Genomic DNA, 144,179 nt, shown 5'->3' with positions numbered 1-144,179 from the left:
TGTCAAATGATGTGAAATTCGGCATTTTCGCCCCAGGGATGAAGGGGGCAGTAAATGCTGTGCTAATGGTCTCAGCTGGGTTCTGCAAGAGCGCAATTCACAGCCACTTACCCAATTTCATCTAAGTTCCATTCAGCAATCAGCCTTCAATCCTTGACTCCAGCTCCATCTGGCTCTTAAAGGTGGGGTCATTTGAACATGCTGCTGCTCATTTTCAGCATAACTGAACTTCAGTCACTCATCTGTGGAGCTGAGGAAGCCTGTGAAATGGCTGCTGGTAATCCCTCTACAAGGGAGAGGACTACAAGATTCAATTATGTGTCTTTGAAGGCATTGGTGGGGACACTCGAGACCAGGAGGGAATCCCTGTTCCCTGCATCGGGAAGGAGGTCATCACCTCAGGTTTTCCAGGCCATGTGGCAAGAGGTAGCCGGGGAGGTGTCGGCCAGCACTGTGGTGCAGAGAAGCCTCACCCAGTGCCGCAAGAAACTTACCGACCTATGTCGGATGGTGAAGCGGAGAGCAAGCTTCCATACCTCTTCCATACCAGCCTCTCACCCGCTGTCTGCGCACATTGTGCAAACCACCACTTCCACACCACTCAACCACCATACATCTAGATACTCACACTCACATCCTCATCTTATGCTTTACCTACATTCACAGCTATTCAGCCACAGCAGGCATATCTTCCACATACATAGCAGGACTCTTACTCACACAAGTTCCTTTCTTTTGCAGGCAAAGATGGCACATAACAGATGGGAGCAGCAGGGGATTGGAGGAGGGGAAGCTGAACCGCGACCCCTCTCTGACCTTGAGAAGCGAGTGCTGCAGCTCATTGGCCCGCAAGTGATGGGTGCCATGGCCGGTAGAGACGTCGACCCCACTGGGGGCAATAACGGTATCTTTATCCTCTCTCCTTTTCTCATACCACTTCCCCCCCCAAACCAGAAGGCTTGATCACTTTCCAGCTCTTGATACTGTCTGCATTCCTTGCACCATTTCTGCCCCACAGCCTTCACCTTAATGCAAGCCTTGTGCTATTTATGCTTTCAGATAAACAGGTAGAAGCTGAACATCCTGCACCTGAGCCCCGCTAAGACATTCTGGAGGGAGAGGAAGTGGATGAAGAGCGGGAGGAGGAGGAGGAGCTGAGCACTGCATCATTGCTTCTCTCACCCGTAGGCACCAGCTCAGATGCTGGCACTATGCATTCCTTAGAGGTTAGGCTAGTAGAGTGATCTGCACTGGGTGATGCACCAGGGCCTAGCAGGCTGCAGCAAGGCCAAGGGGAAAGGGAACCTCGAGTGTCATTTCCCCGGAGGGCGAGTTCGCGCGCGAGTTCTGTTCCATAGGACTCAGATGAGGACCTCGATGGGGAGGCATTCACACAAAGGGTAATGGCCTTGCACTCTGTCATCATAGGTGCAATGGCAAGGGTGCCCGAGAGCCTCTCGGCAGTGGTACAGAGCGTGGAGGAGTCCACCTCCGGCATTGCACAGAGCTCTGTGCACACCATGGAGCCCACCATTGCCAGTCTGAAGACAATGGTGGACTCCCAGAGAGATTATGCGGATCCAAACCTCAACGCCTGTCATGGATGAAGTGGCAGCTTCCATTGCAGCACAGGCAGAAACAACTCAACGTCTTAGTGCTGTAATGCAGACAATGATTGGTGGCATGGAAGCTCAGACTGCTCTCATGTCTTTGTATTACCATAGGAAATAGACAGATTTTTGAACGATAAGGGAGTCAAGGTTTATGGGGAATGGGCAAGGAAGTCGAGTTGAGGCCAAGATCAGATCAGCCATGATCTTATTGAATGGCGGAGCAGGCTCGAGGGGCCAAATGGTCTACTCCTGCTCCTATTTCTTATGTTCTTATATCATGCAGTCAGTGAGTGCTGGCATTGAGTCTCAGACTGCTGTCACACAGTCTCAGCTGAATGCCACGCGTGCTCTGACTGTTGCTATTGCCGCTGGGCCCACCACAGTCCAACGGGGATCTCATGGTGTCGCAGCAGGCCACCAAACTGTTCTCCAGCAGATTGGTGGGGATGCTGAGGTGCTGCCCCGGCGAGTGGCACTGGATCAGTGGAGCAGGAACCCGCTGTCCTCTCTCAGGATGACAGTATTGCTGAGCACACTATAGCCACTCTGCTGACCGCTGGCCATCACCCAGTCAGCCAAGACTGCCACCGCCCAGCCTGAGGTGGTGCAGCCTACAGCCGGCCCTTCCAGGCCTAGAGCTGGTTGAGGGCATCCTGCAAGGCCATCTGTAGCCTCTGGCCCTGACACACAGCAGCCTTCCACCAGCCATGCTACAGCCAAAGGGGACACACTGTGGAGGAGCACTAGATTAGTTGAAGCAAAGAGGGGATATAAGAAAATGCACAAGGGTGATTAGTAAATACATTATGTAAGCGTTTGTTGGTGTGATAAAATTTGGATTGGAATGTTTATTCTTTGCTGTTGTCTCTCATTTCGGTTTTGGGCATTGGAATGGAAGGGGACATAGATATGGTCATGGGGACATCTAGAGGAACCAGGAAGTGGGATGCAATTCACTGGAACCGAACTCTGATGAGTCGGCCGCGCACCTCCCTTGCAGAATCAAGATGGACTCGCTACCTCCTCCATTACTGTTTTTGCTGCTCCTGCTCCTGCTCCTCCTGCTGTTCCTTCTCCTCCTCCTCTTGCTCCTCCTCCTCCTCCTCTTTTTCCTCAGGTGGTGCGGATATGCCTGGTGACAATGGCTGTGCCCTCATGATGGCCAGGTTGTGCAGCATGCAACAGACGACGACGAATCGGGGGACACACTCAGGCGAGTACTGGAGGTCTCCTCCCGAGTGGTCAAAGCAGCAGAACCGTTGCTTCAGTACTCCGATGGTCTGCTCACTGATTTTCCTGATGGCAGCATGGCTCTCATTGTATGAGTGCTGGGCAAGAGTATTGGTGTTGTGGAGAGGAGTCATGAGCCTCCTGGTGGCGCTAACAGCAGGTGCTCAAGAGTCCAATTTCGGCCCCTGTGCTTTTTGAAAAATTTGGCTCCTACATTACAATAGTGACTATACTTCAAAAGTACTTGATTGGCTGTAAAGTGCTTGGGGATGGCCTGAGGTCATGAAATGGGCTATATAAAGGCAGGTCTTTATTTTATTTTAATTGATTCATACTACCAAAGTTGATATTCAAAATGCTATTAGCCACGCATGATTACAATTAACGTTTCAGATCAATAACCTTTCTTCAGAACTCACTAAATTCTGACGAGAGTATCCGCAGTACTTTGCTTTTGTATGATTACATTTAAGTCTTCCATTCAAAGCAGGCATTCGAATTTGGGACTTAAAAGAATGTCTTATCATCAGATGTTTTAGGATCTGTCAAAATAATCTTTTTCTGAATTGAGCACAGGAATGCTTGCATTCTTTGTTATTTTTCTGCTGCATGCATTGCAAGACAATAATAAATTTACCAAGGTCATGAATATGTGCTCGAGCTTAGAAATCACCTCCAAAATGACAGGCACCACTTAATTACATTAGAACTAAGAGCCAAATATTGAAAGTACGTGACACATTTATCAACATCATTATTTCAGGTCTTTCGGATGAGATGTTAAACCGATGTCCCATCTGCTCTCTCAAGTGGACGTAAAAGATCCCATGGCACTATTTCGAAGAGCAGGGGAGTTATCCCTGGCGTCCTGGCCAATATTTATCCCTCCATCAACACAACAAAAACAGATTATTTGGTCATTATCACATTGCTGTTTGTGGGAGCTTACTTGTGAGCAAATTGGCTGCCTCGTTTCCTACATTGCAACAATGACTACACTCCAAAAATACTTCGTTGACTGTAAAACACTTTGAGACGTCCGGCGTCGTGAAAAGCGCTATATAAATCCAAGTTCTTTCTTAAGTTCTTTCTAAGACTCTTCATCAGAATCAACAAAAGGATTTCTTCTCAATACATGAAATATATTGAGGATAAAATCGGTCTTGGCCTGAAGTGTAAAATGGGCTCATAGGGAATCGGCAGCCCAGTCTACACCTCGTTTGATTTGTTATTCCATTATAAGAATATCATGCATGAGTAAAATAGTCCGACAATTTGCTATGAGCCCCATTTTGTGCTACTAGCGAAGACCAATTTCACCTCTAGTGCCCCTTTTCAGATGTCAATCGACCTGCTGTCTATTTCCATTGTTTGCTGCTTCCATTTCAGATTGATAGGCCTTTCCTTTCAAACATTTCACTGCATTTCCTGTGGGTGAGCGGGCAACATTTTATACTCATAACACATATTGGCAGTTGAAGCACTTTATATTATTTCATCCTCAGAGTTTTGAGTTTTACTGACCTGTCCCAGGAGTCAATGCATATATGTTTATTTTTGCTGATAACAAGTCTTATGAAAAGATCATCAAAGAGGCTGCCTGCACATAATTATTTCAACACAGACTTCGAGTTGTTTTTTTTTAAGTATAAAGCAGAATATAGGCATAAGCTTGTGCACAGCCTTCTGGGTATATTGATTTTCCTATCCCTTTTACCTGAGCCAATCAGAACTAGGAGCACTGCACAGGAGAAATTGCAACTCTTTGTGGGTTTGAACTCACTAGGGGAATGGTTAGGAGCTCAGCAGATGCATGAGCAGCTTTATTACAGGTGTGCTTTGATTGCCTCCTCAGCTCTGTGTTAGTAATACATCCAAATTCATCTAAAGCACATTGAGTAAATTGTACAAATCTGCCGGTGTGTTGAAAAAGAGACTAAAATCTAACTCTCATTTAATACATTCTCAGTGTACTTAGAGCAAATGAACCCATATGCTAGGTAAACCCTACAGCACCTACTTTATATACAGAGAAGAGTTAAATATGCCAGCTATCTAATTGATGAAGTATCGCCATAAAACATGAGCGAGGTTATAATCTTCTTCTGGGCCCCAGATTAAAATGCTACCGTGAAATCACTCGAGGGTATCCATTACCTTATCTAAAATCTATAGGGGCCAATTTGCCTTTGATTTTCACCTTGGGAGTGCTCATTTCCTGAGCACGAAACAGAGAAAAAAAAGAGTGGAGATTCATTATGCATTGCCATCACACTCCTGGGATTTCCTCAGGGGACAAACCAACAGTTTACACCTCCAATAGTTGCAAACATTCAAAGACCATGAAAATGAGGTGTTAGTGATGTCACCATATTTCCTGCCTTATTTTCCTGTGTGCCCATTTGGCAGCGCCCCAAGGAACAGTGCCTTCAATTAATGGGGCTCAGTACTTATGCCATGTTTCAGAATCTTTTAACTGTTTTCCACAGAAAAGGTTTGAACATAAGAATATAGAAATAGCAAGAATAGGCCATACGGCCCCTCGAGCCTGCTCCACCATTCAATAAGGTCATGGTTGAACTTCTGTATAAACTCCACTTTCCCGCCTGTAATGTAATTGCTTCATGGTTCTTTGCTTAAGAATTCATAGCAAACATATTGCTATTAAGAACTAATACAAAAGCAAAATATTGCGGATGCTGGAATCTGAAATAAAAACAGAAAATGCTGGCAATCTCAACGGGTCAGGCAGCATCTGTGGAGAGAAACAGAGTTAACGTTTCAGGTTGATAACCCTTCGTCTTTTGCCAGTTCTGACGAAGGGTCATCGACCTGAAAAGTTAACTCTGTTTCTTTCCACAGGTGCTGCCTGACCCGCTGAGATTTCCAGCATTTTCTGCTATTAAGAACTAGTTGGCTTGTTAACAAAGGTTTAACAATCACACTACACATTACCAGTTCATCTACTAGGCTCACAACTGCATAACTCATCGTGGATGACCTAGACCCAACTGACTGGATTTTTATTGAGTCTTGTGAATATCATCTGACTGGCTCAGCCATTCTAAGCAACGGCTCTACAACTATTTTAAACTAAACTTTAAATCAAGTGCCCCCTTTTGGCAAAGGCACTAGAATCCATAAATTTAGAAATTAACTGGGAACTTAGCCAGTCAAATACAAAATTCTGTTCCCGGGGGTGATGATGCACTCCAGTCCCCCCGGTGCCCGCCTCTCATGGAAGGCTAAGAGGTGGAAGACCGGTAGACAACGCATGCTCCATCTCCATCACCAGGGACACCCTGCCGCAAATGTAACCGCTGAAGAGAGGCAGGCAGTCAGGCTGAACGACCCCCCACCCAACCGCTCACTGCCTGGACCAGTTAATGACCACCTTGGCCATGCCCAGGAGCAGTCCTCTGAGGAGGCCCTCCATCCTGTCCGCTCCCCTCCGCACTGGTGCCCAAAGATCAGGAGCGTGGGACTGAAGTGCAGCCCAAAATTGAGGAGCAGCCCCTTTAAATAATGGTAGAGGGGCTGCAATCTCACATACTGCAACAGCTCAACAACTCTTTTTGGGGACAAAAAGTAAACATTAATTCAAGTGCCCCCCGATCTGGGGGACACCCCAAACATTTCCCAAGGCCCTTTTTTGTTTTTTTGGGGGTTTTTTTTGTATTTTCTGTAGGTTTTTTTTGTGGGGTTTTTTGGGCTCTGAAACCATAATTTGCAAGTGCCCCCTATAAAAGGGGAGGGGGACACTAAAAACCCGGCAATTAAAACAAATGAAACTTTAAAACATATAAAATCAAATTAAAATTTGGTTGCCGGGGGTGATAATGCACACCAGTCCCTCCGGCGCCCACCTCTCGCGGAAGGCCGCGAGCGTACCGGTGGACACCGCGTGCTCCATCTCCAGGGACACCCTGGCCCGGATGCAAGCACGGAAGAGAGGCAGGCAGTCAGGCTGAACGACCCCCCCCCCCCACCGACCGCCCACTGCCTGGACCAGTTAATGGCCGCCTTGGCCAGGCCCAGGAGCAGTCCTATGAGGAGGCTCTCTGACTTGCCCGCTCCCCTCCACACCGGTGCCCAAAGATCAGGAGCGTGGGACTGAAGTGCAGCCCAAAATTGAGGAGCAGCCCCTTTAAATAATGGTCGAGGGGCTGCAACCTCACATACTGCAACAGCTCAACAAACCTGTGAGCATCTTCACAGGTGCATACATTACACCGGCCCTATCCCTTGATCCCCTTTGTGCCCAAAAATCTATCTATCTCAGTCTTGAATATACTCAACGACAGCCCTCTGGGGTAGAGAATTCCAAAGTTTCACAACCCTCTGAGCAAAGAAATGTCTCCTCATCTTGAAAAAGAGTTACTTTAAATGCTCTGTTTTAAAACATAGTGCATTCATGCAAGTTAGAAAAAAAGATTTGAACCAGTAGGTAATGAAGCTGCTAATGAGCTAGCCTTAATGTTGTTTCCTCATAAACTGTAAATAATAAGCAAGTTGTTAGCTTTTAGGCAATTAGTCGTCTTGGTAATTGCTAAACACCTTATAGTTTAGAATCCCTTTCTGTGGTTATGAACAACAAAAAATATAAAACAGAGAAAGTGACACAGGCATGCAGTGATGTTTTTTGAAACAGGATCACTGTGAAGGCTCATTAAAGAGAAAGCTGAGAGTGTTTCTATTGATCTGAAGAGGTTAGTAATGCTGGAGGATAGTTAGAAGCCATCTTGTTACATAATGTGGGGTAGTGTGTTCTTTAGTCAGCATTATTATGCAAAAATAAGTTGTACACGTTGAATAAGGTGAGTCTAGTCTTAGCAGATGTTCTGTATTTTTGCCTTTCCATGAAATAATTGCAGTTTAAGATTTGTTTCTGGCCTTGTCTCACCAAGTGTTTGCTCAAACTGCCTTTGGAAAGAGTGAAGAAGTGTATGTGCGAAAGTTATGAATACCTGAGCAGGCCACGGAAGGGAACTGTTGTTACCCCTCCATGTTACACTATTGTAAAGTTGATGTAGGCAGCGTGAATCAACTCCCATATAAGTAAGGTGCTCAGACTGCTTACACGAGTAACTGATGCTACTGAACCCGAGAAGATATTTACAGCAGACCTGAATTCATAACAGATTGCACTCAAGTCCCATCAGAATAGATGATCTCCGAAGATCAAAAGGGCCAGAAAGACAGGCATCGGAGGTAGAAGCCTTTTGATTGTTGCTTTCAGTGGCATTTACCACTGTTGAGGGTCTCTCAGACATAAGATTCTGACAAGAGGCACAGTGGCTGCCGTTACTTTGCTATCAACTTATGCAACTCATATACCTGAGGTCTGATGATGTTAGCACAAACAGATTCATAATTGTGACATTTTCTTAACGGGTTAATTCAGTGAATAGTTGAGTTCTATAAAGCAGGAAGGTCCCATGTTCAAACCTGAGTAGGTGCTGAGTTAGCTGATCTTGGCCGGTGTTACAGTACGGACGCTGTTACAGTACGGACGCTGCTATCACTATCAGCATCCTGGTATAGGGAGGTGAAAATCATTACGCTTCCACTCCCAATCATTCCTAATCACTATCCAAGAACCCTTGCAAGAAATGGATGTTGGGTGAGGACTGTACCAGCCTTGGCCAGATGACTCCTTTATTTGAATATCTGCTCACATTCATTATCATGAATAATGACCATTTAGGGAAAGAGGAGGACTGATGCCCATGGAACCATGTTCCTGCAAGGAGTCAATATCTCCAGGAGAACAAGGAGGGAAAAATTGGCAAGGAAAAAAAGGCTATTCAAGAATAATTTGCAGTTGACTCCTGGGACATTAGATGGTTTTAGTTATGTAAAAATAACAAGCTCGATTTCTCACTGTATATCCCCAGATCATAAAATATCTCATTCTGTATTGCACAGCATTACAAGCTGCAGATATTAAACATTTAAGAATTCAACGAACGCTAGTGGTATAATGAACACATTAACTGTGCCTATAAGTAACAATGGGAAAGGCAAGCACAGGGGCTTGGTACAGCACACAGGCTAACAATGTAACAAGTATTAGCACAAAAGCCTCCGATTCCAGAGTGCGATTCAGCGCCCAATCTGAGGTAACGTAGTGAAATAAATTACTAATCCACAGTTCGCAGTTTAATAATGCAGGGGCAGAAGATAGGCATTTCCCAGCCTGCTCTATTGTAGAGTTAATTTTTTGCTGAAGTATTTTATAGTTAAGGGTTACAGAGTTTTACTGTCAGTCCCTTCCTGAATTAGTATTTTCAAGTGATGGGCTCGGCACTTCACTAAATCCCACAGAGATTCTTGTTACGTGTAGCTGTAGAAATACAATACAGCATCAAGTACTGCTGGAACCAGGCTGGAGCTGTTTGACCTGAGGTGCCTCCATTGACATAAAGAAGTACAGATCACTATAAACAAGCTCTGTTATCCTCAGAGGAATTTAAGAGACTGAAATAATCGATTTAAGTACTGGAAAATGTTTTCCAGTATACGTTAAAAAGGAAATTGCTAAATAAAGATTTTCTTTATTTTTTTTCTATGATTGTCTTCATTTTTTGTGTTTTTTTTTGAAAGAAGGATTTTTTTTGCTGCAAAGGTCGATTGAATTAACTATTTCTACCAATTTACTTTTTTGGGTTGTCTGTGATGGCAAGGGCACTATTAGAGATAATTACTATTAGAGATAATTTTGTAAGAAAAAGAAGACTTGAATTTTTATAAACCGCCTTTCACGACCACCGGACATCTCAAAACACTTTACAGCCAATGATGTACATTTGGGGGTTGAAATTGGTGGACAGCCCAATTCTCGGCGGTCTCGCGGTGGTCGGTCAATCTTCACCGCCCGGTACCGCTGAGGCGGAGTGCTGGCAACATTGGTCCGGGCGATCCTGAGCAGTGCGTCAGCAGAGTGCGATGGACGGTCTGCTCCGGTGGGGGCAGGGTAAGTTGTCTGGGACTCGGGACTCTTTGGGTCCCGAGTTCTGCGCACACACTCTCTTCCATCAATCTCCAACACCCCCTACCCCACAGCCCCCGAGAAGAGCAGTCCGGGGGCCAGAAACTGCTGACGTCGGATCGCAGGTAAGTGTCTCGAGGTAAGTTTAGATTTTTAATTGTTTTGAGCTGTGTTTTTGATTTATTTATAATACTTATTTATTTATTTATTTATTTTCTCATTTTTCGGGGGGGGGGGGGTGTCGAGCAGAATAAATCTCTGGGGCGGGGGGGGGGAATTAGATCTCTGGGGAGGAGGAGACTTGATCTCTGGGGGTGGGATTAGATCTCTGGGGAGAATAGATCTCTGGGGGAATAGATCTCTGGGGGGATTAGATCTCGGGGGGAGGACTAGATCTCTGGCGGTGGGATTAGATCTCTGGGGGGACTAGATCACTGAGGGGATTAGTTCTCTCTGGGGGGGGGAGGACTGTATCTTTGGGGGGGAGAGAAATAGATCACTGGGGGGGAGGAATATTGTCGTTTACATAATGCCAACATACCATCGGCATAAAACCACCTTGCTTCAGACGGTGTGCAGCTCCCGTGGTATGTCGGCGGTATGTTGCCAATGTTGGACTTTTGGTCGGTCTGTAGGGTGCTCCGTGTGGGTGGACAGTATGCATACCGCCCAGCGAAATTTTGCTGATGATACCGCTGGGTGGTATGTGGGCGGTATGCAGGTATTTTTTTGATCAATTTCGCAATTGTCGCGCTATGCGGGCGGTCCGCAGGCGGTATACGGCAGTATGTCCGCCAGTTTCGGCCCCTTGGAGTGTAGTCACTGTTGTAATGTAGTGTAAACAAAGTACCTTTTCAGTCCTCAGAGGTGCTGGACTCCCCTTTAAGTGGGATTTCCTAGTGCTGTTGGAGGCAAATATAAAGAGTGGCATTTTTGACATTCATGCATGGCACTCGTTTGTGTGCAGCTAACCACCATGCTGAATCTGCCCTGCAATCTAAATGGAGCAAATCTGGCAACAAGGTTCGATCACAAAATCATTTTACACAGAAGCCTATTCTACAAATATAATGTGAGTATAAAAAGTCCCAATTTTCAACTGAAAAGATTAATTTCAAGTTCTGTGGTGACACAGCAGGCGTACACATTGCTTGGTGTTTTACTGAGTCACCCAGACCAGGAAGCTGTTAAGGTCAATTGTTGGATTGGGCCGATTTCAGCTGGGTTGTACGTAAAGTGTTACAATCAGCCTCAGTGACCCTGGGCTAGTAAGAGGAAAAAGCAGACAGACTTCCTGTTCCTGATTTCAGCCCCTGTGCCTTGATGGAAAATATTGTGTTCCCAACACAGATGAGACAACACACAGTGAGGTTAAAGTAACAGTGACCTCAGTCTTTATTAAGACACTCCAGAGTGAGGAACAGGCCTTAGGGGCCGGCTTATATACAGTGCTCCCAAGGGATGCTGGGATCCCTTGGGACTTCAGGGGATGCGCTCCCTGGTGGCGGAACATGGGAGTGCATGCTTTACAGATACACAACATCACTCCCCTACAAAGTCAAAGTGAAAACTATTTACAAGGTGAGGCGGCCGGGAGCCTTTCTTTCCATGGTGGACTGCCTCGGTACAAATGTCTGTTCTGGTGTGTTGGCTGTGCCCTCGCTGAGCTGGCGTGTTGTTGGCCCTGCAGGGCTGCTGGGTGAGCCTGGCCTTGCTGGGCTGTTGGGTATGATGGGTTCGATTTCCTGGTCCGGTGTGGTGTCATTGATCCTTTGGGTGTGTGCTGCGGGCTTGAAAAAGGTGGTGTCTGCTCTGGGTTGTTCACGGCAGTCTGTGAACCGCAGCCTCGTTTGGTCCAGGTGCTTTCTGAAAATTTGTCCATTGTCTAGTTTGACTACAAACACCCTACTCCCTTCTTTAGCTATCACTGTGCCCGCGATCCACTTGGCACCATGTCCATAGTCTAGCACATACACAGGGTCATTCAGGTCAATTTCCCGTGACACAGTGGCGCGACCATCGTTTACATTTTGTTACTGCCGCCTGCTCTCTACCTGATCACGCAGGTTGGGGTGAACCAGCGAGAGTCTGCTTTTAAGTGTCTTTTTCCTGAGTAACTCAGCCGGAGGCACCCCTGTGAGCGAGTGCAGTCACATGCGGTAGCTGAGCAGTACTTGGGACAGATGGGTTTGGAGTGAGCCTTCTGTGACTTGTTTAAGGCTCTGTTTGATGGTTTGTACTGCCCGCTCTGCCTGCCCATTGGAGGCTGGTTTAAACAGGGCCGAGGTGACATGTTTGATCCCATTGCGGGTCATGAATTCTTTAAATTCGACACTGGTGAAACATGGCCCGTTGTCACTGACCAGTATGTCAGACAGGCCGTGGGTGGCAAACATGGCCCTCAGGCTTTCAACGGTGGCGGTGGCGGTGCTTCTCGACATTATTTCACATTCAATCCATTTTGAAAAAGCATCCACCACCACCAGGAACATTTGACCGAAAAACGGGCTCGCATAGTCAACATGGATCCTCGACCATGGTCTGGAGGGCCAGGACCACAAACTTAGTCGTGCCTCTCTGGGCGCGTTGCTCAACTGAGCACACACGCTGCATTGCCGTACACAGGACTCAAAGTCAGAGTTGATACCAGGCCACCACATGTGGGGTCTGGTTATCGCTTTCATTATTACTATACCCGGGTGTGTGCTGTGCAGATCCGAGATGAACGTCTCCCTGCCCTTTTTGGGTAGCACTACGCGGTTACCCCACAACAGGAAGTCTGCCTGAATGGACAGCTCATCCTTTCGCTGCTGGAACAGCTTGATTAGCTCTTGCATTTCAACTGGTTTGCTGGCTCAGCTCCCATGCAGTACACAGTTTTTTACTCGGGACAGCAGAGGATCTTGGCTGGTCCAAGTCCTAATCTGACGGGCCGTGACAGGTGATTTATCATTTTCAAACACTTCCATGACCATCAACAGGTCTGCGGGCTGCGCCATTTCCACCCCCGTGGTGGGCAATGATAGCCGAGTGAGAGCATCCGCACAGTTCTCGGTGCCTGGCCTGTGGCAGATGGTATACTTATACGCTGACAGTGCAAGTGCCCACCTTTGTATGCGGGCTGAGGCATTTGTATTTATCCCCTTGTTTTCAGTGAACAGGGATATGAGGGGCTTGTGATCGGTTTCCAGATCAAATTTGAGGCCAAACATTTTCTTTACCCTGAACACACACGCAATTGCCTCTTTCTCAATCATGCTGTAGGTCCTCTCGGCCTTAGACAAGCTCCTGGAGGCATAGGCGACAGGTTGCAACTTCCCCGCAATGTTAGCTTGTTGTAATACACACCCGACTCCATACGACGACATATCACATGCTGGCACAAGTCTTTTACATGGTTTATACAATACAAGCAGCTTGTTGGAGCATAAAATGTTTCTGGCTTTCTCAAAAGCAATTACTTGTTTTTTTTCCCCATACCCAGTTCTCACCTTTACACAATAACACATGTAGGGGCTCTAAGAAGGTGCTTAACCCCGGTAGGAAGTTACCAAAATAGTTGCGGAGACCCAGGAACGACCGCAGCTCCGTGACGTTCTGTGGCCTGGGCGCGTTCCTGATAGCCTCTGTCTTGGCGTCTGTGGGATGAATGCCATCCGCTGCGATCTTTCGCACCAAAAACTCCACTTCTGTTGCCATGAAGATGCATTTCGACCTCTTCAGCCGCAGTCCTATGCAATCCAGTCGCTGGAGGACCTCCTTCAGGTTTTGTAGGTGCTCGACGGTGTCCCGACCCATGACCAATATGTCTTCCTGAAAAACCACCGTGTGTGGTACCGACTTGAGTAGGCTCTCCATGTTTCTCCGGAAGATCGCTGCAGCCGACCGACTTTCAAACGGGCATCTGTTGTAGATGAACAGTCCCTTGTGCGTGTTGATGCAGGTGAGGCCCTTCGAAGACTCCTCCAGCTCCTGCGTCATATCGAGCTTGGTGAACGTCTTGCCTCCTGCCAGCGTTGCAAATAGGTCATCTGCCTTAGGTAGCGGGTATTAGTCCTGTAGCGAGAAACAATTAATAGTTACTTTATAATCGCTGCAAATCCTGACCGTGCCATCACTTTTGAGTACTGGAACAATCGGGCTGGCCCACTCGCTGAATTCCACTGGGGAGATGATGCCCTCGCGTTGCAGCCTGTCCAACTCGATTTCCACTCTCTCCCTCATCATGTGAGGTACCGCTCGCGCCTTGTGGTGAATGGGTCATGCCTCTGGGACCAAGTGGATCTGCACCTTCACCCCGGAAAAGTTTCCAATGCCTGGCTCAAAAAGGGAAGGACATTTGTGAAGAACCTGGGTACATGAGGTCTCATCGACATGTGATAGCACTCGGATGTCATCCCAGTTCCAGCGGATTTTGCTCAGCCAGCTCTTTCCAAGCAGTGTGGGGCCAGCGCCCGGGACAATCCAGTGTTGCAGTTCGTGCACCATGCCCTCGTAGGTGGCTTTGACCATGGCGCTGCCCAGGACATGTGATAAGCTCTTTGGTGTGCATTCTCAGTTTCGTGTGGATGGTACTCAGGGCTGGTCTGAGTGCCTTGTTACACCACAGTCTCTCAAACTTCTTTTTACTCATGATGGATTGCCTAGCGCCAGTGTCCAGTTCCATGGCTACGGGTAAGGCATTCAATTTTATATTTAGCATTATAGGTGGACATTTCGTCGAAAATGTGTGCACCCCGTGTACTTCAGCATCTGCCTCCTCTCTCTGAGGCACGAAATTGCTTTGATCGACCATGGGCCGATCTTCCTTTGCCACATGGTGGTTAGCAGGTTTTGCAGAGCTTGCAGCTCATCTGCAAGCTCGTTGGAGGTGCCCTATTGTTCCACAGCTCTTGCTAACATGCCCTTTGAAGTGGCATGAGTAGGCTGAATGGAAGCCTCCACAATGCCAACAAGTTGTGAATTGTCTTGCATTTATCCTTTGTTGCGGACTCTGAGTCATCTGGGTCACCTGAGGCCTGCTGGCAGTTGCAGACTCATGGTTTCTGCCCTATACATTTCTGCTCACAAACACAGTTCCAGTTAATTTATGAACATTGCTAGCACTTGTGTGCTGAGGAATTTATTTTGTGTTATCACTGGTGGACATAAACGTCTATGCTATCGCAATGGCCTTACTGAGGGTCGGTGTCTCTACATTGAAAGTTTTCGTCGGATGGTCTCGTGGCCAATGCCCAGTACAAAAAAGTCTCTGAGCATTTGCTCCAGGTAGCCATCAAACTCACATTGTCCTGCAAGTCGCTTTAGTTCGGCGACGTAGCTCGCAACTTCCTGACCTTCAGATCGCTGGCACGTGTCGAACCGATACCTCACCATCAGCACGCTCTTCCTCGGGTTAAGATACTCCCGAATCAGTGTACGCAGCTCCTCATATGACTTATCTGTGGGTTTCACTGGAACCAGAAGATCTTTCATGAGGCTGTTGGTCGGTGCCCCGCAGACCGTGAGGAGGACCGCTCTCCTTTTTGCAGGGCTTCCTTCTCCGTCCAGCTCGTTGGCTACAAAGTACTGGTCTAGTCGTTCGACATAGGCTTCCCAGTCCTCATCCTCCGAGAACTTCTCCAAGATGCCCATAGTTTGCTGCATCTTTACGTTGGATTTGTATACTTGTCGGCAGTTATTGTGTTCCTAACACAGATGAGACTGCACACAGGAAGGTTAAAGTAACAGTGACCTCAGTCTTTATTAAGACACTCCAGAGTGAGGAACAGGCATTAGGCCTTAGGGGCCGGTTTATATAGAGTGCTCCCAAGGGATGCTGGGATCCCTTGGGACTTCAGGGGATGCGCTTCCTGGTGGCGGAACATGGGAGTGCATGATTTACAGACACACAACAGGAAATGCATATATATGGACATCAGGCGAGGACAGAAGTGGCCACAAACGTAATGCCAGCAAGCTTGAATAGCCTGACAACATACTTGTAATGTATGCACCGGTGAGTATGCTCACAGATTTTAAGAGCTGTTGCATTGTGTGTGGCTTAGCCAGTTACATGACGTTCACAAGACTCTAGATTGGGCTGGCTTTTGGGCTTTTTGGATCTCAGGGCGTTAATCTTGGCAGGGCGTTAAAGTTAGCGCCTGAAAATAGTTTTTGCCTTCGACTGCAGGTTTTGGTGAAAATGTAAGTTGGAGGAGCGATGGCATTAAGTCAGGCATCGCACAACAAACTTTGTGCGCCCGAGCCGAAGTTTCATTGTTGTTTCGTGCCCTGCAACATAGCATTGTTTATTGTATGGTTTTAGTTTGGTGGGGGTGTTTTTGTGACTTTGTTGCAGTAAAATTTACAACTCATCATTTGCCATTGGTGTCTTGTGCATCATTCCAACGTTCACCGGAGATGTACCTTTATGGGGGCATAAAGCGTGTCCAGTATTAGCTCCATCCTTCAGTTTCCTCCATTTAGGAGAGCCGGTCCATTACGAGTTGGCAACAGGCGAGTGTTGGTCTGGCTACATCTCCATGCTGCCTCCCCTGTGGATAGTGTGGTTATCCAATGGGGGCCTTGCCAGGCTCCTCTTCGTCTTCCTCCTCCTCCTGAGATGGGCATGTAATCACCCCTCATGATCGTCAAGCTGTGCAACATGCAGCACACCACACTGATTTCGGAAACCTGTTGAAGAGACTATTGAAGGCTGCCTCCAGAGTGGTGCAGGCATGGGTCTGCCTGTAGGAGATGGTATATCTTTGTCAGCACTTCCTTTCGGAAGTGCAGCCTTCTCGTATACTTCTCCTCAGAGAGCTGGAGGTCTGAGCGTTGGTGCCTGTAAAACCGTGGGAGGTTAGCCCTCCTCCTCAGATGTCTTTGGTCTCTCATCATCCGTGGCCAACATGGCCAAGAGTCCTTCCTCTCGCTTGACACCGCCTGGCAATAGCATGGAGCATGATATGCTGACAAACTAGTAATGCACCCATTAAATTCTCTCACTAATGTTATAAGGGCACTGTAATGGCAGATAAATGTTTTGCAAAAAGTTGGAGCTTCACACAGCATTATGTGTGCAACCATTGTAGTCGTACCTGGAGCACTGCATACTGTTTTGGTCTCCTTATTTAAGGAGGGATATACTTGCATTGGAGGCAGTTCAGTGAAGGATCACTAGGTTGATTCCTGAGGTGAAGGGGTTGACTTATGAGGAAAGGTTCAGCAGGTTGGGCCTATGCTCATTGGAGTTTAGAAGAATGAGAGGTGATCTTATTGAAACGTATAACATTCTGAGAGGGTTCGACAAGGTGGATGCAGAGAGGATGTTTCCGCTCTTGGGGAAATCTAAAACTAGGGGGCATAGTTTCAGAGTAAGGGAGCGCCCATTTAGAATTGAGATGAGGAGGAATTTCCTCTCTCAGAGGGTTGTAAATCTGTAGAATTCCCTGTCCCAGAGAGCTATGGAGGCTGGGTCATTGAATGTATTTGTGGAGATAGATTTTTGAGCGATAAGGGAGTGTAGGGTTATGGGGAGCGGGCAGGGAAGTGGAGCTGAGCCCATGATCAGATCAGCCATGATCTTTTTAAATGGTGGAGCAGACTCGAGGGGCCAAAAGGCTTACTTCTGCTCCTATTTCTTATGTTCTTATGTTCACTATGATCTGCAATGTAGGATCCTCATCCCTCCATTTAAAAATGCTGCCAATACCGCCTGCCGCACCCTGGGACCGCTTGGTTTTTTCAGGTGTTTTCTGGGGCGGGTGTTAAATGAGGCGCTAAGTCCAAATGTTCCATCCGGGGCACTAATGCAGCATTGCAATCTGATTGGCGTCTTCATCGCGCTAAAAACAGAAGGCAGGGCGGCGCAAACGACTAGCCGAATCTTCCACCCGAGTGTTAAATCCTGGACGTCCGGTATAACTTCCAAAAACAGCATTTACTGTCACACTGAGGTGCTAACCGAAGCACAAATAAGCCAAAAATCCAGCCCAATAAAACCCCAGTTAGTTGGGTCTAAGTCATCCATGATGATGTATGCAATTGTGAGCCTAGTGGATGAACTGGTAATGTGTGGAATGATTGTTAAACCTTTGCTAATAAACCAACTAGTTCTTAATAGCAACGTGTTGCTATGAATTCTTAAGTAAGAACCCATAAAGCAAATACATCACAATACTCTTCAACCATTGGCTTTTCCGCATTTGTGGCTGATCCTAATGGCTACTCGGGTGAGGCATTAAAGGACGATTGACACCCTTGGAGCCTTACCCCAACAAGGAGTCGTGGGGCCAACTGTTGTCTCATTACTCCGATAGCAGGATGATTTACAGCTGGCGGACTGTCAGTTCCGATGTGCGGGCAGACCTGGATTTAGGAAGAGAGCGGTTCCACTGGAAACAGGCAGGGGCCTCATTAAAATATGTAAATGCCATCAACTGATGTTGTCAGTACCCCGAGTGTAATTTTGGTGTCAATCAGTGCTTACACCACAGCTTCCTCATCCCACTCATAAACCATGGGCAGGCCAAGGCAGGAGATGGCCATTTGCAGCTCCATTTAAAGGGATTCTTTGCTGCAGTCAGAAAAAGCTGACTCTTGATTTTTTGGGAGAAATTTTGAACCTTAAAACATAATTAATTCATCCTATTGCTGCTGTCTGTGTAGTGTACAGAAATTCCCTGCTGCTTTAATCTAATGTTGCATTGACCCCTGCACTCACCCCCCTCCCCACAACGTAGATATATAGAGCCCTCCCCTTTAAGGTGCTGCTGCTGGCCCATCATCAGCATCAGCTTCATGGGATTTCTGGCCCTCTCAAAGAACAAACTGCCTATAAGCAATGCGAATGTCTCTAACAGCTCGCCTTTTCCATTAAATAAAGTTGGCCACAAAAATCAGTTGCATACGTATGGACATCAGGCGAGGTCAGAAGTGGCCACAAACGTGATGCCAACAAGCTGGAATAGCCTGACAACATACTTGTAATGTATGCACCGGTGAGTATGCTCACAGGTTTGTAGAGCTGTTGCATTGTGTGTGGCTTAGCCAGTCACGTGATGTTCACAAGACTCAATAAAATCCTAGTCAGTTTGGTCCAGGTCATCAGATGAAATTCCTCTTTAAAAGAAAAATGGAAAAAAGAGCTTGTTTTTCTGTGTTGATGCAATTGCATTCCCAGATATAGCATATTTTGAAGGTGCACTCTCTCAAGATTAAGAATAGTATGCAGGTACAGCAAGTGATCATGAAGGCCAATGGTATCTTGGCCTTTATTGCAAAGGGGATGGTGTATAAAAGCAGGGAAGTCTTGCTACAGCTATATAAGGTATTGGTGAGGCCTCACCTGGAATACTACGTGCAGTTTTGGTTTTCATATTTACGAAAGGATATACTTGCTTTGGAGGCAGTTCAGAGAAGGTTCACTAGGTTGATTCCAGGTATGAGCGGGTTGACTTATGAGGAAAGGTTGAGTAGGTTGGGCCTCAACTCATTGGAATTCAGAAGAATGAGAGGTGATCTTATCAAAACGTTTAAAATTATGAGGGGGCTTGACAAGGTGGATGCAGAGAGGATGTTTCCACTGATGGGGGAGACTGGAACTAGAGGGCATGATCTTAGAATAAGGGGCCGCCCATTTAAAACAGAGATGAAGAGAAATTTCTTCTCTCAGTGGATTGTAAATCTGTGGAATTCGCTGCCTCAGAGAGCTGTGGAAGCTGGGACATTGAATAAATTTAAGACAGAAATAGACAGTTTCTTAAACGATAAGGAAATAAGGGATTATGGGGAGCGGGTGGGGAAGTGGAGCTGAGTCCATGATCAGATCAGCCATGATCTTATTGAATGGCGGAGCAGGCTCGAGGAGTCATATGGCCTACTCCTGTTCCTATTTCTTATGTTCTTATATTCTTATTAGTTATGGAGAAAACAAGCGTTCACCCATTAAAAGAGGAATTTTGCCTCTTATAGAGTCTAATGTTTAGCAGCAGGCATATTCAGTAGCAGGATAATCTGGCTGAGTCGCCATTGGCCTGTCTCTAGCAATTTCTGTGCATAAACATGGTGCACTGTCTTGCAAGTGGCATTACCATAGCGACACCCATTAAACAAATCGATGTCTTCTGCTTAGTTATCTCTTTAATTATTCATCCCCTTCAAAAGTCAGATTTTTTCAAAAAGTAGCAGGCGTTCAATATAAATTATACAGTGTAATAATAAATGACATCGCAGAGACAAGTTAGTCATGACACTGATAACCGGTACTGCAAATGAGAAGTGCCCTTTTGTATGATGTTTCATGTTAAGATTGCTCGAAGTATTACTACCAAATAAGTCCCTTTGTGGCCTGTGTGGCAATGCCTTTTCATTTTAATATTTGTGACCAAAGTCTTTATTAAATCCAAAAATATGCACTAAAATGAACAGAAAGAAAGACCAAAATACTGCAAAAGTTCCAATAGGGGCTTATAAAGTTTGCTCAACAATAGGCCCCTATTATAAAAAATAATGTCCCTTTTTTTGTTTTCCAGAAGTCAACTGATTTAAAAAAAAATGTTTCCTGCCCTTTCATTTCATAACTCCTTACCGAGAGATGCATTTTCATCAACTGGAGAGATGGGTCACAGTGCTGCTGAATCCTCCACTCAGGCTGTACTGCTGGGAATTGCAATGAAGGACACATTGTTTGTTTTCTTTCCTCTGAAGGTCATTCACCTTAAGGAACAATGGGGGAGAAATTCCCCAGTGGCCCGATTTGGGACAGTAACTGACTCGGGGCAGGACTTCCTCTGCCCCAGCCGCAAAATTGTGGTTACTGCCCCTCAGAGGAAGTCGAACGTAATCTCACGGGCTCCACTTCCTCTTGGAGCGTGTTCTGGGGCAGTACTGGGGTGCGACCGGCAGCGCTGCGCAGATGTTCCGCATAAAGCTGACATGTTTCCACACCCCTCCCCTTTGGTTAAAGGGGAGTGCCGCTGCGCACTCTGCCGGGACTCTGGTGGCCTCCACTAGGCCACCCGGGTGGTGTGGTACCGAGGCCGCAGCCCGGCACCCAAAACCGAGTTTTGGGTTGCACGATGGCGGCCCGGACCGCACAACAGAAGAATTCGTCGGCCAACCAGTGAGTCGGCCGAACCGTCAAGGTGGCAGTGTGGGACGCTCCCCACCTCCTCTATAACTTCTGGCCCGCGAGCTGATGTCGATCCGGTTCGTGACCTGTGAGGCTGGTGTTGGCACTGCTCACAGCAGTCTAGCGGGGTGCAGGGCAATATCTGCTGCGAGTTGGAAATGGGTCGGGCCACGGCACTAAGCGGACACCGCGCTGGCTCTTCTAGGTTGTAGAAGGTGCAGGTTTGGAAGGTGCTGATGAAGAAGCCTTGATGAGTTGCTGCAATGCATCTTGCAGATATACACTGTAGCCACAGTGCACCGGTGGTGAAGGGAGTGAATGTATAAGGTGGTGGATGGGTTGCCAATCAAGCAGGCGGCTTTGTCCTGGATGGTGTTGAGCTTGTTGAGTGTTGTTGGAACAGCACACATACAGGCAAGTGGAGAGTATTCCATCACACTCTTGACTTGTGACCTGTAGATGGTGGGAAGGCTTTGGGGAGTCAGGAGTTGAGACACTCGCCGCAGAATACCCAGCCTCTGACTGGCTCTTGTAGCCACAGTATTTATGTGGCTGGTCCAGTTAAGTTTCTGGTCCATGGTGATCCCCAGGATGTTGATGATTGGGGATCCAGTGATGCTAATGCTATTGAATGTCAAGGGGTGGTGGTTAGATTCTCGCTTGTTGGAGATAGTCTTTGCCTGGCATTTGTATGGCGCGAATGTTACTCGCCACTTATCAGCCCAAGTTTGAATGTCATCCAGGTCTTGCTGCATGTGGGCATGGATGGCTTTGTTATCTGAAGAGTTGTGAATGGCACTGAACATGGTGCATTACCACTACTGCAAAAGTCTAAGCTTTCAGGGAAACTGAATAACCGACTGGTCCCTGGGCACTTCTGAGAGGGAGGGGGGCTATTGCAGATTCCAATTAAGCTGCCAAATGCCACATTGATTCCTGCAATGAAGAAACTTTTTCTCTCATGTTACCGCCAATGAGGGTTGTAAACTCCATATTCACAGCTGTCAATTGCCGCACATCCTCAGAGATTGGTCTTGGTGTTTGCACATTGGTGCAATGTTGCTGAAACATCCTTTGTTTCAGGCAAGTACCCGTGAGTTCTCGGTCCCATGAATCCAAAGCCATGGGCAGCCTATTCCTCTATTTCCACTGGGCAAGTGGCAAGTGGCACCTCTTCACCCACTCCCAACTCGTCCGGTTCCCTTGTACTCTGTGAATCACTCTGGAGTCTCCTCTGTGGCCTTGTCCTCAAGATCCTCTACCTCCTCATCATCTTAGCCTGCCAGAAATAATTTTCTTCACTCCTGTTCATCATCTTCCTTTTCTTCATTATCCTTTGATGCCATTAATGTAATGGATTTTCAGAAAAGGAGGGCATATGCTAAGAATGGATGAGCATAACACATTTGGTATTAAGGAACCCGAGGATGTGGAAACTTCTGGCTGCCATTGAGATTGTTCATGGTGAGTCGGCGAGAGGCTCGGGAGGTGCATGGAGAGGCTGATAAAAAGGCCCAGCGTCCGTGAGTCGTCGGGAGTTCGTGGTAAGTCGGCGAGAGGCTCGGGAGGTGCATGGAGAGGCCGATAAAAAGGCCCAGCGTCCGTGAGTCAGCGGGAGTTCGTGGTGAGTCGATGAGAGGCTCGGGAGAAGCGTGGAGAGGCCCAGTTGGTGCAGCTACAGGAAGAAGGCAAAAAAGAAGTAGAAAGAAATCGAAAGGTGACATCACAGCCAAGGGGGTACGTGATTGGCTGGTGATTGGTAAGTAGTTTTTCTTTTTCTTTCTTTCAGTAAGTAACCTTTTAACATTGTTGTTGCCCAATTAAGTTAATCCAAGGATTAAGTCATGGCAGGACAGCTCGGATACGTGTTATGCTCCTCATGTGCTATGTGGGAACTCTGGGACGCTTCTGGTGTCCCTGGTGACGAAGTGTGCAGGAAGTGCATCCACCTGCAGATCCTGACAGACCGCATTGCAGCACTGGAGCTGCGGGTGGATGAACTCTGGAGCATCCACGGTGCTGAGAATGACGTGAATAGCACGTTTAGCGAGTTGGTCACACCGCAGGTAAAGGGTACACAGCCAGATAGGGAATGGGTGTGCAAGGAAGGTAGTGCAGGGGTCCCCTGTGTCATCCCCCTGAAAAACAGATACACCACTTTGGGTACTGTTGAGGGGGATGACTCATCAGGGGAAGGCAGCAGCAGCCAAGTTCATGGCACCGTAGGTGGCTCTGCTGCACAGGAGGGCAGGAAAAAGAATGGGAGAGCGAGAGTGATAGGGGATTCAATTGTAAGGGGAATAGATAGGCGTTTCTGCAGCCGCAACCGAGACTCCAGGATGGTATGTTGCCTCCTGGTGCAAGGGTCAAGGATGTCTCGGAGTAGGTGCAGGACATTCTGAAAAGGGAGGGTGAACAGCCAGCTGTCGTGGTGCATATAGGTACCAACAATATAGGTAATAAACAGGATGAGGTCCTACAAGATGAATTTAGGGAGCGAGGAGCTAAATTAAAAAGTAGGACCTCAAAAGTAGTAATCTCAGGACTGCTACCAGTGCATTGCTAGTCAGAGTAGGAATTGCAGGATAGCTCAGATGAATACGTGGCTTCAGGAGTGGTGCAGAAGGGAGGGATTCAAATTCCTGGGGCATTGGAACCGGTTCAGGGGGAGATGGGACCAGTACAAACAGGACGGTCTGCACCTGGGCAGGACCGGAACCAATGTCCTCGGGGGAGTGTTTTCTAGTGCTATTGGGGAGGAGTTAAACTAATATGGCAGGGGGATGGGAACCTATACAGGGAGGCAGAGGGAAGTAAAAGGGAGACAGAGACAAAAGATAGAAAGGAGAATAGTAAAAGTGGAGGGCAGAGAAACCCAAGGCAAAAAACAAAAAGGGCCACATTACAGCAAAATTCTAAAGGGGCAAAGTTTGTTAAAAAGACAAGCCTGAAGGCTTTGTGCCTCAATGCGAAGAGTATTCGGAATAAGGTGGACGAATTAACTGCGCAGATAGCAGTTAACGGATATGATGTAATTGGTATCACGGAGACATGGCTCCAGGGTGACCAAGGCTAGGAACTCAACATCCAGGGGTATTGAACATTTAGGAAGGATAGACAGAAAGGAAAAGGAGGCGGGGTGGCGTTGCTGGTTAAAGAGGAAATTAATGCAATAGTAAGGAAGGACATTGGCTTGGATGATGTGGAATCGGTATGGGTGGGGCTATGGAATACCAAAGGGCAGAAGACGCTGGTGGGAGTTGCGTACAGACCACCAAACACTAGTAGTGAAGTTGGGGATAGCATCAAACAAGAAATAAGGGATGTGTGCAATAAAGGTACAGCAGTTATCATGGGTGACTTTAATTTACATAAAGATTGGGCAAACCAAACTGGTAGCAATGCGGTGGAGGAGGATTTCCTGGAGTGTATTAGGGATGGTTTTCTTGACCAATATGTCAAGGAACCAACTAGAGAGCTGGCCATCCTAGACTGGGTGATGTGTAATGAGAAGGGACTAATTAGCAATTTTGTTCTCCGAGGCCCCTTGGGGAAGAGTGACCATAATATGGTAGAATTCTTTATTAAGATGGAGAGTGACACAATTAATTCAGAAACTAGGGTCCTGAACTTAAGGAAAGCTAACTTCGACAGCATGAGGCGTGAATTGGCTAGAATAGACTGGCAAATGATACTTAAAGGGTTGACGGTGGATAGGCAATGGAAAACATTTATAGATGACATGGATGAACTTCAACAATTGTACATCCCTGTCTGGAGTAAAAATAAAACAGGGAAAGCAGCTCAACTGTGGCTAACAAGGGAAATTAAGGATAGTGTTAGATCCAAGGAAGAGGCATATAAATTAGCCAGAAAAAGCAGCAAACCTGAGGACGTGGAGAAATTTAGAATTCAGCAGAGGAGGACGAAGGGTTTAATTAGGAGTGGGAAAATAGAGTACGAGAGGAAGTTTGCCGGGAACATAAAAACTGACTGCAAAAGCTTCTATAGATATGTGAAGAGAAAAAGATTAGTGGACATACGTAGGTCCCTTGCAGTCGGACTCAGGTGAATTTATAATGGGGAACAAAGAAATGGCAGACCAATTGAACAAATACTTTGGTTCTGTCTTCACAAAGGAAGACACAAATAACCTTCCAAATGTACTAGGGGACCGAGGGTCTAGTGAGAAGGAGGAACTGAGGGATATCCTTATTAGGTGGGAAATTGTGTTGGGGAAATTGATGGGATTGAAGGCTGACAAATCCCTGGGGCCTGATTGTCTGCATCCCAGTGTACTTAAGGAAGTGGCCCTAGAAATAGTGGATGCATTGGTGATCATTTTCCAACAGTCTATCGACTCTGGATCAGTTCCTATGGACTGGAGGGTAGTTCATGTAACACCACTTTTTAAAAATGGAGGGAGAGAGAAAACGGGTAATTATACACCGGCTTGCCTGACATCAGTAGTGGGGAAAATGTTGGAATCAATTATTAACGATGAAATAGCAGCACATTTGGAAAGCAGTGACAGGATCAGTCCAAGTCAGCATGGATTTATGAAAGGGAAATCATGCTTGACAAATGTTCTGGAATTTTTTTGAGGATGTAACTAGTAGAGTGGACAAGGGAGAACCAGTGGATGTGGTGTATTTGGACTTTCAAAAAGCCTTTGACAAGGTCCCACACAAGAGATTGGTGTGCAAAATTAAAGCACATGGTATTGGGGGTAATGTACTGGCGTGGATAGAGAATTGGTTGGCAGACAGGAAGCAGAGAGTCGGAATAAATGGGTCCTTTTCGGAATGGGAGGCAGTGACTAGTGGAGTGCCACAGGGCTCAGTGCTGGGACCCCAGCTCTTTACAATATATATTAATGATTTGGATGAAGGAATTGGGTGTAATTTCTCCAAGTTTGCAGATGGCACTAAACTGGGTGGCGGTGTGAGCTGTGAGGAGGATGCTAAGAGGCTGCAGGGTGATTTGGACAGGTTCGGTGAATGGGCAAATGCATGGCAGATGCAGTATAATGTGGATAAAGGTGAGGTTATCCACTTTGGTGGCAAAAACACGAAGGCAGAATATTATCTGAATGGCGGCAGATTAGGAAAAGGGGAGGTGCAACGAGACCTGGGTGCCATGGTTCATCAGTCATTGAAAGTTGACATGCAGGTACAGCAGTTGGTGAAGAAGGCAAATGGCATGTTGGCCTTCATAGCTAGGGGATTTGAGTATAGGAGCAGGGAGGTCTTACTGCAATTGTACAGGGCCTTGGTGAGGCCTCACCTGGAATATTGTGTTCAGTTTTGGTCTCCTAATCTGAGGAAGTACGTTTTTGCTATTGAGGGAGTGCAGCGAAGTTCACCAGACTGATTCCAGGAATGGCTGGACAGACATATGAGGAGAGACTGGATCAACTGGGCCTTTATACACTGGAGCTTAGAGGATGAGAGGGAATCTCATAGAAACGTATAAGATTCTAAGGGGACGGGACAGTTTAAATGAAGGAAGAATGTTCCCGATGTTGGGGAAGTCCAGAACCAGGGGACACAGTCTTAGGCTAAGGGGTAGGCCATTTAGGACTGAGATGAGGAGAAACTTCTTCACTCAGAGAGTTGTTAACCTGTGGAATTCCCTGCCGCAGAGAGTTGTTGATGCCAGTTCATTGGATATATTCAAGAGGGAGTTAGATATGGCCCTTACGGCTAAAGGGATCAAGAGGTATGGAGAGAAAGCAGGAAAGGGATACTGAGGTGAATGATCAGCCATGATCTTATTGAATGGTGGTGCAGGCTCGAAGGGCCGAATGGCCTACTCCTGCACCTATTTTCTATGTTTCTCTGTTTCTATGTTTAGGTGTACACCCACTAACATGCCACCTGCACTGTTCCTCTGATCTTGCTATGAGCCACAACTAGAGCTGACTGTCTTCCCAGCAGCCTATTCTTCATAAGGGGTAACTCTAATATCCAGACAGTCCCTTGCAGTTCCCTGCTTTTCATGGGCATTTTATGCAAGTTTATTAATTTCAGAGTGTGAATGGTATGTTGGTGCCCACGGTGCCCAAGGAAGAAAAGGGACATTGGCATGCGTGTTACCTTGCCTGAAATTGTCAGGTCATTGGACTTTTGCTGGCGCTGATCTGTAATTTACAGGTTTGAAGGCAATGGTCACCTTCCTCCACACGGCACTGAGTCACTTTTTTGTGGCTTCCTCGCATGGACACTCAGCACTCTCTATCTATCTTCTTTGCAGCATTTCATCTAAGAGTGTCTGTGGGTCAGTGTCCTTAAATGTTTGTTCTCTTCTTCTACCGCCTCCTTCCATTGTCCTTATCCCTTCTCTGGTTGTCTCTGCCAGGTGCTCTACTTGAAGACAATGCTTTAAAATTGCCACAAATCTCACATAAGCCATCATTTGTATACAAACTGTTGCTGCAATCTTCAGCCATTCCAGGTTATTTAAAGGCCCTTGCCTGCAACTTCCATTCCCTCCAGCTCAGTGTTCCAATGTTTCATACAGTCAACATGAGTAGGGATGCAAATGAGCTGATCCTGCAATTTACAGTGGGCTCGGAGCTGGAAAATATCATAAGGCAGAACTGCAGCCTCCAGGGTGCAACACTGCCCAAAATGGTCCAGAGGATTTCAGGACCTTTATTTTTTTTTAAATAATCTACCATGGGTAAATACCTTGCAGATCATGCTATCTGTTTCAATTTGATTTCAAAGAAATGACTAAAAATATTTATACTAGTGCTTACTTTGGATGAAGGGTCCCACCTGAAACAATCAGCCTCCATCCTCCTCTTTCACAATCTGTCTGGTCTACTTTGCATTTCTAACATTTACAGTTTCCATTTCGATTTTCCAGAATTTTTTTAAATTCATTTGCCAAACGATAGAGAGGACACTTTGTGGTGAGGTAAAGATTCCAGGGGGAATCTGCGCGAGTTCTTTATCGTTGATGATGGGAATGAGATTAATCTGTTTGAGGACTCAATGTGTTCTATTTTTTGGCAGATCCTGCAGAATATTTTCTAAAAACAGTTATGGGCAGTTGTGTACCAAAGAGCTCTTCGTGGTTTAATTCAGCCCAGAGATTCTGCTCGTCTCATTCCACGTTGTTTAGCTACAAGCAGGGTTAATCTTAGCCACTGCACTAATGGCTTCCAAAGAGAATTTCAGTTCGGCCTAGTATTGCTTATTAAATCTTCACTCCTTTTTGATGTAAAAACGTGTTTCAAAGGAAGTACTTGTAACCATTTCTACCCAAATAGATTTCTAAGATCAAGCAAACCTTGATGCAAACTATTCTGAAAATACAATAGGGTATAATTTCCTCTGGCAGTATGCTAGTTCATGTGTTCATGTAACATTTCATAAAGTGCTAAATTAATGCTGGTGTTAATTTAATTTTTTTCTAAATGTATGAACAATTGCATTTAAATAACACCAAAAGAAACGTCATGCTCATGAATTCACAGTGCCCTACTGCTAATAAAAGTAAAATAGCAATGTAAAAAAAAACTTGCTGACTGCACGGCACATTTCAAATACATTCTCGGCCCTTTCTCTCATGTTTCAAAGACGTCAAATTGGAGTTTGAGTAACACAGAACATAAAACTGCCCCCTCACATAGTTTGAAATTGTACAGATGAAAATATTCTCTTGAGACTGGATGTAAGGCCCCTACAGAACCTTTGTTGAACTGTTTCTATCCAGTTTCTAAGACATAAAACTACCCACAGTTCTGCAACAAATTGGCAGTAAGTTGCCAACCGCACTCACAGGAACAATAAAGATAGCTGGTGAGGAGAATGGAAACAATCAGATTGATGCATGTAACACCCCTATTTAAAAAAGGAGGCAGACAAAAAACAGGAAACTATAGACCAGTTGACCTAACATCTGTGGTCGGGAAAATGTTGGAGTTCATTATTCAAGAAGCAGTAGCAGGACATTTGGAAAAGCAAAATTTGGTCAGGCAGAGTCAGCATGGATTTATGAAGGGGAATCATGTTTGACAAATTTGCTGGAGTTCTTTGAGGATGTAACAAACAGGGTGGATTAAGGGGAACCAGTGGATGTGGTGTATTTGGACTTCCAGAAGGCATTTGACAAGGTGCCACATAAAAGGTTACTGCACAAGATAAAAGTTCACGGGGTTGGGGGTAATATATTAGCATGGATTGAGGATTGGCTAACTAACAGAGAACAGAGAGTCGGGATAAATGGTTCATTCTCTGGTTGGCAACCAGTAACTAGTGAGATTGCGCAGGGATCAGTGCTGGGACCCCAACTATTTACAATCTATATATTAACGACTTGGAAGAAGGGACTGAGTGTAACAGCCAAGTTTACTGATGATACAAAGATGGGAGGAAAAGCAATGTGTGAGGAGGACACAAAAAATCTGCAAAAGGACATAGACAGGCTAAGTGAGTGGGCAAAATTTTGGCAGATGGAGTATAATGTTGGAAAGTGTGAGGTCATGCACTTTGGCAGAAAAAAATCAAAGAGCAAGTTATTGTTTAAATGGAGAAAGATTGCAAAGTGCCGCAGTACAGCGGGACCTGGGGGTACTTGTGCATGAAACACAAAAGGATAGTATGCAGGTACAGCAAGTAATCAAGAAGGACAATGGTATGTTGGCCTTTATTGCAAAGGGGATGGAGTATAAGAGCAGGGAAGTCTTACTACAGCTATATAAGGTATTGGTGAGGCCACACCTGGAATACTGCATGCAGTTTTGGTTTCCATACTTACGAAAGGATATACTTGCTTTGGAGGCAGTTCAGAGAAGGTTCACTAGGTTGATTCCAGGGATGAGGGGGTTGACTTATGAGGAAAGGTTCAGTAGGTTGGGCCTTACTCATTAGAATTCAGAAGAATGAGAGGTAATCTTATCGAAACGTATAAGCTTATGAGGGGGCTGGACAAGCTGGATGCAGAGAGGATGTTTCCACTGATGGGGGAGACTAGAACTAGAGGGCATGATCTTAGAATAAGGGGCCGCCCATTTAAAACTGAGATGAGGAGAAATTTCTTCTCTCAGAGGGTTGTAAACCTGTGGAATTCGCTGCTTCAGAGAGTTGTGGAAGCTGGGACATTGAATAAATTTAAGACAGAAATCGACAGTTTCTGAAACAATAAGGGAATAAGGGGTTATGGGGAGTGGGCGAGAAAGTGGAACTGAGTCCATGATCAGATCAGCCATGATCTTATTGAATGACAGAGCAGGCACGAGGGGTCGTATGGCCGACTCCTGTTCCTATTTCTTATGTTCTTATGTAAGGAAGAATCATCTGAGGCTTCTGTTCAGATTGTCTCTTAGGACAGAGAAGGAAGAGATTTCTACTGCAGGTTGTCATGATCTGGGAGTATCTGATGAAGATATTGGATGCTCAGATTGCATTTCGCCAAGATAAGCATCAAAAACAGTCATAATCATTGGCCAGTGAAGAATAAACATTTAACATGTTGATGGCAATTTATTTTATGGAAGGAGTGGTTTGCCATGTTGTATAAGCAACTTGTGTTCCAACTTCAAAGCCCAAATGATTCATGACACTCCTGAATACAGAATATAAAGAATAAGTTGAACAGAAAATGCTGGAAATACTCAGCAGGTCAAGCAGCATCTGTGGAGAAAGAAATAGAGTTAAGGTTTCAGTTCGTCATCATATTTTGCTTTTATGAAAATGATTTGAAGTTTCCCTATCTCCAACTTTGTATATTACATAGTGCTCACTGTGTAATTTGTTGAATTGAACCAGGTGGATTATAATATAGTAATGACAGAATGCATTTATCACAATTACTGGGGACAATAGCAGCACTTCACCTCACACATCAACTTTAATTTGACATATTTTCATGGCATATTTGTGAGTCTAAAATTCAATTTGGTCATCTCATATTTACTCAAAAGAGGCAAATTTAAACTCAATTCAGAACAATTTGTATTTGGAGCTTTCGATATATTTAAGAAGCCACTGACGTGCAGGTCGCATGCGTGATACAGTTTGTCATATCCCATCAGCACTGTGGCTACATGTTGGTGTGAAAGATACTTTAACGTCTAACGTGTTTGAGACAAAGTTAATTCTACTTAAGTACTTGCCTCTTAGTAGTTTAATGTGGTGCATATAGAAAGTGTCCTTGACAAACTTGTGCTGAGTTTCTGGGGGATTAGTGGTACATAAGGCCCAGTCCTCTAATATTGTTGGCGTTATAGTATATTCACCATGACTTTAGAGGGGTAACTAGGGGTCATCTTTCGAAGCAAGACAACTGGCAATTTTATCACGTAAAAACAAAGCCCTTTTTCCTGCAAATAAAGAATCCATTTTTATAAAGACATTTATGAAAGTTGTTTGAAGTTGTTGATACAGTATACCTTTGTGAGGTTACCTGGAATCGCCCCGTGCTTTCTTGTGATCCAGCAAAGCTTCAATGGGAAACTGATCCACGTTGAACAGCACCAATTCAAAGTTACTGCATCTTCAAGGTAATAAAGCATTCACGTAGAGATCATGGATAAATATTGAACCTGTGTCAGTGAGATGCAACATAAACTGAAACAAAGAAGCTGCTATTTGGAAAATCTAACCGCGGTGGCCTGTAAATATGCCCATAAAACGACAAAATTGCACTTCAATATTATTTTACCTAACGCAGAAAAAATTAAGCTTTCTGCAAAAGTGAATGTTGATGCTGATAGCCTAATAATGCTTCTTGGTTTACATCTGCGGGGTAAAGTTTCAGCCTGAGTTGCTCCTGTTTTTTTGGAGCAACTGGTTTAGAATGGAGTATCTTAGAAATTTGAATTCTCGGCATTTAGTTTGCTCCAGTTCTAGTCAGTTAGAACAGTTTCACTTTGGAACAGAATTTTTTTTCAAAAGGGGGCGTGTCCGGCCACTTACGCCTGTTTTCAAAGTTTAGGCAGTGAAAACTTACTCCAAACTAACTTAGAATGGAGTAAGTGAAGATTTTTGTTCGTTCAAAAAAACCTTGTCTACACTTTAGAAAATCAGGCGTAGGTTACAAATTAGGCGTAGGGAATGGGGGGGGCGGGGGGGTTTAAAGGGAGGTTTACAAACATTAAACACTTCAGTTTTACAAATAAAGAGCCATCATCAATAATAAAGGATAAATACATCAATAAATCAACCAATAAATCAATTTAAAAAAATTAATAAAAAATAAAAATGTAAAAAATCAATAAATAAAACATTTTCTACTTACCGACTGCAGCACCGGGAGTCCTCCAACAGCGTGCTGGGACGGCCCCCCCAGTGTGTCTCTGTCAGTGTCTCTATCACTCTGTCTGTCTGTGTGTGTGTCTCTCACTCTCTGTCTGTCAGTGTCTGTGTTTCTGACAGCGAGGGGAGGGGGAGAAGGGGGGTGGGAGGAGGAGGGGGAGAAGGGGGGTGGGAGGAGGAGGGGGAGAAGGGGGGTGGGGGGGAGAAGGGAGATGGGAGGGGGAGAAGGGGAGGGGGAGAAGGGGGGAGGGGGAGGAGGAGGGGAGGAAGGGGGGTTGGGGGTGGGAGGAGGAGAGGAGGGGCGAGGAGAAGGGGGGAGGAGAAGGGGGGAGAGGAGAAGGGGGAGAAGGGAGGCTAGAGGGAGAGAAGGGGGGGAGAGGGGGAGAAGGGGGGAGAGGGGGATAAGGGGGGAGGGGGAGAGGGGGATAAGGGGAGAGGGGGCGAAGGGGGGGAGAGAGGGAGAGAGGATGGAGGGAAGGAGAGAGGAGGGAGGGAGAGAAGGAGAGCGGAGGGAGGGAGGGAGGGAAGGAGAAGGGAGGGAGGGAAGGGGGGGAAGGGGATGGAAGGGAGGGAGGGTGGGGAGGGAGAGAAGGAGGCTGAACGGCCGGGCCCAAGACTTCGGGCTGGATTTACAGGTAGGTGGCGTCGGGTCTCGGAGGGGGTCGCGGAGGTCCGGGGGTGGGAGAGTTGCGGAGGTGCGGGGGGGGGGGAGTCGCAGAGGTCGGGGGGGTGGGAGAGTCGCGTAGATCGAGGGGGGTGAGAGAGTCGCGGAGGTCCGGGAGGGGGGGGGGCGCGGAGGTTGGGTCGGGTCGGAGGGGGGGGAGCGGAGGTCGAGTCGCCAGGGGGGTGGGAAGAGAGCGGGGGTCAGGTCGGGTCCGGTCGGGTGGGAGGAGCCTTATCCATGCAGCCCCAGTGAAAGGGCTAAGGGCTGCGTGCTTCCGGACCCTCCCACAGTTTTGGGCGCCTGGAGCTACTGCACATGCGCGCCCACTGTAGCGCGCATGTGCAGAGGTTATGGCACTGTTTTCAGCGCAGGGACCTGGCTCCACCCTCCACAGCTTGTGCTGCGCCGCGCCCTGCTCCAGAGGGCCTGCAGGGAGCCGGAGAATAGGTACGTTTTTTTTAGGCGCACTTTGTGGCGTGAAAAACGGGCGTCCAGGTCCGGCGCGGCCCGAAACTGGGGCCCGCAGACTCAACACTAAAATTGCTTTCACAAACTAATTTTACAGTATGTGGTCAGAACTATAAGTGTATCATCGGAAAAAAGATACTTGACAAATTTTGGAATTCAACAATGTCATTCCTCTAATAGATGTTAAGCAGATTTTTTAGATAAATACTGAGTGGGTGGGGGTTGATTCTAACCAGTACTCCATTGCCTTTAGTTTGTGGCCCACAGATACTAAATGAGAGAGATCAACTTAAGGTAGCTGAGCACTTATTGGAATTAAGGCCCAGAATGGATTATGTGAATTAACTGGAAGCATCTAGAGACAGGTTTGCCTAGACATCACAATGCTGCACTTGAAAAACAATGATCCAGGATTGCATAGGAATGTATCAACAGCACGAAATGTGTACTGTGCCTCAATTTAACGATTCCACAGTGCTGTGGGAAATGCAGTGATTACCAAATAAGTACAGATCAGGAAGGCCATTTAGCTCATTGTAGCTCATCCATCTGCTAAAAAGTAGTTTCTCCATCATAGCAACTAAATCTCTCTCAAATTATTCCAGGGTTTTTACTTCCACTCCCCTACCCAGAGGTCCATTCAAAGCGTTGCTCTTTATTTGTGTGAAGAAATCATTTATATCAGTCACCTTTCACTACTTTGAATCTATGCTGCCTTGTCCTGCGATGTAATGTTTTGGATTTGTCTTTTTCATAATATTTACAATCTTGCAGACCTCAATCAGACAGTCTCGCAGTTAACTTATTTTAAGGTTGAATAGCCCACAATTCTCAAGTCGTTCCTCAAAACTCAATCTTCTGACACTAGGGATCGGACTGTGGATTGGATTTTTGGGTTCTCTGCAATCCGTTTTCCATCCCGGAGCGGCGGCAATGGCAGCGATGGGGTGTTCCGGCCGGGCAGTCAGCCTCCAGCACTCCGCAGCGATCCTCGGGTCCGGTTTTGCGGCAGCACTGCACGGATGAGTTGCGCCCGTTGTGCAACGCCCCTGATTGCAACACCCGCGTGAGTTTGAACTTCAGCCCAACCCGTATGTCGCAAAGTGCGCCTCGCATTGACCGCCTGGGAAATCAGGCGGTCCAACAATTCCGACAGTGAAGAGTAAGTAATGGAATCCTAATTGTTGTTTCTTTTAATTTTTTTGCGATTTGTGTTGTGGTGGTGTGGGCAATGTTTTGGGAATGTTTTTGTGGTATTTTTAGTTTTATTTTCCCCCAGGCGTCTCTCGGAGCGCTCCCGGCCCGGCTCTTTAGCTCGGGAGTTTCCCATCCTAACGCCCCAAGAGAGGTGTACAATGCCTGCCTTAGCACCGCGCCCCTTGACTCAGGGCCCAGCTGCACAATGTTACTTACTGAGGCGCAAACTGTTCCCGGGCGCTAACTTTACCGCCGCCGTTATCGCCCCAAAAACATCAAAGCCGAAAATCCAGCCTATGGGCTTTTCTCTGCACAGTCTCCAGGACTTGAATGTTGCCCTTATATCTCAGTAATCAAAATCAGGATACAGTACTCAATGCGTGGTCTGACCAGATAACAACGCTGAAAGACTGCAATGGTGAACAATGGTAACACAGGATCAGAGGGTATAACTATGAAGCAATTACTTCTCCATGTAAGGTGGGAAAGCTATATTTAACATAAAGAAAAGCAAAGACAAGAACAAGACGTTCAGTTCATCAAGCACATCCCTCTAGTATTAGAACTCATCCAGCACAGCATCTAATTGGATTTTGAACTCCCCTAATAGTAGGTTATTCCAAACATTATTTTCGAAGATTGATTTTAAACTTACTTTCATTTATATAAATGTACTGTACGTCCTCTCACACTGATATACTTTAAAGCAATTTTCTGGGTTCACATTTTGCGTGCTATTGAATAATTTGTACACTTCCTTGGAGTCCTCCCCCGCTACATTCTGCCCTCTGGATTATAAAGTTAAGGTTCTATAATCTTTTTTTGCTCGATCCCCTTTATATCATGTTGCTATAAAGAGGATGTAAAACCAAACTAAAGGTACTATAATTCTAGGTATGAAAACAATGATATCAAGAAACACATGGAGGTGAAATTCAACCTATGCAGGGGCACAAAAGGGCGGTAACAGACCAACCACTCATTATACACCCCAGCCGGTTTTCCTTCTATTGACTTCAAATGGAAAGAAAAATCGAGTGGGGTGTATAAGAAAATAAGAATTAGGAGCAGGAATAGGCCATACGGTAGCTTGAGCATGTTCCACCATTCAATAAGATCATGACAAATCTTCGACCTCAGCTCCACTTTCCCACCCAATCCGCATATCCCTTGATTCCCCTAGAATCCAAAAATATGTCTATCTCAGCCTTGAATATATTCAATGACTCAGCATCTAAAATCCTTTGGGGTAGAGAATTCCTAAGACTCACAACCCTCTGAGTGAAGAAATTCCTCCTCATCTCAGTCCTAAATGGCCGACCACTTATCCTGAGACTATGTCCCCTCGTTCTAGATTCTCTAGCTAGGGGAAACAATCTCTCAGCATCTATCTTGTCAATCCCTCTCAGAATGTTACATGTTTCAAATAGATCACCTCTCATTCTTCTTAACTCCAGAGAGTACAGGCCCAAACTACTCAATCGCTCCTCATAGGACTACTCTCTCATCTCAGGGATCAATTTAGTGAACCATTGTTGCACTGCCTCCAAGGCAAATATCTATGTTCTTCCTCAGATAAGAAGACCAAAACTGTGCACAGTACTCCAGGTGTGGTCTCACCAAAGCCCTGTACAATTGTAGTCAGACTTTCTTACTCTTCTATTCCAACCCCTTTGCAATAAAGGCCAACATACCATTTGCCTTTATAATTGTATGCTGTACCTGCATTCTAACTATTTGTGTTTCCTGTACGAGGACACTTAAATCTCTCTGAACACCAACACCAATAATTTCCCACCAATTAAAAAATATTCTGTTTTTCTATTTTGCCTATCAAAGTGAATAACCTCACATTTCTCCACATTATACTTGATCTGCCACCTTATTGCCCATTTGCTTTGCCTGTCTATATCCCTTTTCAGGCTCTTTGCCCTTGAAATTGACCTCCTTAGTGCCTTCTGTTATTGCGTCTGGGAATGATAATGGAGCACTAAGCACTTACTGACCGGGCATGGGGAGAAGATTGACCTCCGCTATGTTCGGCAGGAGATTTGCGGTGGCAGTACAGCTTTGCGCCCCAATCTCTTCGCCCAGAGATCATGACATCATCGCCATGCACATCAACCCGTACCTGAACTTCAGTTCCACCCCCTGCAGCATCGTTAGGCAAAAACACCGGCAGCTGCAGGAGCCGTTCATTGGGAGGCCAGGCGCTTCGCGAGTCATGCTTAAAGGTGAGGTGGCCAAGGGAAGTTAAAAAAAATCTCAATTTCTTTCTTTGAATTTTTTCGGGGCTTTCCCCCTACAATCGATCAGCCCGGCATTTTGCTGCAGTGCTTCGGGCCGATCGGGCCGGATTGTGGCTGCTGTCAGGGAGCAAGTAAGTTCTTCTTTTGCAGAGCCTGCAGCGATGGCCCTTCCCTTTAAGGGTGGGAAGGAGCCTTTCAATGCAGCTGCGCTGCATGGCCCATTGTACAGTGCTGCACATCTACTGCCCCTTTACTCCAGGAAAGAAGAGGCGCTCCACTTCGTTCCTGGAGTGCAAACGCCAAATTTTTTAAATGTTAAAAAACATTAGCGCCTGCCGCTAATTTTTTTAACTTTTAAAAGTTAGCACTCCAAATGGGGTGCTCCCAAATTTCTTCCCTTTTTCTCCTCCTCGCAGCTTACTTTCCTTACCTTTGCATCATCAGCCAATGTGGATGCATTGCACTCGGTCCCATCATTCTGCAAATAGCTAAGGCCTAAGCACTGAACCTTGTGGCACCCCACTAGTTACAGCCTGCAAACTGGAAAATGATCCGTTTATCCCTACTCTCAGTTTTCTGTCCATTAACCAATCCCTTATCCATGCTAATACATTACCCCAAACCTCATGAGTGCTTATTTTGCATAGCAACCTTTTATGTGGCACCTTATCGAATGTGTTTTGGAAATCCAAATACTGTATATACTCGCGTATCCTGCGATCTCGCGTATCATGCGACCCCTAAATTTTCGTCCCCAAAACATGATTTTACCATATATCTCATGTATCATGCGAGTCACTTTTTTGAGATCGAATACAGACCTTAACATGAAACATCGAGTGGATTCTGCTGTGAAAGCTGTTCGCGAATCGAACACCGATACAGCAATCGTTCCAGCTGGCTTGACTAGCGTCGTTCAGCCACAGCCTCTACTGTGTTTGCGGGTAAAAGAAGCATGGGCTGAGATAGATGGAGCCTCTAATAATGCAGCAAACTTCAGAGGGAGTTGTGGGTGGCAGAGGTCGGGTCGCCGGGGGGTGGGGGGGGGGTGAAGAGGAGGTCGGGTTGGGTCACCGGGGGGAAGCGGAGGTCGGGTTGCCGAGTGGGGGGTAGTTGGGGGAGCGGAGGTCGGGTCGCCGGGGTAGGGAGAGCGGGGGTCAGGTCGGATCCGGTCCGGTCTCTTTCCTCTCCGACCTCCGCGACTCTCTCTCCCCCCACCCCGACTCTCTCTCATCCCCCCTGATACAGTACAAGCGACAATAGAGGCTGCAATCCAGCCCAGGAGATACCTGCCGAGATTCAGCGTGGATACGGTCTGCTTAACAGCCTAACAGCCTAATCTTGGCCAGCACTTCACACCCGCAAATTTTGTATCTCACGTATCATGCGACCCCCCAAATTTAGGTTACAATTTAGGTCTTCAAAAGTCGCATGATACGCGAGTATATACGGTATACTACATCCACAGGTTCTCCTTTATTTACGCTGCTCAAAAATATCCTCAAAAAACTCTTAATAAATTTGTTAAACATTATTTCCCTTTCATAAAACCATGTTGACTCTGCCTAATCATATTATGATTTTCTAAGTGCCTTGTTACCATTTTTTAATAATGGATTCCAGCATTTTCCCAACCACTGGTGTCAGGCTAAAGGCCTGTAGTTCCTTGTTTCCTCCCTCCCTCCTTTCTTGAATAGCAGGGTTACATTAGCTACCTTCCAATCTCCTGGAACTGTTCTAGAATCTAGGAAAATTTGGAAGATTACAACCAATACATCCACTATCTCTGCAGCCACCTCTTTTGGAATCCTTGGCAGCTGAGTCACTACCTCCCATTTTTTACCGCTGCGGAAGTTGAATTTCACCAATATGGTTGTAAAAAAAAAAAGGAATGATCCCATAATATCACAATAAAGCAATGATGCCATCGTGCAAACTTACCACGGCAAAGCAATGATTTGCAGAACTATAGATAAAAAAAACAGAATGGAATAATGCAGTATGAAAACAGACTGCTACCATAATTCCTTAGAGGAAGCAATCCTTAAACGACATTTCTGTACAGGAAATAATGGAGGCAGAAATGCTCTTCAGGGAAAGTAGGATGTCACAATACTGTAGTGGAGTGGGAGCAGGAGGATATTTAGAACTATAGCGGAGCAGTAGGAGGAGGTTGGTGTCATAATGGTGGGGTGGGGGGGGGGGAGAGGGGAAGGATGTCACAGTGCAGAGGATGAGATTGCCTGGTTCTATGGTGAAGATGAAGGAGGATGTCACAGTATGTAGGAGAAGATGGATGTTGCCATGCTGTGGAGAAGGATAAGGAAGAGGATAATGCCACATTACTGTGGATGATGAGGAGGAGGAGGCTGGCATATGTCTAAGGAAGACGATAAGGAAGAGGATAATGGCACATTGCTGTGGATGAGAAACATGCCACATGGGCTATGGAGGAGGAGCCTACAATGCTTTGATAGAAAACTGGAAATAAGCATTGTATTAATTTTTGGTAACAGGCCTAAAACATTTACAAATAACCAGCAAAATCAATGGCAAGTTATAGACAGAAGGTGTTCCCTATGAATTTTAACTAATGTTGGAGATGATCAGGTTTTACTTTAATCTCATAACTTTCATTAAAAGTAATCAAAATAATGTCTTCGGGGCTTTTGAAAATACAGGGTAAACAAAAACAAATTAAGGTAGGTTGAACATAGGAATCATTTTAAATCATGCTAAATTTCAGATTTGGACTTGGCTATGGGGTGATGGTCCAAAATAGTGTTCTTGTGTAAGCTTGCTTCCCGTTTAATTGGTCAGCACAGGTATGAAGTGGGCAGTCAGTACTTACGCCTTTCATGTCAGATTGTAACCAAATCACAGTACAGATATGAACTGAAACACTAGCCCTAAGCAGCAACCTCAGTGATTTAAACCGACACCTGCCAGTCTGCGAGTGTTAACCCTCTAAAGTTAAACGTTCAAAAAGAAAAGTTTGGACAAGAATAAGAGCCTTTCACTGACACATGTTGTGAATTCACCTTCTCTGAGGTTACATATTTAATGTCAATCATGACAAACACATCCAATGGAATCACATCATTTATTTTGCAAAACATATTGAACAGGAGAATGGAAAATGACATTAAAAAGCCATGACTGTTTTTTTAACAATCTTTAAATGACAGTCCACACGTAATTAATGTGTCTGCAACCCCTACTCTTTTTTTTAAAAGGTGTATAAAATAAAAGAGTATTAACCCTTAAAGGACTGAAATAGCACTACTTGCTGTACCTCATTTAAGGCATACAAGGCATCTACTGTGGATTCCGAGAACTGTTGTCTTTATCTTCAGGTTGCTGCTAATGCCCGTACTTTCTCCCATGTTACCTGATAGTGTCGCTATTCTTTGTCAATTTTTGATCATTTAGCTTTCATCTTTTGCATATCTTGCTGCATTAAGTATATATTTGGTCATGCCAGTCCGACAATTGCTGTCCCCTCAATGTAGCATAATGCTCCCCAGAAACAGCAATTGCTTCTTCCTTTTGGACAGGTACAAAAAATAATTTAAAAGGCTAATGGTGAGTTGGCCTTTATCTCAAGGGGGCTGGAATACAAAGAGGTGGAAGTCATGTTACAATTATGTAAAGCTCTAGTTAGACCCCATTTAGAGCATTGCATTCAGTTTTGGGTACCACACCTCAAGAAAGATATACTGGCCTTGGAGGGGCACTGTGCAGATTCACCAGAATGATACTGGGTCTAAAAGGGTTAAATTATGAGGACAGGTTGCATAGACTAGGCTTGTATTCCCTTGAGTATGGAAGAATAAGGGGTGATCTAATTAAAGTGTTGAAGATGATTAAAGAAGTTGATAGGGTAGATAGAGAGAAACTATTTGCTCTGAGGAGGAGTCCAGAACAAAGGGACATGACCTTAACATTAGAGCTAGACCATTCAGGGGTGATATCAGGAAGCACTTCTTTACACAAAGTGAAAATCTGGAACTCTCTCCCCAAATAGCTGTTGAGGCTCAGCCAATTGAAAATTTCAAAACTGTGATTGATAGATTTTTGTTAAGCAAGTGTATTAAGGGTTACAAAAACAAGGCAGGTAAATGGAGTTAAGATACAGATCAGCCATGAATGGCGGCACAGGCTTGAGGGCTGAATGGCCTCCTCCTGTTCCTATGTTCCTTCCATGCACTGTAATCAAAATCTCCCTGAAGCTGCACTAACAATTATTATGCACAGTGTCATTATGCATTGTGTAGTAGCTGTTTTTTTCAGTCCGTCTGGAGTGGGTTGGTCTCTGAAAAAGCTCCATTGTCTGGGAGAGAAACCTCCCCGGCAGATAGAAAAGTGACAGGACTGACAGGACTGACAGGAATGCAGCAGATCAGCAGAAAGCAACAATGGTTTAGGTACACGGCTTTAGTCAGTATGAAGGTGTACCCTTTACCCATTTTTCTCCCTGCAGAGAGGTCCGTGTGCAATCTCGCTTAATCTTGTTGTTGCCAAAGGGAGAGAAGGAATTTTAAAAAGATAGCAAGAGAAAAATAAGGGGACTATTCAAACAGTAACAATTGCTGCAAGCCAACGCATTCTCTCTTGTCGTTCAGGTCATCAATCTAACCTGGTGCTATATTTTACAACATTTTCCAAGCCAGATGTGGGATTCTGTAATATATCCGCAGATCAACACAAAGCACAGTGAATAACATCGATGCCCATCCCCCCCACCCCCCACTCCCCCTCACTAAGTTAATTCTTCAAGCAAGTCATCAACCTACAGGTAATTCATCGGCAAAGTCAGTTCTGGAAGGGTTAACATTGTTCATTGTTAACATGCAATTTCAACTGCAATGCTTTGCACAAATAATAACAAATATTCCCATATCCTAAAACTACCAGCACTACCAAGAAATACTTAAAATTATTAGACAAGACCGATTTTTTAAATGCTTTTCCATCATTCAGTGATTAAAGTAACTGTTTAATTAGGTGGCGCTCCTTTGCACACTGTAACTGCCTGTGATTTGAACAGATTACCGTGAGACAACATTTGACAAATTACAATGCTACTTATACCTGCTGGGCACATAAACAGCACAATAAGCTTTCCCCATAATCCCCATTTTATGGTGCAAAACCCCCCACATCTAATATACATAGCAACTTTCATTGTTTTACAAGCAGTCATCATACAGCAGATTTAATGCAGTTTTTACAGCTTTGAGTGACTAGTTAGATAAATTCTACATACAGTAATCCCAAACAAAACTTCACAAAGTTTTTATTTTCTTCCCCTTTCTAAATGCTTACTTCGATTGTCATGTATCCAGAGAGTCTGGAAATTGTGCATGTTACCTGATTTAACATAATAACAAACAAGCGGCTCGCTCCTCCCTTTACGTCACGACATAATAGCAAGCCATTTGGTATTAAATCTGAATTTCTGGGTGGAGACAGTAGTGTTTCAATTCTTCAGTATAATCTGCAGGTACAACTTGAGGGTCAGTGTCAAACATTGCCTACCTCTGTCATCAGTTACGTGTTGCAGCATAGCTGAAACTGCCCCAGAAAATTCAATTGTAAGACACAGTAATGCTCTATAGAATTGAACAATTTATCTTGTAGGAGCTGATAAGATTTGGACTCCTATAGGATTTTAAGCAGAATGTCCGATAAGATATTTTAATAAGAGCAATCTGTACTCCAATCTAATTCAGAAATCAAACATACAATATAGAAATAGTATATCAGATCACTTCTAATTACCTATAAGTATATAAGCTTTAAGTATAAAATGTATTTTACATTTTCAATACATTGACCTCAAACTACTCTACATATGTAGTACATGAGCTGCACACATAACGGCGTTCAATCCTTTGCAAGTTAAAAACAAGACCTACTTTGTAAAGAATAAATACAGTTTTAGGTGACTTGGTAGCACAGAGGTAGAACACCAGGTGCTGTGGCTATAAAGACCAGGGCTGTTTGTTTCTCAAATCTGCTTGCCACACTTACTAAGACGGGTTCCTGGATGGAGTGCCTCTTTGATACAAGGTTATGCGTCTGTTTCAGGCAGGCACATCATCGGGAGGGCTGGAAATACTTGACAATGTCAGCTCTCCCGCTGCAAGTGAGTCTTCTCTTCCCTGATCAGAGTGGCACTTACACAACATATAGATGAGGTCCACAGCGCAGACCATGTGTGTTCCGCTGTGTTTTTTAAAAATTGTTTCACACGAATCATCACTCCACCATGAAGTAGGCTCCTCGTACTGCAAAGTACCAAGGAACTCCAGTGTACTGATTTTGGCACTGATCAAGTGCAACGTGGGTAAAACTGGTTTAAAAAAGATCAGTGAAAGTAAAACTGATAGTATTCATACAGTCTGTTTTCTTGCTGCCATTTTCAGATTGTGTCGGACATCATTAGCTCCAAAAAGAAAAAGGTGATTCTGCCTGCCACCGAACTTTGGTGTAATATAACTGCCCACGGAAATTCACTCCTGAAAATACACCCTCTTTGTCTTTCTGCATCACAAACATTTCCTTCAAGTGTTTGTAAGTAACGGCGCAGAGAAGCTGCTGATACACAGCTTCATACACTACATGTTTGGAAGGCCTGCCTTACTGAAGGTATACAGGTGTTTGCGAATGTTTAGCACTGAAAAGCAGGCAGGTATATTTTGGCATGTGGGCTGAACATGAACTGAAAGCAGCGACTATATACATCCTGGCTTCAAAGCTCCCCAAAAGTTGCTGGCGGTGTTTTCTAAAGCTGGTGCTCGTGGACGTAAGGGGAGCTGCCACCAGACACTGACCCCGGCTGGGTTGGCGTAAAGTTAGCCAGGGGAATGACCTTCACAGGGTCCTCGGTGCTGCAGTGTCTCTCCGAGCTGCTGTACAACTGCTGTCTGCCACCGCCTTGGCTTTTGTCAATGTCGTCCTTGTTGCTGGCTCTCCCCAGGGTGTGCCTCCCCTCTGACCTGCCGCTTCTCCCCCAGCTCTGCTGAAATCCAATGGACGTCAGGGGAGGGTTAGGCTGCTGGTACTGGGTCAACGATGGGGGCATCCAGCAGTTGTCAGAGTGACCGAGGACGAGGCACTCCTGCGTGCAAGTCTCCGAGGCTTCAGCCAGCACTTTCTGCAGAGACACCTCGACACCTGCAACACAAGCACAGATACATAATGAATCGGCTCAGAAGATCCATGGGGAATAAAATGCATTTTACTAATTTGTACAGTAAAAGCGTCAGTAAAATCATTTGTTCAGAAAGAGAACAGGAGAGGCCTTGTTGTGACGGTTGAACATTGTGCAAAGACGCGACAAGACAATTTAATAGTGCTTTGTGCCATGAAGAACCTTCTGTCATGTCAAGGTGGGATTAGGATGCACTACATCGCTGAGTATTTATATTTACAGATTTCCAGTAACACCAAGCGTCTGCTCACATCATTTGCATTTGTCGTGGCTCGGTGTCAAGTTTAATCAATCTTGCATTTGTTATTTACATATCTACATGTCACGGTGCCTGACAGTTTCTGGGATCGAGGTCATTCAAGTTAGCAAGCCCAGCCCATCCACTCTAATTAGCAGAATTACAATTACATGAATTAAATACAAGTCAGACTGGAAACTATACAATGTTAAGTGTAGTCCTTAAAAAATGAACAAATTCAGACATGTGATAATAGTAACATAATATATTAGATAGAATTACATAGAATTTACAGCACAGAAACAGGCCATTTGGCCCAACGGGTCTATGCTGGTGTTTATGCTCCATACCAGCCTCCTCCCAATCTACTTCCTCTAACTCTATCAGCATAACCTTCTATTCCATCCTCCCTCATGTGTGTATCTAGCATCCCCTTAAATGCATCTATACTATTTGTTTCAACTACTCCATGTAGTAGCGAGTTCCACATTCTAACCACCCTCTGAGTAAGGACATTTTTCCTGATTTCCTTATTGGATTTATTCACAGCTAACTTAGGCTTATAACCCCTATATAAAATGTGCATTGAGCTTATTAACAATATTTCAGCACCCACTTTTTTTTTCCTTCCCTCATCTCTTGAAGGCCGGACTTGTGCTGGAGTGATGATCCAGGTTGCAGATGGCCATCCTGTACCACACCCAACAAGCCGTTCCTCCACCGCGAGGCTGGATAGTGAGCATAAGCAGGCTATTTGACCACCCTGGACATAACAAGCAAATCTGATTATGTCCTTGCCCAAGGTCAATACACGGACTATCCACCACTCATCTGACTTTTTTCATCATCAAGGTTTTCAACGCAGCAACATGATCTTTGTAATCATGACAGATTAAACCTTCCAACGAAACTGCAATAGACATTTGCCCCAAACCATCTCACAAATGATAAGATTTAAGAAATCAGAACTCTCAATAACTGCTCAATGTTGACGAATAAGTCTGGATCTAAGAAAGCGGAGCAACAGGTGTTTCTAAATTTCAAAAGAACTATTTTATAGCTGCTATTGAAATGATGTTGCTTTATCTCACGCTACATTTATGTTTGTACCCAGAATGATTCAGCTATGCATCACTCTGTCATAAGTATCCACCCTAGTGATATTTATACTATTGACGACCACAGATGTTTGAATCCAGGTGCAGGGGGCAAACAGCAGCATATTGCCTTTAGGTTACCATGCTGACATCACCTGTGGAGACAACTGCTGTTTACACTATGCCAATGCCAGCATTAGTCCAATGTGAAAGCTGCTCTTAGAGAGGGTGAGTTATTGGACTACCACTGCCCAGTTTTTAATGCTTTCTCCAATATTTTCTGACCTTCAGTGCAACCTGCAAGTTGTCATAATGTGCAAAATGCTTGGTTCCTCAGGCCTGTGTGACATGAGCAGAGCTGGGTTATGAAAAGTCATACATAGCTAGTTGACCTCCTGTGGCATTACTCAAGGTCAAAAGTAAATGATGTTTTTGATCGTTTCTCATTCTGTAATTGCCTTTCTGTAATTGCCTCCTATTTTTACATTTTTTGATTCCAGTTTTTCTATTTGACTTCCACGCCTTCTGTCTTCCTCTTTTCTACCTCTATGTTTTTCCAGAAAATGCTGAGACACTAAAAATAGAAAATATGAATACTCTGGGAAGCCTTGTGGTGAACTGACTTAAAACACAGAATCGATCAGAATCAAACACGACCTAAGTTAAGAGTAAAATCAAAGTAATGATAAAATTGCACGCCCTAGTCATTGTATAATAAGCCCCAGTATACACAAATATGTGTGTGTGTGTGTGTGCGGGGGGGGGGGGGGGGGGGGGGGGGGGAAGCAATTTGAGCAACTGACTCCGTTTTTGAAGTGTTCATAAAAGACTCAAAAATGGCTTTTGACCTCCCGTCAAGACTGGTGTCAGTAAAAAGAAAATGGAGAAAACAGGAAACAAATAACAAAATAACAGGTTTGCAAGGGCATACAACAGATACACGTTGTTTTGAAGGGAATTCCTATTGAGTATATATTCAAGGATGTGGAATTTGCCAGGAATTGATTTGTTTTTTGTGAAAGGGAGATTAATAACAATTTATACCTATCTGCCAGTCCCAAAGTTATGTGCATCACAGGTATGTAAACAAAATATCATTCTTTCCTAAAAATACATTTTCTGAAAGAATATTGTGAATTATAAACTTACAAACAAGAAACCTTTGAAAGCCACTATCCACTGCCACAGAGTGGATGCCCAGTGGATAATGAAAATTGGTGGATAATTGACAGTCTCTGACTTTTCCTCTTTCCTTATATGGCACAGCAAGGCATGAGAAAGAAAACTAGCCTAATGCATATGACGTAGGAAACATTATGTGGTTTTATTCATCAAGGAAAGGGATGAAGCACGAATGACAAAAGTGTCTGTGCAAGCAGACGTCATCTCATAGGAAGCTGTGTCCTCCAAAAATTCTACAGAATAATCAGAGAGATGCATAATTGGAATGTGAATAATAATCAGGGCTCCAGTGTAAATAGAAACAGTACCTCAGGGTGTTGACAGTTAGGAGGTAAATATCATAATGCTAATATTGTAATACTATTAAAAAAATCCTGAGAACTGTAGTAAGAGACTATGGGGCCAAAATTGCCCCTTTGCACAGTGCCAGTTAGTGCCGCTGGCCGTTGCTAATCGTGCTCTAATGAGTTAGCACGCGGGTGCGGCGGTCACATCAACCCGAGCGGATTTTCCCCCGTGATTCCGCTGGTGAAATATGGTTTGCACCACACCCTGCGATTAGCGCTTCGCCGCAGTGCACGCACGCCGATGATGTAATCACTGAGTGCGCCGACCCCTTATCGACCAGCATCAACCCCTTTGCGCTCTTCGGGTTAAATTGCCCCACGGAAAGCGAGGTCCACGAGGGGCGATACCACCGATAGTTTCTCGGTGCGAGAAGCTGTGGTGGTTGTGGCACCCCGCCCGCTCTTAAAGCCACGTCACCACCTTTTTTCTGTTAGACGACTTTTCAATTGGCCCGACAATGGCAGCCGCTGGTGTGGTTGGGCCGCCAACATGCAGCCCGCCACCCCCAATTGGGTTGCCCAGTGGGTACCACTAAAGAGGCTGCAGAGTTCGCAGCGGACCTCCCCTTTTAAAGAAGTGAAGGGACTTTGTGAGGTGTCAGCGTGATGCGGCACGTCATCATCGCCGCGCTGATGTGTGGAGTGCCGCGTGAGCACCTGGTTAGTGCAAGTACCATTTTTCTTTTCCAAGAGCCCAAATCCAAGCCAGTGCCTGCGCTTCCGCGCCAGCAATGAAAAAAATTATTCAAATTATGCGCTGCAAATCTAGTGCGGGGCAATTTCGGCCCCTATAGTTGAAAAGCTTTACATAGCTATTAACTACAGAACGATTTGAATAATATTTACAACTAAAAAGGAAGTTGCGCTATTTAATAGTTGGTGTATGTACCAGCTCTTATGTATTGGTGTGTGTAATCAGAGTTGTTTTATGATGCTTTTCATTTGTACATGTGAAGAAAATTTGAAAAGAAATCAATGTGAATGCGTGCACTGAAGAGTTATGATCAGTAAGAATTCCAGAAAGCCCATGCAATATACATAACCATTACAACAGAGATCTCTCTCAAAACAACAGCTCCATTGCCCTCAACATATATTGCACTGGCTTCATTCTCGAATAAAAATGTAACGCTACATTAAAACTTTGTTTTGAAATGACTATCATTGGGCAATTTGAATTGATAAAACAAACATTTCTGCCAACAAAGCAGATTAGAGAAGTGCAAGGTGGAAATAAAATCAATGAATTTGCATCATACATAGGTAGCAGCAGGGAAGTGAGCCTTCCCTGGTAGTTCAAACAGCTATTTTCTCCTTGGAAATTAAATGAGCGAGTTTGTTCCTGTCCTTTTTCCTGGCCTCTGTCAAGTTTCTGTATATAATATTGATGCTGATAGCCTTCCCCGGAGAATAACATCTCATTCATCTACTTCAAAGGCAATATTAAACAATTCAAAAGGTTTTTATTCAGGCTTAACGTAGATGTGCCCTCATGAGTTAAACCTCACCTGGTGCAGCGCTAGGGTTGGGCACCCTTATGAGATTAGAAATGAAGTGAAAGACAAAATTAAATCTAGATGTCAAAAAGAATATATTGTTCATGGCTTAAGGCAGTCTAAGTTCAGCGTAAAAATGAAAGAACCCTGCAAAGCGCCACAAAAAATGCTGATCTAAAACATGTGGCCTTTGGTAATTGTTATGAAGGTTTTTGATACTGGGAAAAATTGAGAATGAAATGTATGGTGACCTGCTGCATTACATTGAAGCTACACAAACATCAGAAGTAGGCCTGCTCCACATCACACATTAAGTCACTCGAACTGTTAGTCAAGATGACTGTGTAATGGCCACTTTTGCTGGTGAAAGCAATTTGCCAGCTGTGTACTGCAATAGTTTTCCCATGTCACTGTCTCTATAATAAATTAGAATTTAGATTGCAAAAATGTTTTCCTTTCTAAACTCAATGTTATTTAGATTTCTTAGAAAATATAAAATCTTCAAGTTTCCTTATTATCCCCAATAAACAATGGACCAAAAGGCTAATTTAACAATGAAATAAAAACAAATGCACTCAGATTTCTCACTAGACGCCTTGATGACTCGCCAAGCTTATTCCATCAGCAGCTAAATCATACAGACCAGAAATGCTCCAGGTCGATTACTGGCTTATGCTGAGGTAGTTGATCTTGGCCAAAAGAACATGAATGGCACAGATATTGGTCTCAGGCTTAAGGACAGAAAATGACCTCTCGCCACATGCACAGATGTCAGAGGAGGCCAGGATTGGGTTCAGGTGTGATGCTCCCCATGACCAGTTAGCCTGCTGACAATCACTGTCAAGCCTTACACATAGACGAGTTACACGAGGGACTAGAAGGCAATCAATGCCGATGGAAAAGCAAAAGTCACGGCGTCAATAGCCAAAAATTTCATCGAAGCTGCCTGTGTAACTTCACTGCAGTGCATGGAAATCTAGTTTTTGTGTGTAAATAGGGTTTTCGCCACACTTCCGACAAGTAGCGAAGCGGGAGCAGCTCCAAGGAAGTTCTTGGCCAATGTTCTCAAGAGAACAGCGGAGGGATTTTTCTTTTAAATTAGTTTTATGACCCGGTTAACTGCAAATTGGCAACAGTTTTGTTTCATGCTGTGCACATCATTCAGTTCCTTCCCAAAGGTTTGTGGGAAGGTTTCAATTATTTTCCTGAGTTAAAACATGTCCCATGTTGAGATTAAAGCTGATGCTACAGATGTCCCTTTTCTTGCATTTTGAGCTGATCTTAACAAATGCTCATTTAGTCACTCCTTGAATTTCAGTATTCTGTGACACTCTATGTACCCTGATTCTGCATAAAACTTGCAAAACACAATTAAAAAAAGCCAACAATGGCATGCTACAACAACTCCAACATCTACTTTCCATCAGGTTATTTATAAAAGACACCAATATTTATGCTGTTAAAGTATAGACCAGAGTTTCAGTGATGTACGCACAAAAAAGCATTAATATATAGTTTGATATATAGTTGGATAAAGTACTGTGCACAGTTTTGGGCCCCTCACATGATGCATGATATAATGGCCTTGGAAAAGATTCAGAAGAGAGCTACAAGAATGATTCCTAGCTTAAAGAACCTTAATTACTCGGATAGGCATAGAGAACTGGGTCTATTTACTTTAGAACCATGTAGACTTAGAGGCAACCTGATAAAAGTATATAAAATAATGAGCGGACTGGATTGCATGCCTATTGACAGATTATTTCAGTTTGACAGAGTGGGGAGAATCAGGCGACATGCATTTAAACTATGCAAGAGTAGGAATAGGCTAGATTTCAAGCAGTTCTTCTTTTTCCAGAAAGTAGTGAGCCTCTGCATTGTCAGCATGTGTGGTATGTGCTGACTCTTTGCATATTGTCAAAAAGGAACTGGACTGGTTCTTAGTTGGGGCAGAGATTGCATCATATAAAAGGTAAGTAAATTAACAGATAATGTATGCATCATCCATGTAATATCCTGGACTAGTTTTGATCGCCCGAGGAGGTCGGAAAGGAATTTGCCAGAGTATTTTCCCCCTGGCATTATTTTCTGTTTTTATTGCCTTTCCCAGGAGATCACATGGTTGCAGGAGGGTAGGAAGTGTCTAGTCATTATGCTACAGCCAGTTTGTCTTTTCCTGCCTGTCAATTTTGTATGTTTGTCTAATTTATTTATACTTTAACGTTTACATCAACAGAAGGCATAGGCCATTTGAGTTCACACGATGTTAATGCCTAATGTCTAAAGGGGAAACGATTTGATTTCACTGCTATGCACAGTAAGCCATTTAGTATATATTCACCAGACATTGGCAACACTACAGCAAAGCTTATTAACAATGATATATTTGTTAATTTGAGTGTGAAATTCTCCCCGTCCATAATTTTAAGGAAAAATCAGTAGGAGTACAAAATTAGAATTCTTACTTTATACTCCGACTTTATCATTAAAATTACCAATGAGAAGAATGTCATCCCCTTAATGTCAAGGTTTAGCTTGGAGAATCTAGTGAAACTCAAAGTAGCAACAGCATTCATATAGTTTTGAAAAAAAGATAGGATACAGAAGGAAAGGCAGGAATCATATCCATCAGAGTTCTGTAAGTGGAATGTGCAGGTGTACAAGTGAGGCTCATAACAGAAGTAAGATCTTACACACAGGGATGCAATGTAGCAAATTAACATGAATTAACTTGGTGCTATATTAAAATACGATGCCATTGAGATTGAAACTTTCAAGCTAAATACAAGAAACAGCAACATGAAATATCTGTACATCAGTTCTAATATTGTGGCTGAAGGTGAAGTACACAAGACTGTATGAGAGGATATATATGCAGTTTGTGTAACTAAGCTCTGATTGCAGTGCTTGAGACCACAGCAACATTATACAGTGCTAATGAATTCCGGCTTTTCTCAGGAAGCAACTGCTCCCAGGCAAGTTATTAATTTTGAGAGCCGAGACAGAAAATTGGAACAGGTGGGCAAATATTCATACAGGAGAGTCAGACAAATAGGGTCACCCAACAACCGATAGGGACTTGATCTTGCTGTAAGGCAGGCTGAGTTAGCAGCGTGGCTAGTATTGAAAAACAATGGGGTTTTTTGGTCTGAAAAAAAACCTTGCAATGTTGTGTTCTGCATTTTGGACTTAACTTAACTAAGAGTGAAATTATTTCCCAAGATAACATCATCTTTAGGAAAATATGAAGACCATTGTGACCAGATTTTTAATTATCAAATTTATCAAAATAAATAATTTTTTTATTGAAAGTTTTGTGTCTGTGATAATGCAGGATTATATGACTGTAGAAATGTAAGAAGGTATGACTTTAGTGTCCTTTCAGTCAATCAGGTCCCAGAACCAGAATATTGTCCTTTCATCCAATTTTATACCAGGACTTAAAAAATTACAGTGATAGAGCAATTTAAATGTGAGAATTTCGAGACACATCCTGAATCTAAGTGAGTGCTACATCAATGATGCAATTAGCCAACCAATCGTGACTAGTCAAGACAGACAGTCTGCAAAATAGAAGTTGTAAGCTAAAGGGGGGCTCTTGAATGGTGCTGCATGTAACGTTATTTTAATCTTAATAATTCTATTCCTTAATCATTCAGTATTGTATTATATTGAACCATATGTATGCGTGTGCACTAGGTCCGTGCAGCAGAGCTGGTCTCCAGTCGTCTTGGTTAATCCTTGCTATTGGGCCAAGAACTAACTCTGTCAAGCCCGTCTGGTGGCTGGTGTACAATGGTCACCACACGTTAAAAAAAATCCAAGCACAGGCATCTTCCACCCTTCAGGGTTTAGTTTGGACCTGGAATTTTAGATCCTTCATTGAAACACCTATGAACTTTTTGACATGGAAGCAAGTCATCCTCGATTCGAGGGACTGCCTATGATATTGAACCCTAAAACAAGTGCAATGTACGATCACACCAATCAGATACTAGAGGACACTGTCTCTTCAGTGAATTAGATCCCAGAACCATGCCTGTAGTGTCATCAGTTCATCATAAAAATGACCAATTGGAGAAAAATAAGTTTGAATGACCTTCAATCACCATGACATTCTCCTTTCCCCCACCTCCTAATATAAATTTCAATACAATTTTCACAATGACGTGTATTAGAGCTTTACTCTATATTAATTGGGGGTGGCTCATCTGTTGCTGAAGCCCTCATCCATGCCTTTGTTACTTCGAGATTAAACTATTCCAACATGCTCATTGCCAACCTCCCATGTTCTACCCTCCATATACTTGAGATCATCAAAAACACTGCTGCTCATGTCCAAACTCGCACCAAGTTCCGTACATCCATCACCCCTGTGCTCACTGGCCTACATTGGCTCCCAGCTACACATGCCTCCATTTAAAAATTCTCATCCTTGTTTTAAAATCCCTCCATGGCTTGGCCCTCCCTATCTCTGTAATCGCCTCCAGCCCTATAACTCTCCTCCAATTCTGCCTCTTGAACATTCCCTATTTTAATTGCTATACGATTTTTGGCCGTGCCTTCAACTGCCTGGAATTCCCTTCCTAAACCTGTCTGCCTCTCTACCTCTCTTTCCTCCTTTAAGACACTCCTTAAAACCGACCCTTCATCTGCCCTATTATCTGCTTATGTGGCTCGGTGTCAAATTCTTTTTGATAACGCTCTGGTGAAGTGCCTTGGGATGTTTTACTATATTAAAGACGTTATATAAATACAAGTTGTTGTTGTGGGGAACCACTGTTGTTCTCTCCCAGCCAGGCCCACACATTCCTTTGATAATTACTGCCCCCATCTTCCCCATTCATTCTCCCCAAACCTTGGTTTCTCCTCCTGTTCCTCCCCAGATCCAGACAAGCCTAACATCCCTGACTACCACACGTTGGCTTCAATCCCAGCCCTTCACACCTGTAGGTCACCCAGACTGATCTGGCTTTCCTGTGTGTTTCCTCTGGAATCCTTCTCCATGTTCCCTCTTTTCACATGCATGAGCTCCCCCTCTCCCTCCCTCCACCCCCCCCCCCCCCCCCCCCCACCACACACACATTCACTCCTTTCCAACCTTGGCCTCCAAAGCTGCTCCCTCTTAGCAGCAGACAGCTCTTTGCCTTTCTGCTCAGTCACACACATACCTGGCATTCCTGATCCCTCTTATTTCCACTTTCCCAGCTTTTACCTCTTGAGCTTCTACACCCTATCTGCTCTCTCATGGCCTGGAAGGATAAGGATTTGCTGCGTCCTGCACTGGGATATATATGGCCTGGGGATTTGTTAAGTCTCTGGTTACAGGGGTCTGGGATCTTATTCGGCTTCAGGAATTGGTTGGGGCTGGGACATGCACCCAAATGCAACAAAGCATCAAGCACTCTAACTCCCTATTGCCAGAGAAAGACAGCTGTCAAAGGGTGAAGCTCCAAGTCAGGCTCCAATTCTCCTTGGGAGACAAGAGGGGTAGGAGAGAGTGAGGACATGCAGAAAGAAAGAGAGAGAAAGACTCACACATTCACATAAGGAGAGACCATACATACTAAATGGTACAATTTTAAAGGGGGTGCAAGATCAGAGAGACCTGGGGGTGTTTGTGCACAAATCTTTGAAGGTGGCAGTACAGGTTAGCAAAGCAGTTAATAAAGCATATGCGATCCTGGACTTTATAAATAGAGACATAGAGTACAAACACCAGGAAGTTATGCTAAACCTTTATAAAACACTAGTTCGGCCCCAGCTGGAGTATTGCGTCCAATTCTGGGATGTGAAGGCTTTGGTGAGGGTACAGAAGAGATTTAGTAGGATAATTCCTGGGATGAGGGAATACACTTATGTGGATAGACGAGAGAAGCTAGGGTTGTTCTCTTTGGAACAGAGAAGGCTAAATGGAGATTTGATACAGGTGTTTAAAATCATGAAGAGTTTGGATAAAGTAAATAAAGAGAAATTTTCCAATGGTTGAAGGGTCGATAACAAGAGGGCACAGATTTAAGGTGATTGGCGAAAGAACCAGAGGCGATGAAGAAAAATTTTTTTACGCAACGAGTAGTTAAGCTTTGCAATCTACTGCCTAATAGGGTGGTGGAGGCAGATTCAATAGTAGCTTTCAAATGGGAATTGGATAAATACTTGAAGGAAAAAGAAAATGCCGGGATATGGGGAAAGAGCGAGGGACTAATTGGATTGCTCTTCGAAAGAGTTGGCTTAGACTCAATGGGCCAAATGGCCTCTCTAGGTTACTAAAGTATTATACCAAATCCATCGGTTTGAAATCCTAATACAAGGTAGCTTCCCCTTATAATGCTGAGGGCTGCCAAATGTGACACCTCCCTTTTGCAGATTCTTTACAAATATTATTCCAACATTTGGTCTGCCCAGTGTTCCATACCTATCTTCCATTATTATTGTTTTGATGGACTTGTTGCAATAAACCCTATCTGAGCAATCTGTCTTAAATCAGCACACCACAAATGGTGTTCAATTTTTCAAAACCTGTCAGAGTGCTGTCCTCCTTTCTCATGACATAGATCTAATGCACTGTAATCTTGTTTATGTGATGTCAACAACATTATTTTGACCATTGCCTGCATTCTACATGAAAAATAACATTTTGAAAATAGATTTGTGTCTTCATCAGGGACTGTTTATGTTTTGTAATATTATTACTTACCTGAAACAAAAAGTCCATGGCCTGCCCACTTCTGATCTCTATCTGCTTTTATGTCCAAAAAGAGGTAACCAAAAGACTGGTAATAAGCAGTCTTGATGGCTAAGTGGTAAAATCTCTGTGTGTGCCCCACTGACCAGGGAGATCCCAGGTTTTTCTGTGCTGAGTTAAGTCAAAGCTTCAGTAGGGACTCCAAAACTGTCACAACACACCTGTGTCACGGAGAGAAATTAGGCTAGGGTTCCCTCTTGCTATACAGCAATCCCTACTGGAAATGCATGGATGTGTGGATGCCAGATGAGGACAGGATTGGTCTCATTGTTATGCTCTCCACAGCTGGCAATACGGACTGTCAAGACTCACATGAATAATAGCCACATGATGAGCTATCAGAAGGTAACTGGCCTCCGTGGACCATATCCCCAAATGAGGGAGTCAATGCCTTCAAGAGAAAAAAGAGGGGAGAAAACTGGAGACAGAAAAACAAGAAAATAATGCCTTGCTGTCAATAGAAAACAGCAGCACATTAAAAGGAATTGCATTCATTTTTCTCTTCAATTTCAAAAATCTTTTAATGTGACTTTAATTTGCCTCTATTTCTCTGCATGGAGGTTTTATTTTATAATTTTTTTTTATTCTTAAACTATCAACATATCAACCCAATAAGCCAGTCTCCCCCAATTCCCTTCAACATGGTTTAGAAGGATTGACAGATGTATTGGTGAGCTCCCATTGAGTTGGACCCTGTACTGCAGCCTGTCGTCAGGGCAACAGAGCTAAGGTGGCCAGGTACTCTGCTCTGCCAAGTAACGTTCAAAACATGGGTTCTATTGAGGTAACAGAAACCTGACGTTGCATTTTAATGTTTATTTTAAAAGCTGTTTTTCTTTATATATTGTATGTGTTGTATACATCTTCATAAGGCAGACAATCATAGTAACATCAGTGCTCCTTTAATGGACCATTAAAGATTCAGATTTGACTACTTTTGCAGTTCTACTTCACAACTTGCTCTGGTGCAAAACAATTTTTCACACTGCACCAACATAAGGCATAAAGTACATCTACAATATTAACCAACCAAACTATATATGCTCAGCATTTTTTAGTGTCTTCCTGAAGCGATGATTTCACAGCTCTGTTCATTTACCTTACACTATGGGGGAGACATTTGCCAGCCTTGCACACGTTTTTTTCGGTGATATTTTGCCTTTTTTGCCAGTAAAAGGTACTCACCTAAATTGGACAAAGTTAAATTGGACAACTACTGGTTTTGAAATATCACCGAAAAGCAGATCGACAACATGCAACACCAAAAAAAATGTGACCGCTTAAAATTGGCCGTTCGACTAACCCGTACTCAGGGCGAAAAAACAGCACCTGAGAAAAGCCTGTGTTGAATCCCCAGAAACAGCGGTAGGTGTGAAGACCTTCAAAAAAGGTAAGTTGAAGTTTTTAATTTTTAATTCATTTTCAGCAATTGATTAGTTAAGTGTATAGTGAATGTTTTCTGATTTATTTTATTTTTGCAAATTTTGGGTGTTTTCTTCACTCCCAGGGCCTGTATTTTTGGCCTCGGGCTAAAGTTGGCGAGGACCATGGTTTCCATCGGGAATCCTCGTGCAACGCCGATTTTTACATTCGGGAGCATTTTTTTGCCAATTTTACCCCCTTAAGAAAATGACGAAGTCTTTACTGTTTTTTTCCGAAAAATGACAGGAAAAAAAACAATATCACCAAAAACTGAATTTCTAGCCCTATAACTTCAACTGGTGCAGCATGGTTTTCAATCTGTCCCACAATGCACCATGACATGCCAAGAGATTATATAACAATCAGTTACAAGCAGTTATGGGTTATCTTTAAAATGTAGCAGATGGTTACACATCCCAGTTGTTCTTCCTTTTGTTCAATGCTTTTTAAAAAAAAACATATTTTCCAACACTGCAATCACAGGTTAAGTGCTTGCAATGTATTTTTGCCCTTTTAACACATGTTGGCGCTCAGCATAAAATTGGCACATTGAAGAGAACACACATGGGACCTTTGAAATGGCTTCAACTGAAGCAACAAAATTAGACGACATAACTCCACTTACACCATTCTAAAAATTGTCCTGGTATAAAATCACCCAATTCTCAACCCAATTCAGTCATCCAAAAGGCAGAAATAATAGAAAAGCAAATTATAATTTAAATAGAGAAAAATTGCAAAGTGCTGCAGTACAGAGGGTTCTGAGGGTCCTTGTGCATGAAACAGAAAAAGTTAGTATGCAGGTACAGCAAGTAATCAGGAAGGCAAATGGAATGTTGGCCTTTATTGGAAGGGGGATAGAGTATAAAAGCAGGGACGTCCTACTACAACTGTACAGGGTATTGGTGAGGCCACACCTTGAGTACTGCATACAGTTTTGGTCTCCATATTTACGGAAGGATATACTTGCATTGGAGGCTGTTCAGAGAAGGTTCACTAGGTTAATTCCGGAGATGAGGCTGACTTATGAGGATAGGTTGAGCCTATACATATTGGAGTTCAGAAGAATGAGAGGTGATCTTATTGAAATTATAAGATAATGAGGGGGCTCGACAAGGTGGATGCAGAGAAGATATTTCCATTCATAGCGGAACTAAAACTAGGAGATATAGATTTAGAATAAGGGGCTGCCCATTTAAAACTGAGATGAGGAGAAATTTCTTCTCTCAAAGGGTTGTAAATCTATGGAATTCTCTGCCCCAGAGAGCTGTGGAGGCTGGGTCATTGAATATATTTAAGGCGGAGAGAGATAGATTTTTGAGCGCTAAGGGAGTAAAGGCTTATGGGGAGTGGGCAGGGAAGTGGAGCTGAGTCCATGATCAGATCAGCCATGATCTTATTGAATGGCGGAGCAGGCTCGAGGGGCCAAATGAACTAGTCCTGCTCCTATTTCTTATATTCTTATGAGCCTGCAATCAATGCATTGCTTCATGCTATTTTTCTAACGTGTTTGGTGCAGCGGGTGGCTGGGTGATGCCATGTGTTTGAGCATCTTTCAACTCTGAGAACACAGAGCTGAAATCAGTCCAAACAGAGGGAACGATGGCCTCCCCTTTCCAACAGCTGTTCAGGATTGTGAGCTCATCCCAGTCCGACAGCTGTTCTCAGCACAGTGCCCTCCAATTTTGCACTAATTGGGCCTGAAAATCTTGGCACAGTGGGCCGACATGTCAAGGAAAGATTAAAAAGCTTTAAAAAAGTCAAAATTCATATAAACTTTTTAAGACATCAATTTTATATAAAATTCCAGAATTGTAGTAATAGTCTATGCCCAGAAATTTCCCATATAACTCTTTATTATAGTATCAGATGCAAACTGACAAAGAAACAAAGACTTGTATTCAGATAGCATCTTATCGCAACTCACAGAATTGTTTCAAGCTCTTTCACATATAATTAATTACTTCAAATTGCATTGACAGTATAGGCAAACATGACAGCCATTTTATGCACATTAAGATCCCACAAAAACATCCTTGGTTCAAAACGGAGATTGACTGACTTTTGTTAGGTAAGGATGTAAAGGGTTGTGGAACTAAGGTGGATAAACGGAGTTGAGGTACAGATCAGACATGATCTAATTGAATGGCAAAACAGTCTCAGGTGGCTGATGGACCAATCCTGTTCCTATGTCATATGAAGGATGGCACCTTCTCTTCAGAAATCCAGCACTCTCTCAGTATTCGAGTGGCAGTCTAACTTATGTGTTTAAGTCCTGGAGTGAGGATTGAACCCACAGTCTGACGAGAGATGAGACTGCTGCCAATTAATCAAAACTGACACCTGCCCCAAGGCTCTCATCAAGATTGGCCTTGATTCCTAACGCTGACCATGTCACTCAAATGTACAGAACTATGCAAAACCTTAATATACTAAGAAACGTAAAACCAATTCCCCTGTTTCCACATAATTCATATTTTCTTTATAATTCTTACAAAATATAAAAATAAATGTTCTTAGAAATTCCAAAGTATCAATGGCCTTATTGTTACACCATGGCCTGTAATTTGCGATCAGTGCTGAAGCTAAGGCGTTTGCCACTGACCTCAACGAAAGCTCCTCACAGAGATCTCACAATCTTGTGGCAAGAACTTTATATTTCTCAATGTATAATTGATTGTAGCACTGTGTAATGGGATCCCCAGCGCGGAACTGCAGCGAAGTCAACAAGCTCCCTAAGTAGCCAATAACACCGAAGACTTTGCCCAAATGGCAAACCAGGAAATGGAAAGCACAGATTATCTGCACCTTTTAAACATGTTAAAAAGAGCAAAATAAAGATTGGGACAACACTGGGATTAAGGTAGAAGCTAAAATTTCATAACAAACTTTAAGAAAGAAAAATATCATAAGCAAACTTTAAAAAAGAAAATAAATATATATTTTTTAAATTGTTATTTCTATCATAATGGAGAAATTTGACACTCCACAAATATAAAAATTAGTTTTTCAGGCCCAGAACAATTGTTTTAGTCAATATGCTGTTAAAAGCCCTGTTACACCTATTCAAACAAGGCTTACATGTAATCAGGTATTTAACAGCAATATTAGCGCAGAAAAGTTCCAGTTCTCGTTAGTTCCACTGATTTCACGGTTGCCAGCAATGGTGGTGGAGGGGGTGGTCCACACACAGCCTGTGTTGGAGCAGTGAATGACTGACTGCAACCTCAGGATGTCCGCGTTTAGATGCGCCTGCGCTAAATCCTGAAGTTACGGTCAGTTTCAGAGGGGTAATGATGGCAAACGCTGATAGTTCGCCATCATTACTCACGGCAAAATCTGGGTCTATGTTGTGATTGTTTGTGTTGAGATTTAATTATTCTTTCCTCACTGAAGAATGTTGAGTTTTGTTTGAAATTGACCATTCCATCTCCCCAAGAAGTTACATTAACCATGTACAGCCCAAAAACAACACCCAACAAGATTTACGATATTGTCTTTCTGCCTGGACCAAGCTGCTGTCAAGCTTGGTCTCTGACTCTGCTAATGAGTCAACATCACTCAAGGAACTTGTGCTTTCTTGTAAGACAAAGATTGAATGGATTTCATTTTTCAGTGGAAAGTAGATTTCAGTTTATTCTTTCAAATGATTTAGATCTAATTGGATGATTAATTTCATTTATTGGATTCCTCCTTGAATTCAGTAAAAAAAACTATTTTCTGAGAAATACAGCAGACTATTTTGGAGCTTATGGGTAACATTATTTGGATAAAAACTTCAGAAATGATGATCGCACAAGTGTTTTGAGGGAAAATATTTGTTTAGGAAAATGTATTGCCCTCCCCAGGACTTCCAGTCCAAGATTGACCTTTTCCGAGTTCTCCCAGATTTCAGAATTGCCTCCCAGTACTGTCAGCCTCCACAACCCTCCTTTCCCAATACTCCTGGAACTTTGACCACTCTTCCAGTGATCCCAGATATCAGGCACCTATCCTAATGCTACTAGACACCTGAAGTTGCCTGAGCCCTCAATGATCCCAGATCTTGGATATCTCAATATCAATAACAACAACTTGTATTTATATAACGCCTTTAACATAATAAAACATCCCAAGGCGCTGCACAGGAGTATTACAAGACAAAAAATTTGATACCGAGCCAATAAGGAGAAATTAGGGCAGGTGACTAAAAGCTTGATCAAAGAGGTAGGTTTTAAGGAGCGTCTTAAAGAAAGAAAGAGAGGTAGAGAGGTGGAGAGATTTAGGCAAGGAATTCTCGAGCTTAGGGCCTAAGCAACAGAAACACGGCCATCAGTGGTGTAGCAAATTATAATCAGGGATGCTCAAGAGGGCAAAATTAGAGATTACAGAGAGGCAAGGTCTTGGAGGGATTTGAAAACAAGGATAAGAATTTTGAAATTGAGGTGTTGTTTAACTGGGAGTCAATGTAGGTCAGCGAGCACAGGGGTGATGGATGAGCGGGACTTGGTGCGAGTTAGGATATGGCAGCAGGGTTTTGGATGACCTTAAGTTTACGTAGAGTAGAATGTGGGAAGCCAACCAGGAATACTTTGGAATAGTCAAGTCTAGAGGTAACAAAGGCACGGAGGAAGGTTTCAGCAGCAGATGAGCTAAAGCTAGGGCCGGCACTGGCGATATTACGGAGGAGAAAATAGGCAGTCTGAGTTATGCCATAGATATGTGGTCAGAAGCACATTTCAGGGTTAAATATGACACCAATGTTGCGAATAGTGTGGTTTAACCACAGACAGATGTTGGTGGTGGGGACCGAAAACAATGGATTTGGTCTTCCCTATATTTAATTGGAGAAAATTTCTGCTCATCCAGAATTAGATGTCAGCCAAGCAGTCTGACAATTGAGAGACTGTGGAGAGATTGAGAAAAGTGCTAGTGAGGTAGAGCTGGGTGTCATCAGCGAACATGTGGAAACTGATGCTGTGTTTTCAGATGATGTCGTCAAGGGGTAGCATGTGGATGAGAAATAGGTGGGGACCAAGGATAGATCCTTCGGGGACACGCGAGGTAATGATACGGGAGTGGAAATAGAAGCCATTGCAGGTGATTCTCTGGCTATGATTAGATAGATAAGAATGGAACACAGGCGAGTGCAGTCCCACCCAGCTGGACAATGGTGGAGATGCATTGGAGCAGGATGGTGTGGCCAACCATGTCAAAGGCTGCAGACAAGTCAAAAAGGACGAGGAGGGATAGTTTACTTTTGTCGTAGTCATAAAGGATGTCATTTGACAAGAACCATTTCGGTACTGTGGCAGGGGTGGAAACCTGATTGGAGGGATTCAAACATGGTGGGGGAAAGACGGGCATGGATTTGGGAGGCGACAACATGTTCAAGGACTTTGGAGAGGAAAGGGAGGTTGGAGATGGGGCAGTAGCTTGCAAAGACAGAGGGATCAAAGATTGTTTTTTTGTGGAGAATGATGAGGGAGATTTGAGGGAGAGGGGGACAGTATCCGAGGAGAGAGAACCATTAACAATGTCACCTTTTGCCAATACTATCAAATCCTAGGAACTTTTTTCCAACTACATGCTCCAGTGGTCCCAGAATCTCTCTCCACAGTACTCATAGATCCTCTTTCCAATGCTCCCAGATCCCAGGGTCATCACAATGCAAATGATAATATGATAATATTTTCCTGTTAATATAACCTGGAATAGCACTTATATTCTTATAAAATATTTGCATCACCATGAGCAATTGCAAAATTCATACAGTACAAAAAGACATAGAAATACTTTTTCACTTAAGGATAGCAGTAGCTGGTCTTAGCTTCCATCCTACCCTTATCTTACCGTCAAACACAATGTTTTTGAAAAGTTAGCCATCGGTGCTGCACAATTATTTAGAGAATTGTTTTCCAAATGTCTTCCCTCCTTTCCTCCTGAAGCCACTGCATCCTGCTGCTTGCAACAATGCCCAAAAATATTGGGATACAGTTCAAATCAGACTATTGGAGCAGAATCGCACCCAGCACCAAGTAGTTCCACATCCTGTTGTATTGATAATTGGCTATATGGATAAATTCATTTTGGATCTATTCAAAGCACGAACAAGCAGTTAAAGAAAACCCATAAGTTCAAGAGAGATTTTTTTTTACAATTAGCTAGCCTTTGCTCAAATTGATTATTTGGTACATAGTTCACTATCTTCCATCTGGATACGGGGAATTGTTTGTAACTGGTTACCAAACTAAAAATTAAAAGAATGAAGGATAGAAATAAAATAGTTACAGCTGAAACATTTTATCAGAAAGACTTTGATAAAAAAAATCATCCAGAACTGAGGCATGTTGTCCAATGTAAGTGCCCATGGTGTTTAAAAAAGACTTGCATTTATATAATGCCTTTCATGACCTCAGGACATCCCAAGCGCTTTACAGCCAATGAAGTACTTTTGAAATGTAGTCACTGTTGTAATGTAGGAAATGCGGCAGGCAATTAGCAACAGCGAGATCTCACAACTGCAATGTGATAATGACCAGATAATCTGTTTTAGTGATGTTGGTTGAGAGACAGAAAACTGGGAAAAAGCACTTGGAGAATCAGCTGGCAACTTTGCACTATTCTAAGTTTTCTGCCTTGTGAAAAAAGAATGTATTAGCTCAAAAATTTAACTCCACTGCTTAATCATGCCCACTACTGGCTTGTTAAAGGCTCTTAAAGCCAATTGAAACTGTTTTTCATCAGATGCAATAAATTCTCCACTGCTGCCCATTGCTCTTGACCAGAGGTGGAGTGATTGGCCCAGAATGTCCAGAGAGGTGGTCACTGACCCATGTCACTTGCTGAGTCGCGAGCTGCAGGAACAGTCTTCAGTTGGCAGTGACCTCCTTATGGCAGTCTAGTTAAGGAAGCATTCAATTTCTATACCATTGATAATCTCCAGATCTCAATAGGGAACATCAGAGGGGTGAGGTGCTATTTAGTCCTTAGAGTGACTATTAAGCTACTTGGCCATACCCAAAGTTCATCAACTTTGGCACAAAACGATTATTAAAGGATCGGGCATCCACCAACTTGCACAGGTTCTTTGGGTCAAGGAATAACAAGTAGCGCTGTTGCTTTTTGGGTACTGTCCAGCAATCTATGTTGCATCTAAATCAAAAGGGCTCTCACTCGCTCACTGTGTGACAGTATGTGACCAACAATGTAGGATTGTGCACCTAAGTGTCATGTTCCACTGACTTGATTTCCTTTCAGATATCATTCAGGTTACTTGAGATATTGCACAGAAACTAATCCAGAGTTTCCCATAGAGCTAAGTGACTTTCATGTACCATGTACATGGTCCAGAAACCTCTGCTCAAATGGATTTTACCAAGAGACCTACTGCCTCAGATGTGTCTTCGGATTCAGCGTGAATAAGCCCCGATGATAACCCCTCAACAAACTGTACTGTTACCATCACCCAACATATACCTCCCTATCCTAGGTGATTCTATACTGCTGAAATGAATGGAAGGGTAACTTAGGAACAAATGCAGACTATTCAGTCTCTTGAGCTGTTCCATTAAGTCATGAATGATCTGTATCTCAATACCATTTTCCCAACTTTGACCCATATCCCTTGATAGTCTTACCTAATAAAATTTATTGATCTCAGTCTTGAAGCACAAAACAAGTATACATAAGAACATAAGAACATAAGAAATAGGAACAGGAGTAGGCCATACGGCCCCTCGAGCCTGCTCCGCTGATCTGATCATGGACTCAGCTCCACTTCCCCGCCAGCTCCTCATAACCCTTTATCCCCTTATCCTTTAAGAAACTGCCTATTTCTATCTTATATTTATTCAACGTCCCAGCTTCCACAGCTCTCTGAGGCAGCGAATTCCATAGATTTACAACCCTCTGAGAAAAGAAATTTCTCCTCATCTCTGTTTTAAATGGGCGGCCCCTGATTCTAAGATCATGCCCTCTAGTTCTAGTCTCCCCTATCAGTGGAAATATCCTCTCTGCATCCACCTTGTTAAGCCCCCTCATAATCGTATACATTTCAATAAGATTACCCCTCATTCTTCTGAATTCCAATGAGTAGAGGCCCAACCTACTCAACCTTTCCTCATAAGTCAACCCCCTGATCCCCTGAAACAACCTAGTGAACCCTTCTCTGAACTGCTTCCAAAGCAAGTATATCCTTTTGTAAATATGGAAACCAAAACTGCACGCAGTATTCCAGGTGTATAGCTGGAGCAAGACTTCCCTGCTTTTATACTCCATCCCCTTTGCAATAAAGGCCAAAATACCATTGGCCTTCCTGATCACTTGCTGTACCTGCATACTATTCTTTTGTGTTTCATGCACAAGTACCCCCAGGTCCTGTTGTACTGCGGCACTTTGCAATCTTTCTCCATTTAAATAATAACTTGCTCTTTGATTTTTTTCTGCCAGTGCATGACCTCACACTTTCCAACATTATACTCCATCTGCCAAATTTTTGCCCACTCACTTAGCCTGTCGATGTCCTTTTGCAAATGTTGTGTGTCCTCCTCACACATTGCTTTTCCTCCCATCTTTGTATCGTCAGCAAACTTGGCTACGTTACACTCAGTCCCTTCTTCCAAGTCGTTAATATAGATTGTAAATAGTTGGGGTCCCAGCACTGAACCCTGCGCTATCCCACTCGTTACTGGTTGCCAACCAGAGAATGAACTATCTATCCCGACTCTCTGTTCTCTGTTAATTAGCCAATCCTCTATCTATGCTAATATATTACCCCCAACCCTGTGAACTTTTATCTTGTGCAGTAACCTTTTATGTGGCACCTTGTCAAATGCCTTCTGGAAGTCCAAATGCACCACATCCACTGGCTTCCCTTTATCCACCCTGTTTGTTACATCCTCAAAGAACTCCAGCAAATTTATCAAACATGATTTCCCCTTCATAATTCCATGCTGACTCTGCCTGACCGAATTTTGCTTATCCAAATGTCCTGCTGCTGCTTCTTTAATAATGGATTCCAATATTTTCCCAACCACAGATGTTAAACAGATGTTACACTGGTCTATAGTTTCCTGCTTTTTGTCTGCCTCCTTTTTTAAATAGGGGTGTTACATTTGCAGTTTTCCAATATGCTGGGACCTCCCCAGAATCCAGCAAATTTTGGTAAATTACAATCAATGCATCCACAATCCCTGCCGCTACTTCTCTTAAGACCCTAGGATTTAAGCCATCAGGTCCAGGGGATTTATCTGCTTTTAGCCCCATTATCTTACTGAGCACCACCTCCTTAGTGATTGTGATTGTGTTAAGTTCCTTCCCCCCTATAGCCCCTTGACTATCCACTGTTGGAATATTGTTACTGTCCTCCACCGTAAAGACTGATACAAAATATTTGTTCAGAGTTTCTGCCATCTCCATGTTCCTCATTACTAATTCCCCGGTCTCGTCCTCTAAGGGACCAACATTTACTTTAGCCACTCTTTTCCTTTTTATATACCTATAGAAACTCTTGCTATCTGTTTTTATATTTTGTGCTCGCTTACTTTCATAGTCTATCTTCCCTTTCTTAATAATTTTTTTAGTCCTTCTTTGCTGGCTTTTAAAAACTTCCCAGTCTTCTGTCCTCCCACTAGTTTTGGCCACTTTGTATGCTCTTGTTTTTAATTGGATACCGTTCTTTATTTCTTTAGTTAGCCACGGATGGCTATCTTTTCTCTTACACCCTTTCCTCCTCATGGGAATATATTTTTCTTGAGAGTTGTGAAATATCTCCTTAAATGTACACCACTGTTAATCAACCGTCCTACACCTATTTTCCCAGTCCACTTTACCGAACTCTGCCCTCATACCTTCATTGTCTCCTTTATTTAAGCTTAGTACACTGGTTAGAGATCCAACTTTCTCACCCTCCATGTATCTGTAGGGCTGTGGGCCTTCCCCCATATACCAGCTTCCTTTCCCTTTCCAGACCGTCGCCTCAGGTTCAAGGTTTCCTTACAGATATGAACTTACAATAAGAGTAAAGTTGAGTTTTCTCTATTTGTGCATTAATTCCAACTGTCACCTTTGAATTACATTATAACCTATAGCAAAGAATACTTATATTATAAGCACCTTGCTATAGGTGTTCGGTTAATCCTTTGGCCCTTAGTTTACTTAGTAATGTTAGCTTACTATTGTACTTTTGCACAAGCTAGTAAGATTCCTACTCACTTCATCCATCATCCATGATCCAGACATATTCAACATTCATCCTGTTAGCAACCTCATGCCAGGCATGCTGATATTTGGTTTGAGGGGGATTAGCATCAGGTGAGCTGAAGAGATCCTCTCTTTGCAGGGTCACATTACCAAGTTTGGACAGAGACTTGCCCGTGAGCCCAGATTTTCTGATGCATGGCTAAAACACAGCAGCCCTTAAATTCATGTTTTACAAAAACACCTGGAATTGCAGCGGAGGTTCTTCCGATCTCGCCCTAACATCAACAGACCGTCTGACACCCTGAAGTAAACAGCTGCTTACACCGTTTCTTCAGGGTATCCGCAGAAGTTACAGGAGGAGGTTGGCATAACCCTGTGGAGCTTCTACCCCTGCACTAATTAAGTGCCTTTTAGATCAATGTTGAAGTGAAACTGCCAACATCACATTGACCAGATTTCCAGCATTAACACTAACAGAATAAAATGATGAAAGCGTTTCCCAGCAGGAAACATGTTGTAATTCACAAGGAAGAATATTAACAGAAATAAACCCAAAAAGTAGGCATATTAATGCTCCAAGAACTTCAAACAGAATGTCTACCTGAATATTTCCTCACTTGTAATGTTTACAGCTCTTCCCAACACATCTTGCACTTTGGAAAGGTTCTGTGTTACCAACCTACTTTGACCCAAATGGGGAAAAACTATAACTGGTCGGGCAGACACCAAATATAGTGATACACTTTACAGCAAAAAAAATACTGCTGAACTAATGTACACTTAACGGGCCCAAGTTTCCACACGCGCCTAGAACGGCGCAGTCCCGACCTGGACGCCTGTTTTTCGTGCCACAAAGTGCGCTTAAAAAAATCCTCGGTATTCTCCACCTACTTACAGGTCCTCTGGCCATCGGTGCAGCTAGCACGAGCTGAGGGGGGGCGGAGCCAGGTCCCTGCGCTGAAAACAGTGCCGGGATCTCTGCACATGCGCTACAGTGGGCACGCAAGTGCAGTAGCTCCAGGCGCCGAACTGTATGGGAGGGGCCCGAAGCACGCAGCCCCTAGCCCTGGCTGAATGGCCTCACTGGAGCTGCGTGAATAAGGCTCCTCCCACGGCCAGCTCCTGCTCCCCCCCCCGACCAGACCCGACACCCGCTCCCTCCTGCCTCCGGACCAGACCCGACACCCGCTCCCTCCTGCCTCCGGACCAGACCAGACACCCGTTCCCCGCCCCCACCTGCCTCCGGACCAGACCCGACACCCGCGCCCCCCCGCCTCCGGACCAGACCCGACACCCGCTCCGCCCTGCCTCCGGACCAGACCATACACCCGTTCCCCGCCCCCACCTGCCTCCGGACCAGACCCGACACCCGCTCCGCCCTGCCTCCGGACCAGACCAGACACCCGCTCCCCGCCGCCCCCCCCCGCCTCCGGACCAGACCCGACACCCGCGCCCCCCCCCCCACCCCCCCCCCCCCCCGACTGACCCGACCCGACCCACGCTCCTGTTCACGCTCCCCGCCCCCCCCGACTGGACCCAACCCGACCCACGCTCCCGCCCCCCGACCCGACCCCCCCCCCCCCCCCCACTGGACCCAACCCGACTCCCGCTCCCGGACTGGATCCGACCTGACCTCCCCCCCCTCCCTCCCCCTCTCTCTCTCTCTCTCTCTCTCTCTCTCTCTCTCTCTCCCCCCCCCCCCTCTCTCTCCCCCCCTCTCTCTCCTTTACCCCCCCCGCTGACCCGACCCAACCCAACACCACCTACCTGTAAATCTGGTGCTGGGGACTGGCCGGCAGCCTTTGGTCCCGAAAGGCCTGCCTGAAGCACTTTCACACAGGTAGGAAGATGGTTTATTTAATCTTTTCTTTGCTTATAAATGTTTATTCAAGTTGGATTTATTTGTATAATATTTGTAGAAGTATAAATAAGGATTTATTATAGAATTTAATGACTTCCCTTCCCCCCTCCCCCCCCCCACCTCGTTCTGGACGCCTAATTTGTAACCTGCGCCTGATTTTTTAATGTGTAGAACAGGTTTTTTCAGTTCTACAAAAATCTTCACTTGCTCCATTCTACTTTAGTTTGGAGTACGTTTTCACTGTGGAAACTTTCAAATCAGGTGTCAGTGGGCGGACACGCCCCCTTTTGAAGAAAAAATTCTGTTCCAAAGTAGAACTGTTCTACCTGACTGGAACTGCAGAAAAAAAAATGTGGAGAATTGCGATTTCTAAGATAGTCCGTTCTCCACCAGTTGCTCCTAAAAATCAGGCGCAAATCATGTGGAAACTTGGGCCCAACAAGTGAGCAGGTAGAATGGCACCTGCATTTTATTTTCAAAGTCATTTCAATGTTCTAAGTATGAAAATACATTTTCCAGTCTTAGAAAGTAAAGGTCCTGTTGCGTGTCAGTCAAAGCAGTGACAGGTTCCTTTTCAAAATATCATCTATAAGATCGATAATAACTAGGCTCCAGAGTAAAATAATGCAATCTCATAGCAATTCAGGGTCTCCCTTTCAGTAATTATGCAGGATGTAAATAGCAAATTCAATCTATAATTACTGCGAGCAAGATACCGCTTCCACAGCCAAAAAAAAATGCATAAATATAATTTATCTGTATTTATTACATATGCATTCCAAGAAGTTGTCGATTTGAAAATGTTAATGGATCAACTACTCTATAATCCACAGATGTAAGTGTATCTAATTGCTGGATACAGCTCATGAATACTATTTCTATTTTATTAAAATCCATTCACCCCATTTGAGTTGTGTATGAGTCACATAACGATTTAGCAGCATATTGAACATTTTTTTTTAAAAAGCCCAAAAATACACAGGAAAGCATTTAGAAAAAAAATTCCTGCTCTGAGCCAATTGACAGATACTCAGAAGAATATTTTTGAAAGATATTTTTACCCACTACATCAATGGAATAATTACTCGAGTAAATAATTAGGCAAACATGTGGGAGAACATTACCACCAATTACAAGCTAATTGCATGCAGCTATTCACAAAGGTATAATCAGATTTCTAATCAGAAAAAAATTATCAAAGTCTTTTTTATAAAGTGCTCCTAGGGTGAGGGTAGAATGTTCTAAAATGGAACCTTTTCCAAATGTGTCACATGAGCTATTCTATTTGGACCGTATTGAAACAAATATCAATCCCACTCTGGGCCCCCAGATTTCAGCCTTAAGCCTTAAACCATTGATCCAGAGCCAGATATTCCCCATAGTAACTTGGTTTTAATCCCAATTGGTTACAGATACTATGAAAGAATGTCCTTTGGGTGCCTCCAATACACAATTTAACGTGCTTGAATATATTAAAAGGATGTTTAATGCATTTCAAAAATGGCATTTATTATTGCATTTATCAATAGCAGCCAACTATTATGCTTAAGTGTCCAGTCTATTCATTGTTTTGCTATTATGTATCTATATCCTATACACATATATATGAATACACAGTTATACTCCATTATATACATGTGAATACTTAAGCAGGTATTGGCAGGTAAATTGCATGAAGTTATGATCCACCTGAGGCTACTGTGTAAGCAAGATTTGATTTTGGTACATTTTCCCCAGAAATGATTTTAAGTAAATTCACTGGGGCTGAAGACCTTTGTCAATGCCAGACAAAGGAAACACACTCCAGGGCTTCCTCTGTAAGCAGAGTGCACTTCAAATACTTGGCACTTCTATGTCTACGTAGCACCATTTGTGATTTTCCTTGTTATAACATAAGAAAAAAAACAAACACAAAGTGTACAGCATACACCAACATTGCTAAAACTTCATGAAGATTACTTCCAGGCCACATCTTAAAAAGAGAGTCCAGATGCAGTTAGATTTGTACTGGACTTATAGGTTAGTTCTTATAAGAAAGTAACTTTTGGGCATGAAGAAGATGCTAATCAGTCAGATTGGAACTGGTCCTGAACAACCTGAAAGTAGAAAGTTTTCTAACTAACATAGGGCCCAATATTGGTGGCCTTACCACTCACTGCCGCCAATTGCCGCTGAGTTTTGCCTCCGGTTTCCTCTCTCTCCCAGTTTCCACTTGGGCCGGAATGGGCGGCAAGGGATTACCGCCAGGAACCACCCGCTGACATCCTCTGGTGGCCAAGTAGCGCAAATGGCCTCCCGCCCGCCGAGATGCCAGATTGGTGCAGGTGGGAGTCAGTGGCAGCAGGGGGAAGGACCTGCGTGGAGGCAGGTCTAACTCTGACGGTAGGTATGAAGAACGTAAAAAAAAAGGTTGGTGAACAGATTTAAAATTTTATTTTCACAGCGACTTACTTGGTTGGGGTCCCCTGAAGGTGTTCTATTGCTTTTTTTTGTAATGTTTTTTAGTTTCAGCTCTTCCATCCTCCCTGGACCCGACTCCATCCTTGGCAGCACTTGGGTGGCAAGAGCCTTTGCCACCGAGATTGAGAGCTTCCACCCAGATTGACGGCGCACGCCGTTTTTTTGCCGCGGGTTGATACCACCACCTCTTTTAGAGAAATCTTCCTGGCAAAGTACTGCCCGATCGCTCGGCGGCCATCAGCGGCACTTTGGGCGGCACTTGGGTGGGCCTTGGTCTTCATCAATTTCGGGCCCATAGAATCATACAGCACAGAAGAATGCCATTCAGCTCATCGTGCCTGTGCCAGCTCTTTTAAAGAGCAATCCAATTCGTCCCAATCCCTTGCCCGTTCTAAGAGCCATAACATGCAAGGGTGAAGATGGTCCTAACCAACTTGTGAGAGTGCAGATGGTTCTTACTCACTTTTAGCTGTTTATGTGAGGTCTTACATGAGCAAAAAAAGAGCTAATAAAAGGGCTTTAGTATAGCTGGGAGCAGCAATAAAAGATCAAGGTTGTAAAATTGCCCCGTTTGGGGCGCACAATTCGAATTCAAGGATAATTTCGTGCCCGACAAATTGGGTAGCTAAATGTCCCAGAATTGGGGTTTTTAAGTAATACAAAATCTGCGGGGCGGTATCAGAGGCGTAATTCGCCTTCTCGGGGTGGTAGCAGGGCAGAAGCGCGCCGGTGATGACGACAGCGTGACGCAGACATGCCACATCACACTGATGTGTCACAACGTCCCACCCCTTCTTTTAAAGGCGAGGCCACTGCGAGCTTCGCAGCCGCTTTCCTGGCACCCACTGGGTCACCGGGGTGGGTTTCGGCCAGGCCAATGGCCCGGCACCCTAGTGGGGCTGCCAGGAAGCATGTTGGTGGCCCAGCCAAACCAGCGACCGCTATTCTCAGGCCAACTGCAAAGTCGGACGACAAAAAAAAAGATGGCGGCCGCAGCGCAAGGCTTTAAGGGCAGCTGGGTTGTCCCAGTCACCACAGCTTTCCACTGCAGGGGGGGTAAAGGGGTCGGCACGGAGCGATAAGAGGTTGGTGCACATGGTGATGATGTTATCGCCGTGTGCGCTGCCACCCGGGCCGAAAACTATGGACGCAGCGCAAAACCGTTTTCGCCGCCACCATCCTGGGGGACATTCTGGGCAGGTCGCTTCTGCTGCCTTATCGCCCGATTAGCGCTTCCTGCAGGCTCTAACGGGCAATTTGGAAAGGTGCAATTTTGCCCCCAAGTGTCATAAGACGGGGGTCATTTAACAATTGCTCAAAAGATGTAGGTGAGAGCTGCATTCAACGAATTTCAAAAGAAGTTTAAGAAGCTTGAGCCCTTAAAAACTGAATGCTCTGTAAATTTCTCACTTATATAAAACATGCTACATGTCTGAATGAATAGATTCAGCCTTGTGTTGAATCCAAGCCTAATCCAGGTTGAATCTAAACTATTAAAGCCCTGTCAGTTCATTGGTAAACTGCAAAGAATCAGCTCCAAGTTTCCATTTCACCTATGGAAAAAATCCAAAACATTAAGCTGACAATTCTCATTTTGGCTTAGTTTCATGCAACCAGCCAAACTGACATTAACTCCAATTTTTGGTTGAGATCTTGGCTAATCCCTCATGGTTTGGGTTGCAAACCACTTGGCTTCGTAGCTGTGTTTCTGCAAATTGAAGTTTCTCAAGAACTATAGTGCTTAGGCCACAGAGCACCAACAGGTTCAGCAGTGGAGCAGTTATAGAGGACTATATTGAACACATGTCTGCCAAGCCAAAAGAAATACAAAGAGCGCAACATGCAGGATAGGGAAGCTTAGGATAGAAAAGAATTTGCATCGGCAAGAATTTTTAAGAGTGCCATCGAAAATATATATATGTTTTGTTCCGAATAGCAACCTATAGACAGATACAGAAAGGCGTTTCTGCGGCCGTAGACGTGACTTCCGAATGGTTTTGTGCTTCCCTGGTGCCAGGGCCAAGGATGCCACAGAGCGGACGCAGGGCATCCTGGGGGGGGTGGGTAAACCGCTAGAGGTCGTGGTCCATATCGGGACCAACGACATAGGTAAAATGAGGGATGAGATCCTACAGGAAAAATTCAGGGAGCTAGGAAGAAAATTAAAAGGTAGGACCTCAAAGGTAGTAATCTCCGGGTTACTACCGGTGCCACGTGCTAATGAGTATAAGAATAGAAGGATAGAGAGGATGAACATGTGGCTGGAAAGTTGGTGTAGGAGGGAGGGCTTTAAATTCTTGAGGCATTGGGACCGCTTCTGGGGAAGATAGGACCTGCACAAACCGGACGGGTTGCACCTCAACAGCGCCGGGACCAATATCCTCGCGGGGAGTTTTACTCGTGCTGTTGGGGAGAGTTTAAACTAGCTTGGCAGGGGGATAGGAACCTGAGAGCAAATTCAAGAGGGAAGGAAGTAAAACAGAAATTTGATAGCAAGAATCTAGAAAGCGAATCTGTAAGACAGAGGAAACAGGGCTTAGTATGTAGTAAGCAAGGAGGTCTTCCTGTGCTGAATGGTATATACCTTAATGCAAGGAGTATAGCGAATAAGGCGGATGAACTAAGAGCACAGGTAGACACTTTGGAGTATGATATCATAGCCATTACAGAAACATAGCTGGAAAAGGGGCAGGTTTGGCAGATCAATATTCCTGGCTACAGGATTTTTAGACAAGATAGAAAGGGGGGTAAAAAGGAGGGTTGCGGTACTGATTAAAGAAACTATCACATCGGTGAGGAGGGATCATCAAATGAGGCCATATGGGTTGAATTGAAAAATAAAAAAGGGGCGATCACGCTGCTGGCCGTGTATTATAAATCCCCAAACAGTGGGAGGGAGATAGAGGAGCAAATATGTAGGCAAATTGCTGTGAAGTCCAAAAACCATAGGGTAGTAATAGTAGGGGATTTTAACTATCCAAATATTAATTGGGACAAATTTAGTGTGAAGGGTATAGAGGGTGCGAAATTCTTGAAATGCATTCAAGAGAACTTTTTTAGTCAGTATGTAACAAGCCCAACACGAGAGGGGGCAGTCTTGGATTTAGTTTTGGGGAATGAAGCTGGGCAGGTTGAAGGGGTATTGGTGGGAGAGCATTTGGGTGCCAGTGACCATAATTCAGTCAGATTCATTGGTTATGGATAAGGACAAGAATAGGCCTGGAATAAAAGTTTCGAATTGGGGAAAAGCTAATTTTGCTAAGTTAAGGAGTGATTTGGCCATAGTGGACTGGAAACAGCTACTTGTGGGTAAATCAGTGTCGGAACAGTGGGAGGTATTCAAGGGGGAGATCTGGAAGGCTCAGGCCAAACATGTGCCTTTAAAGAAAAAGGCTGGGAAAAATAATTCTCGAGCCCCCTGGATGTCTAGGGATTTACAAGGGAGGATTAAGAAAAAAAAAGGACCACTTATGTCATATATCAATGGCTAAATACTATAGAAGTTTTAGAGGAATATAAAAAGTTAAGAGGCAATATTAAAAAGGATATTAGGAATGCTAAGAGAGAGCACGAGAAATTCTTGGCTAGTAAAGTTAAGGAAAACCCTAAGATGTTCTATAAATATATTAAGAGTAAGAGGGTAACTAAAGGAAGAGTAGGGCCTATTAAAGACCATGAGGATAATCTTTGTGTGGAGCCGGAAGATGTTGGTAGGGTTCTTAATGAATACTTTGCATCTGTTTTCACAAAGGAAAAGGGCAATGCAAATACTGCTATCGAGGAGGAGTGTGATGTCCTGGATGAAATAAATATACTGAGAGAGGAAGTATTAAGGGGTTTAGCAGCTTTGAAAGTAGATAAGTCCCCAGGACCGGATGAAATGCATCCCAGGCTGTTGAGTGAAGTAAAATAGGAAATAGCAGAGGCCTTGACCATCATTTTCCAGTCCTCTTTGGATCTGGGTGTAGTGCCGGAGGATTGGAGAACTGCTAATGCAGTACCCTTGTTTAAGAAGGGAGAAAGGGATAGGCCGAATAATTCCAGGCCTGTCGGCCTAACCTCAGTGGTGGGAAAATTATTGGAAAAAATCCTGAAAGACAGGATAAATCAGCATTTGGAAAGGCAAGGATTAATTAGGGACAGTCAGCACAGATTTGTGAAGGGAAGATCGTGTTTGACGAACCTGATTGAATATTTTGAGGAGGTAACCTAGAGGGTCGATGAGGGTAGTGCATACGATGAAGTATATATGGACTTTAGCAAAGCTTTTGTTAAGGTCCCACATGGTAGACTGGTCATGAAGGTTAAAGCCCATGGGATACAGGGCAAAGTGGCAAGTTGGATCCAAAATTGGCTTGGAGGTAGGAAGCAAAGGGTAATGATTGATGGATGTCTTTGTGACCGGAAGGATGTTTCCAGTGAGGTTCCGCAAGACTCAGTACTGGGTCCATTGCTTTTTGTGGGATATAGCAATGATTTAGATTTGAATCTCGGGAGTATGATTAAGAAGTTTGCAGACAAAACTAAAATTGGCTGTGTGGTTGATAATGAAGAGGAAAGTCATGGGCTGCAGGAGGATATCAATCTACTGGTCAGGTAGGCAGAGCAGTGACAAATGGAATTTAATTCAGAGAAGTGTGAGGTGATGCACTTTGGGAGGGCTAATAAGGAAAGAGTATACACATTAAGCAGTAGGCCACTTAATAGTGTAGACGAACAAAGGGACCTTGGAGTGCTTGTCCACAGCTCCCTGAAAGTAGCAGGCCAGGTGGATAAGAAGGCATATGGAATGCTTGCCTTTATTGACTGGAGCATAGAATATAAGAGTAGGGAGGTTATGCTTAAATTGGATAGGCTGGGTTTATTCTCATTGGAACAGAGGAGATTGAGAGGAGTCCTCATTGATGTGTACAAAATATTGAGGGGCGTGGAGATAGTGGATAGGAAGGGCCTATTTCCATTGGTGGAAGGGTCTATTACGAGGGGGCATAATTTTAAGGTGGTTGGTGGAAGGTTTACATGGGATTTGAGGTGGAGCTTCTTTATGCAGAGGGTTGTGGGGATCTGGAACTCGCTGCCTCGAAGAGTGGTGGATGCAGAAACCTTCACCACTTTTACGAGATGGTTGGATGGGCACTTAAAATGCAATATACTGCAGGGTTCCGGACCTAGAGCTGGTAATTGGGATTAGACTGGATGACCTTTTGTTGGATGGCGCAGATATAATGGTAAGTACTGCAGGGAATAGAATATGGCCAGGCTGATCTCCTGGACTAGTTTCAATCGCCTGGATGGGTCGGAGAGGAATTTTCCCAGATTTTTTCTCCCTAAATTGGCCTGGGTTTTTATCTGGTTTTTGCCTCTCCCAGGAGATCACATGGCTCCAGTTGGGGTGGAGTGTAGAATGTTTTCAGAATAAGGGGTGTCGCAGTTGTGTGAGGTGGACTGGTTGCTCTTTGCCTTTCCGTCATTGTTCGTAGGTTTATATGTAACCTTTAGAGCTGCTGACCAGGGGCCGTGCAGCTCTTTGTCGGTCGGCACGGACACGATGGGCCAAAATGGCCTCCTTCTGCGCTGTAAATTTCTATGTTTCTATACCTGAATTCTGCAGTTCTAGTATTTATTTGTCTTATGGGAAAATAGAAAATGGCTACAGAAAAGATAGAGTTCACCCTTACTGAAGGATAAATGTAGTTTGAAAGGAAATAATTAAGTTTGTAATTACTATTACTTAGAGCTGTACATTTCCCATTCCTAGTATCCAGGCTGCATTAAGACGGACTCATTAATAATAATGAAGTCATTTAACCCTGCAGGCACATTACAAGGAGAAAGATGCCACACTTCATTACTATGAATAGAACAATAATGTGGAGGTATGATAGATTATTGATGCATACTTACAGCAGAAGAATGCTTGATACTGTTTCTGTACATGTTTCTTCAATCTGTTATTTAATTACTAATAAGTGTGTAATTATTTCATTTCCCATACTCCGGAGTTGTCCTTATTTAATTCAGATGACACAAGTATTAGCTGAGGCTGAGAGCCCTCTTTGCATTAATTTACAAGGATTTCATCTCACTAAAAACTCGCAACCTGCCAGGGCATCTAGCCTGTTAGAAAATGTAGAGGTCTAAGTATTAATGACCTTAATCCTGCCCTTCATGCAGCTCTTCATATATTTCTAATATAGCTTTGTGAAACAGGGACAAAGCAATACAGAAATCAATAGAAGTTAGAACTGCTTCTGCTGTGTTAAAGCATTGTTAACTAATGATACTCAGAAAGAGGGCAGAGGTAGGGAATGGGATTGTGTATCCACACACACTGTTATGTTGTACTTATTGGTGTCTTCACTCTAATTGTTAAATATCTCTGAGAATCAGTATCATGGAGGCAGCCATGGTGTGGAAATATGTTATATTCTGCACATGATTAATCTACTGTCTTACCTAGGTCTGTGGATCAAATGTAGAACAGGTTCTTGTCTAAGAAAGGAATATTGGAAATCAGTGTCCCCCCACCAAATTGTTGCCGCAACTCATTTCTGGCACTGGCTGTGACCCCTGAGAGCAGGCACCCGCTGGGGAATAGCTTATGATCAAAAGGATTTAGCAATGGGAAAAAAAATAATGAAAACATTGAAGGGTAGAAAACAAATATATTAAAACAAAAAGACATTTTAGTACAACAATTACAAAAAAGACTTGCATTTATATAACACCTTTCACGACCTCATGATGTCTCAAAGCGCTCTACAGCCAATGTTATAATGAAGGAAACACGGCAGTCAATTTGCGAATAGTAAGCTCCCACAAACAGCAATACAATAATGACCAGATAATCTGTTTTGGTGATGTTGATTGAGGGATAAATATAGGTCCAGGACACCGGGGAGAACTCTTCTTCAAATAGTGCCATGGAATCTTTTACGTCCACCTGAGATCTCGATTTAAGATTGTATCCGATATTGCAGCACTCCTTCTGTACTGCATTGAAGTGTCAGCCAAGATTTTGTATTTAAGTCTCTGGAGAGGGATTTGAATTACACATGCTTTAATGGGTCAGCACATGGTCCTTTCATTTCAGGAACCTAAGTGTAAATCCAACTCAATGAAAATGTATTCTCTCTTTCTCTCTCTCTCTAACGATTCAGAGACTTTAAATGAAATGAGGTTGAACAGCTTTAACGCAACTGCTTAACTCAAAATTGACGAGAGTTGTCAATCACACTCATAAAAGGTGGCACGTATAGAACAAGGGCTGTAAAACAAATCACATTTTGCAGTAGGAATGCTGTTCTGAAGTTGAGGGAAGACATGTTGTTGAATGGAGAGATGTAGATGATGGGAAAGGACTGAACCAGGCTTAGGTTGAGTCTCCATGCTCTTCCTCTTATGGTTAACTAGCCTGACATTTAAGAGCTACCCTGCCCCACTATCCTTACCACAATTGTCTCCGCCAACCCCAAAGACTGTTGGAAGAAGAGTGTCAGCAGTCTCTGGGAAACGGCAGCAAACTCCTTACACCACAATATTGAGGCAGAGGACCTAGTAAAGGTCACTTTTCATCTATTTTTATAGTGTCAACCGAGTCTAAGGCCTAAACAAAATTGAACTCTTAATTTTCAGGACTCTTCCCCTGCTGCGCTCCCCCGAATTTTCCGGACGTGAATCAGCGGGCTCCCTACTGGTGGTGGGGATTCTGCCAGCACTGCATACTTAATGAGCCCTGACCCAGGAGACAGGATTGGAGTTATGATAGGGTCGAAGGCAATGTTCCTTTTAAGTTGCGTGGCCGCACAGCATTCTAGGGGTCCCGCGGAGCCGGTGAGCCTGCTTTTAAATTGGAAAAAATTGTGCAGGCACAGAATTTTGAATGGGCAACGCAGCCTGTTAAAAGGGCAGCATGTCCCAAAAAACAATTACAGGGAGTATTGGTCGAAGGTATGAGCAGAACTCCTGACCCACCGCTACTTTGCCAACACCAGGGAAATCCTGACCATAAAATCTCTGGTCTATCGCGGGCGGGGTTTGTGTGAGTTGTACAACCATTCTGCATTCCAGCATAGAAATTACTAATCATGTTCAACTGGCATAACTCGAGCACTGTTGCTGACTGCACTTGCATTGCCACCAAATTTAAAGCCATTTAAAGGGCAGCCTTCTTATCTTTAAGAGAATGGATTTGGAGCTGCCAAATCTGTGGACAATGGATGGTTCTTGTCCGTATATGTCCAAATGGACAGATGTTGTGCTTGAAATCATGCTGGATAAAATGAGACAAAAGTGGGCTGCTCTTTTTAGCACTGAAAGTCACACTCCCCAGTCACGCCTGGCAAGAGACAGATGACAGGTTGAATACTATCAGCAACATCCAGAGGACATGGCTGCAAATGCAAAAAGGTGATAAATTTGAGGAAAATTGCCATGGTAAGGCAACTCATGTTCCCTACACAACGTAGATGCCCTAATATGTATACCACATAGTTTGATCTCTTATCCTGTTAGACTTTTCCTGCTGCCACATCTAAAACACTTGTAAAACCTTACAGCCTTTTGAATGCATGGTCATTATGCAACAGGCCACAAATTCAAGCTGCAACTTACAATTGAATCTATTGTCACACTGAAGGCATAAGTGGTGCCACACAGCAAATCTTTTTAACATTGCCCAGCTGCATGATGCGTGTCCATTTGCTCACATGCGACAGGGTACGTGATGGTTACTTCTGTGTCACTGGCATAAAGGTTGAGGGTCATGATCGTGATCTTGACTACCACTGGCACTGCCATCCTTATGGCAGAGGTTGGCACCGGAGACTTTGAAGCAGATGGTATAGCTCTGTAACTCCTCCCTTGCTGAATCTAAGCCTAATGGAGGCAGTTCTGTTTACCATTGCCAGGCAACTGTACACGTAGGCATGGTTGGTGGCAATGTGGTCAGTCCAACTCTGGTACCATTCGATAGGCCTAGCATCTCTTCTTTGTTCTTCGCCCTCTTCCATTAAACCTAGTGAGAGGGGCCACTGAAAATCATTCCCACATCTTGCCTTTGAATGGCAGGATAAAGAAAGGAAGACTCTAGCTTGAAAGGATTCATTTCCTACAGGCAGGAACTTGGCTGACCTTTAAAATCTATTGGAAACATGCAAGCTGAGCTTACTGCACGCATGGTGTGAGAAGTGAAGAATTTCACAGGCCCCCTGATTTGCATTGTATTTGAATAGAACATGAAGCTCTCACAAAGGTTACACGACCTGCAGAAAATTTGTGCAAAATGCAAAGCAAGTGGAGAGGGAGCGAGTTCCTTAACTCATGATTGTATGATTGTCCACTTCTCCTCGGCAAAGGTGCTTCCACCAGCAGAAATTCCCAGGTTTACGTCGCACTTGCATCAGTTGTCAAGTAACATAGAATTACATAAAAATTGCGGGACAGAAACAGGCCTTTTGGCCCAACTGGGCTCCACACAAGCCCCTCTGCCACTTAACTTCACCTCACGCTAAGTTACCTAAGCATAGCGCAGCACTCAGTCCAGAATTTGGAAAAATGCACAACATTTCTAACTAAATATTACATGCATGTATGTGGAAAGTGTGAACTTAAGATTGGCTATTGAGGCTTTTTTGTAGCATGTACCTGGAAAAGGAGCAGTACAGGACCATACTGGGTCCCATGTATACCGATTATTTACATCGGATTCAGAAAGCATGGTAAGTGCATTAAATCTTTGCAACATCTATTTAAGACAAATTTATAGGAGTAATTTTGTGAGGCTCAACTTCGAAAGGAGTGTGAGTTAGCACTAAGAACACAAGCTTTCAAATTTAACCCCTACAAATAAAGGTGTTCCTTCGATTTAAATAAATACAATGGACAGAGATTTGTTTCCTGAAGATACTTTTATTTTCTCCTCCATTCCTCGGATTCTAGATTAATGCTTGTCCCCTATTCCCTCTACTCCACTGGCAGAGGTTAATCTTTCAGCTATTGCAGCCCTGCCCTCTGGAATTCTTCCAAACCTACACTGCCCTCAGTCTTGCCCTTTCCCCATTCCTCTGCTTCTACTTAGTATCCATCTCTCACCTCTTGCGAAACTCTCTTGAGGCACTCGTGCAGATCCAGAGCGCCTTATAAATGTTTGTTGTTGTATTCATCTAGTAGAATACACAGCCATTGGTAATCGCTTATGAGGGACTGGTTGGAATGTGCTGAAATAATGTCCTTCCATTGTGTGTGTGAGTTCTTGTATGCAATTATGTCCTCAGCCTCTAGCTTAGGCTGTTCTTTCACTCTAATGCTCGCTCTACAGCCCTCAGGGCAGTGTTTTAGCATGACAGACATTCTGTAGCAGTACGACAAACAGCAATTCAGTACTCAGAAGGGTATTTTATTTTATTGCAGTTTCTGCCGTTACTATTTAACTATTCACTGCGATTAATTTACATCACTTGAGATGCCTGGTAAAGTAATTGTGTGGTTCCTGGCTGTAGCCTTGTCCGTTGAAAGTGTTGTAGCCTATTCTTCATTAAAAAAAAGACAATACCAAAAACAAGGTCCGTGTATCAGTAACTTATTTGGTAGCTGGTACGGTTGCCTGTGCTTCTACATTCCGTACATCAAAAGGAATCTCATTTTTTATATTGTGAAGGGTCTGGGTAACACAGTGGGTTAGAACCCTATTCAGTCATCTCTGGGACATGGATTTGAATCCAATCCAAAGACTCGTAGATGAAAGTCTCATCTCTCTGCCAGCTGTGGAAGTACAAGGTAAAAAATTAGTTTGGGCAGAGTCAATCCAGCTCCTCAGAGGCGCAAATCCACAGCACAAAACTGTCCATAATTCAGCAGTAATTAGCTCTAAATTAGCAGCCTCAGTCAAAGGGCTCACCAGGGGATTTGTTGTGGGAAATGCATTGCGATACCAGTGCAGTAGGAATTGCTCTTCGCCAGCTGTTTCAGCAAAGCAGAAGATGCTTTATTCTGGACCAAACCCGTGCTGTAGGCTGTATGCTAATCTCAGACTTCTTAGCACTGACACAGGTGAAAAAGAAATGGGTAAAGAACATCCATTACAAACTTCATTCAGTTTTGCCAGAGATGTTGGTTTAAGAGCAATATGGGGCTCTGATACCTTAATTATACTGCCGCTCTGCACACAAGCACCCAAGTGACGATTACATTTTTAATGTTAGTGAAGGGCAGATGGGACAGTCGGTTCTTTGCCAATATTAACCAGTTTAAATATTAAGTGTAAAGATTCCGAGGTGGTCCAACAGCATCTGTTGTAGTTTGCGGAAACAGGTGCGGAAGCAAAAAAATGGAAGAAGCTTTAAATATCAGTTTGGCCCAGTAGGTGGCACTGAGGGCTATGAGGCACAAGGTTATGGTTCAAGTCCCACTCCTGGAACTTGAGCAAATCTAGACTGACACTTCAGTGCACTAATGTTGGAGTGCTGCATTTCAGATAAGACATTAACTGTTATTCCGCCTGTTGATTCAGGTAGGTGTAAATGACCACATGGCACTATTCACAGAAGAACAGGGAGTTCCCCTGGTGTCCTGGACAACATTCTTCCCTCAACCAACACCAGAAACAGATCAATTGTTCATTTATCTCATTTGCTGTTTGTGTGTCCTTCCTGTGCAACACTTGACTATCATTTTTGCGTATATAACAGTGACTGCACTTTATTATTTGTAAAGAATTTTAGGACATGGTTATATAAATGCAAGTTCTTTCCCCATGAGTGTGGTCTCAATACTTGCTGTTTTTCGATCTGGAAGATTCCACTCCCAACTTATACTACACAGCAATGAAAATCTGAAACCTCTTGAAATTGTCTCTTCTCCTGTACAGGAGCCACGGTATTGAGCTGTAGTACAATTCCATTGGCATCATCAGCCCTATGGTACCGTGCCTAATAACCACTCTTCATGTGTGATCCTAGATATTGAATGTTGGCAAGCTAAGGGACCTCTCGGTCAAGCCCAATTGTGTTTTCACCTGTCATTCACACACATGTAAGAGCCATTGGATAGCAATCACGATTGGGAACCCAAACTGCTTTTTCTCTGCCCTTGTGCACAGGTACGTTTATTAACTGCCTTGCCTCTACCACCACCCAGAGTTGAGAAGAATATCTTTAAAAAAAAAGGTTTTAAAATACCTTAAGCAAAACAAACTCAGAAAAGACAATATATTATATCTGAAGACAGGTCGAATGGCCTCCTTCTGTGCTGTAACCATTCTACGATGAAGGAACAATGATTTTATTTCTAGCCAATGTTTTCTCTGTCACTACATACCTCAAGGCCTTGACTTTCTCACTGGAGTACAATTCCACAGGTGGTGGTTGCCCCGGTACCTCAACTCAACACCCAATACTTATGTGTGAGCTTCAATGGTGAGCAAATGTGGAGGACAACACAGCCGAACCACATCCTGTTCTCGTCTTGCGCCTACATATGTGCACTTGACGTTGAGATTACAGAGAGCAATCAAGAGAAACTCCACAGAATTTACCCTCCGCAACCAAGGGGTGCTAAGGCCCTACTGCTGTCCTGGTCAACGATTGGCCAACTCAGCATAAGGATCAAATCTGGGACATTCCTGCTCTGCATGGCTCACAGATGGAGCCTTTTCCTCACTGAGCGGCTTTTTGGTATGGTTGATTTTATTGGGTGACCCAAGGAAAGTCCACCTTTTCAAACAAGTTTTTCCAGCAACATCTTAATAACTCACTGATATTCTTTTGCACAACAAGAACCATTCTGGCATAATCTATCCAAAGAAAACTGCTGGTTTTCTAAACAGATGCTGCAAAACTTCATCTGAAGGATTAATTTATAATTTATAAGAAAAAAAACTCTGGCAAGATATCTGTTTCGAAAGAAGGCTAAAGTCCCATGAGCTGTGCCCAGCTGGTGACTCTGAGACTCAGCGGTGGCTACATTTTAAGGTTGGTTGGGCTAACACACACTTAACAAAAAAATGCAAGCCTGCTGAAAGCAAGCCCAGCTTTTGACCTGTGGCAATTATTCTTTTGAATACTGGGAGCACTAACATTGATCCATTCAGAAAGTAGAGATTCTTCTTGCTGCTGTGAGCTAGGCAAAGATTACTGATCCTAAAGAAAGAAGTTTGAAATAGTTATAGAAATATCATATTCTTCATTGGTACATGGAATAGGTTTTACTCCTTTTGAAGTTTCAATGCAATAGATTGAGCTTAATTACAGAAAGAATCATTTAACTGGAACACTTTAGACCAAAGTAGTCACCTCATCCAATTGTTCCTATTAAGTAAAAATTGCAAGATTTATGGGGAACAAATTGTTATCGGAGCAGGGGATCCTCTTCCTTTTCGATCTTGAATCTTTGTGCTGCAAATCTGAGGTGATCCATTCCCACTACTACAGCTTATAAGTGATGTGATGCCACCCGGAATTTGTGGTGGGTAATAACAATGAATTAACAGCATTGGCTGTTATTACCCCTTTGAAACTGACCGCAACTTCAAGATGTAGCGCATGCACATCCTAACGCGGAAATCCTGAAGTTGCAGTCAGTCATTCACTGCTCCGACACTGGCTGCGTTGTGGAACTACCTCCCACCCCCACTCCATAGCTGCCAATCAGTAAAATCAGTGAAACTGATGAAAACGTGGGTATTTTTGCAATAATACACTCCAAAGTACTTCATTGGCTGTAAAGCGCTTTGAGGCATCTGGTGGTTGTGAAATGTGCTATATAAATCTAAGTCTTTCTTTCTTTAAATATCCCATTAAAAGTTAGACCATGTTGCATTCGGTGTAACTGGAGTTTTAACAGCGTATTGACTGCTAAACAAACATTATGGTCCTGAAAAACTAATTTTAATTTTGTGGAGTGTCAAATTTCTCCATTATGACAAAAATTAAAATTTTTAAGAAATTTAAAAGGAAATTATATTTTTTTAAAGTTTGTTCACATTTATTTCAGGTTTACTTTTTCCCCAAGTGTGAGCCTGAATTTTTGTTTTGCTCCCTGTAACACTTTTAAAAAGCCAGAATAAACAAACTTCTTCACTTCCTGGTGAGAATTCTGCATTGTGATTGGCTGCGTAGACAGCTTGTTGACGTCACACCAGCTTGCGCTGTGGGATTCCCCCTAAACTACACTGATCTCAAGTGCATGCCGAAAAAGGCAAACTTCTCGCCACAGAGATCTTTGTGGGCAGCTCTCTTCAGGGCTCGAATGTTGCAGTCACTCTTGCAGCATATCCAAGTACAGCTAAAACATATCCCCAGCATATCTTTTCAAAGTCTACTACAAAGTCCTGTGACCTATAACATTTTTATCTGACCTTCACCCTCTCGTGCCCTTTTCACATATAGGGCTAGAGTTTCCACTCCATTTTTCAGCGGTACTGCTCGTTTTCGGCGAAAAACCACCCGGCAAGAATTTCCACAAAGTGGTCCACCGGCGGTTTCAAAATACCGCTGGGGAGCAGATTGTCAGTGTGCACCGCCGAGAAAACCGCTACCGCCCAAGTTCAGTCTCAGCGGTGACCTGTAGGTCAGTAAAAAAAACAGCCCACGAGAAAGCAGCCGGAGCTGGGCGGTAGGTAAGTAGCCCTGAAAACAAAGATAAGTTAAAGTGTTTTTTATAATTCTTCTGAAATTATTTTGCAGCGATTAAGTGGAAAAGGGTCCTGAGAATGTTTTCTGATTTTTTTATTTTTTTGTTTTTGGAAAAAATATTTTTTGTGTTTTCCCCCTTCCTAGGCCCAACCCGTAGCCTCGGATTAAATTTGAGTACGTACCACCCAATTTTCCTAGGATCACATTTTCTGCTGGGAATGTGCATTTAAGACCCATTTTTCTGCTGGATGAAATTTTTTCCTTTTTTTGTGCAATTTTTCGGCGGCGTTAATTTAATAATCTTAGCGTTTTTTTTAAGCGGCAATATGGCGGTGGCGGATTTTATGGAAAATCTAGCCCTATATAGTCTTCTGCTAATAGCAATTTACTTACTTTATGAGTCAATATTTTTAATTGATCTTTAAGTCTTTTCTATCTCATAATTGATACCCTAACATGCTGAGGTTCAAGTCAGTCAATAAATGTATTAAATGGCTCTGCTGAGCCATTGCACATAGTTTTTTAAGGAGTGAATCAATTGTAACAGTGAAAGGTTAAAGGATATATATTAATTATTTGGAAAACAGACTCTTATTTGCTGCCTGGTCTGCTGTGGTTCATTTGTTATTATCCATCTACTCTTAATTAGGTCAATAGTGTAATAAACGTCTTGTTATTAAGTCAACAGTCCAATCTCCATCAAATACCATACATTTAATTAACACATTAGGAGCCTATTACACGGAATCAAATGGCCATTTTGTTCACATAGAATATTCGGCTGCTAGGGTTCTCCATTTGAGCTTTGCCTACATGTACCAAATAAAATCAATATTACTTCTTAAAGATGTTGTTAATCAGGCAGATCAAATAAAATAGCCAATAAATTCATTTTAGGTATCTGTAACTCCGACACAATCAAAGAAAATATAGTTAATGATGGCATGAGGTAGATCAAATAGCTTTTCAGATCTTAAGTTTATTTTGTCTTAAGGATGCTACAATACTTCATAAATCACAGACTGTGATGAATCTTCGAGGGGTGCACTTACATCCAGTTAGGTTGTCGAGTTTATTCTGGAGGAAATCCAGTATGACTTTCATTTCACAATTGGTGGTGAAAATATATCATACCAACATTATATTGGAATGAATTCTCACACTTCCGCACATGGGACTTCATACCACCTGCACACCAGTATTGTGACAATGAAAAGGCAGAATTGTAAAGACACTAGATACTGCAGTTATGCTTCCCATATGAATATCAGAGCAGTATGCGCTTTTAAAATGCTGCAAAGGAACAACATCAAATTATATTGTCTTGATTCTAACATTCTCTAGTTGGGGTGAAAATAGCCTTGGCTCATTGGTACAACTCTCGCCTCTAAGTCAGAAAGTAATGGGTTCAAGCCCCAATCCAGAGACTCCAGTTCAAAATCTAAGCTGACACTTAAAGTACAGTACTGAGGGAGTCCTGCACTATTGGAAGTGCTGTCGTTCAGTTAAGAAGTTAAACTGAAGCCCCCTTTGCCCTCTCAGGTGAACGTAAAAGATCCCATGGCTCATTTTCAAAGAAGAGCTGGGGAGTTATCCCAAATGTCCCAGCCAATATTTATCCCTCAACCAACATCACTAGAACAGATTATCTGGTCAGTATCTCATTCCTGTTTGTAAGAGGTTACCATGCACATATTGGCTGCCATGTCTCCTACATTACAACAGTGACTAGGCATGAAAAGTGCATCGCTTTGGGACATCCTGAGGTAGTGAAAGGTGCTATATTGGGACTTGATTACCATAATGGTAGAAGGCAAACTAGATCTTGGCCTTTTTTCATCTAGCAATTCCTATTTTTCCATATGAATGTTAGTTCGTTAGTTATTTCTAGCTGTTATGATATAGGCTTTGTTCAATTTGGATTTATGAGATTGCTAAAGCTTGGATTCTTTATCCTGGTGGCATAATTAAAGACTCAGTTCTTCAAGGGTCTAAAAGTCTAGGATATGCGAGCTGGATTTACTGGGTTAAGTGCTGGGTGGTAGCTCATGTGTGGCGACCTCCCAGAAAACAAATTGAAACAGCAACAGTATAAAAGCAGTTTAGAATTACTTCAATACATGCAAAGGGATCTGCTCAACAGGGAAATGTATATTATTTGTAAAGAAGGGAATGTCCTGTCTGCTTTTTACCAGTCCAGCACACAAACTGTCAACTTTTTTTTAAGTAAAGGGGGCCAAAATTCAGGATCCAAATAAGGCCCGTAACCAACGTTTTACGGTGGCCATGCGGCGGAATCAAGTGGCTGCCGCGTTGCAGTCCATTGGCTGCCACAATCCAAATTCACCTCGCCGATATTTTGGGCGGTCCCCACTTCTGTCCCAGTGCTGCCGGCTGCCCCAAGCGCGTCATCAAAGTGCGCACCACCACTCTCCCACACTTCCATCCCACCTCGCTCAAAATTTACCTCAGAAAATCGTTGATCTGCCCTTCAAGGGGAGGGAGGGCGCACTGCCATAGCCGCCATGTTTTTTTTCTGCCTGCCGACTTCCCAATCGGCCGTACAATTATTGCCCCGGGTTCGGCCGGGCCACCAACAGGCAGCCTGGCACTCCCTCTTGGGTGCCAGGCTGCTGGCCCAGCTGAAACCCTCCCTGGTGGCCCAGTGGCCGAACCTAAAAAAACGGTGCTTCTCGCCCCTTTAAATGAGGGGAGCGATGTGGTGACCCACATGTGCACTGAGGTCACCACCGCTCCGCCACTGAGTGACAGTGGAGGAAACTCTGTCCCTCCCCTACTTCCGCTCCTCACCAGCACCATTATGACCGGCTTCCGGTCAAATGTGAAAAAAACTTTAAAGAGGAGAAAATCGATCGGAAGCCCGCCGCAACAGTAAAAACTTCAAAAATAATGTAGGTGTGCCAGCTTTCTGGCAGGCCTGAATTTCAGCCCCAAGATCTCTCCCCACTTCTCAAAATCAAATCATTCTAAGATTGATTGCCTTAAACTGGATATAATGTGATGGTACAAACTCAATTGAATGATGTAAAACTACGCTAAGAACATAGGAACAGGAGTTGGCCATTCAGCCCCTCGAGCTTGCTCCACCATTCAGTTAGGTTATGGCTGATTTGCATCTCAACTTCATTTTTCCACCTTTGCTCCATACCTTTACCGTACAGAAACCTATCTATCTCGGTCTTGAAAGCTCCAATTGTCCTAGCATTTATAGTGCTTTGGGGGAGAGAGTTCCAAATTTCTACTTCCCTTTGTGTGAAAAAGTGCTTTGATTTTGCACTTGAATGATCTGGTTTAATTTTAAGATTATGTTCCATTGTTCTTGATTCCCCCACGAGAGGAAATAGTTTCTCCATCTATCCTATCAAATCCTTTTAACATTTAAACACTAGAATGAAACTCCTGCCTCTTTTATGCCTCAGAGTTAGAACTGGAATGTAGCTCTGAGTATTTGGGTACACTCACCGGCTGGTCAAATACTGGGGGCAGTTTCACCAACCAGAGGGGAAGAAAACCTTGCGGTAAAATAGAAAAACCATGGTTCCTGCCTTCTACAGCAGCTCCAGCCTTGTGGTGAGAGGCTAAAACCATCCCTAGACTAAATCAGCCTTATTTTCTGGTCATTTTGAAATGGGATTTTGAAAGGACAAACAAGAGTAAGATACATTCCAACCATATCTACATTTTTTAAAGTAACACACACAGAAACAAGATTAATTATTCTGACAAAAATCAGTGAGCTTCAACCCAAGTTAGTGAAACTTGCCGGACTTGCCTGCATTTAATCTCCCATACGTCTCGAAACAACAACAGGGCCTGTGATACAGTGACCACATAAATGGATTTAAAGGGCCAACGATCTGCAGCTGTGTATTTACTGCAAATTTGACTTATATGCTTATACTTCATTCAATTTTAGAAATCAATATCTAATTCAAAGGCTAATTCTGTTGAATTTGACATGCATTTCAAGCACTTAACATTCTGTGCAACGCTGAACTCTCGAACTCAGTCAAGTTGGTTTGGACTTACCCCAGACCGGGGTTTTAGATCCAGATCAACTCAGCTCTTGGGTAGTAAATAGACCTGAACTGGAGTCTGAATCTTGAAAGAGGGCTGCCATATTCCCTAACCATTTTTCTGACAGTCCTGAATATGGCAGGACAGGAGTGATCAGATTTTAAAAAAGCAGCCCCATTGTGTCATGAGTAAATTCTACTGTATCTGACTTCCATTTCTAACACAGTCGCGGGTAATCTTGGAATCACTATGGGCACCAGTCAAAAAGCTGCTTTAAAGTCGAAAAAGGGATGACAATTCTGAGATAAATACTGAGTGGAAACTGGGCATCTCCACATAGGAAGGGTGGAGGGAGAAGCTTTTGAATGGATCAGTACAACCCTGGTGAAGACCAAAGCAACAAGATAAACCCCAATAAATAACCTCCTTCATATTTTCATTGTAAGCACAGGTCAGTAATTATAGATTTGGCAACAGGGACAATGTATTATTATTAGTTTGGAGGGCACTTTGTTAATTAGGAGTGGGAACATAAGTCGTGACTACTTGACGGCTCTGGGACTATTGCAGATGGTGAGTGTTTGACCATCCAGGACAGAAACACGGCAAGTAGATTTTTGATTAAAGACTCGTAACTTGGAATGTGGCCATTTTGACTGACCAGAATTGGAAGTATGCCAGTAGCTGTTTAGCCAGGACCAGAGGTATGGCTGATGGCTGTTTGATCGATTGACTAACTGCCATTTTAGGCTTGGCTTGCAGAGAACAACATCACTGCTAAAAAAAAAGCCACTGGGCTTAATTTTGTCACATATGTTCATAAGTTTACTACTTTGTTAGACCATTGAATGCAGACATAATATTACTGAACAGATGGTATTAATGGAGCTATGCTCCCGAGTAGAATGGGTATGGGCTACGATAATAGTTTAGACAGGCTAAGCTGGTACCAGCAAAAATGGCACCATCCAAAGTATAACCTGCTTAAAATCTGATAAGGCAGACTAAATAATTCAAAAAAAGCATTCTTGAAAAATGTCTTTTTGAAATCTCAAAGTGGTGGCTTAAGTAAGGAATTTATTTCATCTATTGAGTTTAGACACTTTTGATTTTTTGATGGAAGCATCAAATAATTTCATACTCATATGCTTTTCTTTTTATGAATATGTATCAATTTAAGATTTCTGTTGTGGTTAAGAATGCTGTGCTGACTCCACTGTTGTGCTTTGATAGTACTGAAAATACCTAAGTAAAGTTACGGATACTCCAGCATGCAGCTTAGTCAGTGAAGCTAATCTATTATACAAATAGTTTGTTTTCTCAACTCTACTTCAAACTCCAAACAGTGCATTACAGGACTTAATATTTACTCTTCAGGTCAGCAGTTAGCCATGTCAAGACAAAGAACAGATCTAGGGCTCTATTTTTGCCACCATTGAGCGCCGTTTATTTGGCGTCCGCTGATTTTTTTTGGAGTAATCATGAATTTGCAACTTTCCTCAAAGTTTGTACGTCGGCGGTGACTGTCAACGCCGGATTTTTTTGTACGCCAGACTTTTTGCCACCAGTCTGGTTGAAAACTGAATTCTACGCCGTTTTGGGCCATTTAAGCGATTTTCCCCAACACCGATTTTTTTAAGGACGGCGCAGATCAGAAAAACCCTATGTTAAATTAAGAAAATCGGTGTTTTGTTCTGTATTGGAGCTGTTTCTTTGCAATTTAGTCTTCCTCATAAAGATAGTTTATAATGATCATGTTAAAGTATGTTCCTTTTTCATCTCTCTACATTAAAGATTACTTGTTTTGGTGTTAGCCCCCCCACGCTCCCGGTCCCGCTGCAACCCGGGCTGAATGGCCCCCCCTCGCTCCCGATCCCGCTGCAACCCAGGCCAAATACCCCCCCCCCCCCACCACCCCGGCTTCCCTGCCGCTGCAAACCCGGGCCGAATCCCACCCCCCTCCCCGCTCCCCTGCCGCTACAAGCCCTGGCCATGGAACTTCAACTCGCAGGGGGAGCTTCAGTCCTCAGTGTGTCTCTCGTTACCCTGGCAACCTCAGCTTTTGGCATAGACTTGATGCTCCACCCCCATATTTAACTTTGGGTACCGCAGCGCCAAAATGAAATTTAACTTTGGCAAAAGTTGCAACTTTTTGTTTCGGCGCAATCAGGCACAAAAAAATCGGCTGTTAATCCTCCCAGGCGCCAAAAATCGGCAAAGAGGAAAATTGAACCCCTAGTCTGGTACATTCTAAACAATGCAAAACAAAAAGTATGATTCATTGTTATTGGAAACATATTTTAGCAACAGACATACATAGACGTGGATAAGTGTTGAAAAAAATAAAACATGATGCAAGAGAAACGGATACAAATCTTCACCTACCTCCAACTTGTTTTTCAACATTGTGAACCATTTTGGAGTCTACAATTCAGGCTGCATATGGGATTTTTCAGTTTTAGGGATAGCAATCATCAGTTGCTTCAATGCTAATCCATAATCAAAAGAACTCCCATTTAGACAGCATTTCATTCAGCCTTTAATGCTTTCTTTCCTGCCGTAACTCTGTTCGAAAAGGATCTAATAAGGTCTTCCAAAAGAAACAAAAATCTTTGGAATCCAATTTCTATCTTTCATCTCCCCAGGTGCCCAGAACTAACAAAGTATAACTTCTGCTAAATTACCCACGTCTGAAGATTTTGGTGGCCATTGCACATATTTCTCCCTCTACCCAAACAACATTTACTTTCATTTAGAATTATCTTCTCTTCCGAATTATCAAAATTAAAGTGTTTAAACAGCTGTGATTTAATTAGAAGAATTGTTGGGAATCAGACGCCCTGAGGCTGTGTGTAATAATGTTTGAATAGTCAGTGAGATATGTCAATCTCCATATTTGTATATTTAAAAGGTAATAGGTCACATGGATTCATTGAATGGCAACAGGTCATCTGAATTTGGAATTCACTTAGATCTGATTGAATTTGTTTAAACTCCAGTATCAGCACGACCTCCATTTATATAGCATTCTTCACATGGGAAAGAGTGAAGAAGAAAATACAAAGATTAAGAATGTGTTAATTTTTATCTTTTGATTACCATTTACCTGTTGCTGGAATGTATTTGAAATCCAGAATTTGTCAACTCCCAAAAAAGTGAAAATACAACATTACAAGGTACCACACCCCAGTGAGATTTGCTGCTGCACTACGTCCCCTGTAAACTGAAATGTCATACAGACTTCTTTGAATTTGTTCTGATTGTTAACAAGTGGAATGATGAGATCGATGCAAGTACTCGCCCATTTAAATAACCCAGTTTTTTTGTGCTGATTTTGCCCCATTTACAGTGCAGGACAGTTTCGGAGACTGACTTCATGATTGGGAGAAGGCACGTGCACAAATCCTATCACATTAATGAAGCTGCTACGAGAGATCTTACATATGCTCGCTTGCATTCACTACGTTGTCACCTTTTCTGATGCCGGGGATGGTTTCTAAAAGCCAACAAGGTGAACATCACTTTGCTGGTCTATGTAGACATGCTGAGAGCTCGATAGGACCACAACAACAATAAAACTGTCTGGCTTGACGGTGACCATTTATCATTTACCATGGCCACCACTTTGGCTTCAGAGGCAAAGGGCTGGATTTTCAGGTGGTTTGCGACCGGGTTTTCGCCGCGTTTTGACCATTTGCGGTGAAAAACCGGGCGTACAGCTGTTCTTCACCGGGCGTGATTCTCGGCTCGGTTTTTGTGGCGGCGCTTGGAAACATCGCCAAGGAGAGCGGGTGGGGGAACGACTCGGATTGCATTATCGTCTGAGTTTCGGGACTCAGCCGACCCGTACACCGCGCCCTGATGACCGCCAGGGTAAACACGGCAGTCCAGCCCTGCCAGTAACTCTAAGTTGGAAAAATGGAAATAAAGGTAAATTAAAGTTTTGATTTTGTTAAATTTTTGCAGCGATTTGTTAGGCAAGGATCTTGGTAATGTTTTTTGAATGGTTTTTTATTTTTGGGAGGGGAAGGGGTTTTCCTCTCCCAAGGCCACTCTTGGAGCGCTCCCGAACCCGCACTCAAGTTGCTGAGGATCTCATTTTTGAGCTCCGAATAATCGTGCCACGCCTCTCTTTGCGCTGCGCTCCTCCGCATACCCCTAGTGCCGAAAGTTAGGCCTTAAATCGGTAACCGAGCGAAAATGGTAATTTTCACGTATCGCTTACGTTTTCACCCAAAAACAGAGAAAACCGAAAATCCAGCCCAAAGTCTAAAACCATTTAGGGAGGCGATATTCCCTGCTTTGGGAAGCATGTACGCTACCTCATTTATACTACAGCCCTGTCTAATATCGTTATATAAATAGGGTATCGACCATTGGAGTTGTAAAGTTTCATTTGTTACACTCTCCCCTCATCATTTTAAGATGATGGTAATGGATCAACCATCAGTTCGACACCCAGCTTGGCTTTCATTTCCATTGCAGGTGTATAATGGGCGGCCAGTTTTCTGCCACTGCCGCAAGTGAAAACCAGTTCTAATGTTTCTAGGCAGCACTATAGTTGCACTTGCATCCTGCTTATTTAGCTTGGATTCTGAAAAAAACGGCATCCCAGATCTGGCATCCAGCATTCATGCAGCTAACTTCACCTCTCTAATGCCAACAGCAGAATTGTGCACCAATGAACAAGAGAGACAGATTTTAGTACTGTAAATGCTGGGAGCTGGCTTATGGACAGCAGTTTCCCGGCATCCAACTTTTAAAAAGTGCCAGTATAAAGCAGTTTACATTGCTCTCCACCCGTTAATAGGGTGAGCAACATGGGTGACCTCGCCCACTTCTGAAGCATCCATGGTAGGAAGAACTCTTCAGCTCCAAAGACGCTGCTGGCTAGGGCGAGGTATTTACCACGTGGGAAATTATGGAGATGGATTTTGGGACGCTGAGTCTTTCAAACTATTTTGAAGTTAGACACCTGTGAAATTGTTATAACGAACTTTTATTTGTGTTTGTTTATTGATTTACCAAATACCATCACTTTCGGGTAGATGCCACGACTTATCAAACTCGGTTACAAACAGCATTACACAGGCAGAGGGCGGAATAATCTCAAATATAAAAATGCACTCAATCAGATACTGTTCTGACATATTTTAAGTATCTAATAGCTAAAGATGAAATTCATGAATAGATTTATCCAATCACATTAACAGTACTTCCAAATAGTCCTAAAATTATTTCAAATCACATGATGTGCAGAATTGTAATTAAGAGGTTGAAATGTTATGCTACTGGTATTTTTGAACTTAGTATTTTCTTTATATCCCATTCAGTTTGCTGCCTTAACCAGCTTCTCATTTACTATGGACAAAACAAGTTATTCTGCTTGAAAAACCAAACAAATTAATTAGAAATTATTACATTGCTCCTAACCAATTGGGATTGACTTCTGTTGAGGCAAGATGAAATCACGGAGACCTGCTTGGAATGTACATTAGGATATTTTAAAGTCTCTGTTAAAGTTGCAGCATAGGTCTTGTGTCGGCATCCCGATACTGGTGTATTATTGCATGGTTGAAGATGAAAATTCAGGGTAGGAAGCAATTCAGCAGTTAATCCTAATCAGATAAAAGTTTTAAGAATGTCCATTGCACTCTGGATATCACACTTCAAAAGTAAATAAAAGGAGGGAAGCATTCTGTTTACTTTCCTGACCAGGAGCTCTTGCAATCTGCAACTCTCCCTCAGCAATAATTAAACACTAATTGACCTCAGGACTTCCCGAGACCACTCTCCAGAAGGACTGCCAGAGCAGTGACTTTAAAAGGACAGGCCACGTTAGCAGCTAAACATCACAACCATGCTCCAGACCACAGGCTTCTCACGAGCAATGCTACATCAGAGATCACTACTTGTTACAGACGCAAAGCCAGTCACTCGTCTGACCAGGAGCCTGAAATTGGGAGGTGATTTCCAACTGACCTAATTGATCTCTTTAACAAGCAGCTGCAATTCTGCAGGGAGTACTTGAGCAGTGTCCTTAAAGAGACAGTTCAAGTATGCAGCCAAACATCATAACTTTGCTCCAGCCCCCAGACGACCCACAAGCAGTGCCATGTGAGATCCCTTAATATTTGTAAAATGTTAGTTAACATTACTTGATGGGAACATTCTGAGCTGCTGTACTCAATACACTGAGCTCTAAACTCAGACAGTACACAATGGTTACTGGGAGTGGGGGGGATGAAATTCAATGGAAATCAATTTGAGTGGAAAAGGAAATGAAGCAGAGTGTAAAACTGGCTGCTGATGCGCAGTTGCTCGTTTTGCTTTACCGCCCATGATGAATTTCACCCTCATTGACGTACAAAACCTCAAAATTAGAATACGTGCTAAAACTCTTCATAATGTAGATATACAACAGGTCGCACCATTGTACAATTGCCTTTACTTTATTAATGGATTCAATATACCAAACCCTGGACAGCAATGAGTACATAAGAGCTGGAGATTTATTGACGTTTAAAAAAAGAACAGGAACACTTAAAAGTTGAAATGAAAACAGAACTGTTCTGTGGAAGGGTACCGTTTGAAACATTAACCTGTCTTTTATCTTCCAGATGCTAATCATTTGAGGCCGTGCACTTCCAGCAATTTCTATTCTATTTAGTGGAACAGAATTAATAGAGAGTCCCCTGTAGGAGGACTATGTACAGTGATATATTTACATACTCGAGGCACTGACATGGTCTGCTGCCACACTGTTGGTTCATCACATTCTTTGGACTGTGCAAAGTTCCACATGAAACTTCTCACCCTAACAATGAGACTTCATCAGTCTGCCGGGTCTGTAGAGAATTCTGCACACGAGTGACGGTTGTCTCAAATGTGAGCTCCTAGTGGAAAGCCTCTCCACTCGGAATACATCAGGAAATCATGAGCTCACTCTGCAATGCTACCCCACCTCCTTTTCCTTTTATTCTATCTTTCCTGAATGTTGAATACCCCTGGATGTTGAGTTCCCAGCCCTGATCATCCTGTAGCCACGTCTTCGTAATCCCAATCACATCATATTTGTTAACATCTATTTGCACACATGAGGCCACACCTGGAGTATTGTGTACAGTTTTGGTCTCCTAACCTGAGGAAGGACATTCTTGCTATTGAGGGAGTGCAGCGAAGGTTCACCAGACTGATTCCCGGGATGGCGGGACTGACCTATCGCGAAAGACTGGATCAACTGGGCTTGTATTCACTGGAGTTCAGAAGAATGAGAGGGGACCTCATAGAAACATTTAAAATTCTGACGGGGTTAGACAGGTTAGATGCAGGAAGAATGTTCCCAATGTTGGGGAAGTCCAGAACCAGGGGATACAGTCTAAGGATAAGGAGTAAGCCATTTAGGACCGAGATGAGGAGGAATTTCTTCACCCAGAGAGTGGTGAACCTGTGGAATTCTCTACCACAGAAAGTTGTTGAGGCCAATTCACTAAATATATTCAAAAAGGAGTTAGATGGAGTCCTTACTACTAGGGGAATCAAGGGGTATGGTGAGAAAGCAGGAATGGGGTACTGAAGTTGCATGTTCAGCCATGAACTCATTGAATGGCGGTGCAGGCTAGAAGGGCCGAATGGCCTACTCCTGCACCTATTTTCTATGTTTCTATGGACAGGAAATCATGGGGAATGTGCCCCTGATTTCCCCATATGCGCTGCAGGGAGTTGAGGCTCTCGGCCTGCATTTATAAAGTCAACCAAAGTTGATTTAGAAAAAACAATTCTCTCAAGTATTCTTACTATGCAATAGCTGAACTCCAACTAAAATTGATAATCTCCATTTTAAATTCAAAATACCAATCAGCCGGTCGAATTTTTGGTTATGAATATGGAAATTAAAACTATTCAATCAAGTGACTCAAAATCTGACAACCCTGCCTCGAGGTTAAGTTGCTACAATCTGTTGCAACATTGTTCCTCTATAAGCACATCTCAACATCATTCAGTAAGGAGGAGGGGACCACTGTTAGATTGCTGCAAATAATCATTGTTGTGCTTTAATGACCAAGCCAAACTGGGTTTATACTAATGATGCAGTTCATTAATTAGGCGGAGAGGTTAGAACTGACAAGCCAATCACACAAATCTATTCTCCGATTCAGATCTGTGACCAGTGGTTTGATGTGCACCCTTAACAGTGCTCGTAGATTTTCAAACTACGGAGGCAGGTGGGGCTGGAGGGGAAGGCGCGGAAGCGGGGGGAGTTGAGAGTTCCATGAGGTCATTTGATTTTTCATCTGGGTGTGGGGGAGAAATTTGCATCGTTTGCTCCTTCCATTAGTGCCCCCAGGGTACAAACGATTTCTCGCCCGGGGGAAGGGGGGGCGCTACTGTCTCCCGCGCAATTCGACAGGATATGTGGAGGCACGAACCAGCAGTGCCCCACTCTCGCCCCGGGTCATTGCGCCAGTGATGATGACGTCATCGGCGTGCGCAGCGACCTATTTTCGCCCTGGAGCGGAAATTGGGTAGCGCCTCGTGAGGCCGCCATGGGCGATGTTTGCGCTAGCCTTCCGGGTCGCGAACTGGGCCACACTCCACTCACGGGGCGAAAATTAAAGGGGAGGTGCAAGGAGCCATTTTGTTTAAATTGCCACCTTACCGGTCCGGCCTGTCGTTGAATATTTCGCGGGGTCCGTGCTTGCCAGCACTCCACTTCTGTGCCGGCTGCTGCCACGGCACCCCGCTCCCCAGTGGAGAAGTGCTGGCCCCTCACCTCACTGCAGAGCTCACAGCATGCCCTCCCCTTTAACGGAAGGGGAGGGCCGTGTTCACCCGCCAGCTCTACGTGGCGCTCCGCGTAGTGCTAGAAAATTTGTGCACTTACCACCCTGGCTCTACCCCAGAGAGGAGGTGGCATGCCCAACATTGTGCTCCACTTCCGCTTGGGGGCGGTAACCCCAATTTCGTGGCTGGGATAGGACTTCTGCGCTGGGCACAGGAAGTCCCGCCTCACCTCGTTTACCGTACCCAAACATTTACCGAATTTCGGCCCCACAGTGGCTTGACAGCCCAAATTTATAATTTTGTTTTATTTTTCCAGATTTATTGATTTACTTTTAGCCCATTGCTTCTGTTGATATATCATCATCGCCTGCAGTGACAGCATTATCTTCTGACACTGTCTTTTGGATGTTAGAACAGGGCTCCCTGGCAGTGCATCAGTATTTTACAGGGGTCCCCAGGAAAGGGCCAGTATTTTCAGGGGGTCTCCCACACAGAAAAGTTTGATAAATCACTGACCAAGTTGCTAAAAGAAAATTGGTCCAAACTTGACTGGACTACATAAGTATCCTTTATGAGACCAAACAGATGCTTACTAAAATACCCATTAAAGAAAAAAAGTGCCTATTAAAATATCATTAGGTGAAGTTTAGGTGTAGTTAATAATCATTTTCATCTAGGCACTGTAGCAAAATATAGTAAAATCAACTTTTATGATGATTGCTATGAGTGCCAGTATACAGTATAGATTTATTGGAATTTTCTCATGTTATATCAATCAGGGTAAAAATTGTATATCCTTGTGTCTTTCTGTCTCGAGAGTATGCTTTTTTAAAACAATAAATATTTATATCGCCTACAGGGATACATAGTGCATGTATTTTGGTTATTTAAGTGTTTTGCAAGAAAGTAATAGATTTAACTGAACCTTGTTATTGATGGGCTATTGACCATCATTTTCATTTTACAGGAGCTCTTAAGTTCTCCTCTGGATTCTCTCTATCGTGGGAAGAACCTTGGTATAACTGTATATATTTGGGAGGATATCAATAAAAGCGCTTCCCACAATTCCCTCTGTGCATTAGTGAATGTGACATATCTGAAGTTTAATGTGTGCTGTCATTCAGCAGCCTGTGCTTATTACTGCACTTTCTCCCTAATGACACCGGAAAGAGGTTTTCAGCAAAACCATTTTATTTTAAACATTACTGCTGCAGACAGTTTTCTGCAATTGAGGCTTCATTGGCTTGACCTTGGTGACCAAACATTGGGCAGGAGACAGCGGATAAACGTCTGGGCTAACAGTTTTCATCTCAAATGTAACTGCCAACGCTTCACCTGGGTACAGGTACTATCTATCATTACAGCACTTCAGTGTGTGGGAAATGCAGTTACGTCTCTCGAAGGCTAACTCAAACTGTACAGTTCAATTTTCATCCTATCATTTCAGCTGAGTAGAAAATCCGACAATTTATTATAGACCCATGCAGGATAATGGTCCAGTTGCAAGGAAGCGATGATAAAGCTTAAGTTCATGAGCTGCTCCTCCATTTTGCAAACACAAGGCTGTCAGATCCATTCCTATCACCTCCTACAGAACGCAGATTCTCTTGCTGTGCCTTAACCCCTTCACTAGCCCACTGTGTGTACCAGAAAGCTTTTATTGCAACATCAAATTATAGCTGGTCATGAACCTACGATTTGAAATTCATTTTGTTTAATGTTTTGTCCAAATGTACTTTATTTGCATTTTTCTTATGCTTTTCATGTCCACTGAATCTCCTCAGTTGGCTTATACTTTCTGTCAGGAAGGTATGACGGCTAGAATATTTATGCCTGCCAGTGATTTATTAATGGTGTCTGTGTGGCTTTCACTGGCTGTGATTAGAAATACTTTCCACCATTTTCGTTAAGAAGCATTGGCACACTTTACATAAGCTTTAAGGCATTTTCAGCCCGTAGAACAGCCAGCTCCCAAAATATTGCTTCAGAGTTGCTATATTGGCTGCAGCATAATAAATAGAGGGAGAAGAACCGGCCAGTTAATTGCGCAGCAACATCATTAATGCACTGACAAGGATTTCCACTGGCTAGTACTTCTAGCAAAATGAGAGCAAGTTATCGTTTTAGGACTCGTTTAGAATTTCACTGGTAATACTGATAAAGGAAACTTTCATGAATGCACATTTAATATCACTACACCTAGTGACTTGAGCAGCTCTTCTGCCATGATATGTGCTGCTTAAAGAATCTTTGGCATAAGATTTTGCACACTGATATTTTGAGGGTTTTATTGTACACTGATGCTATAACTATACATTATCAAATCTATGTTTGCAAATCTGCTAAAATGGCTTATTAGTTATCAACAGCATTACAATGCCCCTTTAAGACAACATTGACTAGTAACTGAAGTTGGTTCCCAGTTCAAACTAGCCTGACCGACCTAGTCTTCCTAGTAATACAGTTATATACACTCTGCCGAAAATTCCGCCGTTGCCGGGTCCGTACGAAGTGCGCATGGACCCGGCAAGGCCTTGCAAAAGCCGGTTTTCGGGGTGCGATGCGCATGCGCCGGAAACCGGCTTTTCCGATCTGTCAAAATCTCTCTTCACACATTCTCCCCATCCCCGGGAGAAGAACGTTCGCGCAGGAGAGATTGGGCTATTTGCCCAACTCATGACCAGCGAATGTCCTTCAAACTCTTACGCCTGATAAAAGAAGGCGCATAGCTTACTTTTACCAGCATAAGAGTATTAAAACATAAAAAAATTAAATTTAATCATACATTTTTATGTTAAAAACCCTGTCCATTAAGGTAATTTTTTTAAACCCTATTAAAATACAAAAAATAATTCCAAAAATTATTTTTTCTAAAACATTTAATTAACTTTAATTTCAACTAATTTTAAATATGTGAGGTGTTTTTTAAAAATTTATTATATTGTGTTTCTTGTTTTACGGGGTTATTCTCATTGATAGCAATAAGAACTCGTAAATACGGAGTTCCCATTACTATCAATGAGAATACTGCAGAGTGATTGGTGGTCCACGAGACTCCAGCATTTTCGTACATACGGGGAAGTCATCTTCCCATACGCTACACGTGGAATGAAGGCCTCCGATCAGAATTGAAGGTGCCTCTGGGGCCACCAGGTATTTTTGTAAAAATGTTTTGGGTCAGAGGCGTTTGTCTGAAGGAAGCCTCCGACTGGAATTTTCTCTCCATACATTCATCTCAATGGGCTAAATTGAATACTTTGTTACATCAGTGTGCTGGGACAAAAGCAAAATACCGCGGATGCTGGAAACCTGAAATAAATTGAATAGAGGGATTTTATGTTGGAGTTGGAATGGGTTTACAATCGTTTTGGTGCCAGGATTGCAAGCTTTATTTTCTTAGGAAGTTAATACTGACATGTTGGAGAGAGTTCAGAGAAGTGCAACACTCCTAGTTCTTGCTATGTTGATTAAAAAAAAGAACAGCTGCGTGAATATCAGTGTAGGAACATAATGGAGGATTATGCAGATAAGTATAAATAGTGATGACTGAACGCTGTCTGGTACATGGTGTTTCCTGAGCTATAAAGACCTTGGAAATGCCATACCAAGGAGCGCATCTGGTCCAAGATGTATAAATGTAGGATGTCAGAATAGACTGACATTCTAGACTTTTGTTTGATTTATCTTTGGCATGGGAGCGATAGGGGGATACATGTTACAGAATCATTCCTTGGAAGGTGAAATGGGTTGGGTATAGGTTACTGTTCAGACTCTAGGAGAATTCAGTTCAGACAGTGAGCCTCAACGTCCACACCACCTTCCTGTTCCTACTCTTGTTATAGGCCTGTTGGAGATTGTTGCACAGTGTATATTTAAATTAAAATTTTAATGACTGTGCATGTGTACACTGGTGAACACCAGGTGCCTGCATTGCATGTTCAGGGTAGGCCTGGCTATTGAACATAATGACGCACACTTGGAAACTGTTCCGTGCATTAACAGGCAGCTGCAGGAGATGCAAAATTTAACAGCACATTGTGAGACCCATGAAAGTAGACATCTCTGATGTAGTTGGGAACTTGGGTTCTTCATATTAAAGAGCACCATCATGGATGGGAGTATTACATGCCTGCCTCTGCAAGCAAAGCTTTGTGCAACTGTGCCACATGACAGTGGTTTTTCTGTTGTTCAGGTGCTGCGGAATATAAGTGAGACGGTTTTCATAGAATTTGAACCTTAAGGAAATATTATCAAATTTCCTTTTGAAGCAGTTCTGTGACATAACTATGACATTGGGCTTTCCTGCCAAATGCTAAAGGCAAGTTGGATCAAGCCAAGTAAGAATTAGCATATGCTACGTGCCCCACTGTTAAGGTTGTGGGAGACACACTAACAAAGTCACACTGTCAGAGGAGAGATGGAGGGTATTTCTTCTATTAAGGGAGCTATTGAAAAGGTTATACAGAGAACTGTATCAAAAGGAGTAGGCAATTGTCCCTAGCATGCAACTGTACCACGCAGAGTAGAAGCTCCCTGGTCAGATTTGTGCCCTTGCTGAACTACCTCATGATAGCTGGGGTGATGGTAAGAATTCTACAGTTGGCCTCAATATTCCTGATCTGGGGAAGCGAAAATGAGTCTGGGATCCCGCTGCTAATTGCAACGAGTGACTCTTGCTGCAAAGTGCATGTGTGAGGACAGAAACGGGCTCAGTCGTGATCCCTGCAAGCATTCAACAACCTGCAGGCGCTCACTCTCTCTAAACTCACACATAAATGATGGCTGACTGGCTGAGGCGCTCAGTGCCCATGGAACCATTACTCCTTCAGGGCAGGAGGGGGGCAGAGAATTGGCAGAAATAGAAGAAAGTCTACTAAATAAAGTCACATTATTGTTTGAAAACTAAATCGTTCCTACATTTTTTTACATTACAACAGTGACTATATTTCAAAAGTACTTGGCTGTGAAGAAATTTGATATGCCCTGAGGTTGTGAAAAGTTCAAGTGTTTCTTTCTGTTTTCCTTTTCCCAGTTTACAAATTCCAAATCTGCCTTCAAAAAAATGTTCTCAGTTGTGCCCCTATCTCCACCCTCACATATGTTAAAAAGTTCTTCTGAGTTGATGATATGTTTATGCCACACAGTGGATTTTTTTCATAGAATAATAATCATGAGCATGATTATCCCTGGACACAAATATTTTTTTTATGTAAAAAAGCCATTCTTTGGATAGATGGTTCGGGCCTATTTGAGGTGAAGCGGTACATTGGGAGTGTCAGAGAAGTGGCTCGTTACTGAACATGTATAAAGACTGGAAGTGTTGGAAATTGCACAGCAGGTCAATAGAGGCGAACAGATTTGGGTGGGACCGTTCACCAGAAGCTTTGACCTACTGGGCGTTTCTAACATTTACTGTTTTGGTTTAATTTTTCAGTAGTTGCATTTTTCTTTTGATCCACTTACTTATGAAATATATTAAAAAGAACAGCTGTCGTGCCATTGAATAGATCTGATCCACAAAGCTTTGGTTTTGCTGACCAATTGTAGAACAACTGCAGAAAGCTGCATTTTAAGCAGATTAGCTAAATCTGACTTGGGGCATAGGTCTAGAACAAACCAGAACTGCTCTTACATCAGATTTGTTTTATAAGTGGATTGATGTGTTTGTCTTAAAATGCTTCAGGCTTATAAAGACTTTCAATGTCTTTATAACTCAAATGTGAATGCCACAGTATGTGTTTTACAGGCCCAAAAATGGTGAAAGCAGCTGACTTTGTAGAATCCTAGTATGATACAGCACAGAAGGAGGCCATTCGGCCCATTGTGCCTATGCTGGCACCTTGAAATAGCTATTCAATTAGTCCCATTCCCCTGCTCTTCATAGCCCTGCAAATCTTTCCGCTTCAAGCATTCATCCAATTCCCTTTTGAAAGTTATTATTGAATTTGCTTCTGCCATCCTTTCAGGCAGTGCATTCCAGATCATAACAACTCGCTGTGTAAAAAAAAATGTTTCCTCACGTCCCCTCTGGTCCTTTTGCCAATTACCTTAAATCTGTGACCTCTGGTTACTGACCCTTCTGTGACTGGAAACAGTTTCGACTTATTTACTCTAACAAAACTATTCATGATTTTAAACACCTCTATTAACCTTCTCTGCTCTAAGGAAAACAACCCTGGTTTCTCTTGTCTCTCCACATAAGTCTTTCATTCCTGGTGCCATTCCAGTAAATCTCCTCTGCACTCTCTCTAAGCCTTCACATCCTCCCTAAAGTGTGGTGCCCAGAATTGGACACAATACTCCACTTGTGACCTGACCATTGATTTATAAAGGTTTAACATAACTTCCTTGCTTTTGTACTTTATGCCTCTGTTTATAAAACCAAGGGTACTCTATGTTTCTTTAACAGCCTTCGAAACCTGTCCTGCCACTTTCAAAGATTTGTTTACATGCATCCCCAGGTCTCTTTGTTCCTGAACCCACTTTTAAATTACACTATTTAGTTCATATTGCTTCTCCTTATTCTTCCTACCAAAATGCATCACATCACACTTCTCTGCATTAAATTGCATCTGCCAAGAGTTTGCCCATTTCACCAGTTTGTCTATGTCCCCCTGAAGTTTGTTACTATACTACTCACTATTAACTACATTTCCAAATGTTGAAATTTTGTGCTGTATACATCAGTCCCAAGTGATAATATCTCTCAAAAAGGACAATGATCCAAATAGCGATCCCTGGGGGACAGCACTGTATACTTCGCACTAGTCTGAAAAACAACCTTTCATCACTACTCTCTGCTTTCCGTCTCTTAGCCTGTTTTGTATCCATGCTCCCACTGTCTCTTTAATGCCAAGTGCTTCATTTTTTCTAACAAGTCTATTATGTGATACTTTATCAAAGTCCATATATACAACTCCTCAGCCGTTACTTCATCAAAGAACTCAATCAAGCTGGTCAAACACGATTTGTAATGCTGGCTGAGATTTATTAACCCATATTTTTCCAAGTGACAATTCATTTTTTCTCGGATCCTTGATTCTAAAAGTTTCCCCACCACTGACAGGCTGAATGGCTTGTAGTTGGCAGCTTTATCCTAATCCCCCTTTTCGAACAGTGGTGTACCATGTACAATCCTCCATTCCTCTGGCACTGCTCCCATGTCTAAGGAGGATTGGAAGATTGTAGCCAGAGCATCTGCAGGCTCCTCCCTTACTTCCTTCAGTAATCTAGGATGCATTCCATCCAGACTGGCTGACTTTTCTACTTTGATTGTTGCCAACATTCTAAGTATCTCTTTATCTATTTATATTTGCCATGGTACTATGGGTTTATGTTTGACTGATTTTATTCCAAGCATTTGGTCAAGGATGTAATTGTGCAAAGGACTGTATCGTGTAGATTTGATTTTAGAAGGTTATTTTAATCGCAATTTAAAATTCGGAACCATGAAAGGGTGTTTTGCTACGTTACACGGTGTACTGCCTGCCTGCCATTTTTCTGGGCTCTTGTGAAGAAATGGGTAAGTAACAACCAGTATTCTAACTTTGCACTTCTGTTAGGGACCCTCATCCTCCATAGATGGAATTCGATCACACACTGCACATAATTACCTGATCACCTAAATTAGCAGATGCAAAATTCTGGATAGTGCCTACCCAGCATTCCAATACGTGTTGCTGGCAGGAGATACTTCCTGTCAATAACCTGCATATATATCGCACCATTAATGTAGTAAAACGTACAAAGACAATTCACAGGAGCATAATCAGACAAAAAATTGACACTGAGCTAAAGAAGGAGATATTAGAATAGGTGATCAAAAGCTTGGTCAATACGGAAGGTTTTAAGGAGCGTCTTAAAGGAGGAATGAGAGGTGGAGAGATAGAGGGGCCGAAAATGCCCCTTCCGATCAAGGAGAAACATCAAATGATGCCCTATTGCAGTTTTCAGCAAAGATATGCAGACAATTCATGCAACGTGATCAAGGAGAAGTTTGCTTCACTGCTGTGGCCCTCTGCAAAGCCTCTTGAATATGGGGAAACCAAATGTCAAGCACAACAACACAGTTTAACTCGCTGTACTAAAGCTTTTGAATGCTTGCTTAAGTAATCTTTTGTGGCGGCCACGGAGCAGCACGGAATGGCCGCCGAGTCTCCGTGGAGGGGCTGCCATTTGAAACATTGCTCTTCCTCAGGGACGGAGCAGTGTAGGGAACCACTCTGCCCATTTTCCCGCTGCAACGTGCACACACCCAACCTTTACCAACTGGCAGCTACCCCTTTCCAAAATTGCCCCGCAGGAAATATCCCTTTTGTGGAATTGCCCGGCAGGTGCGGCACTGCCGCCGGTTGGTGCCCCCGACAGCTTTTTCTGTCGCTGCATTTCTTGTTGGTTGGCGGTGCGGCTGCCCCTAAAGGGGAGGTGGTGCTCCCGGCGATGCCATTTTATTTTTTATTGTCGGCTGACTGCCAGGTTGGCCTGACAATTATGCCCCTGGATTCGGCCAACAGGCAGCCTGGCACCCCCCCCCTCTTGGCCCAGCCGAAACCCTCCCTGGTCACCCAGTGAACCTATGTGAAAACTAGGCAGAGCTCGCAGCGGCCCTCCCCTTTAACTGAAGGGGAGGGACGTTCTGTGTCTGACGCTATCAGTAACGCGCTGATGACTGGTCGGGCGGCTGACCTGCTGCAAGGGCACTGTCGCCCCTCAGCTGCCGCAATATCCGCCCCGACCGAAAATAAACTTCAACGTGCCGAATATCAACGGCATCTCCGCTGCCTGGCTTGCGGCAGAGAAAATCTTTTAAAAAAACAAAGGTTGCGCCCTGTTTCGGGCAGTGTGCAATTTCGGCCCCAGAGAGGCTTAGGGAGCGAATTCCAGGGCTTAGGACCCAGACTGCTGAATGCACAACCACCAATGGTGGAGGAAAAGGAAGTGAAATCAAAGAATTAGCTCTTATAGTTGATTTTTTAAATTTCACCATATAAATGTTATGTTCTTCCTTCTTTAGCTCTCTATCCTCACACCTCCTGGGCTAAGACAAATGGAACATTGAAAACTTTCAAAAGGGAATTGGAGATATACTTGAAATGGAAATGTTTTCGGGGTTCTGGGGAAAAAACAGCGGAGTGAGACTGATTGGTAGCTCTGTCAAAGAGCCGGCACAGACACGATGGGCCGAATGGCCTCCTTATGCCTTTATGATTCTATGACTTGCTACCAGCGCGATTGCAACCTTTAGAGAGCAGATGAGGACATCCTTGGCTATTGTCCTCCAATTCTCCTTTCCTTTCCATGGCAAAATGCCAAATGGCAGTCTCTAATTGGCACCTTCACTGATGGCAGGGTAGAGATTATGAACTCACCCTGTGGGCAATGCTTGCTCTAGCCTATGTCTCATCAGTCTGTGGCACAGAACAATGTTGTGCCAATGAACTGTACCTCCCTGCCGCATACTGATCGATTTTGTTAATATTTTATGAACTTGTGTTTCAGGAGACCTATTAGTCAGTCCACATTGGCTGACGAACTTACTTGTTCTCAGCATGTAATGATGTAAAGTTTTGTTACGACGCACTAATATTCTGCACCGCATCCAATTTATTAATTTCTGATTACTAATTTTTTTCATATTCTACCAGTGGCTTCAGGCAAGAAAAATATAAAACTTCCAGTACTTAAAGAGAGAACAATAATTTTGTCAGCTTGTTGTGAGCTTGTGTGCCAGCTGTGGCTCAGTGGGTAGTACCATTGTCTCTGAGTCAGAAGGTTGTGGGTTCAAGTCCCTCCAGGGAATTGAGCACAAAAAAAATCGCAGCTGACATTCCGGAGCACTGCACTGTCGGAGGTGCCGTCTTTCAGATGAGATGTTAAACCGAGGCCCTGCCTGCTCTCATTTGGATGTAAAAGATCCCATGGCACTATTTTGAAGAAGTGCAGGAGAGTTATCCCCAGTGTCCTGGCCAATATTTATCCCTCAATCACCATTAAAAAAAAACAGATTATCTGGTCATTATCACATTGCTTTATATGGGAGAATGCTGTGCACAAATTGGCTGCCACGTTTCCCACATTACAACAGTGACTACACTCCAAAAAGTATGTCATTGGCTGTAAAGCGCTATGAGATGTCCCGTGGTCGTGAAAGGTGCTATATAAATCCAAGTCTTTCTTTCTTAACTTTAAAGCTGCTGTATTTTGGAAGAAAAGTGGAAAATGGATCTGGGATTGGAAAAAATGAGTATAAGTCAATTTTGAAAGAAGAAATAATTCTATTGAGAGATTTCTTGAAGTTTAGTTTGGAATATCAACTTCCATACTTACAGAGGCCTGTAACTATAGCTAAGAATCACCATTCTGGCCAAGCAGTTTACGCACGGACCTCACAATTTTGCTTTCCACATCCTTTGCACATTGCCTGCAACGGTTTTTCTCTTAGCAGTGTCAGAACCAAAATGCTTGCATATGGATGATAGGGTGAGATGAAGCAAGGTGGGAGGAAGCTCATGTGGAGCATAAATACTTGAACAGACCCATTGGGTCGAATGGCCTGTTTCTTTGCTACAAAATGCTATAAATAGAAATGGAATGATTGCTTTGGCAACTGCTGACACTACGAGAAGGGATTGAGGCCCCCGCCCGCTCTGCCTAGGGCTTTGGTTCCTCGTCCATCTCATCTCATTCTGTTTGACTTCAAAATATTGATACTTGCATGCTTGTAGTAGCTCCAACGACACATCAAACCTGTAAAAATCAATATTCTTGAAAACAGAGCCATGACCAGCAGCTGAACAAGTCCCAGTTTTGGTTCCAAAATTACATACCTTCCTTGAAAAAGTTGTATTTACTGACTGACTTCCAAACATGTGTTATAGTTGGTAACATGACTTTTTGTTGTAGTAATTGGAGCTGGACATTTGGTGTAATCAAACATTCTGGTTAGATTCCTGAGGAAGGTGAAAGGGGTCAGGGAGATATCTTTGAGATCACTTTAATGGTACTTCAATTTTAATATAAAAAGGAGCTTATCTTCCTGGATTGTATTGTACTGATTGAGAGCCAGTCGAAATTTAATTTTGGATTCAAAATGGCCTCCAGTTTTCATAAATTAAGGAAGGGTGACATTGATAGAAGATTAACAAGGTGATGAGATTATGGATTCATTTTGTTCGACATAGAAACTTAATCTCCAGGCAAAACTATTTCAAAACACCTTTGAATGGAACTGCTCTGTGTTCTAAAATGCGAATCTCATTTTTAAGTCTGCAGATATTTAAAACTACATTGCTCCAGGATTTTGTTTAGAATTGTTTATTGATTAGGACCACAGACACCTATCTGGCAGCAACATGTGGTCCTAATTAAACTCGTATGGTTGACTGACAGTTCTTAAAGGTAAACTAATACAGAGCAATTTGGGGTTTATTATATCATTTAATTAAAGAGAATTGGAAACAGATTATTTTTCAAGTTAGGCCTATTTTAGGAAATGATTTAGAATTAAATTAAAAGTCATTATGGTGCACTGCAGCTTTATCCAGTAAAAAGGCAGAAAATACCGTTTCTCGCTTAACCAGAGTTAGAGGTTTGGGATATGTTGGCTAAGGGAGTGGAGTTATCTCATGCTCCTTGCAATTATTGCAATGTGTGCCCTGAACATCTGGTCAGACACTTCCTTCGGATGAACACCTCTGACCCAAAGTTTTCTACGAATGTACCTGGTGGTCCTGGAGACGCCTTCAATTCAGGTTGGAAGCCTTCTTTTCCCGCTCATCGCAGCGCGTCTTCGAGGTACACAAGCAAAAGCTGGAGTCATGTGGGCCTGGACAACCAATCACGGTACAGTATTCTCATTGATAGATACGGAGTTCCCATTACTCCGAGTTCCTATTGCTATCAATGAGAATAAGTCCCTAAAATACCCAAACACAACATAATAAATAAAAAAACACCTCACATATTTAAAATTAATTGAAATTAAAGTTAATTAAATGTTTTAGAAAAAATATGTATTTTTTTGAATTATTTTTGTGTGTTTTATTAGGGTTTAAAATTAACTTACATTAATGGACATGGTTTTTACTCTAAAAATGTGTTTAACTTTAATTTTTGTGTGTTTTAAAACTCTTACGCTGGTAAAAGTAGGCTATGCGCCTGCTTTCACCAGGCGTAAAAGTTTCAAGGACATTCGGAAAGAGATGGGCAAATAGCCTAATCTTGCCCGCACGAATCTCCTTGCTGTGGGGATGCGGAAGATCTGTCAAGAGATATCTTGACAGATCGGAAAAGCTGGTTTTCAGCGCATGCGCATTACACACCGAAAACTGGCTTTTACGAGGCCTCGCTGGGTCCGTACGTATTCCATATGGACCTGGTAAGGCCGGGATTTCACGCCTGATATCTTTGTTTACAGTCCCATCTGAAGAATAATGCCCTTTATGGGCACTGCCTTCTAACATTATAGCCAAGCACCAGTCTTGGAGCCTGTTCAAGTCTTCCAATTAGATCATGAACCCACATCATTCTGCTCCAAAGATCACATATTTGATGAGTTAGTTGATGTTGTCAGACTGCAGTATCACATAGATTTCAAATAATCTGTTCTCTTTTACAATAGTATCTTGTTTCTTGCTAGTTACCATGAATAAATTATGTACTGTAATAATGCTGCCATTATTTCAGTATAATTATTAGAATTCACCAGACTGATTCCCAGGATGGCAGGACTGACATATGAGGAGGGACTGGATAGACTGGGCCTATATTTACTGGAGTTTAGAAGGATGAGAGGGGATCTCATAGAAACATATAAGATTCTGACGAGACTGGACAGGTTAGATGCAGGAAGAATGTTCCCGATGTTGGGGAAGTCCAGAACCAGGGGACATAGTCTAAGGATAAGGGGTAAGCCATTTAGGACTGAGATGAGGAGAAACGTCTTCACTCAGCAGGTTGTTAACCTGTAGAATTCCCTATCGCAGAGAGTTGTTGATGCCAGTTCATTGGATATATTCAAGAGGGAGTTAGATATGGCCCTTGCGGCTAAAGGGATCAAGGGGTATGGAGAGAAAGCAGGAAAGAGGTACTGAGGTGAATGATCAACCATGATCTTATTGAATGGTGGTGCAGGCTCGAAGGGCCGAATGGCCTACTCCTGCACCAATTTTCTATGTTTCTAATTCTAATGAGAACACCAAGGAGGGTACACACTGGAAAAACAAATCTGTATGGACATCTATTTATAATTAAATAGGAAAAGAGGAAAAGAGACTGTGGTACAACAAGCTAATTAGTTAAGTTGTGACAAGAAGTTTAGACCAGAGGAATAAAAACATTGGCAATACTTAAAGAGATGGTAAAAGGAGCAATGCAAGAGAGAATGGCTTCACTGCTCGAGGTTAGTGCCCCTTTAAGACAGTAAACATATTTGTTGATATGTTGACATGGAAACAGCAAGCAAAAGCGGTTTGCCTCTAGTGCTGTCAGCTAGAAAGGACACAATATATGGTACTACAAAGTGAAAACAAACCAGAGAAAACAAGTTGAACTACAATCAAAACGTCACAGAAACCTCCTTCCAAATGCAGCTTGTTACAGATAGAGATACAGCATGACAGCTCCAGCATAATAAATTTCCTTTTCATACGGACGGCTCCGATAAACTGACAGTGACATTTAATGAGAAGAGCAGGGGCACTGTTCACTGACACACTACTATGGTTCAAACCAGAAGGTGTTGAGGCACATCAGTCATCACACATGACAAAGCTTCAGTCTGCTCGAATTCAGCTCAGTTTAACTGCATTTTTGTTTTGCAATTTCACTGTCATTCGAGCCACTTCAGCTGACTTGATTGCAAATGAATCTCACGGAACAGTAAATCCAGTCACAAAACAAAATGGCAACAGACTTCCATTTTTAAAAAGGCAGGCAGAATATTAGACCAATTGTCAAATATCTGGTGCATCTTCTATCCTGGATCCAATTAAAAAGCATACATTGACATTTGCTGTCTTAAAGAGACAGTATTCCTTGTTAGCTGAAACATCAGATTTTAAAATTAAGATCAAACATTACTTTGCATCACACATATTCTCAATTACATATAACATCGTTCAATTTTAGAACTCCAGTGCGCCATTCCAATCACTTTAGTAGATTATAGAAAACTTCCATTCCAAATACAATTCTGATTCAAGTACACAATTTGTGTCAAAGTAGTTCTGGATTTTATAGGATTCATGCTACTGCAGAAATTGTCTCTTTTTTTATTTGAGTGGCTGCAAGAATTATATTGCAGCACTTAAACTGATTTTTTTTTTACACAGGAAGTACATGAAGCTTTGCCTAAAGGCTTAAAGCATTTTAATAAGATACCGCATGTTGGACAGATTCGATCTTTTTTGACATTGTGTTGAACAACCTTGCTGGGCTAAAGGATACTGTCTCTTTAAGTCACCTTAAGATGCTCCTTCGCAAGTTCTAAATCTATATTCAGTGTAGACGAGTCTATGAACACAGCAACTCAACTATTTCGGAAGGAGGGTTGTGGCATATGTCTTGTAGCAACAGATCAGTACCAGGGGCTCAAAATCATTAAAACAGTGAAAAATAAACATATAAATGGGTATGTTTTCCACTCAATTGGTGCTTGTGTTCTCATTATTAATGCATGCCATTTTGTTTTATAGCGAAGTGCTTTGTATTAGATTATCTATTTAATACATAAAATAATTCATTAATTTTATCATTTCAGATTTTAATTAACATCGCATTAAGTTGATGCATTTTTAGTTAGTGAATGCTTCTCGTTGTCATGAATTTTCACGTTTCCAATTTGTTTTTCCTAATTAAGCATCAATCTGTAAAACGTGCTAAGAGCATATGCAGAACAAACTGCAGTTCTTCAGGCGGCTGAGATTTCTGATCCCCTGGTTTAATCACTATCGCTTGAAGTTGTTGCAAATGACACCATATGATAAGTACGTGCACAGGAATGACATCATACATACCCCTTATAGGAGGGTTCACGTTTGATTCCACATTCAGGTGAACGCTGCGATGTTCTGTGGAACCAGGACAACGAAATGAACTTTCAGAGATACACATACCCCCTAATAATATCAATAATACAGACACTGAGAATAGTAATAACAATCTGCCGACATTTGCAAATAGCAGCTAGGGTGATACTGCAGGCCCGTCTGAACAGCAGGCCGACTGTATGTGAGCTCATTACTATCTATGAAAGACAACACCCTTGTCCCATTGACGATAAACCAAAATACTGTTACTAGATTGGCTTAGCACATTTAATGCTTACATTTCTAGTCAAATAGGTTATGATTGGAAGCTCAAGAAGTAGCAAATTTCGCAACGGGTCTTCTTGTTTCACAATTACTGAATCCAGAGCCCAAACATGGATTCTAAAACATCTGGAAGGGGCCATCCCATTGACAGAGGAGCCTGTTTCACACCAACAGATTCACGTATAATGCACATCGTACCAATGCGTTACATTGACATTAACAGAGAGCGGATGACAAAACTGAACCAAGACAAGGTAAAACATGGTATGGGTCTTTACAGTGAAGATACACGGTCTGTCCTCAGACAGGAAATCTGTATTGCACTGCTTTACTATCCTGAATCTACAATTGCATCTTCTTGTTCTTGATGCCCTAAAGTATCAGTTATGTTAAATATTAACACTGTACCTCACAATATTGGTCGATTAGAAGACACTTTTCAGCAGAGTAATTCATAGAACACCGAACTAATATATTGGATTGTGTCATGGATATGTAGGATTTTGAATATTTGGATATAATGATTCTAATAGGGGATCATTAATTGCCAGAATGGAAAATACATGTTGTTAGCAAAAATGTCTATAAAGCAGACAGTGTATATTTCCAATAGAAACTCATTCTTTGTTTTACCTTGCCCTGATTCAAGTTTCTGGTATTCTTACTTAACATATTATATCACATCATGAATCACCACATATTCTAAAGCCAATCACAGCACTTTGTTTCTATTCTCAAGGCACCTTGTAATTCTGCTGACAACTGTTTGTGTCTGACTATCCTCAAGGACCCCTCCTACAAATGCTTTTTTTCTGGATTATCTTTTACCAATCAGGTAACAATTCCTTAAGATGAACCCAAACTACTTGACATATATAAGGCAAAAGAGATTGGTGTATTTTGCAAGACTTCAAATGGACGTCCAGAGAGGGGCAAATGAAGCTTGTGGTTATCCAAAATGTGAGACTTCCATTGGCCTTAGAAATTAATAATTCTCACAGAAAATAAATTCGATAAAGTGGTTTTATGTCTCAGAGAAGTTGGGCACAACCTTTCAGTGCAGTGAAACAGCAGAACAAAGGAGGGGAAGAGAAGACATCGAAGCAGCAGAGGAAAAGCAGACACAGCAACAGCTCCCCTAATGGCTCAGTGTGGAACTGAACCATACAGACCTGTAATAATCCCAAGTACGATCCCTATCGTGTGCTGATTTAGCTGATTCAGACAGGGTAGTGATAGGAGCACTATAATAGGCCTCAATGCATTGTACTGAGGGGGGAGAAAGGACAATTTAACCAGGGATTCCATCTCTGCTATCCAGCGACCCCTGAAAGTGCACCTGTGTAAAAGACAGGTGTGGATAGGATTGCCCTTGGGTGTGATGCCCCCATCCCTCCTATTTTTGTGCAGCCTGCCTGGTGTCACGAATAAAGAATGATTGTTTGGATGAGGTACCGGAGAGTGAGCAGCACTTGTGGGCCTACAGCCCAGCATGAGGTCAAAAAATAAAATAAGATACAAAGCAAAGAGAGTGAGCAGAGAGAAACAACTGCAGAGTAAACAGCAAGCTAGAAATATCAGCCCATGATTTGATAAAAAGGCTTGATTTGAGAGAATGTATAAAGAAAAAGGTGGTAGTCGTTTCTACGCGCTAGAATTTCCACATAGGTTCTCCCGATCCCCCATCGTAACTTCAGCGCTAGACTGATGACAACCCCAGAGAACTCGGGAAAAGCCTTGAGGAAATAGTGGACCGTAATTTACGGCCACTACAGGCGCATACAAGGTGCGCACGTTCCCGTATGTACCGTACAAGTTCTGGGTTTTTGCACGTGAATCACATGCGTGAAAACCCTGAACTTGTGATCTGTCAAGAATTTTCTTGGCAGATCGAATGCGTCCCCGGGAATAGAGCATCCAAGGTCAGAGGATTAGGTTATTTGCCCAACCTCTTCCCAGTGAATGTCCGTGAAATTCTTACGCCTGGTAAAAGCAGGCATAAGGCCTGTATTTTATAGCGTAAGGGTTTAAAAAAATAAAATAAAATGTTATCGATCATTTATACATTAAAAACGCTGTAAATAAGGTAATTTTATCTTTAGCTCCTTTAAAACATGTACATTTATTTTCCAAAAAATTAAATTTATGTTTTAAATATTTAATTAAATTCCATTTTAATTAATTTTAAAAACGTAATGGTTTTAAAAAATGTTTATTTGATGTCTAGATGTAATTTTGGGGGCATTCGCATTCATGTGTATGAATTTCTGTACATCCCTGTGCCTGTGGGATATGTGGGCCTCCCTCCCAGGACCACGAATCTCCGGACCACCAAGCAAGCGGGCATTTTATTTGCGGATTGGAGGCATTTCCCCATGGGAAGCCCCCGACCGCAAATTCGGGGCCGATAACCCTATATGCATTTTTGTGTGTCTGCAACCCCTTGTATTAACATGTAATGGACAAAAAAGAAGGAAATACGGGGAAGAAGTCAGGAGCACTGTCTTTACACAGTACTTTTTATTAGCCTGTGATAATTTACAATCTGTTCAGTGATCATTACTTGCTTTTCATTCGATTTTAATGGTTGCTTGGAATGATGCTTTGTGCAAAGGGTCATATATTGCATGGTTTGAATGGTGAAATTAGACCATATAAGCAGGATGGCACTATGTGTACATGGCCATATGACAGGTGGTGGAGCAACACTGGGTGAACTGAGCCATATGTCAGGTATTTGGGTTGGTGCTGTGTGAACATGGCCATACACTGTGTACCTGCAATAAAACCAGGTGAGAACAGAGCCATACAGTGAGCACTTGGAGTGATGCTGTATGTCTGGAATCATACAGTGGGTGCCTGTAGTTACTGGGTAAACTGCATCATTTAACCTGCAACTGCACAATTCCACCAAGCACTACATTGCACTGCAACATACTCAGATGCAACACGGGGCCCACACGATATTGGAAAGATAAAACAACATGAGCTGCCACAAATCAATAGATTGATTCTTTTAGCTTTTAGTATTTGCAATAATTTTTATTTTAGATGTATATTTTTTGTTTTAAACATATATTTTCAAAGTACGAAACAAAATCCTATGATAGAATCCTATGGCAACAAGGCATTAAAAACATCAAGGGCCGGATTTTCGTTTTGATTCCACCTCTGTTAGCGCATTGGAGGGGTGGTAATGGGTCTGGAAATGCTTTCCGCCTGGGCAGCCATCTTCCAGTGCCCCGCCGGAAAGTTTGGCGTCAGTTTTGCGGCGGAGCTGAACTGTACACCCGGAAGCATCCCAGGTTTCGACAGCGGTATGATATTTGGTTGAAGCAGCACCCGTAGCACTCCATAGTGAGACTGCCAGGGAAAGCTGGCAGTCAGAACTGTTCCGGCGGCAGTGAGGGAAGGAATGACTGCATGAGGGAAGTGGGATTGCTTTTTTCTTTTTGCGATTTATCTTTATTTGGGGTCAGTAATGTATTGGGAATGTTTTCTGTGGTTTGTGTACCGATTTTTTTTGTTCTTGCAGAGAGGCCTCTCTTAGAGCGCTACGAGGCTGGCTCTTTAGCAACAGATATTCAGTTGCTCACCCGGCCGAGCACCCTAAGAGAGGTGTGGAACTTCTCCCTTAGCATCTGCTCCACTCTCAGGGGCCCAGCTGCTGAATTTTGTGGCTGCCAACGCAAACCATTTCCCGGCACAAACATTATCGTTCTGCCGCCATTCACGCCCTAAGAAACCTCCAACTGAAAATCCAGCACCAGGTTCCTGATCATTAATCAGAAGCTCAGTCTTTGAAATACATCCAGAATTAAACTAAAGTCACAAAATCAGATCTCATTGTGCTTAGAGATATAGAGGAAAAAATTCCGTTGCATCCTGTTATGGGGTGGAAACACTCGTGAGGCACGAGACTGTGCGGCAGGCGCAGATCAATTGGGGTTACCGCCCTCGAAAGGAAGTGAAGCACAAAATAACACGCTCCATGTCCTTTCTGCGGCGCGAGCGGAGCGGGTCGGATGTATCTGGAGCGGGCTGCAGCACTATGCACTGGACCGTATAGCCTGCTGTGTAGGAAGGGTTCTTCCCTTACTTAAAGGGAAGGGCCCTTGTTGCAAAGTCTGCAGTATAAAAATGGCCCTATCTGGACCACCGGGGTGCGGGGTGCCATGCCAACAGCCCGCCACTCAAGCAGAGTGCCAGGTTGACCGATCGCGGCGCGGATCCCGCGTTTAAAGTCCCAATGGGGCGCTCTGCAAAATCGGCTGAATATTTTTTAAAGGCCCATATCTCCCCTTTAACGTGCCCCGCGAGCGGCCGGCCACCCGATGCGTGTCTTCTGAAGCTTTCACTGTCATCGCCTGGTGCAGCTTCAGGGGATGATACCCAATTTAGGGTCCGAGGCGCTAATGGGACGCTGCACATGGGCACTGGCACAACTACAGGTCACCACTGCCGCTATGGTCCCGCCGAATTTAGCGAGAGTCGTTAGCAGCGCCACGCCCGGACGAAAAATTGTTTGTGCCCGGTTAGCACCCCGTTAGTGAAGGCGCAAACGACCCAAATTTCGAGGCCATACTGTTTAATTGTTTTATTAAAAGTTTAGAAAAAATTGACACCTTAATTCCTACAGATTGTATTTGTGTTTTATATTTGTAATTATTTGATTTAATTTTACAAAAAATTACCATTTAGTGCAGTACATTGTCAGTAATCTCTTGAACTGTGCAAGTTTGATTACAATGATAGTCACGAGCTTAAAAAGGTGTTAGGTGTCAGAGACTTGAATACAAAATCTTGGCTGACACTTCAATGCAGTACTGAGGGAGTGCTGCAATGTTGGAGGTGCCAACTTTCGGATAAGACCTTAAAGACCTTAAACTGAGGCCCCATCTGCCCTCTTAGGTAGACGTAAAAGATCCCATGGCACTATTTGAAGAAGAGTACCACAGTTCTTCCTGGTGACCTGGCCAATATTTCTCCTTCAACAAACATCACTAAAACAGATTATCTGGTGATTATCTCATGCCTGTTTATGGGACCGTGCTGTGTACAAATTTGTTTTGCATTTCCCTACAATACAACACTGTCTACACTTTAAATGTACTTCCTTGGCTGTAAAGTGCATTGGGGCGTATTGAAGTCATGAAAGGTGTTATACAAATCTCAGCCTACAGTTTCTTCCTTATGCCTCTGGGAAGCACCTTGCGATGTTTTTTCTATGTTAAAGGAAATATATAAATGCAAGTAGTTGTTATATCTGGTCACGTCTTTTCGGCACAGAACCATAGAAGTGCTGAGGCGTGGACACAGGAGAGTGACCTTGGCTCCATTGGAGAAGCATCTGCTGTCCTCTCAGTAGTGAAGTGTAGAAGATAGAAACGAATGGGTTCCACAGGGGTGAATCATCATTATTTTTGTTAACTATTGGACACAGATGGAATTGAGTTATTGGATAAATTTGTTTTTTGTTCTCCATTTGGATTTGGTGTTTATATTGGTAGCGAATGAGGGCAAAACCCATATCTCTGGACCGAAGAAAGGTAATTGGATGATGGTAGTGAGCATAAGTATTGCGGGACTATTGGTGTATTGGAAACGGGAGGCTGATTCCTGTAAAGTGCTCTTTGATGAGCTTCTTTCCGAGAGCTGAGGGAACTAGTGGCACTGGTGATCGATGCCACTCCTGTTCTTTAAGCTGATCCTCCTCCTGCTCCTGCTGCACTTCTTGCTGCCTAGGTGGTGCGAAGGGCTGATCCCTCCATGCAAAGTTATGGAGTATGCATCAAATGAGCAAAAATCCAGAAACTCCCTCAGAGCTGTACTGCAAAGCTCTTCCTAAATGGTTCAGGCAGTGGAAGCGTTGCTTGAGCAAGATCGATGACGTTTCCGGTGGCAGGATAGTTCTCGTTGTAGGCTAGCTCTGCAGCCCTGCCCAGTTTCCTGATAGGTGTCATGAACCCGTCTGAAGTCTACCTCTTCACCCAGTAGCCAGCCTGCAACCTGATGGCCTGGTTGGAATAAAGGAGACAGAGAGGACTGGCACAGGACCAATGCATCATGGCTGCTATCAGGAAACCGGGCACAGACCTGCATGATACATTGCCAGGTGATCACAAACAAGCTGGACATTGAGGGAGTGGAATATTTTCTACTGAGAAAGATGCCAGGCTGGTGATGGGGAGCACATAGACTGCTTTCACATTGCTTTATGGCACCAAGGACCCTGATGAAGCCAGCAATTCAGGCAAAGCCGAGGGCTCTTTCATCCTGCTTTGCTCTGTCCATATTGAGAGAGATGTCGCTGCTCCTCCTGGCATAGATAGCCTCGGTGACCTCCCTAATACAATGATGAACAGCAATATTGCCGCTGATGAAACCTGCTGGAGCCTCGAAGGTGCTTGCTGCGTAAAAGTTAAAGGCCACAGTGACCTTGACAGTCGTTTGCAGTGCTGTCCATACCCGGTTTCAAGGCTTGAGTTGTGGCTGCTATAGGTGACATAACTTGATGACAGCCTCCTTTGTGAAGCGAAGGTACCCGAGATATTGCTCTTCAGTGAAGTTAAGGTAGGAGGAGTGCTCCCTGATCATATGCTGTGGGTATGGCGTCCTATGTAGCGTCCTTCTCCCCTCTCCCTCTTCTAGCTTCTCCTGTTCTGTCCTGTCTTCTTTGCTGCTCCCTTTCATCCTGCTGTTCTAAAGACAGCCCTACCAGACCACCCACAACTGCAGTACAACAAATGTAGAACCTTTATTTAAATATTGTAATGATTGTTTCAGGCGCCTACGGAGTAGCCCAATCCAATATGGCGAACGGCATACTTCTGCGTGGAATGGGCATGCGCATGTGTTGCCTGCTGTATTGCATACTTAGACACCTGCTTGGTGCCTGAAAAACAGGCATGGCACCAACAAATTTCTAGGCCTAGGAGTTCCATACAGAGTGGAAAAAGCCATAAAAACTGAACACGATTGAACTTGGAGAAGTTGTTTCCACCTATTTCTTGAATAATAAAGGTGGTGACCCTGATTTTGAGGGCAGATGTGAAAGATGGTGCATAATTTCTTTGATTTCCAACAAAAATTCATTTCCACATTCAATTGTAACTGCTTCAAGTGCTTTTTCAAAACTACTGGGTGTTACTGCCTGAATTGGATTTTCTTATTCTGGGATAGCTTGCTCAGCAGTACAGTTTACAAATATCCATGGAAAAATCAATATGTTTTAATTATAAGGAACAAAAGCAAGAGCAGATACAGATCTATTGTCTGTCTTTTAGGTCAGGAGGGTCACTCTGCAAAGAAATTGAGCTTTCAAAGGCTCAGAAATTGAATGCCTGCAGAGTTCACGGCTTTCTTTTGAACAAGGTTATCTTTAGTTCAAGTCACTTTTACCTACTGTTGTCCAGCTGAGATTACTTTTTTTTGTCCTTCACATTTTTCTTATAATTATGTAAAAGGGAAAATTTGGCGTTAGGGGAATATACAAAATGTTTTAAGTTAGTTATCCAGAAAAGCGGTATGGCTGAAATCCCATTTCCAGTACTCAATAAACATCACTGTATTTCAAGGTTTATGGGCACATTGGAATGTTATCCTATCTCTCTTGCTTGACCAGATGGCATTTTCCATTGTCACTTTTGACCCCTTGCCCTGTTTACCTGCCCCTCTGGGTTTCCTGTGATGGGACCTCCTGTAATTAACCACTCAGATATGTTATTTCCTTTATACACCCTTATAAAATGGACCACTACAAAGGCCGAGGTTAGCTCGTTTAAATTCCGAGGTGAGGTCCAGTCTTAACCATGTAATTATAACAAAGTCCGACAGCCCCAATAACCAGAAGGCCGTCAGGTCAGCACATTCTAGCAAGATGAGGTTACCCTAGGAAGGCCTGAACCTGGTCTGTCAATCCAAGGTATTACTGATAAGGTAACCAATCAGGAGTCGTGGGAGGTTGTATTGGGAAAACAAATGGTCTTTTGAACAGTGTGTAAAAGATGGCTGATTATGCCTTTCAGTGAGCGTTTCCACTCACAGGAGGCTGTGTTGAGAAATTGCTCCCGGACAGTTTGTGATTAAAAGATCGTTGAACCTTGTCTTCCTTCTCTGTCTATTAACTTCGAGTGTTGCTACACGGATTGGGACAAGTGTCGACCCCTTATATCGGGGGTCCGCTCGTGGAAAGAGAAGCCTTTCCGCTATCCCCCCACAATTTGGTGTTGCGAGCAGGGTGTAGACTTCCTGAACGGAACAATGATCCAGCTGTTGAGGTGAGTATGATTTGATTTACCACCTTCAAGTTAGAGTTGTGACATTGTAGACCGGAAGGGAAGAACATCTGTACAAAAGAACCAACTGTAGCAGGCCCCAGAGGGACGGAGGCAAAGGACAAGGACAATCGGGGGGTAAGAGGGGGTTGTAGGAGATGCGGCAGTGCGAGAGGGTACGACGCAAAGGGAAGACTATATAGACGACGTCCTCATGGGACGAGACATATTGACCCAGAAGCGGTACGGGCATATGGCGCAGAGACGAGATATATTGACTTGGAAGCATGGCGGTACGAGTGTACGGCGCAAAGGGGAAGACATATAGACAACATCCTGGCCGAGACGAGGCATATTGACCCAGAAGCGTGGCAGTACGAGTGTTAATGGTGCACTCAAGACAATAACAGGGGCAGTCAGGGACGATCGACTGGCAAGGGACCTTTTGTTTCAAACGGCAACTCATGCTGGAGGCATGGAGGCATACATTCAGCCGGAGTTTGCAGAGATGAGCAAAATACCTGCAGCGAGTTCATGTGGAGCACGTATACAGTTCATACACCAGGACGCCACCGATAATGATGAAAGTGCTCCTCAATGGCATCCCAGTATCAATGGAGTTAGACACGGGTGCCAGCCAGTCCCTGATGGGTATCAAACAGTTCGAAAAGTTGTGGGCATCCAAGGCCAGGAGGCCAAAATTATCGCCGATTGACGCACAGCTACGGACTTACACAAAGCAGATCATTCCGGTGCTAGGCAGCGTCACGGTAGTCGTGACCCACAAAGATTCGGAGAACAAGTTGCCACTCTGGATTGTCCCAGGGGGCGGTCCCGCACTACTGGGGAGGAGTTGGCTTGCTGTCATGAACTGGAAATGGGGCGATGTCAATGCAATTTCCTCTGTGGAGCGAGTATCATGCTCATAGGTCCTGGACAAATTTGACTCATTATTTCAACCCGGCATTGGCACTTTCATGGGGGCCAAGGTAGTGATTCACATAAACCCGGACGCCAGACCAGTACACCACAAGGCCAGAGTGGTGCCGTACGTGATGCGGGAAAAGATAGAAGGCGAATTGGACCTTCCTGTTGAGGGAAGGCATCATCTCGCCAGTCGAATTCAGTGACTGGGCGAGCCCGATTGTGCCGGTGCTCAAGGCGGATGGGTCAGTCAGGATATGTGGCGATTGCAAGGCCACCATCAATCGGGTGTCACTCCAAGACCTTACCCATTACCGAGAGCGGAGGATCTCTTTGCGACGCTATCCGGTGGCAAACTTTTTTCAAAATTGGACCTGACCTCAGCTTACATGACCCAGGAGCTGGCGAGTGAGTCGAAGAAGCTGACCACCATCATGACACACACGGGGTTGTTTGAGTACAACAGATGTCTGTTTGGGATTCGCTCGGCCTCCCCGATCTTCCAACGAAATATGGAAAGCCTCCTCAAGTCGATTCCAGGGACGGTGGTTTTTCAAGACGACATCCTCATTGCGGGTTACGATACTGAAGAACACCTCCACAACCTGGAGGAGATGCTACGCAGACTGGACCGGGTAGGTCTGCGACTGAAAAAGGCGAAGTGCGTCTTCCTAGCTCCAAAGGTAGAATTCCTGGGGATGAGGGTAGCAGCAGACGGGATCAGCCCTACTGCGTCCAAGACGGAAGCGATCCAGAGAGCATCCAGACCCCGTAACATGACGGAGCTGCGTTCGTTCCTGGGGTTCCTGAACTATTTTGGTAACTTTCTTCCCAAATTGAGCATGCTGCTAGAGCCGCTACATGTGCTCCTACGCAAAGGTCGCGAATGGGTCTGGGGGGACAGCCAGGAAAGGGCTTTTAATAGAGCACGCAATTTGTTATGTTCCAACAATCTGTTAACGCTATATGACCCATGTAAGAAACTTGTGTTAACGTGCGATGCGTCGTCCTATGGTGTCGGGTCTGTGTTGCAGCATGTCAATGCCAAGGGTCAGTTACAGCCGGTAGCTTATGCCTCCAGGAGTCTGTCCCAGGCAGAAAGGGGCTACGGAATGGTAGAAAAGGAGGCGCTCGCATATGTATATGCGGTAAAGAAAATGCACCAGTACCTGTTTGGCAGGAAATTTGAGCTGGAGACAGATCACAAACCCCTAACGTCCCTTTTAGCCGACAACAAGGCCATAAATGCAAATGCATCGGCCCGCATACAGAGGTGGGCACTCACATTAGCTGCTTATGACTACACAATTCGGCACAGACCGGGCACCGAAAACTGCGCCGATGCACTCAGCAGGCTCCCACTAGCCACCACTGAGGGGGCTACCGCGCATGGTCATGGCTGTTGAAGCTTTCGGAAGCGAAGGCTCACCCGTGACAGCCCGTCAGATTAAAGTCTGGACAAATAGAGACTCGCTATTATCTCTAGTCAAGAAATGTGTCCTGAATGGGGACTGGGCAGCCACGTACAGGGCATGCCCTGAGAAATTTAAACCATTTCACAGGCGCAAGGATGAACTCTCGATTCAGGCCGATTGCCTACTGTGGGGAAACCGCGTAGTCATGCCCCAGATGGGCAGAGAGGTGTTCATCAGAGAACTCCACAATGGACACCCGGGCATTGTCACGATGAAGGCAATTGCCAGGTCACACGTTTGGTGGCCAGGGATAGACGCAGATCTGGAACTTTGTGTTCGCAGGTGCAACACGTGTGCCCAGCTGGGCCATACGCCCAGAGAAGCCCCCCTTAGCCCTTGGCCATGGCCCGCCAAGCCTTGGTCACGCATCCATGTGGACTACGCAGGTCCTTTCATGGGGAAAATGTTTTTGGTTGTAGTAGACGCCTACTCCAAATGGATCGAGTGTGACATTTTAAATTCAAGCACATCCTCTGCCACGGTAGAAAGTCTACGGACAATGTTCGCCGTCCACGGTCTACCGGACATCTTGGTCAGCGACAATGGCCCGTGCTTCACAAGCACTGAATTCCAGGACTTCATGGCAGGCAATGGAATTAACCATGTTAGAACGGCCAGGCAGAACGAGCAGTGCAGATAATCAAACAGGGGATGCTCAGATTCCAAGGGAGTTCCCTACAAACCCGCTTATCACGCCTCCTGTTGGCCTATAGATCCAGACCACACTCACTCACAGGGGTTCCACCCGCAGAGCTACTAATGAAAAGGACGCTCAAAACCCGATTATCCCTTATACACCCCACCATGAAAGAAATTGTCGAGAGCAAGCGCCAGTCACAATATCACTACCATGACAGGAATGCGAGGGCGCGATGTATTGATGTAAATGATCCTATTTTTGTCCTCAACTACGCTGCAGGGCCCAAATGGCTCGCAGGCACTGTGGTTGCCAAAGAGGGAAATAGGATTCTGGTAGTTAAACTTACCAATGGACAAATCTGCCGCAAACATGTGGATCAAACAAAAAGGAGGTTCAGCAACCCCATAGAAGAAGCAGAGGAAGAACACGATATAGAGTTCACTCCACCACAGGTGACCGAACACCGGAACCAAAGGGAGGAGAGCCCAATCACTGTGGGCAGTCCGGACAGGCCTGAGGCACTGCAAACAGCAGACACTCAGGCCAGCGCCCAACAACCGGAGCCCCAACTCAGGCGCTCTACAAGGGAACGTAAACCACCAGAGAGACTCAACCTGTGATCCCAATAAGACTTTGCGGGGGGAGGTGATGTCATGTATTCAACCAGCATTGTAACCCATGTATAAACTGACCTAAGTTGTACACCGTGAGAACACTGACCACTAGGTGGGAGACACTCCTAACCTGGACCTTCAGGTATAAAAGGGGAAGCTCCACCCACCTTCATGACTTAAGTGCTAAGGAATAAAGGACAGGTCACAGACTGACCTTCTCTCAAGCATGGGCCTCGTGTGCATTTATACTTTGTACTAAGGACATATCAGAAATAGCCCAAGTAATTATCCCCACCTGCTATCGGGAACAAGTAAAAGAAATAGACACCCACACTAAATTGAACCAGAAACAACTGCCAGCGGCCCCCATCAATTAGAAACAGTGGGGGAAGCAGGGGTAGGACACCCGAAGTCTGTTATAACTACAACAGACTGACAAACATGGTGGAAGTGTAGAGAGAGGCTCTTTGTAATGCAAGAAATGAGGGGTTGAAGTTAGTTGCTACGGTGACCATTTAAAAAAAAAAGCAAGAAGCAATTTTAAAGGAGATGTTTAGTGGGGATCCAAACCATGAAGTGTAGGCATATAGCAGCAAAAAGTGCTAAAACCTAGAGAGGCAACAGATTATGGTGCAGATTATAAAACAAACATTAAATGGTACGACACTGAAAAGTGTAGAGGAACAAAGGGCCCTTGGAGTGTCGGTCCACAAACCGCTGAAGCCAGCAGGCTAGGTAGATAAGGTGATTAAGAAGGCATATGGAATACTTGCCTTTATTGGTCGAAGTATGGAATGCAGGAGCAAAGACCTCATGCTTGAACTTTGGAAAATTTTAGTTGGGTCACCACATTACAGGAAAGATGTGATTGCACTGAAAAGGGTGCAGAGGTGATTTACAAGAATGTTGCCTGGACTGGAGAATTTTGGCTGTGCGGAAAGATTCCAGGTGCTGAGTCTCTTTTCTTTGGTACAGAGGAGGCCTGAGGGGAGACTTTATTGAGGTGTATAAAATTAGGTGGGGCCTAGATAGAGTGACGGGAAGGTCCTGTTTCCTTTGGTGGAGATGTCAACAACCAACGAGCATAGGTTTAAAGTAATTGAAGCAAGGTTTAGAGGAGATATGATAGAGATTAGAAATTGAAAATTGATTTAAGGAATAATGGATAAATAGTTATGACTGAATCAAAAGGGGAAAAGGGAAGATCATGTTTCTTTCTTACTGTTCTCGTGTTTTTCTTTGATGTTTCAGTAAAGTTTTAGGAAAACATGTGCAACTGTTCCTTTGTTTGGCTGTGGCTCCTCCCCTTTTTCAAGTGGCACAGGGAAGTTTAATATTGGCGTTATTGAGGTTAATTAACCTATTACAAATCAAACTCTTAAAATTCTCTGCTATCATATGCAAAGTTGCTTTTCTGAATGTTGATTTTGAGAATAAAAACAGAGACTTTATAAAAGTAACATTTTTAACTGGAGAGTTTAAACTGAAAAAGGCTGTAGGCTAAGTCGACATTGATTGATGGTGTCTATGTTTGTCAGCTTTTGAAACTAAGGAAGTTAACTCTTTCACAGACAGCTGAGAACCCTGTTTTGGGAAGCCTTACAAATAGATTTTACTGGACCACTGCCCAGCCAAAGGGGAAAAATAATGAAGCAGGCTTGCGTCCTGTTCGAGATTAAACAAAAATTTCACATCCCATACCACCCGGAGTCCTCCGGATTGGTAGAGCGAATGAATAGGACCTTAAAAACAGCACTGGCTAAGGCAATCCAGGTGACCGGACAAGAATGGTTTGAGTTACCACCACGAATCCTAATGAAATTAAGAGCAACCCCTAACCAGACTATCGGACTGACCCCCTTTGAACTAATGACTGGAAGAGCAATGAAGGCTGCCAGAAGTATTGGTTACTGGGAGTGAAGACGTAGGACTCTACAAGGACAAGATACGGAGGTTAGTGATGGAACTCTGTAAACAATCACATGAGTTACGAGCGCAAGCCAGAGACCAACAAACTATTAGGGATTTAGAAAGGGACATGAAGGAACAAAAGGCTTAGGTACCACAAATAGGGAGTCAGGTCATGGTAAAGATAAATCCCGAAAGACCCGGGTTCTCACCAAAATGGACCGGACCCCACCAGGCGATCATGGTTAGGATACATGCGCCTGCATAGACATGGGAGGTATCGGCAAATGGAAACACTGGACTCAATTGAAAAGATATGGATCCTAACCAACCCGGTGGACACCGGAAAATGTTATGTTTTACAGGATTTTATCCTTTCTTGAAGTAGGAACACCTCTGACGGAGTAAGTAACGGACCTCAAGGTCTGAATTACAGGGATTCGGAAAAAATGAGTTGTGATCCGGATTCAGGAACCCTAATGGTGATAGTTGGCACAACGGTGGATTTAAATTGTAGCATTGAACTAACGGGCATAAAACAACTTAATAGAGAATCTAACCGACTGTGGGGGTGGACCACTAACAAGGGCATAACACTAGCAGTAAACGAGACCGCGGTGGGCTTTGTATTAGAGGAAGAACGAGGAAGTTGCAGCCACACAGAGGGGGTACAGATAAGGTGCACAGCCATCTTCACTCAATTTTCCAAAAAACCACGGCAAGGGGATACCAGGTGGAAGATATATCAGGCCTCCCCGTGCGTGGGTACCGAGCAGTGGTGTTGGGACATCCTTATCCAACATAGAACCCCCACAACTGCCCCGACAACCACTCTAGTGACAACGACTCTCCCCAGTACAACCATGCAAGCCTCTCCGACATGTCCACTCATGAGACCTGGAGCCAAAGGGGTGCTAGTAACAAAGGAAACTAAGGAGAAGATATATTTTGGGGTACATCAGCGAATACTTAGTCGTCTCAAATCTAACAGATATTACCCTTCCTAGCTTTTGTGGGAATAAAACGATAAGTCTATACCAGAATCTGACCCAATGAGTCCTCGAAGGCCCAGAATCCACGACCATGAGATTTCATATCAGAAAGGGAACAGAACGAGGTCGGACGAAAAGGGGATTATTGGAAACGCAAGGCACGGGTTATGCGGCGGGGGTCGCAACGGTAACTACTATAGACCTGTACGCAATAGACGACTGAGTTAACACTTGTAACACAAATCTTAAGGGGATTATTGGGGAGGGAAATAGATAGCCAAGCCCTACAAGCGCGGTTGGGAAATGGCGCCGAAGGGGAACTGTTACAAGTGGCCCACACATTACAAGAACATACCAAGACCATAAATTTGATCCACGCAATGGGAAACGACCTAAGTAAACGATTGCAAGCCGAAAGAGTTTGCTCCAAGTATGGGGCATGGATAATTAGAGAAGTACAAAATAACCTGGAGCAATTCCAAAATGGATACATATCAGATTGGATCCCGAACGACATATTTAATAATTGGACTCTAGACAAAAACATGAATAACACATGCGAGGTACGGAAAAATAGTCATGCATGGGTGCCAAAATTTAAATGTTTTACTGGACATGTGAATATGATCGGATTCGCGTTATCAATACCATAGTATGATTTAACAAAGGGAGACCTCTTATACCAAACTGATAATATTGGAGAAGTAAGAAACTGAACACGATTGCGTTACAATGAACCCTCCAGACATGTGATTAAAAATAACAATAGTACCAAAGGCATTGACATCACCGACTATTATAAAAATAACTAAGTGATTTTGTGTCGAGGTACACCAAGAATGACGGATAATGATTGCGGATTCCACCAAACTAATGGATGTTCATTGAGTATTACCCCCCTGGGACGTGATTCCGAAACAATCGCCGCTCCACAAGGGAAGAGAGACTGATGCGTAAGTATAGGAGCAACCAATCTGATGATTAAGACCAAGGGAGGAGTCACCCCCTGCACCATCGTCAGATCTAACTTTTGTTTCAGCCCCATAGGGGAGATAGACATAAATGGATACCGCATACACCCCGAAACAACGGAAATTGTCCACGGGACAGTCATGGACATCATCCGAGAAGGATACGAGAAAGCGGTATGGGAACCGCAAGGAAGGCAAATATCTGATCTAAATGAGGAATGACTGCAACTGGTGCAAGGAATCCAAAACCAAAGATGACAGTATATCCGGCTAATGGAAGAAATAAACAACCTACAAGGAGACACTAATGCGATGCTGGCTAATCAGTCTTGGCACTCAAAACTCTGGGACATTGGACAATATTCAGATCCACCCATGGAGAAGGATTATATCACATGTACTTGTTGTAATACAGGGTCTGTTACTGATAATATTGGTGGGGTTAACCTGTGCACGAGTCAATCGGGGCAGGTGACATGCTATGGCACGCACCGTGGTTAATGCAATGAGGGACAGAAATTCGAACAGAACAGCAAAGGACTTACCTTATATAGCTCTGGGAGGAAAGTCATAGGAGAGCCTGAAATTTGAGAAATGGCCACCATGACGGACCCACAGGGAAGTAGTTTTCGGGGAATATGGCCTACTTGGCGTATAGCCAAGGGCTAAATGGGGGAATTGTAAGAGGGAAAATTTGGCATTAGGGGAATATACAAAATGTTTTAAGTTAGCTATCCAGAAAAGTGGTATGGCTGAAATCCCATTTCCAGTACTCAATAAACCCCACTGTGTTTCAAGGTTTATGGGCACATTGGAATGTTATCCTATCTCTCTTGCTTGGCCAGATGGAGTTTTCCATTTTCACTTTTGACCCTTTGCCCTGTTTACCTGCCCCTCTGGGTTTCCTGTGATGGGACCTCCTGTAATTAACCACTCAGGTATGTTATTTCCTTTATACACCCTTATAGAATGGACCACTATAAAGGCCGAGGTTAGCTCGTTTAAATTCCGAGGTGAGGTCCAGTCTTAACCATGTAATTATAACACAGTCCGATAGCCCCAATAACCAGAGGGCCGTCAGGTCAGCACATTCTAGCAAGATGAGGTCACCCTCGGAAGGCCTACACCTGGTCTGTCAATCCAAGGTATTACCGATAAGGTAACCAATCAGGAGTCGTGGGAGGTTGTATTGGGGAAACAAATGGTCTTTTGAACAGTGTGTAAAAGATGGCTGATTATGCCTTTCAGTGAGTGTTTCCACTCACAGGAGGCTATGTTGAGAAATTGCTCCCGGACGGTTCGTGATTAAAAGATCGTTGAACCTTATCTTCCGTCTCTGTCTATTAACTTCGAGTGTTGCTACACGGATTGGGACAAGTGTCGACCCCTTATATCAGGGGCCTTTCCACTATCCCCCTACAATTAATAGAATTATATATCATTTACTTTCTAAGAGTTGATCTTATGCTTTTTCTTGTTGGCATTAAAACCCCATGTATCTGTGGCAAATCACTTTGTGCTAAGGCATTACCTGTTTCAATCTTTTACCCTTGACTTCACAATTCAAATTTGACCTGCCAAAATTTAATTTAATGTGTAGGTAGGCTGCAGTTATCAGCCTTAGACTAATATCTGTAGAGTTCACATAAACAGTTCTCAGCGTTATACTGCAGACTGTGCCTTGCGCTTAGTGATATAACAACTGTGCATGCCTGACCTGGGATAGATGTGCAGAGTTCAAGCTGCTAATTTAGGTGAGTGTGGACAAGCCTACTTTCTCTAAGTTAAAAGAAAATTGGAATGTTCACTAGAAGTGCTGTGAATTGGCTGGGGTATTTTTAAAATGCAGCTTTGCACTGAACTAAAGTTATACTAAACTTGGTGCAAAAACCCAATCAGCGTGTGAACAGAGTAGGCCTCAGGCCTCTATGCCCTATGGTATGCAACGTGTGCACAGTCCATGATCCTTTAAGCAAAAATCTAGTTTCCCACTTAACTGTCAGCTTGGTAGCACTCTCACCTCAAGACAGAAGTTTGTGGGTTCAAGTCTCACCATAGTACTAGCACATAATCTAGGCTGACACTTAGTGCAATACCAAGGGATTGCTGCATTCACGGAAGTACTGTCTTTTGGATGAAAGGTTAAATCAAGGCCCTGTCTGGCTGTTCAGGTTGATGTAAAAGATCCCATCACACTATTCAGAGAAGAGCTGGGAATCCTCCCAGAGTCCTGACCAACATTCTTCCCTCAATCAATACCACCAAAGACAGATTACAAAATCTTTCATCTCACTTACTGTTTGTTTGTGGGACCCTTTTTTTCACAAATTGGCTATCATGTTTCAAAAATGTGAAAATGGTAAGTTCTCTTAATTTTGGGTTTATAATGTGAAAACTTGAGTTACTAAACTGTTCAGTAAACTGTCATTCCCAAAGAAAACATTAGAGCATAGAAATTTCAGTTGCCCTTAAACTAGAATTGGGATAAATCTGCGATAGTGTCCCAATAATACCATCAGTTTGGTATAGCGCTTGCTTACTGCCCTTAACAAAATTGTTCAAGAGTGCTCATTCAATTCATGCGAAAAGTCGATTAAACTGGCAAATTGGACAATTAAGAGTCAAGTATTCTGTATTGCTGCACTAACACATGCTCATTCACTTACTCATCTTGCTCAGGAATACAGCCAGCCAACATAAAACACCAGTGACCATTAAAGTCAGCATGGCCCTCAAGTTTTACCAGTCTGGTTCCTTCCTAGCCAGCAATAGAATCATAGAAAAACGTATGACACAGAAGGATGCCATTCAGCCCATCGTGTCCATGCCAGTCGAGAAAGAGCTACCCAACCTAATCCCACCTTCCAGCACTGGGTCCATAGTCCTGTAGGTCATGGCCCTTTAAGTGCACATCCAAGTTATTTTTAAATGTGATGAGGTTTTCTGCCGCTACCACCCTTTCAGGCAGTGAGTTCTAGACCCCTACCGCTCTCTGGGTGAATTTTTTTCCCCTCATCTGCCCTTAATCCTTCCACCAACTACTTTAAATCTATGTCCCTGATTATTGACCCCTCTACTCAGGGAAATAGGGCCTTCCTATCCACTCTATCAAGGCCGCTCATAATTTTATACACCTCAATTAAATCTCCCCTCAACCTCCTCTGTTCCAAGGGAAACAACCCCAGCCTATCCAATCTGTCCTCAAAGCTAAAATGTTCCGGTCCTGGCAACATCCTCGTAAATCTCCTCTGTACCCTCTACTCTGAATTGTTTGTGTATTCACTGACTGCAGGTGTAGCAAGCAGGAAATGAAGCCATTATTCATCAAGACTGATGACTTCATCATTTTACAACAGTATGTGAGGGAAACACCATTCTATGGAACTGCTGGCTTTCCCAGACCAAGGATCACAGACTGTGCCCATGTTGTCCAGGATCACAGACTGTGCCGATTTTGACCAGGATCACAGACTGTGCCCATGTTGTCCAGGATCACAGACTGTGCCCATGTTGTCCAGGATCACAGACTGTGCCCATGTTGTCCAGGATCACAGACTGTGCCCATGTTGTCCAGGATCACAGACTGTGCCGATTTTGACCAGGATCACAGACTGTGCCCATGTTGTCCAGGATCACGGTCTGTGCCCATGTTGTCCAGGATCACAGACTTTGCCCATTTTGCCCAGGATCACGGACTGTGCCCATGTTGTCCAGGATCACAGACTTTGCCCATTTTGCCATTTGATGGTTTGCAACTAGCAACACAGAATCAAGCACGGTGCTTCGCCAGAAGCTCCCACGGCCCTTTAATTTGAAGCCAAACACTGTGGCATCTTCATTTGAGTAGAATTAAGAGTGAAAAGAAGACTTCATGGAGGCCAAGGCTACCCATTGTAGCCAAGGCTCCGAACACTGTAGCAAAGACTGATATGCCAGGCTCGAATCTAGATGCCTTCCAAGAAGTGCCACAAGAAACCATTTCTTAAATGGGTAAACCACATTGCCAAGTATGCAAGCCATCTTGTCCCACATTTTCATGCTCAACTCTTCCTCTAGTATCATCTTACATTAGCCTCCTAACTAGTGACAAATCAGTATTCAGCATAATTTTAAAAATCAATTGACATCACCTGTAATTTCCTCTGTTGTGCAATGTATGGCAGTTGGCATGGTGCTTTGTTCCAGTTATGTGACACATAACCTACCAATCCTTCCAGTGATCCCCTTGTGGAAGGAGCAAATGTGTTGGCAGGGTGCAATGTTTCACTGACAGCCTGATGGGACTCTGGTGATTCTAGAACTCATTGGACAGTGCATTGCAGAACACGGAGGTTAATCCTACTTGCCTACTCCTATCCCAATTGGAGCCAGTTAAATCAGCAAGAACTAGAAATCAAACCTGGAACTCTCCTGTTATGCATGGTTCAGGCCACTTAATGGAGTCTCTCAGACAATGCTTTTAAGTTGCAGTGTTTTTCCTTTCTTAATATCCAGTTTGTTAATATTTCAGGAAAATCCTCTTTTTCAGAATTCTAAGTGCAACATTCTCGATGTTCTAATCTAACAGTCAATGAGACTCAATGTGCAGAAAATGTTCTTTGATTTGATTCCATAAAGAATGCATAATAAGAATGAATATTCTGCCCTTTGTACAATCAACCTTCAGTAACAATGTTAGACAAATCCTCTTGGTTGCCTTTTCTGGATGGTGAGCATCAATCAAGCTGCTCAGGCTTTTTGGTGTCTGTACTAATTCAATATAAGGCCAGTTAATGCTTTTACAGGAGCATTTTAACTCCATTTGACTCAATCAGTCTTCTACAATTAACAGTTACAGTAAAATATTTTGCAATTTTTGAAATATATGTGTAATATCATTTATAAAGGGTCAGGCCATGCTGACCAATCAGTAGCAATATTTTGTGATGCAATGTGATGAACTCGAACTTGGAGGCCTGGTTGGGTTACCTTTTCTCCAGGGTGAACATAGCTCTTTATCACAGGCAATTGTCAATTAGTCCAATCAACTTTATTTCCAACAAAAGTTTTGATGGCACAACGTTTCAAGAGACACGTTGGACGAAATTCAGGGTCCGTATAAAGCCCATTACGGCCGTTTTGCGGCGGCCATGTGGCAGAATTAAGTGGCCGCCACGTTGCAGTCCATTGGCTGCCCCGACCCAAATTCAGCTCGGGGATTTTTCGGCCTGTCCCCACTTCTGCCGACCACCGCAAGCGCGTCATCAAAGCGTGCACCGCCGCTCTCCCGCATTTACATTTTCATCCATCGCAAATTTAGGTAAAAAAAATCCGTGAGCCGCTGGACGGTGCACCTGACAGCTTTTTCCCGATCAGCCGGCAAATTATTTCCCCGGGTTCAGCCAGGTCGCCAACAGGCAGCCTGGTATGCCCTCTTGAATGCCAGGCCGCTGGCCCGGCAGAAACTCTCCCTGGTGGCCCAATGGCTGAAGCTAAAAATGCCCGCTTCTCTCCCCTTTAACGGAGGGGAGAGAGCGTGGTGATGCGCACGTGCTGTGACATCACCACCGCTCCTGCCCCAACTTGCGCCCCTCAGCATGACTTACCGCTGCATTTCCGCCCCCACTATGACCGACTTCTGGTCCGACATCAAAAAAATTTCAAAGTGCCTAAAATCGATCCAAAGTCTGCCTCATCGCTCCCGACGGAAAAACCAGGTAAGAAATCATTGGTGTGCCAGCTTTCTGCGTGCCTGAATTTCGGCCCCAAGAGCTTAAACATTTATAACATTTTAAATAAAAGGTTACTAGACCTTGAAAATTATTCTTCTCAAGGAGACTAGAAGGATGAAATTCAGTGACCTGAATTATCCTGTGCTTTTAATTAAGAATTTGTAGGAGGTTTATGGTAAGAGTTGCAATACTTATTTACCTTGGTAATGAAAGGGGATCGAGTTAGCTCTGACTCATCCTTCGGGACAACTTGGCAACTGCCCCAAAGTTCTATTACACAAAGTAAACCTTCAACAGTCATTTTTAAAACACAGGTAATACTCCTCTACCTGAATCATAAATAGACTAAGTACTTGTGACAGAGCTATAATGTGGTGGAAGAGGGTGCAAAGTGTATAAAAACATCACTAAGTACTGGGACAGAGTTCCAACTTTACTACTCCTTTACAGATTGAGAGGAGTAATTAGAACATGTGAATTCCTGCCGCAAGGTTCTCTATATTCAATCATTCAGAATGTTGAACTCAGATGAGAGGCCTTTGTAGATAAGAGCCCAAAGCTCTACAGCAACAGTATGAGCATTCAGGATAGATACTCTCACTGCACTCGGACCTGTGCCACTGAGAGTTCTGTTGCTGGTAAAAAAAAAAGACTTGCATTTACATAGCGCCTTTCATGACCACTGGATGTCTCAAAACGTTTTACAGCCAATGAATACTTTTGGAGTGTAGACACTGTTGTAATGTGGGAAACGCGGCAGCCAACTTGCGCACAGCAAACTCCCACAAACAGCAATGTGATAATGACCAGATAATCTTGTTTTTATTATTTTAATTGAGGGATAAATATTGGCCAGGACACCAGGAATTACTTCCCTGCTCTTCTTCGAAATAGTGCCATGGGATCGTTTATGTCCATCTGAAAGAGGAGAGAGGAACTCAGTTTAACGTGTCATCCAAAAGGCGACACCTCCGACAGTACAGCACTCCCTCAGAATGTCAGCCTAGATTTATGTGCTCAAGTTCCTGGAATGGGACTTGAACCTACGACCTTCTGACTCAGAGGCAAGTGTGCTACCCACTGAGCCACAACTGACACTTGGTAACCCGAGAGTTGCCATGTGCTCCATGGTAGACTGCAGTGCAGAACATTAATTCTCAATGACTGCACAGCATCAGCTATTGGACGACTCTGAACTTTAAACTAAACCTTGCAGGGTATTCCTGTATGCAGTCCTATTCAAATACAGCATTGGGCCATGCTTGTAGTGAGTCTAAAAGTGCCGGCCTCCCACCTTGCACCTTCTGTAAACCTGAGCTCATCCAAAACTCTGCTGCCTGTGTCCTACCTCGACCAAGTCCTGTTCATCCATCACCCCTGTGCCCACTGGCCTACACCTTGATATTAAAATTTTCATCCTTGTTTTCAAATCCCTCCATGGCCTTGCCCCCCCGCCCCCCCCCCCCCCCCCTTCCCCATCTCTGTAATCTCCTCCAGCCCCACATCCCTCTGACATCTCTGCACTCCTCCAATTCTGGTCTCTTGTGCATCACTGATTTTAATCACTGCACTCTTGGGGCCCAAGTTTCAGCCTCAGTTGCTCCTGATTTTTTGGAGCAACTGGTGTAGAACGGAGTATCTTAGAAATTCAAATTCTCGGCATTTAGTTTGCTCCAGTTCTGTCAGTTAGAACAGTTTCACTTTGGAACAGAATTTTTTTTTCAAAGGGGGCGTGTCCGGCCACTTACGCCTGTTTTCAAAGTTTCAGCAGTGAAAACTTACTCCAAACTAACTTAGAATGGAGTAAGTGAAGATTTTTGTACGCTCGAAAAAACCTTGTTTACACTTTAGAAAATCAGGCGTAGGTTACAAATCAGGCGCAGGGAACGGGGGGCGGGGGGGTTTAAAGGGATGTTTACAAACATTACACACTTCAGTTTTACAAATAAAGAGCCATCATCAATAATAAATGATAAAAACATCAATAAATCAACCAATAAATCAATCAAAAAAATTAATAAGAAATAATTTTTTTTTAAAAATCAATAAATAAAATATTTTCTACTTACCGACTGCAGCACCGGGAGCCCTCCAACAGCGTGCTGGAATGCGCCCCCCCCCCCCCCCCCCTCTGCTGTCAGTGTCTCTATCTCTCTGTCTGTCTGTGTGTGTCTCTCACTGTCTGTCAGTGTCTGTGTTTCTGACAGCAAGGGGAGGGGAGGGGGAAGGGGGAGGGGGGAGGGGGAAGGGATAGGAGGGAGAGGGGAAGGGGGAGAGGAGAAGGGGGAGAGGGGAAGGGGGGAAGGAGAAGGGGAGAGGGGAAGGGGGGAAGGAGAAGGGGGGAATGAGAGGGGGGAAAGGAGAAGGGGGTAGGAGGGGGGGGAGAGGAGAAGGGGAAAGGGGGGGAGAGAAGAAGGGAGGGAGAAGGGGGGGAAGGAGGGGGGGAAAGGAGAAGGGGGAGGGAGGCTGAACGGACCATTCACTGAACCATTCACTGTGTTGGCACTAGGTCCGTGCAGCTGAGCTGATCTCCAGTCGTTTTGGTTAATCCTTGCCACTGGACCAAGACCAAGCTCTGTCAAGCCCGTTTGCTGGCTGGGGTGCAACAGCCACCACACGTTAAAAAGCTCCACGCACAGGCATCTTCCACCCTTCAGGATGTAGTTCGGGATCTGGAATATCACTGAAACACCTGTGAACTCATCCGCTTTCGGCGTGGAAGCTGGCCTTCCTAATTTCGAGGGACTGCCTATGATGATGATGATGATGGTATCGGCGAATGATCAGGATTGTAATTCTCTGCCCCAGAGAGCTGTGGAGGCTGGGTCATTGAATACATTTAAGGTGGAGATAGACAGATTTTTGAGCACTAAGGGAAAAAAAGGTTTGAGGAGCGGGAAGAAAAGTGAAGCTGAGTCCATGATCAGATCAGCCATGATCTTATTAAATGGCGGAGCAGGCTCGAGGGGCCAGGTGGCCTACTCCTGCTCCTATTTCTTATGTTCTTATCACACAGTTTACACACTCAACTAAGAACAGGTGTATTGGGGTTAACAACATATGTGATTTCTCCCAAAAGCTTTTGTGGCCCTTAGTTAGCATCAAGTAATGCATCAACAGCATTACTGGGCTCTAAAGCCAGCTCAGAATTCAGTAGATTAAGCAGAGTGCCATAGAATTATAGGCATTGCAAAAACACACGAGATGAGGCAGCAGGACCCAAGGCGAGAAACATTTTGTTGGGAAAAATACATTGTGCATAACATACTAAAGCTAATTACTTTGCTTCCAGGGTGTACACACCCAAAAATGAAAAGGAAGAACAGTCTGTAAACATTGTGATATTTTGCTAAATAATAAAGAAAAGCAATCTGTTAACTGCATCTTAAACACTTAATCAGCCATGACATTGTTTGACTTCCATTTCTGGAATGCAAGTTGATTTGTAATCAGCCTGTGTTTGGGAAACAGCACCACCAACTGACATTTATATAGCACTCCCCATGAGAAAAAAATACTCCATACGATGTTACAAGGGGAAAGATACAAACCCCCTTCAAAACTTGGATTTATACAATGCCTTATCACAGCTCTCAAAAATATCTCAAAGCTCTTCATATACAATGAATTACTTTGACGTGCTGTGACTTATTATATAAGCAACCATGCTAGCCATTTTGTATATTACCATATCCCACAAACAGCTGTGATGCTATTTCACAAACGTGGGGAGGAGACTTGGAGAACTCACCTCTGTTCTTTGAATAGTGCCATAAGATCGTTAATGTCAATCTGAAGCAACACACAGGGCCTCAGTTTAGCATTTCACCCCAAGGATAGCATCTCTGGCAAAACAGCCCTCTCTAAATACTGAACTGCAGTGTCATTCTATGATAAGTACTCAACTATCTGACTCAGTGCAGGGGCCATGCTAATCTTCTCTGTATCGTTCCAATTTTAATATATGTGCTGCTGAAGCAAGCACGACTGCTTCACGAATTTGCATGTCATCCAAGCGCAGGACCCAGCCTCCGGATCTCTCCGGACCTCCGCTCCTCCCGGCCCTCGCCGCTCCTCCCGGCCTCCGGACCTCCGCTCCTCTCGGCTCCTCCCGGCCTCCGGACCTCACCATTCCCGGCCTCCAGACCTCCGCTCCTCCTGGCCTACGGACCTCGCTCCTCCCGGCCTCTGGACCTCGGCGCTCCTCTCGGCCTCCGGACCTCGCCACTCTCGGCCTTTAGATCTCCGCTCCTCCCGGCCTCTGGACCTCGCCACTCCTCCCGGCCTCCGGACCTCACTCCTCCAGCCTCCGGATCTCGCCGCTCCTCCCGGCCTCCGGACCTCGCCACTCCCTGCCTCTGGACCTCGCCACTCCTCCCGGCCTCCGGACCTCGCCGCTCCTCCCGGCCTCCGGACCTCGCCGCTCCTCCCGGCCTCGCCGCTCCTCCCGGCCTCCGGACCTCGCCACTCCTCCCGGCCTCCGGACCTCGCCACTCCTCCCGGCCTCCGGACCTCTGCTCCTCCCGGCCTCCAGACCTCTGCTCCTCCCGGCCCCCAGACCTCCGCTCCTCCCGGCCTCCGGACCTCTGCTCCTCCCGGCCTCTGGACCATGTTGCTCCTGGTCTCCGGACCTCGCCACTCCTCCCGGCCTCCAGACCTCCACTCCTCCCGGCCTCCAGACCTCCGCTCCTCCCGGCCTCCGGACCTCTGCTCTTCCCGGCCTCTGGACCATGTTGCTCCTGGTCTCCGGACCTCGACCCACCTCCCGGTCTCCGAACCTCGCCACTCCCCGCCTCTGGACCTCGCCGCTCCCAGCCTCCGGACCTCACCGGTCCTCCCGGCCTCCGGACCTTGCTGCTCCTGGCGCCACATGGACTATGTACAGTAGGCACCTCAAAGCATTGGAGAAGTACCACCAATGTTGCCTCTGCAAGATCCTGCAAATCCACTGGCAGGATAGGCACACCAACATCAGTGTTCTCGCTCAGGCCAACATCCCCAGCATCGAAGCTTTGACCACGCTCGATCAGTTCCGATGGCTGGGCCACATCGTTCACATGCCCGATACTAGACTTCTGAAACACGCGCTCTACTCAGAGCTCCAACACTGCAAGCGAGTCCCAGATGGGCAGAGGAAACACTTCAAAGACACCCTCAAAGCCTCCTTGAAAAAGTGCAACATCCCCACTGACACCTGGGAATCCCTGGCCCAAGACCGCTCCAAGTGGAGGAGAAGCATCCGGGATGGCGCCGAACATCTTGAGTCTCTTCGCTGGGAGCAAGCAGAAGCCAAGCGCAAACAATGGAAGGAATGCACAACAACCCAAGCACCCCACCCACCCATCCCTCCAACTACCATCTGCCCCACCTGTGACAGAGACAGTAGGTCCCGCATTGGATTTACCAGTCACCTGAGAACTCATGTTAGTGTGGAAGCAAGTCATCCACGACTCCGAGGGGCTGCATAAGAAGAAGATATGACTCAGGTGTCACAAGCAAAAGTTTAAAACGAGCAGGAAAAGCAGAAGGTTAAAGGCAGAGACCGATGGCAGAGTCAAAGAGATGGGTTTGCAGGAGAGACATAGCAAAATAAAATGGTTCTAAAAATGAGTTCCAGATGCACGAGTGTTGTGACTGAATGATGGCGTCTGATGGTTGAGCAGAGCAGGAACATGCTGGAATGAGAACTGCTGGAAAAGATCACTGAAAGTGGAGCAAGGTCATGGAGGGATTTGAAATAATAGGACCCCAAAAGCTCTTTTGGCCAAATTCAAAGGTAGATACTGTTTTCCTGTAGCACCCGGGAGTCCTTGTAAGCAATGTAGTTCATGTGTGGTGCCTATATCTTAACTAATTAGGCCACACCATGTGTCGCCTCATAGAAGAATCTAACAATTTAAAAGCAATACCAATCTCATACCAGAAATATTGCACTGAGTTATGATGAATTACAGCTATTCTTTCAGTGGTGAGGAAACTAATGTTTAAGTGACTCTTGAGAGTTCAAAGGAGGTTCTGTCAGTAAGGACATTATTTGCTGATAATAAAATCATCTACTACCTGTCACATCATCTGCACTGCAGTCAAAACCAATGATCATGAAAAGGATTGTACAATAGCTGTTTCAAACCTAAATCTGCTTTTACACTACAAGTGCACATTGCCTGATACAAAATAATTCATTTTTTTTCTTTTCTCTGCCATCTTTGGAAATATGCCGTGAAGGAGGGATTGGAGAACTACAATCCACTGCCACTGAACCTATTTCATTAAAACTCAGGAAGTATGCCCACACAATTACCACACTCTAATATCCTCCACTTGTGCATGGCGTGTTAGCAACACATCCACTATGGGTTTATATATACTTTTTAATATTTAATTTTCAATTTGCAATTATTTAGGGCTTTAGAAGAAAGGCATGTTGCATTTGGGCTTTATGCCATTTTGCCATGATGCTAGCAAAACAAATCAACTTGCAGACACACATAGCTTGATGGAATCCCATTCAATTTAGCATTTTAACGCTTCCTCTTTGTCACAAAACAGGAAGTAAAATAACAACTCAAGGTGGTGTAAGATGTCATGCATCCATGTCAACACGCACATTAAAAAAAACATAATAATGCCCCACATTGAGTAGTACACCAAATCATGTTAAATCGCACAATTACACGGGCTTCTCAACTTACCTAGCACAATAATAGGGACAACATTTATGAGATCACAATCTTTTCCTGTGCTGGTAATGTGATATCATCAGGTTTTCTGTTCGAGAGGCACACTACGTTATAAATGCGAGCTATTGGCAGAAAGCCTCGTACACCTGTTGCACATATTGGGAAATCGTAGGCACGTTGCCCAGGATTTCCTGTCCAATAAAGTTCATGGATAGAACCTGGTGGACAGTGTGCCCGTGATTTCCTAATTATGGATGGAGAAGGCTCTTTTGTGTTAGTACTCATTTATAAAACCGACCCCAAGCTTAGATAATACAGATTTAATTAGTCTTGCTCTTCAAGACAGAGGACAGTATTGTGTCCTCAGCTTGAACATTTCTGTCCTGTACACCAGTGGATGCCTTGCAGCATAAGTCATGGGTAGCCGGTATTCTGAAGCACCATTGCGATGTTTAGCTGCTAAGATGGAGCTCTGCTTAAATCTGCCTTCTTGCTTTAACAGTTCAATACCTGTTGTTAGAAACAGGACAATGTCGGTAAATCCAGGTAACTGTAGCTGCTGGTAAATTTCAGACTTCAGTTCAGAAAAAAACAATAGACCTGCTTTTTCACTACATTTTAAGATGTAGTGACAAAGTGTGACACTTTGATTGGGATATCTGGAGAATGGACATGTTAAGATGCAATACATACCTTTACCATTCACCACACTCTTCCCTTCATTTAAAGTTGCCTCATAGAATCAGAGAAACATGCAGCATAGAAGGAAGCCATTCAATCCATCGTGCCTGTTTTGGCTCTTTCAAAAAGCAGTCGTGCTTAGTATCACATCCCTGCTTTTTGTCTGAAACCCTGCAAGTTCCTTATCCTCAAGTACCTGTTCAACTCCCATTTAAAATTATTTATGGACTCAGCTTCCACCACCTTTTCAGGTCGAGCTTTCCAGATCCCGGCAACTCTCTGAGTGAAACATTTTCCCCTCACCTCTCTCTAGATCGTTTGCTGATGATTTTCAATCTATGACCTCTGGTTATTGACATATAGAACCATTCAGTTTACAACACAGAAGGAAGCCATTCAGCCCACTGTGCTTTTTGCTGATGCAATCCAAAACTAATGTTACTGCCCTGGTCACATCCCCCCCCCGCCTCCGCCCCACTATAGTGCGCTTCAAATATATATTACATTTTGCCTGAAAATATGCTGTGGTCTCTTCCTCAGCCACTGCCTGTGGCAAAATATTTAATATTCTAACAACCCTCTGGGCACAGAAATTTGTCCTAACCTCTCTCCTCACGCTCTTGTGATAATTTTAGATTGATGACTCCCTTGTCAGTGACTTCTCAGCTAGAGGAAATAATATTTCCTTCATAGTTTTAAAAACATCTCTTTAATCTCCTCGTAGCCTTCTCGACTTCATGTGAAACGAGCCCCAGTATCTCATAGGCTGGGACCTTTGTGCTCCAGGATTCGCCCCAGAGCAATGTGAAATGGGGTGGCGAGGTCTCCCGCGTCCAGTCAGGAGCTTTGCGTCGGGTTTTGCGGTCGCGCTTAGCAGCACCACCAGGAAGAGCTGCGCTGGGTGTGCAGTAGTTTTGACTCGAACCTGACCCGTACGCCTGGAGTCGAGTCTTGCAATGACTGCCTAGGAAACCAGAATGGTCCAGCCATGCCGGCGGTGGTGAGGAAGGTAATATACTGTAAAGGTAAGTGTGAGTGTTTGTTCTTTTAAATTTTTTTTAGCGATTTGTGTTGTGGTGGCGTGGGCAATGTTTTGGGAAATGTTTTTGTGGTTTTTTTTAAAGGTTCCCCCCCTCACCCCCCATGGCCTCTCTTAGAGCACACACGGCCCGGCACTTTAGTTCACGAGTTTCCCATTTTTGTGCCTCGAAAGTTGTATGACACCTCCCTTCGCGCTGCGTACCCTGGTGCAGGGTCTAGATTGCAAACATTCCTTGCTATAGCGCAACTTAGTCCCAGCCGATAACTTTCCCGCCCCGCTTCTGTTTTCGCCCCAAAAACAGAAAAGCCTAAAATCCAGCCCCATGTCTTTACTCATAATTATAATTCTCATCTCTGCATCATTCTGGTGAATCTACACTATATGACCTCTCTGGTTTCCTTGTCCCTTCTATTAAGGGATGTCCAAAACTGAAAACAGTATTCTAATTGTGGGCTTAG

The 144,179-nt window shown here is 43.8% G+C and overlaps 1 protein-coding gene and 1 non-coding gene across 4 annotated transcripts; both read right to left on the bottom strand.

The window, feature by feature from the left end:
- Positions 1–41,578: 41,578 nt before the first annotated feature.
- Positions 41,579–135,126, bottom strand: LOC139265738 (protocadherin-9-like). 3 transcript variants are annotated; one of them, XR_011593620.1, is made up of 3 exons: positions 134,576–135,126; positions 113,511–113,564; positions 41,579–43,977 (listed from the first exon to the last, which is right to left on the bottom strand). XR_011593620.1 is itself a non-coding variant. In XM_070883064.1 (3 exons), the coding sequence occupies exons 1-3, from the start codon at positions 133,775–133,777 to the stop codon at positions 43,586–43,588; spliced, it is 534 nt and encodes a 177-aa protein (XP_070739165.1). In that variant the 5' UTR covers positions 133,778–133,931; the 3' UTR covers positions 41,579–43,585. The 3 variants fall into 3 exon arrangements, 2 of the variants coding, with proteins under 2 accessions (XP_070739165.1, XP_070739166.1); XM_070883064.1 differs by lacking the exon at positions 134,576–135,126 and adding an exon at positions 133,738–133,931 and having other exon boundaries at positions 113,511–113,612; XM_070883065.1 differs by lacking the exon at positions 134,576–135,126 and adding an exon at positions 133,738–133,931.
- A 4,075-nt stretch (positions 135,127–139,201) lies between these two features.
- LOC139266473 (U6 spliceosomal RNA) lies at positions 139,202–139,303 on the bottom strand. The gene has a single exon (XR_011593717.1). It is a non-coding gene; the product is annotated as a U6 spliceosomal RNA (small nuclear RNA).
- Positions 139,304–144,179: the final 4,876 nt, after the last annotated feature.

Source organism: Pristiophorus japonicus, chromosome 6 (genome assembly GCF_044704955.1).
Source record: "Pristiophorus japonicus isolate sPriJap1 chromosome 6, sPriJap1.hap1, whole genome shotgun sequence".
Taxonomy (NCBI): domain Eukaryota; kingdom Metazoa; phylum Chordata; class Chondrichthyes; family Pristiophoridae; genus Pristiophorus; species Pristiophorus japonicus.
The sequence above is the reverse complement of the archived record's forward strand: the minus strand, read 5'-3'. Positions and strand labels throughout refer to the sequence as shown.

What these genes read in the sequence shown, in the direction of transcription:
- LOC139265738 (XM_070883064.1), bottom strand. Translation starts at nt 133,777, where the DNA reads ATGCCAACTGCCATACATTGCACAACAGAGGAAATTACAG. An exon ending in CACAACAGAGGAAATTACAG is followed by an intron (nt 113,613 to 133,737) that starts GTGATGTCAATT and finishes TGATATTATTAG; the next exon opens with GGGGTATGTGTATCTCTGAA. An exon ending in CGTGAACCCTCCTATAAGGG is followed by an intron (nt 43,978 to 113,510) that starts GTATGTATGATG and finishes CTTGTGTTGCAG; the next exon opens with GTGTCGAGGTGTCTCTGCAG.